We start from the raw sequence: 116,693 nt of genomic DNA on the forward strand, positions 1-116,693 counted from the left end.
ATACTGAATCTCCCACTCTTTTTCTACACCTTTCCACTCTCACTAGACTGGTATTTTCTCACTGGCTTTCACAAACACCACTGGCCTCCTCTCCACCAATCTACTCCTCTAAAATCCATCTTCCATACTGATAGCATAGTGATCCTTTGAAACAGACTGGCAGCAAGTCTCTTCCCTGATTAATTTCTTTCACTATTTCATAATCACTTGCAGTGTAAATTTCAGTTTCCTTATGTAACATCCAAGGTTAATGTTGTTCAGTCACTAAGTCTGTCTGACTCTGTGACCCCATGAACTGCACACGCCAGGTTTCACTATGAGTTTGCTCAAACTCACGTCCATTGAGTTAGTGATGGCCATTCAGCCATCTCATCCTCTGTTGCCCCCTTCTCCACTTGCCCTCGATTTTTCCCAGCATCACAGTCTTTCCAATGAGTCGACTCTTTCATCAGGTGGCCAAGGTATTGGAGCTTCAACTTCAGCATCAGTCCTTCCAGTGACTCCATGGTTGATTTCCTTTAGGATTGACTGTTTTGATTTCCTTGCTGTCCAAAGGACTCTCAAGAGTCTTCATCAGTACCACAGTTCAAAAGCATCGATTCATCGTGCTCAGCCTTCTTTAAAGTTAATGTAACAGGAGTTAATGTGTATAAGGTGCTTGAACAGTGCCTCCACACTATGTACTATAGAAGTGTTTGCTGTTTTTTTTTTTTTTTTAATGACCTGATCTCCACTGTCCTTTTCAATCTAAAACACTGTCACTCTATGACAATTATTGCTCACAATTTTCCAAGCACACTGCACTGTTAACTCTAGGTGTATGCGCGCGCGCGCGCGCACACACACACACACACACACGACTCCACTTTTTAGATGACCTGGTTGCCCCCACCTATGCGTGGAACTCGTAATCTTCTTTAAATCTCACCTCTCATAGTGTTTCATAGCCCCCTTCCATATACCACATTGTTAATTTCTTCCAATTTGATGTAATTTCTGCGTGTTGTACTGTTTCTTCATCACCTTGGGTTATAATTTGCTTTTATGTTCCTCTGCTCTAACAGGGAGTGAGCTCCTAGAACGCAGGGATTCTATCTTGCTTATTCAAATCCTCATCAAAATACTGGAACGCACGCGGTAAGCACCTCGTAGGCATTTAGAAAAATATTGAGCAAATGAAAACTGTAGACTATAATTAGACAAAATGTAATTAAGGACATTTTATGATACAGAAAGAAAATTCAACTTGGGAAGAAAAAGGAAGTTTAATCAAAATCTGTAGAACTGTAGTTTAATTTCGAGCTAGCCAATGATGGCCGCGGTGTCCCCAAAGCCCATATGGTTAAGAGATCCTGGCTTTTGGATTCGTTGTTGCGGCCTCGCGTGTTGTAGGAGTGTAATCAATATGTTAATATCACCTGCTCTTCTTTGCGGTCAGGAGGAGGGAATTTTATTCCACTTTCTGCAAAATTTCTGTGTCTCAGTAGGGGTTGGAGGACCTGGTCTGCCAGTCCCCTGAAAGGCTTTCCTTTTTCGTTTACCCTCGGAGGCCACCAGTGGCACGGGCGCCCCAGCACCCCGCCGCGTGCGCTCCCTCGGAGCAGCCCAGCCCCGGGTTGACCGCGGAGACGCGGTCCCTGGCGCCGGGTTCGTCCCGCCTCCAGCATCACGTGCGCCAAGGATGCTAACTTCCCCCTCCTCCTCCCGCGGCGTCCCCTCCGCCTCTGCGGCCTCCTTCTGCTGAGCGTGTGCGAGTCAGACTGCGCGAGGGGGCGCGAGCGGGCGGGCGCAGCCGGAGCCCGCAGCCCTGGCGCCCGTCGCCGCCCGCAGCTCCGCAATATGCCGCCGCGGCCCTCTGGCTCTCGGCCATGGCGAGGCTCAGCCGGCGCGTCCCTTGCACCCTGCTCCTTGGCCTGGCCGCGGTGCTGCTGAAGGCGAGGCTGGTCCCCGCGGCCGCCAGAGCCGAGCTCAGCCGCTCAGACCTCAGCCTCATCCAGCAGCAGCAGCAGCAGCAAAGGCAGCGGGAGGAAGCTGAGGAAGAGAGGCCGGAGGTGCCCGGGGCATCCTCTACAGCCGCTGCTCCAGGTAGGTCCCGGGAGCCCGGCCCTGCCTTTCCATCTCCGCCGGCGACTCTTCTGATTTCACTGGCGGCCTCGCACAATCCCTAGCCAGATGGTTTTCCATCGCCTGACTCTACCCACCCCCCACCTCCCCAGCCTTCCTGCCCAGGACTGGGGCTTAGCTTTGGTTTCTGGAATCTGCCCTTTGGGTGATGAGCTTTCTGGTAAGCGGAGAGTACTGCAGTGGGGCGGGGAGGGGTCGGGAGGGATGGGATTGAGAGACTGCCTAGATTGATCCTTTTCTTCTCCTCCCTTCCTGAATTTTCCCTCTGCCCTGGGGATGATTGTGTACACACACACACACACACACACACACACGGTTCTCAAATCCTTCTAGCCTGGGGATGATTTACACACACACACACACACACACACACACACACACGGTTCTCACATCCCTTTAGCCTTCTGTTCTGTAACGTTTTTTCTCCTGGAGACTGAAAAATTTTGCGATAGACACCCACACACCCCTTTTCATCATCTGGCTCAGCCTGTATATTTAAATTTGGCTCTAGAGAAAAATCTTGATTTATTTTATTATTTATTTCTATCTCTTCTTAAGCTGGGAATGGTTTTAAGGCAGTTTGCAAGAACGTCTTCTGTTTAATAAAAATGAAACAAACCAAAAATGAAATAGGAGTTTGTGATTGAAAGAAAGGGAAAAGGAGAGAGGGGGTGGTTGAGATCAAGTCTGTAGTGGATGTTGGTATAGCAAAGCCTGCCCCCAGAGAGGGGAATCTCCTTACTTGTTAGTAGGAGTAATGAGGCAGATTCTCCGCACTATTCAGTGAGGGTGAGGAAGTCCCTTTCAGTACTGTAACAGTCCCTCCATTCCTGCCTGGTTCCCCTCCATTAAGGCTCCACCGGTAAGCAAAAAGCGGGATTGTCCATTTTAATAGCCTCTCTCCACCCCCCACCCCAGTTCCCTTCCCTACTGTAGAAGCTGCCTGCTATTTGGAAAGAAAAAAAGCCATCAGTTTTTTTTTTTTTTTGGCGAATGGACTTAGGTTTCTGCAAAACCAAAGTGAATTGTAGCATTTAATTTTGCTTTAACATCCTGCCTAGTAACATCATACCAGATGCCGAAAATGAGATTTTTGAAGAGTAGGATTCAGTATCTTATTTTTTACTGCTTGTTCATCCTCAAAGAGCAGTATTCTGACAACACCAGCTGTGATTCCTGACAGAGCCAGGATGATTTAATTTATCAGAGTGCTCTGAGCAAAGGATGAAATCACCAAAGTGTGGAGGAAAGGATGTGTTTCTGGCACCCTTTTAAACCAATTAATAAGACTTGAGCATGGCTGAAAGTCCTGAAAGGTGTGTGGAGGGTGGTGGTTTTCCTTCCTGGCTTTTTATAACTGACATTGCTAACCACAGAGCTTCGATGAGGCAGCTGTTAGACACAATGTTTGCTGAATTTAAGGAAATCAGAGATAGAGTGATTGAGAGCCTGTCTTCATGATTTCATAAATTACGGAACAGAAGTCTGAGAGTAGAGATGAATTATGGTTTGCAGTATATTTTTATTTGGATTTATCTTTCAGAAATATTCGTAACATGGGTTTTGACTACTGCCGTTGTGAAATAATATGAGAAACTTCTGTATCCTGCATGCATGTGAAAATATTTGCTTTCTGATATTTGGGATAGAATATTTTTGAAAAGGATTATTTGGGGGGAAGTACAGTTTTGGAGCATATTTACCTATTAGATTAATGGAGATAAAGGAACCACTAGTGAACAGAGCAGACTCGAGCCTCAAATGTAATATGACTCTTGCATTTCCCTCAAAAACTCTACCTCTCCAAGGCAGTGCCAACCAGGAGAGCAATTCAGATGATTGCTGTTTTAGTTAGAGATATTGGGTTGCATCTCTGGAGAAGGGAACGGCAATCCACTCTAGTATTCTTGCCTGGAGAATCTCAGGGACAGAGAAGCCTGGTGGGCTACAGTCCGTGGGGTCGCAGGGAGTCGGACACGACTGAGCGACTAACACACACATTCGGCTGCCCATTGAAACACAACCCGTACACAAAGAAGTTAAATATTCCTCTGAGCACATTGTGGTCTACATTGAACTGGTCTTCCTGCTTCAACCTTTGTTCCTCTACTCTCTGTTCTCCTCACACAGTTAGTAATCTTTTAAAAAATATTAAAAAGGACCATTTCAGCTCACAGTCCCACAGTGACTTCCCGTGGCTCTCACACTAGATGCCCAGACCCTGAAAATGGACTTCAAAGGCCTGGATCCTCTATGCCTACCTCCTTCCTGTGTCCCTTGGCTCTCACTCTGAGTGCTGGGGCCACACTCTCCCTCTGCTTCTTCAGTTGGCAAGTGGGCTCTGGTGTCGGACCTTTGTGCTTTTCATTTTCTCTGCCTGGAATTCTGGACCTTCACATTCATCAGATTTGCTCAGATATCACTAGAACAGAGAAGCTTTTCTGACCGCTATATTAAATAGCAATCTGCATGCTCTTTTCCTACCAATTCTCCTCCGTGGCATTTAATATCCTCAGCCCTTCTTGTAAACCTGTCTCCTCTTACTAGAATGTAAGCTCTCTGAGGGCATGAACTTTGCTTTGTTCATTATTACATAGAATTATTACATATCTTTCTAGCACCTAGAAGAGCATATGTGACTCATAGGCACACATTAAGTTTTTTGAATGAATAAACTAAAATGCTGGCATTGGGCATCTCTTTTACTTTGAGTTTATGTTATTTAACATCTTGTGAAATTCTTCATTGAAATTTAGCAGGGGCATATAAAAATAAATAGTAGGTAGAAATATTTATAGGAGGAGGTTATAAAGTGCATTTATCTTGGACTTTTAATTTTAGCTAATTTCACTGTTTATCTTAAGTTGATTGCAGACAACTTCTAGAACAATACTTAAGTCCACTTTTTAGGTTCTGTCAAGAAGATTCTTTACCCAGGCGCACTTATAATTCTCTTATGACCTAGGAGGGTATTATATACCTTTAAATAGCTCTGACTGAGCCTGACAGTTCTTTCTTTGCCTCTGTATGGTGCTTCTGATTTTTCAGACATTTGCCCTTCTCAGGCAAAATGTAGAAAACTAATAAGATGTGTTTAGTGACTCGTATATGATTGAGCTTCATAAGTCCATATAGAAAAACTGACGACTTTTATTTCAGATTTTATTACTTTCAAAATTTTTGTCTCTTTATATAGCTGAGAAATAAGAAAGTGATGTTAAAAGAAGTTGAATATGCGATTTATAAAATCAAGGTATAAAAACAAATCTTTGTTACCTCATTAATTTCCAAAACATCATCCTCAGAGTAGCGAGAAAAAAGATGAAAGTTGAGATCTATTTTCTCTAGTGTCTACAGCAGCTCTGATTTCTCCATCTGCACCAGTAACTGTTAGAAATAAATATTTGAGGGATGAGGGAAGAATTAATTTGAGGGTTGGTAATAACTGAAACAATAATATCATATCCAGTCTGATGGCCTATTAGATGGGAGACATACTGGGGGTTGGGGTGAGCAGAGCTGGAGAAAATGACGAGCTCCATTTCAGATTCTCCACGTGAAGTACAGACACAGGGAACCTCCACGGATTTTTATAAAAGTCTTCTGCATACAATGAAAGCTTGTTGAGGGGTATGTTTTCACAGTATAAGTGTGTGTTTATACTGATATACTGTTTATATCAGTGATTGTGTGTTTCACTGATTCAGTTCAGTTGCTCAGTCATGTCCGACTCTTTGTGACCCCATGGACTGCAGCACACTAGGCTTCCCTGTCCATCACCATCTCCCCTTGCTTTCTCAAACTTATGTCCATTGAGTCAGTGATGCCATCCAACCATCTCGTTCTCTGTCATCTCCTTCTCCTCTCGCCTTCAGTCTTTCCCAGCATCAGAGTCTTTTCTAATGAGTCGACTCTTTGCATCAGGTCGCCAAAGTATTGGAGCTGCGCATCAGTCCTTCCAATGAATATTCAGGACTGATTTCCTTTAGGATTGACTGGTTTGATTTCCTTGCAGTCCAAGGGACTCTCAAGAGTCTTCTCCAATGTCATGGTTCAAAAGTATCAATTTGTCGGTGCTCAGCTTTCTTTATGGTCCTACTCTCATATCTGTACATGATTACTAGAAAAACCATAGCTTTGACTATATGGTCCTTTGTTGGCAAAGGACCAACAACCTTTAGAGACAAGATATAGACAACCATATGTTGTCTCTGCTTTTTAATATGCTGTCTAGGTTTGTCATAGCTTTTCTTCCAAGGAGCAATTTTAATTTCATGGTTGCAGTTACCATCTGCAGTGGTTTTGGAGCCCAAGAAAATAAAGTCTGACACTGTTTCCATTGTTTCTCCATCTATTTGCCATGAAGTGATGAGATTGGATGCCATGATATTCGTTTTTTCAATGTTGAGTTTTAAGCCAAGTTTTTCACTTTTCTCTTTCACTTTCATCTGCCATAAGGGTGGTGTCATCTGCATATCTGAGGTTATTAATATTTCTCCTGGCAATCTTGGTTACAGCTTGTGCTTCATCCAGCCCAGCGTTTCTCATGATGTACTCTGTATGTAAGTTAAATAAGCAGGTGACAATATATAGTCTTGATGTACTCCTTTCCTGATTTGGAACCGGTCTAGTTCCACGTCCAGTTCTAACTATTGCTTCTTGACCTGCATACAGATTTCTCAAGAGGCAGGTCAGGTGGTCTGGTATTAATCTACACAGTCAAAAAGGCTTTAGCATAATCAGTGAAGCAGAAGTAGATGTTTTTCTGGAACTCTTGCTTTTTCTATCATCCACCAGATGTTGGCAATTTGCTCTTTGGTTCTTCTGCCTTTTCTAAATCCAGCTTGAACATCTAAAGTTCTCAATTCACGCACTGTTGAAGCCTTGCTTGGAGAATTTTGAGCATTACTTTGCTAGTGTGTGAGATGAGTGCAGTTGTGCAGTAGTTTGAACATTCTTTGGCATTACCTTTCTTTGGGATTGGAATGAAAACTGACCTTTTCCAGTCCTATGGCCACTGCTGAGATTTCTAAATTTGCTGGCCTTTTGAGTATAGCACTTTAACAGCATCATCTTTTAGGACTTGAAATAGCTCAGCTGGAATTCCATCACCTTCATTAGCTTTGTTCATAGTGATGCTTCCTAAGGCCCGCTTCACTTCGCAGTCCAGGATATCTGGCTATAGGTCAGTGATCACACCATCATGGTTATCTGTGTCATTAAGATCTTTTTTGTATAGTTCGTCTGTGTATTCTTGCCACCTCTTCTTAGTATCTTCTGCTTCTGTTAAGTGCATACCATTTCACTGATAAGTAGTTTTAAACCTTTTAGCTTGGAAAATGTCAAATATATAGAAAGTAAAGGATAGTATTCATAAAGCCATACCCATCACCCAGCTTTAACAGTGATCAAATTCTGCTATCCCTGTTTTCCTTCACAGTTCCATTCATTTCTACTATGTGGGATTTGGGGGAAGTATGTACTTATATTAAAATGGACATACCTAAACTGTACACTTTTTAAACAATAAGCTAGTTTATTAGGTGGGGAAAGTGGTGCTTGATTTAGAGTTGCCACATTTTATGTATATATATATATATATATATTTAAACTGACATTAAAACTTTTATTATCACTCTATTTTTGTCTTGCAAAAAATTCAAAAGTCATTTTCAAGTTAGCTTATGATTATATACACTTTGTAAATATTAGTTTAAAAATATCAAAAGTCATAAAATGAAAAAAAAAAAGAACTATAGGAGCTATTTAATGGACATCCATACTTCAGATTCTGGTAGTAACATAAACTGTAGTCTCTTGACAAACAGATACACCCCTGTAAGCATTACCCCTATTAAGACAGAAGACATTTATATCACCTTAGAAAGTTCCCTCATGTCCCCTTCTCAGGCAGTCTTTGACCCTGACCCATTGACCACTGATTTGATTATTTTTGTCATTAATTTTGTGTTTTCTAGACTTCATAAAATAGAAGCATATATCATGTACTTCTTTGTCTAGCTTCTTTAGCTAAGTCTAATTTCCAACGGTTTTGTTGTTGCTTGTTGAGTAGTTTATTCCTTTATACTGCTGAGTAGTATTCCATTGTATGAATTATTGCAGTTTGATTTATCACTTCTATTGAAGGATATTTGGGTTATTTCAGTTTTAGCCATTGTAAATGAAGCTGCTACATTCTTGTACTTTTAAAGTTAAAACCTTTTTTATATTCTGTATAGCTGGGACCTATTTAACTTAATGAAATTTAAAAATAGTGAAATTCAGTGTAGAATATTACTCAATATATTACTCTATAATTTTTATTATGTTCAAAAAACTTGATTAAACTTCTTGATTTAAGCAGACCTGTTTGAAATCTCCCATCCATGAAGGCATTTGTTTAGATTTTTTTTTCTGTTCAAGGAATTTGAAAATCAGTAGAAATAGGACTAGACATTGACTGTTTTATTTAAAGTACTCATGCTTTGAAGGCCATCATCCCAGATGGAGTAATTATGATTTCTTTCCAGGATTTTAATCACTAAAGGGAGCCATTTCTTGGTGTTGATTACAGGTTGAAAAACTCATGCCATTGTGTTGAATTTCAGTTTGTTTCAGTGGTGGTTTTTCATTGTTCTTAATGTGCCTGAACAGAAACCATGAAATATTTTTCGGAAACAAAACTCTTCCACCTAAGTATATAAACATTGAACTTGAGTCTCTTTCAACAGTCTGTTTGACTAGGTTAGTGGCAGTATTGTCATTCATTGACCTGGTTTAGTGTAATGTGTCCTAATTTCTTTTTCATAGCCAAGTTGCCTTCCCTAGGAAATCGATACAAGATTTTCCATCTGCTGTTGGTAAAAAGAAGTATGCTTTGGAGTAGTTACCTGGAAAATTCTACAACTATGAAAGCTGTGTGCATTGTAGTGAAATATATAATAATCTTAAGAAAATAGCTTCTGTTTGCTTTGAAGATTCTGTTTGGAGATGTCTCTGTAATTGCCCTTTTGTGTAAGCACAATATGTCCAAGACATACCAGATTCTCTGCCTCTTACTTTTTTGTGACTGGGTTATAAGGACTAGGCAGCATTCTTGACTACTTGTTGATGATGTCTGTGAGTGTAAAGGCCAGTTCATTTGGACCTGAAATGAGAAGTGATTTTTGGGTGCCGTTTCATGTAGGGTAGAGGGTGTCAGTGAAGTGAAGTGAAAGTGGGTCAGTCGTGTCCCGATTCTTTGTGATCACATAGATGGTAGCCTGCCAGGCTCCTCTGTCCATGGAATTCTCTAGTCAAGAATACTGGAGTGGGTAGCCGTTCCCTTCTCCAGGGAATCTTCCCAAGCCAGGGATTGAACCCAGGTCTCCCTCACTGCAGCTGATTCTTTACCAGCTGAGCCACCAAGGAAGCTCAGCGGGTGTCAAGGAAAATAGCAATGCTTGTTTCAGATCTGCCTCAGTGACCTAGTGAACCACGATTGCAGAGTGTCTCAGCAGTGTCTTGGGCTTCTCTGAAGCCTTGAGTTGATAATACCCGTAAATCTCTCCATGTTAAGCTTCTCTGTCTTGCATGGAAACTAAGATTTTAAATTAATTTTATTTATATGTGACCGAGATTTCAGTTGCTATTTACTGTGCTTTTTTTTTTTTTTCTCAACTAGGTTTCTATATCATAACGCTTGAGGGGCTAATTTAAAATTAAACATTTACTGGTTATCATCAGTTATTGTACCTAGTTTACTTTGGTTTCTGTTCAGTAGAGAAATAGCATTTATAAACTATATACTCTTAACTCACTCGTTAGCTGTGCTGAAATTTAGAACACTCATATAGCTAAGCCAATGACAGTTCTTATCTGTGGACCTAAATATTAATTGGGCTTTCATTGACCACTTGACTAGTTGGAAGCTGGTTGAAATATCCAGCCTCAACTCAAGGCTTGTACTGTGAGGCCTTTGGGTTACCTTGGTGGTAAGTGCTCCAGGGATGTTGTAGAATTTCATATCCATTGTCTTAATACCAGTGTCCCTGGTTTTATTCATACCTACCTATTCCAATTCTTTTTTGTAACAGAAATATGATACAATAGAAACAGAATGGGAGATGGATGCTTTGTTTTTTCTAATGGGTTAACTATAACCAGGAATTGAAGCTACAAGGTCCTGGATTTTGTGACCCATTCCACCCTTGCCTGTCTCCCCATCCTGCCCCCCACCAGCAGTATTTTTAGAAATGATAGAAATTAATCTGCCTGCAGTGTGGGAGACCCACATTTATCCATGGATCAGGAAGAGCCCCTGGAGAAGGGAATGACTACCCACTCCAGTATTCTTTCCTAGAGAATTCCATGGACAGAGGAGCCTGGCCGGCTACAATCCATGGGGTCGCAGAGAGTCAGACATGACTGAGTGACTAACCCTAGGTTAAAGCTGTCAAAATATGGCTGTATATAGTTAAAACTTAAGTCTTGGAATAGTTGGCTCTTGGAACTGGGATGAGGTAGAAATGGCCTCCTAAATGCTTTGCTTTGGCTCTGTTTGAAAAGTATATGACATAAGCTGAAACACTTTAAGAAAAAAATCTGGTAATTTGTAAATCTTTTTTTTTTTTTTTAAGACAGTTATTTTTTAATTGAAATATCATTGATTTACAATGTTATATGTTTCAGGTGTACAACTATAGTGATTCATAATTCTTAAAGGTTATATACTCCATTTATAGTTATTATATTCTCTGTGCTATACAATACATCCTTCTAGCTTATTTATCTAATATGCAGTAGTTTTTGCCTCTTAAATCCCTACCCCCGTCTTCCCTCTGCCCCCATAACCATTAGTTTGTTCTCTGTATCTGAAGTAGTTTGTTTTTATTTATTCTTATTTTTAAATTTTTATTGACGTATAGCTGCTTTATAATATTGTGTTAGTTTTTGGTGTACAGCAAAGTGATTCAGTTATATATATATATATATATATACATACACACATACATATATCTGTACACATACATGTGGCTCAGACAGTAAAAAATCTGCAATGTGGGGGACCTAGGTTCGATTCCTAGGTCAGGAAGATCCCCTGGAAAAGGGTGTGGCTACTCACGCCAGTATTCTTGCCTGGAGAATTCCATGGACGGAGAGGAGTCTGGCCGACTACAGTCCATGGGGTTGCAAATAGTCGGACACGACTGAGCACCTACCTCTTTCACATACGTACAAATATCCATATCCATATATATATATATTTATGTGTGTGTGTGCTAAGTCACTTCAGTCGTGTCTGACTCTTTGCGACCCTGTGGACTGTAGCCTGCCAGTTTCCTCTGTCCATGGGATTCTCCAGGCAAGAATACTAGAGTAGGTTGCCATTTCCTCCTCCAGGGGATCTTCCTGACCCAGGGATCAAACCGCATGTCCTGCGGCTTCTTCATTGCAGGTGGATTCTATACCATCTGAGCCACCAGGGAAGGCCGTATATATACACACGTATATTATATGTTCTTTTTCAGGTTTTTTTCCATTATACATCATTAACAAGATATTGAATATAGTTCCTGTGCTATGCAGTAGGTCCTTCTTGTTTATCTGTTTTATATATAATAGTGTGTATATGTTACTCCCAAATTCCTATTTTATCCCTTCTCACTGTCTTTCCCTTTTTTAACTATAAGGTTTTTTTTTAATGTCCGTTTCTGTTTTATAAATAGGTTCATTCGTATCATTCTTTTCAGATTCCACATATAAGTGATCCCATGATATTTCTCTTTCTCTGATTTACTTCACTTCATATGATAATCTCCAGGTCCCACATCCACATCTTAAAAGAAATTGTGGTACCACCTGGCAGATACAAAGCCTGATAACACTGTTACTTAAGGATAATTTGATTTTCTTCACAGCAAATATGACTAAGATAAGTGAGCTCTTTCCTTACCAACGAATTCAATTTTGTGAATCAGAAGAGTCAAAAAAATGTATTTTTAAATTGCTTCTATGCCATGGTATTTCAGATAGGAAAGAAGTCGTGCGAATCAGTAAAGCTTGGTGAATCTTCTTCTCCCCTGGTATGTGTAAGGGACTCACTGTCCCTTATACTTATATGGCAGAGGTTCTAGGGAACCAGTGCAGGGTGTAGTGAGCTCCCTGCAATTAATTACACAGTCAGCAGTTACCTAGTGTTGAGATCAGCTGTAAGATTTTCAAAGCAATCCTTGACCCCCAAAAGGTTAAGAAAACCTGCCATGGTTAATTAGGCCTTTGTAAGTGGACTCAATGAGGACAAGGGTAACATTCAGACTCAGATAACATTTTTCTGTTCTTTTTTAATATGTAAAGTTCCTGTTATTGTGTGTCTGTGATGGGTAAAACTAGCATTTCGGTGACATAACCAATCCTGCCAGAAGGCCTTAACCCTTAAAGGAACTGACTGCTTGAGATGCATGTACCTTGGCTGATTCTTTCAACCTTTGGCTTTTCCTTTCTGTTTATAGAGTGGCTACCAAAATGCAGCAGTTATCTTTTTTCAAAATTTTAATTAATGTATTTTTGGTTACACTGAGTCTTCACTGCTGTGCTCAGGCTTTGTCTCATTGCAGCGAGTGGGAGCTCCTCGCAGTTGTGACACACAGGCTTATCAAACAGCGGCTTCCTTTGAAGCGCAGCCCAGGTTGTAGGCAGCGGGGCTTCGGTAGTTGTGGTGCGTGGGCTCAGTTGCTCTGCAGCGTGTGCAGTCTTCCCGGACCAGGGATCAAACCCATGTCCCCTACACCAGCAGGCAGATGTACCGATACAGTGGCGGTATCCACTGTACTGCCAGGGAAGTCCCAGGTTTATCTTTTGATAAACTACGTGACTTTGAATTGTTTTGCATCCAGGTTTCATTATATAATAACCTGGTGGGATATCTTATACCTGAAAAAAGCCCTCTGTTCAGAATTTTTTGGCAGTCAACCCAGAAACTCTCTGGATTTTGGCTCTTGGCTCTTGCACTGAAGGATAGAGTCACAAAGATTAAGTTAATATCTTAACAAGGGCTCTGATGACTTTGTGATTCATCCAATCCCTCAGGCCTGATGATAAACTTCAATCAGTTTTAGCAGATGAGGGCCTGCCCTGGTTGTTATTAGTTTACAGAGAAGGCATTTATAAAAATGTAAGCTCTTTCCCACCTGCTGAAATAAGTATTAATCTTTGGTTTTAAAACAGTTTCTGGGTCAAAATAGTAACTTCAGCCTACTGTGACTCAAGTTGTGGTTTGAACTTGCTCTCTTTATCACCAGTGCTGTTCTAGGCTTTCAGAATTTTAGAATATCATCTCTAAACTTACTGAGACTCGTTTTCCTTGCGGTTTTTGATTTACACCTCTCCTAGTTTTACTAATAACTGACTGCGTTGGAAAAGCTAGATGCTACGAAGAGTAAATAACAGAGTGATTCCTTGTTTTGAGAAGTGGCTTAATATTGCACATTTTTTCTTTCATTTGAAAGTCCAAATGGAAAAATTTATGTTTCAACACATTCTGATGTTCCAAAGATAAATAATAGCATGTGTTGAGACTTGGAAAACTAAAGCTTCAGAAAACAGTGTAAGTGCACAGGCAGGGAGGTAAAAACAATGTAAGCTCCCTGACAAATCTGGGTTTTTCTGTGGCCATTGTGTATCCTGTATGTAAGGACTGGCTCACAGACTAGAGCTCTATGCAGGGTCTACGTGTGGGACCCTTTATGGATCCAGCAGCTTAGAGATCTGACAAAGAAAGAGGAAAATACAGTGACCCACATTTACTCCCCTTTCTTTGTATCAGTATTCTTTGTAGTGAAGTCTGAAGTTTGTAACTTTTGAATAATTTGCTATGCAGTAATTACATGATATTTTAGAGTTATACTTAAGTATCATTACAACCATAAAATATTCGATACTGTAACATGTAGATAATTAAAATGTCTTTATGTTCTAAAACGTAAAAGTAGAAAAAGATTTTTTTCATTCCACATTCTCTCTTCTCACTCTCCCTTCTCACAAGGTGATCTCATCTACTCCAGTTGCTTTAAATACTATCTATAGGCTAAGACTCCCCAGAGTGTACTTCTGAATATATCCACCAATTATTTTGACATCTTTATCTGGATAGATTTCAAGATTTTCTGTTAAACCATGCCTAAGTCTGGATTCTTCATTTCTTACCACACCTTCCAGGATAAAAAAATCCTCTCCTGGCTTTTTTTTTTTTTTAACTGCAGTCCCTATGCTATACACTACCTTCCAGAACTTACGTTAACTAGCAGTTTTTACCTTTCACCTACCTTCAGTCATCCTTGTTGTTAACTAAAAACTCCACTGTTACTAAAGTGCCCCTGTGACCAATAAGGAGAATTGAGGATGCTGTCCTTGCCACTTCCTTCTTCTCCTGGCCCGTCACCAAACCCATCAAGTCTGTTTCCTAAGTATTTCTCATCTGTTAACTTCTCATCTTCACTGCCCCTCCGTCAGCCCAGGTTACTCTTAATGCTCTAGTTGGGTTCGCATATTGACTGGCCTCCCTGTGTCCATTCTTGGTGCTGTGAAATCCATGCCCTAGAGCAACGATGGAGACCATCCACCCACACCCACAGTAGCGGTTATTTTATTTTTAAGTACAAACCTGATCAGGCTTCCCAAGACATTGAGAACCAATGACCTGTGTGTAAAAGTCTGTGTGCTCTCCTGCCCTGTCTCAGTGCCAGCTTCTCTCCTGCTTCATCACTACACTCCTGCTCTCTGTGCCTTGAGTGTGACAGGTTTTGCTCCTCAGCACCTTTGCAGGTTGTTTCTCTGCTTGCAGTACTTCCCTGCTCCAACATGCACACACCTTCTGCCCCCGCCCTTCCCTCCCCTAATTCATCCAAACTTCCAGTATTAGCTTAAGTGCTACTTCGTTGGATTTTCTTTGGCTTTCCAGTCTGAACTAGGTTCCTCTGCTATTCTGTGCTCTCATAAGCATTTTATAATTGCTCAGGGTCTGTAGTTGAGCTGTAACTAGGCACCTTAATTCCTAGCTAGGCATCTTGTTCCATAATTCCATATTTGTCTTCACCTCTATATTGGAAGCCAGGGGAGGCCAGATGCAATAATTGTTTTGGTTGGGGCCATATCTTGTATAAATAGTCATTGAGTGAAAAAAATAATAACTCCATGTGGATAAATATGTGCCGTTGAGTATCTTCTTTCTTTCCCTAGCTTGAGTGGGTTTCTCTAGTGAGTATATATATGAAAAGAACATTATATAGGGAAAAGGCTGTAGTCTTGCAGAATGAAGTGGCCAAAGTATGCAGGTTTTGGATCAAGAGCAATGTTGGCTTTAAAAAAAATTGATTGAAAGAGGAACTGATATTTATTTGGATTTAACTCAACATCAGATCAGATCAGTCGCTCAGTTGTGTCCGACTCTTTGCAACCCCATGAATCGAAGCACGCCAGGGCTCCCTGTTCAACACCAACTCCCGGAGTTCACTGAGACTCACGTCCATCGAGTTAGTGATGCCATCCAGCCATCTCATCCTCTGTCGTCCCCTTCTCCTCCTGCCCCCAATCCCTCACAGCATTAGAGTCTTTTCCAATGAGTCAACTTTTCGCATGAGGTGGCCAAAGTACTGGAGTTTCAGCTTTAGCATCAGTCCTTCCAAAGAAATCCCAGGGCTGATCTCCTTCAGGATGGACTGGTTGGATCTCCTTGCAGTCCAAGGGACTCTCAAGAGTCTTCTCCAACACCACAGTTCAAAAGCATCAATTCTTCGGTGCTCAGCTTTCTTCACAGTCCAACTCTCACATCCATACATGACCACAGGAAAAACCATAGCCTTGACTAGACGGACCTTATATGTTAGTTTATATATGGTGCTGCAGATAACATACAAGATTCCTATAGGAACTGATTTCATTCATTTTTTTTTTTCCTTTTTTAAACAAAACTCTCATTGCAGAGAACCCTTGGTGGGGACATAGAAAGACCACAAATGCTAAGAGTGTGATAAATGCTGTATTAGAGGAATATATAGAAGACTGTGGGAACCCAGGTTTGGGGGAAATGATTTAGCCTGTTTCCTGGAAGAAAGAACACTTAAAGTGAAACCAAAGTGATAAAAGCAGAAAGAAATATTTTTTTTAAGTCATTTTATTTATTTTTAGCTATCCTGGTTCTTTGTTGCTACATGGGCTTTTCTCTAGTTGCGGCGATAAGGCTTCTCATTGCTGTGGCTTCTCTTGCTGCAGAGCATGGGCTCTAGGGCACGCAGGCTTCAGTATCTGCAGCACGTGGGCTCAGGAGTTGCAGTTCCTCGGCTCTAGAGCACAGACTCAGTACTTGTGGTGCATGGGCCTTGTTCCACGTATATGGGATCCTCCCATGTCGGGGATCAATACTCATGCCTCCTGCATTGGTAGGCAGGTTCTTTACCACTGAGCCACTAGGGAAACCCAGAAATAATTTATTTTTGACTAAGGTCTATTTTTTCATTTCTTTGTGATTAACAGTACGATAATTCTTTTCCCTGTAATATCTTATATTCTCTAGAATTCTTTTTCTTTCCTTTAATTCCTCTTTATTTCGTATCCCTAATGGCTCACCATTCCATACTGTTATGAAGAAAAAGACCATAGTTCTTCCACTGTGCTCACATTTCCTGAAGACCAGACTGATGTGCATACTTCTTTCTAAACAAAGAAATGGAATTCAGGATTCAAACATAAGCCCCATTTCTATCAGTTTAGATCTGCTGTAACCTAGCAGAGACTTCATCTTGCCTCTGCACTGATATGTAGCCGAAATACTTTCCCCTGCAGTTAGCTATGAGCTGTCGCCACCTTGACCAACTTGTGCTGTTTTTTTAGCATCTCAGCTCTCCACATGAACACAACACTGAGAGCTGTGTCTTGACATTTCTTGTAACCTCCCTCTCCCATCTGGGCCAAACTGTTGGCCATTACCCCAGTCTGTCTCGGAAACAGCCTGGCTTCTCTTCTTTCCTCTTTAGTGACCCGCAATTTCATTTCCACACCCCACCGCAAGGCAGTGAGTGATTTAAAATTTGTTAATGATTGTGATTGTACCATCTGAATTGTACTTTAAAGAAATGTAATTGCACATAACAGTTGCCTGGTTTTCTGCTAAATGGGAAAGTTTAAGAAAACTAATAGAGAGGAATTTTATGTATTCATGAACTTTTTCTCCATTAAGATACTCTAGAGGTGTCTTCATAGCAAGAGGCCATTTAACTGACATTATCTAAGCATGAGAAAAGGTCTCACACTTGTGTGTAAGTCACTTCACTTGGGTCCAACTCTTTGCAACCCTATGGACTGCAGCCCGCTCATGGGGCTCCTCTGTCCATAGGATTCCCCAGACAAGATTACTGCAGTGGGTTGCCATGCCTTCCTCCAGGGGATCTTCCCCTCCCAGCGATTGAACCCACGTCTCTGTCTCCTGAATTAGCTGGCAGGTTCCTAGGAAGCCCTCTCACATTTACGTGAAGCTGTATGCTCGGATGTATTTTTGTGGATCAAGTTCAGGTTTGTTCTTACCACTTTAAAGCACCCTATCATGCAGTTTTTGTGTTTTTTAAAAAGCCCTTAAATTTTGTACATCTTCCCGGCTGGGGGAGCTGAGACACTGAGGCAGGTGGCTTGCCAGGGGGAGCATATGGGCTGACGCACGCTGTTCCGCCTCGGGCTCCAGCTCACTGTGTCTGCTGCATTTGCTCTGAGGATGATGGTGTGCTATGCTGTCTTTTGGGCTTTCAGAGACTGAGGAGGAGATGATAGCACATACACCACCATTCAGCATGTGAACTGTACGTACATGATTCACAGGGAAGAGGCAATATATTACCCTATTTAATGAAAGACATCGTCTTAGCCCAACAGATCTGCTCCCTGCTTTAGATCTGTTTCTCTCCCTTCTCTATGTGACCTGGGAAACCAGGATTCATCGATTCTGTCCTCTCCCCCACACTCACCTAGCACTCACTGGTTTCAGTTAAGTATTCATCAGAGTGTCTTCCGGGTTCATTCCTTCTGTTTCGTTCTCTCGGCCACTCGCTCATCTAGCCCATCCCCCTCTCCATCTGCTTGGACTCTGACAGTAATCTCCTAGGTCTCCCTGTGTTTTTCCTGCCCCTCACTCAAACCATACCCTTACTCCATGCATCTTCCTGAAACACCATTTTCATTTTTAAGCATTCATTATGTTTACATTTAAAATGTGAAGCCGTCTGTCAAGCTTCTATTCTTCAAATTTTTACAATGAATAAGGTACTGTATACCAAAAAATTGAATTATTGTAACAGGTATCCATATATCCTCCAAAATGCAACAGTTACTAAAATTTTGTTATTTTTACTTTATCTCTTTTATTATCTATCTACACACACACACATGGTATAGCAGAACCAGTTGAAACTTAGATTTATATATCCTGACTTCTCATGTCTAAAAGCTTTAGCATGCCTCTTTTAAGATCTGGGGAAACATTTAGTGGGCAGGTAATACATTTTTTTTGAAATGATAATTTTTTGAAATGGTAAAACAAGTACTAAAAACTTTTAATTGAACTGTATAAAAATGATCAAAGAAAAGATATAGAGCTTCAAGTACAGGATGAATGAATAAATGAATCTTACAGATTGTGCAGTATAGGTTTCACTTTGTTAATATTTGTACAATTAACATGTTACAAATCCACTTTCAGTTCAGTTCAGTCGCTCAGTTGTGTCCGACTCTTTGCGACCCCATGAACCACAGCACACCAGGCTTCCCTGTCCATCACCAACTCCTGGGAAAAAAATTGACTAGGTTGTGATAAGACTGAGTTTTGTATTGTTGTTCAGTTGCTAAGTCATGTCCAACTCTTTGCCTTCCCATGGACTGCATAAAGGTAGCATTTTAGCTTCATTATGCTCCAAAATGGGAGGTTCTGCCAGGCTTTCAATTTATCTTGTCTTTTGGTTGTTTCCTACCAGTCTAAGATCAATTCCCATTAGTCAGCTTTTTAAGTGTATCTTTGATGGTGGACATATATAGAACCATGTCTGGCTGGTACCTCTCTCCCCCTTTCTTCTGCTTATGCTGCCCTCATCCATCCACGTTTGATGGTCGAAATGGTAAGACGTAAAACCTGAGAGTTGTCATCAGTCATGTTCCCCACCATGTGGAGAAAGTGAGTCAGCCTGTGGATGGAAAGGATGAAGCCGATATAACAGAGGTGGAGCTCCTGGTTACAGTCATTCTCCAGATCAACTGGATAATTGCCATCCCTGTGGTTTGCTTGTAATTTTTCTTGTATCCATCAATTGATAAATTTCCCTTTTGCCTCGGGAAATTCTGGTTGATTTCTGTAACGATTTTAATCCAAAATGTTATAACTAGATTAATATGTTATTTCCAGTGGTAAGTCCTAACTCCAAGCAGATTTTAAATTCATTGACTCTTCCCTCCTCCCCCATTGTATGTGCTCAGTCATTCCTGACTCTTCGTGACCCTATAGACTGTAGCCCACCAAGCTCCTCTGTCCATGGGATTTCCCAGGCAAGAATACTGGAGTGGGTTGCCATTCCCTTCTCCAGGGGATCTTCCTGACCCAGGAATCGAACCTACGTCTCATATGTCTCCTGCATTGGCAGGTGGGTTCTTTACTGTTAGCACCACCTGGGAGCTACTGTTAGCACCCCATTGGCATTGCCCTAACTCTGTTTTATCCCTAACTCCATCAGAAACCAACTTAACTCTAGTCTTTTCATGAAGGTTTTTCAGTTCTCAATTATTTTTCTCTTGCTGCATCACTTGGTGATCTCTCTTTGGTGATTTAGTATTTGATAACACGGTATTTTGAATTAGTCCCTAATTGTTTCTGGTGTGTGTGTCTCTTCTGAATTCCTTTAGCGCATAGATATACTTTTTAATCCATTTTTACCTTCCAGAATGCCTGACACTCAGTAAGTGCGCAATAGAAGCATGGCATGTTGATTCCTAACATGCTGTGACACTGTATATTAAGACACATAGCTAAGGAACCAAGGGTCTTTTGTTAGGCACGTTATTCATTTGCTCTTCATGCCTGCTACAGTGCTAGAAAAATGGTAGGTGTGTGTAAATTCATGTTAATTAAAATATTCTTATATTTATGAATTTGGAGTAAATACTGATGATATTAAATGAATTTGAAGATGATGAAAATTGTATGATGCTCTAAGGTTGAGAGTGGTCAGTTGTGTGCAGTTCTTACACCTGGACTGCTTTGTCAGAGACAGTTTTTTCCCTTTTCTATATCTTTGTTCCCTTTTACTTCTACTTTTATTTTTTTGTCTCTCATTAGCACTCAGTTTTATCACTTTTTGGTCCGTGATGAAAGCCTCATGCCTCTCACTCCCTCTCCCTCTTTTTTCTCACTCACTTTCCCCCCACCTCACTTCACAGGACCAATTTAGATGTCCTAAGGATTCCAAACTGAAATCTTTTTTTCTCCTCCAAATACTGCTCTAGAGCCTCTGACTTACATAAACAAATCTCAAAATCTACATTGCAAACAAGTGCATTTAATTAATCAGTCCTCAGTAATTATCAAAGTTCTTTGTCACAAAATTCATAATAAATGAGGGCAGTCATGAGACTTCATGGCACTTTTAAAAAGCTGCCTGACTAGCTGACTTATGGTTCTTGATTGTGATGTTGACGTGGAGAGGCCTTGGAGAATTTGAGCCACAGAAGAAGGCCCATGTGGCGTGGCTGCCCTGAGGGGAGTGAGGTGAGAAGGTGATGGGATTGGGTGGTGAAGGCAAGCAGGACTTGGGTGTGGTTGTTTATGGCAGCTCACTGGGTTCTGTACGCTCACTTGCTCCTGTGTCTTTGTCAGAAGAGGAATTGTTCTCAGGCTCTGTAGTTTGGTGGCTATTCCATGGGCTTTGGAACTTGGACAGCTAGAATTCAAAATCTGTTCTGCCCCTTCTTAGGCGTGCTCTTGGGCAAACTAAACTTCCTCTGAGATAAAGATACTGAGACTTAACGTTGCAGCATTGTCAAGTACTAGAGTTGTTGTGAAACACCCAGAACTTAACAGGTACCTATCTATTACTGCTGTTATTAGAGATGGTTTTTAGTAAGTTAAGTATTTCAGAACTATGAGTGTTCTGTCTTGGTCTCTGGTGGTAAGGATTGAATAAGTAGACAGAAATGATAATGTGTCGATTTTTACCACTTTCTAGTAAATGAGGCTGGATTTCTTTTCATTGCTTTAATGTATTTCCTATAAGTTGATTCTAAAGAGAATGTTCCGTTAATAAGTTTTAAAGCATATTGTGGAATAAAGTTTCTGTTTTTCTTTTCAGACAACCTAGAAATGACATTGTCTTTGGAACCTTACCTCAAGCAAGCACGCAAAATATATTTGGAAGCCAAAAATTCATCTGTGAGCTTCCTGCTTTCACTGTTATAGTGATTACTTTTGTTTTGCTGAAAACACAACTTGGTTCTTAAGAAAGGCTGAATTCAAACAATAGTTTATATTATTCTTTTGTTATCTTTCCAGAAAATCTTAACACGATCTAGAATATTCTCAGCATACAAATAAGCCAATGAATACTGGCTGTGGTCCTTGGAAAACTATGTATTGAAAAGATAGTGTTTCTTTGTTGAACAAACAGGAATATTTTGCAGTTCACCTCCTGTCTTTTTGCTAGCCTTGGATTGTGCTGGGGAGAAGGATCTGTCCATGAAAATGATGTGTCTGGAAGCATTCTTGTTAGAAAAGAATTCTGCAAAGCAGATGAAATCTTATTTATTTTTGAATACAGCGTATCTCAGAGGAGTAGTAAATTATGTTTCTCTCTAGTATTGTGGTTCCTACCACAGCAGAGAAGGGCATTAACATCCTAATGGAGGCAGCTGATTGATTAACATATTGATTAGATCTAGAAGGTTGTGTTCTGTGAATTTGGTAGGGCAGTTGCATCTGACTAGTTTAAAATTTTCTGTTAACAACATTCACAAGTAAAACAAATTCTAAGGTGTTTTCATTAAAGGACGAGATGGAAGAATGAAATAGAATTATTATAAACTACACATTAAAAGTATTCAGAAATGATTTGCCATTCTTCTTTCTATAAGTAGGAAGCAAGAGGAAGTCATGCATTGTAAAGGCCAAATAAGATTCATCAGGAGTTTACTGAAAATTCCTAATCATGATGATATAGTTGTGTTCAAATTAAAGTAATAAACAAGATGAAGGTTTATAAAGCTAGTAGGACAAAAATAAATGAAAGCTCATAGTTTAGGAGTTATTTTTAGTCCACTTTGAATGTACACAGAAACAAAGGATTCAGTGTTAGTGATTTTTTTTTTTTTCGCTCTGTACTTACAGAGCCTGGCAATTGGCAGGAAGGCAATTATCAACCCTGGACTTGTGTTGGGTTCACAGTAATAACTTCCTGGGTGGTTGGTTCAGTGGATATATGTTTGCTTCTTGATTGGTTAGGTGGAATTGATTGACAGGTTGGGCACAGGCTAATAAGTCAGCTGTGTCTAAGTTGATGGCTGGCTAAATATAAGATTTGATCTTGTTCAATTCTTAGCATAAAGCAGCTTATGCTATCCTCTCAGGTTTTGCCATAAGAGAACGAACTAGAAACACTTAGTTTAAAGGTGGTAGCTTCCTATGGCTGATTCATGTTGATGTTTGGCAGAAACCAACACGATACTGTAAAGCCATTATCCTTCAATTAAAAATAAATAAATTAAAAAAATTTAGCTCTATTTTTAAAAAGGTGATAGTTGCTTAGTCTATTAAACCTGACAATTGAAAATTAAATGTGATATACTGAAATTCTAAGATGGAAAATGATCCAGTCAAATAGATGGACATAGAGAGTAACACTCAAATTCAGTATAGCAACTGCAGGTGAACATTTACAAAGTCTGACTTTTTGAAGGAACTTTGAAGAGCAAGTTTTTTGCTCTCAAGATACTTAACATTAAATTGATTAAGAGGGCATAAACATATGTAAATATAATTTAATGTAAGATGCCATAATATATCCCCTTAGAGTTTAAAAGTGCTATGGGAACCTGAGGGAAGGAGAAACAGACTTTCAATTTTTAAGGGACTGATTTCCCAATTGCTATGGCTTAATTACCTTCTTTATTGTTACCACAGTTTTAGAGCCTACGTTAAAGGGAGTGGCTGGAAAGGAGTAAGGAGAATTTTTTTTTAATTGTCTCTCATTAGAAGGTTAGCTGTTAAGAAGGAGAAAATGGAAACTAAGATTTTGGTTTGTGTTTTTATATTCACTCACCTATTCACTGTAAGAATTCATTTTCCCACTTCTGTTTTTATATTTCATATTATATGAAAGATTCCAAACATATAGAAATGTAGTCTGTATGTCTACATAGTTTCATCAGTGAAATTAGTCAAATATTAGCTTTTTGCTATTTGCTTCAAATTTCTTTTTTTCAAGAAGCAAAAATTAAACTTAGACTCAAGCTCCACTCTCCACTCTGAATTAATCACTGTCCTGAAATTGGTGTTAATCTTTCTGTTTAAAAAACTGTTTTATATATATAATATATATGTGTGTATGTGTGTGTGTGTGTGTGTGTGTGTATTAGGTATGGGTTGGTGGTGGTCGCCACAGGGATAGGGGCTCTGGGTACAGCAGACTTGGGTATGGCATAAGCCCTCCTGGAGGACTGACTGAGGTCTGACAGAATGTGGTCCACTGGAGAAGGGAATGGCAAACCACTTTAGTATTCTTGCCTTGAGAACCCCATGAACAGTATGAAAAGGCAAAAAGATAGGATACTGAAAGAGGAACTCCCCAGGTTGGTAGGTGCCCAGTATGCTACTGGAGATCAGTGGAGAAATAACTCCAGAAAGAATGAAGAGATGGAGCCAAAGCAAAAACAATACCCAGTTGTGGATGTGACTGGTGATAGAAGCAAGGTCTGATGCTGTAAAGAGCTATATTGCATAGGAACCTGGAATGTTAGGTCCATGAATCAAGGCAAATTGGAAGTGGTCAAACAGGAGATGGGAAGAGTGAACATCGACATTCTAGGAATCAGTGAACTAAAATGAACTAGAATGGGTGAATTTAACTCAGATGACCATTGTATCTACTACTGTGGGCAAGAATCCTCTAGAAGAAGTGGAGTAGCCATCATAGTCAACAAAAGAGTCCAAAATGCAGTACTTGGATACAATCTCAAAAACAAAAAAGAATGATCTCTCTTTGTTTCCAAGGCAAACCATTCAATATCACAGTAATCCAAGTCTATGCCCTGACCAGTAATGCTGAAGAAGCTGAAGTTGAAAGGTTCTATGAAGACCTACAAGACCTTCTAGAACTAACACCTATAAAAGATGTCCTTTTCATTATAGGGGACTGGAATGCAAAAGTAGGAAGTCAAGAAACACCTGGAGTAACAGGCAAATTTGGCCTTGGAGTACAGAATGAAGCAGGGCAAAGGCTAATTGAGTTTTGTCAAGAGAAAGCACTGGTCATAGCATTGTCTTCCAACAACACAAGAGAAGACTCTACACATGGACATCAACAAATGGTCAACACCGAAATCAGATTGATTATATTCTTTGCAGCCAAAGATGGAGAAGCTCTATAGAGTCAGCAAAAACAAGACAGGGAGATGACCATGGCTCAGATCATGAACTCCTTATTACCAAATTCAGACTTAAATTGAAGAAAAGTAGACCATTCAGGCATGACCTAAATGAAATCCCTAACCATTATACCAGACCACCTGACCTGCCTCTTGAGAAATTTGTATGCAGGTCAAGAAGCAACAGTTAGAACTGGACATGGAACAATAGACTGGTTCCAAATAGGAAAAGGAGTACATCAAGGCTGTATATTGTCACCCTGCTTATTTAACTTATATGCAGAGTACATCATGAGAAACGCTGGACTGGAAGAAGCACATGCTGGAATCAAGATTGCCGGGAGAAATATCAATAACCTCAGATATGCAGATGATACCACCCTTATGGCAGAAAGTGAAGTGGAACTCAAAAGCCTCTTGATGAAAGTGAAAGTGGAGAGTGAAAAAGTTGGCTTAAAGCTCAACATTCAGAAAACAAAGATCATGGCATCTGGTCCCATCACTTCATGGGAAATAGATGGGGAAACAGTGGAAACAGTGTCAGACTTTATTTTTCTGGGCTCCAAAATCACTGCAGATGGTGACTGCAGCCATGAAATTAAAAGACGCTTACTCGTTGGAAGGAAAGTTATGACCAACCTAGACAGCATATTCAAAAGCAGAGACGTACTTTGCCAACAAAGGTCCGTCTAGTCAAGGCTATGGTTTTTCCTGTGGTCATGTATGGATGTGAGAGTTGGACTGTGAAGAAGGCTGAGTGCCGAAGAATTGATGCTTTTGGACTGTGGTGTTGGAGAACACTCCTGAGAGTCCCTTGGACTGCAAGGAGATCCAACCAGTCCATTCTGAAGGAGATCAGCCCTGGGATTTCTTTGGAAGGACTGATGCTGAAGTTGAAACTCGAGTGCTTTGGCCACCTCATGCAAAGAGTTGACTCACTGGAAAAGACTCTGATGCTGGGAGGGATTGGGGGCAGGAGGAGAAGGGGACGACAGAGGATGAGATGGCTGGATGGCATCACTGACTCGATGGACTTGAGTCTGGGTGAACTCTGGGAGTTGGTGATGGACAGGGAGGCCTGGTGTGCTGCAATTCATGGGGTCACAAAGAGTCAGACACGACTGAGCGACTGAACTGAACGATTATATAGTGGAAGTGAGAAATAGATTTTAAGGGACTAGGTCTGATAGAGTACCTGATGAACTATGGATGGAAGTTTGTGACATTATACAGGAGACAGGTACAAGACATGTCAATGTATGGCAGAAACCACTACAATATTGTAAAGTAATTAGCCTCCAATTAAAATAAATTAAAAGAAATGCAAAAAAGCAAAATGGCTGTTTGAGGAGGCCTTACAAATAACTGTGAAAAGAAGAGAAGTGAAAAGCAAAGGAGGAAAGGAAAGATGTATCCATCAGAATGCAGAGTTCCAAAGATAGCAAGGAGAGATAAGAAAGCCTTCCTCAGTGATCAGTGCAAAGAAATAGAGGAAAGCAATAGAATGGGAAAGACTAGAGATCAAAATTAGAGATGCCAAGGGAACATTTCATGCAAACATGGGCTCAATAAAGGACAGAAATTGTATGGACCTAACAGAAGCAGCAGATATTAAGAAGAGGTGGCAAGAATACACAGAAGAACTGTACAAAAAAGATCTTCACAACCCAGATAATCACAATGGAGTGACCACTCACCTAGGGCCAGACATCCTGGAATGTGAAGTCAAGTGGGCCTTAGAAAGCATCACTATGAATAAAGCTAGTGCTGCTGCTGCTGCTAAGTCACTTCAGTTGTGTCTGACTCTGTGCAACCCCATAGACAGCAGCCCACCAGGCTTCCCCATCCCTGGGATTCTCCAGGCAAGAACACTGGAGTGGGTTGCAATTTCCTTCTCCAGTGCATGAAAGTTGAAAGTGAAAGTGAAGTCCCTCAGTCGTGTTTGACTTGTAGTGACCCCATGGACTGCAGCCCACCAGGCTCCTCCGTCCATGGGATTTTCCAGGCAAGAGTACTGGAGTCGGTTGCCATTGCCTTCTCCAAAAGCTAGTGGAAGTGATGGAATTCCAGTTGAGCTATTTCAAATCCTAAAAGATGATGCTGTGAAAGTGCTGCACTCAGTATGCCAGCAAATTTGGAAAACTCAGCAGTGGCCACAGGACTGGAAAAGGGCAGTTTTCATTCCAATCCCAAAGAAAGGCAGTGCCAAAGAATGCTCCAACTACCACACAGTTGCACTCCTATCACACACTAGTAAAGTAATGCTCAAAATTCTCCAAGCCAGTCTTCAACAATACGTGAACTGTGAACTTCCAGATGTTCCAGCTGGTTTTAGAAAAGGCAGAAGAACCAGAGATCAAATTGCCAACATCCACTGGATCATCAAAAAAGCAAAAGAGTTCCAGAGAAACATCTATTTCTGCTTTATTGACTATGCCAAAGCCTTTGACTGTGTGGATCACAGTAAACTTTGGAAAACCGTGAAAGAGTTGTGAATACCAGACCACCTGACCTGCCTCTTGAGAAATCTGTGTGCAGGTCAGGAAGCAACAGTCAGATCTGGACATGGAACAACAGACTGGTTCCAAATAGGAAAAGGAGTATGTACTTTTTATATGCAGAGTACAACATGAGAAATACTGGACTAGATGAAGCACAAGCTGGAATCAAGATTGCTGGGAGAAATATCAATAACCTCAGATATGCAGATGACACCACCCATATGGCAGAAAGTCAAGAAGAGCTAAAGAGCCTCTTGAGGAAAGTGAAAGAGGAGAGTGAAAAAGTTGGCTTAAAGCTCAACATTCAGAAAACAGAGATCATGGCATCTAGTCCCATCACTTCATGGCAAATAGATGGAGAAACAGTGGAAACAGTGTCAGACTTTATTTTTTTGGGCTCCAAAATCACTGCAGAATGTGACTGCAGCCATGAAATTAAAAGATGCTTGCTCCTTGAAAGAAAAGTTATGACCAACCTAGACAGTATATTAAAAAGCAGAGACATTACTTTGCCAATAAAGATCCGTCTATTCAAGGCTATGGTTTTTCCAGTAGTCATGTATGGATGTGAGAGTTGGACTATAAAGAAAACTGAGCACTGAAGAACTCTTGAGAGTCCCTTGGACTGCAAGGAGATCCAACCAATCCATCCTAAAGGAAATCAGTCCTGAATATTCATTGGAAGGACTGATGTTGAAGCTGAAACTCCAATACTTTGGCAATCTGATGTGAAGAGCTGACTCATTGGAAAGACCCCAATACTGGGAAGGATTGAAGGCAGGAGGAGAAGGGGATGACAGAGGATGAGATGGTTGGATGGCATCACCAACTCAACGGAAATGCTGCTGCTGCTATTAAGTCACTTCAGTCATGTCTGACTCTGTGCGACCCTATAGTTAGCAGACCACCAGGCTCCTCTGTCCCTGGGATTCTCAGGGAAGAATACTGGAGTGGGTTGCCATTTTCTTCTCCGTCAATGGACATAAGTTTGGGTAATCTCAGGGACTTGGTGATGAACAGGGAGGCCTGGTGTGCTGCAGTCCGTGGGGTCGCAAAGAGTTGGACACGACTGAGTGACTGAACTGAATATATATGTATATTCATATTATGCATATCCTTTAGCAGTTTATTTTTCACTCAGTATCCTGTTTGGGAACTTCCGTTGTTGATGGATTAACATGTCATTACTTCAGTTTAATTGCTACATAATAGCCCATCATATAAAAGAGCCTCACGGGGCAGTTAGATTTTATCTAGTGCTTTTTCAGTTCAGAAGCTTTGAGAAATACGAGAATTTTAAAAGAACCTATACAGTATGTTCTGGAGAAGGCAATGGCAACCCACTCCAGTACTCTTGCCTGGAAAATCCCATGGACAGAGGAGCCTGGTGGGCTGCAGTCCATGGGGTTGCGAAGAGTGGGAGACGACTGGGCAACTTCACTTACACTTTTCAGTTTCATGCATTGGAGGAGGAAATGGCAACCCACTCCAGTGTTCTTGCCTGGAGAATTCCAGGGACGGGGAAACCCAGTGGGCTGCCGTTTATGGGGTCACACAGAGTCGGACATGACTGAAGTGACTTAGCAGCAGCATACGTTATATTCAATATATGAAGTTATTTGTATTTATATCATATTTATATAATATAAAGAGAACTCTTTATGAAATAATAAAAATTCTCTTTATTTATGAAGTAATCCTGCTTTCAGAGCACTCAAAATGAAAGCAGTTGATGAAGAATGGGATACTAGGCTTGGAACAGTGTTAGCAAAAAAAATTTTTTTTTTTTTAATGTGGAAAGTATTGTTTTCAGTGTCTGTTTAGGCCTGAAATAGCATGCTTTATGTCAAAGGATGAAACTACCAGTTGATACCTGAAGCAAAAGCAAAATGCTGAATTTGTTGCATACTTGATGGAGAGAGCTATATGATCAGGCAGTTTTTCGAAGCAGAGCAGGAAACTGGCCTTACGTGAAGGTGTTTGGTAAGTGTTGAGTTCTTGGATTGGCGGACTTCCAGGAGTGCCAGTGGGATGACATTGGCAATGGAAACTGGCTTCTCAGGTGAAGCTTTTGCTGTCTGGATGGCAGGACAGAGGCACCATCCATGAGTATCTCTGTTCCAGATTGGCTGATGCTCAGGAGTGTTGGTCACTGATTGGTTGCCTTATAGAGGCGCCTTCACTGTGGCAACTTGTCAATCATTGGTTAAAGGAGTTTCAAACCAATTCTCTGGTTTAAAGGCTATTTCAAGCTGTCATATATTAATTAAGCATGTTTAAAGCCTGTTCTTGTGCCTACCTATTGCCATGGTTACAGAAGAGTCTTTTTTAGGAGTGTGGGAACTTTTATTCTTGCATGAATAATTTATTTTCAGAGTTGACTGCTTCAGAAATTAGATTATTATATAACTTCTTTGGAGAAACTTATATTCAGATTTGAAGGTAGAAAAGAGCAACTTATCTGGTTTTGTCGTAAATTTGCCTTTGCACCAGTTTTGGTATTGCTTGAGATTGGGAAAGGAATTGTATACAAGTCCAGCTGCTGCTGTGGAATCTTCCATATAATGGCTGATGTCACACTACTGGATGCTTCAGTTTTCTTCTTGGGAAAGAATAATGTATGTAATTGAGCAGTATACTATCTTCACTCTTCCTTGAGGATTTCAGTACTCAAGTAATGAGACCTTGAGCAGTTTCTTTTTTGAATCATGTTTCCTCACTTTTAAATTGTGAAGGGTAATGCTTAAAATGGGTTAGTGAGACTTGAGATGAGTTCATATATACAAGATACTAAGAACACTGTAACTCAGAAGGCAAAACTGTTGTTAAATCCATCCTGGTCTCAGTGTTTTTTGCTTAGTTAATGTTTGTTGAATACAGAAAATTTCTTATTTGAACTAGACTTCCTTTTCTATACAGTTTATTCCAGATCAGTTAAATGAAAGCTACAATATACAAGTAATATCTTTGCCTAACAGAAATAATAAAAACAGTATTTTCTAATTGTTAACTCACCTATATGGATCACTTGTCAAGATTTGCTGTAAGACTTTTTAGTAATTTAAGTATCCATATATATATGTAAAATTTTTGTTTCATAAAAGAATATTTTATTGAAGGTAATTATTTTCAAAGAAATAAACAGCCCCCCCTTTTTTTTTAGCAGACTGTTTTCTTTTCTTTCTTCTTCTTTTTTTTTTTAACCACACTGCTCAGCATTCAAGATCTTAGTTCCCTGACCAGGGATAAAACCTGTGCCCCCTGTGGTGGAACCACTGGGACACCAGGGAAGTCCCAACAGCCTTCTTATACAAATATTAAAGTGAAGACAAAAGTTCCAGAAAGGCCAAAGTATACAAACTGAAATGTATATAAATATGTGCTCATTTTTCTGAGAAAGATCTTGGTAAAGTGAGAGTGATTCTTCAAAAATACCAGAGGAGACTTATGTTCAGAAGCTAAGGAAATATTTACAAATATGGAATAACAGTACCAAATGCTAGTAATACTCAGGGCCAGGAGCTGTTCTAAGCATTGTTTAATATTTCATTTAATCCCACAGTAACTTTATGATATATAGCCATTGCCTGGGTCCTGTTATTCTCACTTCATAGATGAAATTCAGGCACAGGTTAGCTATGTAACTTGCCACAGTCACATAAATAGTAAGAGACAGAGTTGGAACTGGAACTGTGGCTGTTTGGGTCTTAAAATAGACTGTATTGGCCTCTTGGAAAATTACCTGTGTTTATAAAACGAAGACACATTTTTGAAATTAAGATAATGATAGTTAAAATAATCTTGTTTTTAAAAAATGTGAAGCAGGGAATATGCTGATATCCTCAGCAATTTAGAAACCCTAGTTTATGGGAATGTTTGAGCCCAGTGAAATTACATGCAAAATTGTTGTGCACTTTCTTTTTTGTGCGGTGGAGATGAAGAGAGACCATGGACTTGTCAGATTCTTGAACAGATTGAAGTATCACTGGCACGAAGAGGGCAGACCTTTTCCGTGGAGTTATATCATAGAATCACTAGGCTGGGCAACCTATGAAAGTTCATTCACATTGCTTTCCAGAAGGACAGTAGCTGAATCTACTATAATGGGTGCTTCTGTTCAGATGCTTCTTGCTCTTAGTCTTCTCCCTGACGTTCTGGGCTCTAGGCAGGCTTTCCTGTCTCCTGCCTTCTACTGCCTCAGCATTTTGCTTCACTCTTCTGTCTAGATCACTGTCTGGAGAGCTTCTTCTCGGTAATGTAGAAGAGCTTTCTAGTGTCAGCTTACCTGTCACCTTTATTAGGGGCTGTTCTGGCTCCTCCAGGTCTGGGTTGGTGGTCCTGCTCTAGGTTCCATGTCATTTGACGTCTTAAAGCACTCTTGGTTCTCAGTTGAAATGGCCTTTGATTTGTCTGTGTCTTCCCACTAGACTTTTCTGTCCACAGAGTAGGGAGTATCTTGTTCTGTTCGGCTGACCATCAGTTCAGGTCAGTTCAGTCACTCAGTCGTGTCCGACGCTTTGCAAGCCCGTGAATCGCAGCACACCAGGCCTCCTTGTCTATCACCAACTCCCAGAGTTTACTCAAACTCATGTCCATCGAGTCGGTGATGCCATCCAGCCATCTCATCCTCTCTTGTGAGTCAACTCTTTGCATGAGTTGGCCAAAGTATTGGAGTTTCAGCTTCAGCATCAGTCCTTCCAGTGAACACCCAGGACTGATCTCCTTTAGAATGGACTGGTTGGATCTCCTTGCAGTCCAAGGGACTCTCAAGAGTCTTCTCCAACACCACAGTTCAAAAGCATCAATTCTTCGGCGCTCAGCTTTCTTCACTGACCATCATTGCCTGCCATTTTCATCAGCAATGATTAGGTACTCAGTAAATAATATTAAATAACAAGAATATTATTTCTGTTCTCCTAGTTGTTGAAGTTCAAATATCTCACGTAATTTTAACTTTACCTCATTCTCAGTTATTGTCAGTGGCCAGATCCTAAATGTTTTTGTTTCCAATCCTCCTTTGCTCTGCATCTACTCTAACTTTGACTTTCTTCACTTGATCCTAAATTATTTCTTCACTTGATCCCAAGTTATTTCAATAGATATATCTATTTCTCACTATCCAAGTCGATTTTTTCCCTCCACTGCCAGAGAAGTCTTTTTATACACTGCTCAACCTTTCATCACATAGACAGTGGAATGAAATCCTGTCCTCTCCCATTGTACATGGACTTTTAAATTTTCTGGCTACCACTGACTGTCATGTCCTGAATACTTCATTTATTTTCTTTTTTCCCCTAACTTTGGTGCCCATTCTCATGCTAGTCCTTCTTCTTGCTGTGTCCTTACATCAAGCCTGTATTTTAAAATTTATCTTACTCTTTTAAGTTTGTTGTTCAGTTGCCCATTCGTGTCCGACTCTTTGCAATCCCGTGGACTGCAGCACTCCAGGCCTCCCTGTCTCTCACCATCTCCCAGAGTTCACCCAAGTTCATGTCCATTGCATTGGTGATGCCATCTAGCCATCTCATCCTCTAAAACTCTCTTCTCCTTCTGCCCTCAATCTTTCCCAGCATCGGGGACTTTCCCATTGAGTCAGCTGTTCACATCAAGTGACCAAAATACTGGAGCTTCAGCTTCAGCATCAGTCCTTCCAATGAGTTTTCAGGGTTGATTTCCCTTAAGATTGACTGGTTTGATCTCCTCGCTGTCCAGGGGACTCTCAGGAGTCTTCTCCAGCACCACAATTCCAAGGCATCAATTCTTTGGCATTCTGCTTTCTTTATGGTCAGCTCTCACAACCGGAAGACCACTTTTAAGTTTAGCCTCAGTTAATTGCTGCTTGAAAATGTCTCACATTCTCTCACTTAGAATTCATATTTCCCTTTTTGCATACCTGTAATACTTTGTTCATATCCTTTCTCTATGCCTTTCTTGCTAGATTTTGAACTATTTCAGACCTAAAACTAGGTACTATTAAATAGAATAACATAAAAATTTAGAAGAGCATAGTTTCTGATACAGAGATCATGGTGAATAAATCCAAGTTACGAAATGTGCTCCACTGGACCTGGCCCTTTACCTGGTGATGCCTGGTCAGTATTCGACAAATGTTTACTCAGGTGAGTTTCATCTGACTTTTTAAAAATACTGTGATTTTTAAAAAGTAATTTTTAAAATATTTTTAAAGTATTTTGTTTATTTTTATTTTATTTTATTTATTTAATTATTTATTTTATTTTATTTTTAAACTTTACATAATTGTATTAGTTTTGCCAAATATCAAAATGAATCGGCCACAGGTATACATGTGTTCCCCATCATTTTAAAGTATTTTAAAAGAAAGGTCCATTTCCTTCATACAAAATTCATACTGCTTTGTCTTTTAAGATCTTTTGATTTCATGTTATTTTTTTCACCGAAAAAATGAATTAATGAATCATTCATTTTGCTTAAAATTTGCATACCCATATATTACCTCTCTGCCATACTGTAAACTGCATTCCCTTCAGGCTGTAGTAGTCTTTCTGTGGTCATGGCTTAGGTACTTGTTCTTCTAACACCTGAATTTCTATTTTCTGGTCACTATTCCTTTCATATGTCTGTTTACAGGGAAGTTGCTTCATTTTACTAAGTTGTTAGAGGAGCACTGGAGAAAATGCTGGAACTCAGTCTGTTTAAATCTGAGCACTCTCCCCGCAGGGTGGGTCTCATCTGCTTAAATGAAATGCTGACAGTAGGTTTCAGACCCTTTTAAAAAGCTACTCTGCTTAAACTATAAGCAAGGTGAAAAGACAGCCTTCAGAATGGGAGAAAATAATAGCAAATGAAGCAACTGACAAAGGACTAATCTCAAAAATATACAAGCAACTCCTACAGCTCAATTCCAGAAAAATAAACGACCCAATCAAAAAATGGGCCAAAGAACTAAATAGACATTTCTCCAAAGAAGACATACAGATGGCTAACAAACACATGAAAAGATGCTCACCATCACTCATTATCAGAGAAATGCAAATCAAAACCACAATGAGGCACCATTTCAGGCCAGTCAGAATGGCTGTGATCCAAAAGTCTACAATCAATAAATGCTGGAGAGGGTGTGGAGAAAAGGGAACCCTCTTACACTGTTGGTGGGAATGCAAACTAGTACAGCCACTATGGAGAACAGTGTGGAGATTCCTTAAAAAACTGGAAATAGAACTGCCTTATGATCCAGCAATCCCACTGCTGGGCATACACACTGAGGAAACCAGAATTGAAAGAGACACGTGTACCCCAATGTTCATCGCAGCACTGTTTATAATAGCCAGGACATGGAAGCAACCTAGATGTCCATCAGCAGATGAGTGGATAAGAAAGCAGTGGTACATATATACAATGGAGTATTACTCAGCCATTAAAAAGAATGCATTTGAATCAGTTCTAATGAGGTGGATGAAACTGGAGCCTATTATACAGAGTGAAGTAAGCCAGAAAGAAAAACACCAATACAGTAAACTAACGCATATATATGGAATTTAGAAAAATGGTAACAATAACCCTGTATATGAGACAGCAAAAGAGACACTGATGTATAGAACAGTCTTTTGGACTCTGTGGGAGAGAGAGAGGGTGGGATGATTTGGGAGAATGGCACTGAAACATGTATAATATCATATGTGAAACGAGTTGCCAGTCCAGGTTCGACGCATGATACTGGATGCTTGGGGCGGGTGCACTGGGACGACCCAGAGCGATGGTATGGGGAGGGAGGAGGGGGAAGGGTTCAAGATGGGGAACACATGTATACCTGTGGCAGATTCATTATGATATATGGCAAAACCAATACAATATTGTAAAGTTAAAAAATAAAATAAAAAAAGCCACTCTGAAGCATGTATCTGGCAAGTTCTAAGTAAGTTCTATTTTCTTTTTATTTATTTAAACATACTTTGCATGTAGAAAGAACAAGGAGAGAACAAGAAGAGAGCCTTCGGAAAAAGGGAAGATAGATGTTTTAAGTCCTTTCCACCTCATTTGACTGCAAATTAAGTTTATAAGTTCATCAGTGCAATCCCCAAACAACAAAATAGGCAGTACATGTTGGCTCTTTGTCAGGCTATTTCTTACTTAATTTTGTTCATAAGAAGGCTCCTCTCAGCCTCTCAGGAGGGTATCAAAAGAAAAATAGCAAAAAACATAAAATGACTAAAAGGTAAAGTAGAAAAAAAAAGTAGAATAAATAATTTCAAAACTTTAGTATTTTTCATGGTAACTCCCTGGAGAGACAGAAGCAGGCATATTGATACGTTGACTACAACAAAATAAAGTATGAATACTCTTCTGAAGTTTCCAAATTCGTATCACATTCTGGAAAGCAATTTAATAATTATATATCAAGACTCTTTTTTTAAAAACAGGAACCTATAAAGACTTTATACCTTTGGGCCTATTATTTTTCCTCCCCCCAAAATAATGAAAGATTCAGATGAAGATATTTGTACATGGATTTTAATTAGAGCATTGTTTGCACATGTGAAAAGTTAGAAATGACTAAACATACACTAATGAGATAAACAACCATAGAATATTCTTCACTGATGAAATATGGTAATTTTGAAAAGTACTTAATAGCATGGATACATGTTCACAGTATAATCTTAACAAAAGACACAACATATAGCATTCTTTATTTTTTATTTTTATTCTTCCTACCTCTAATGCATGCTCACTGTAGTAAGTCACATCATGTTTTAGCAAGTCAAATGGTATCTTCCCATGGCCCAAATAATACAGTCAATATTTGGTCAATTTCTTTCACACCTTACCTCATGCTTACATAAATATATACACGATTATATACATGTATACAATATGCTTTTAATTTTGTAAGTCTTTTTTTAGTATGCTTTTAAAAGTACTGGGTGGAATCCAAGTTATTTCTGAGAAATTGGGTTAGAAAATTTTATTTTTCCATATTTTCCCACTTATCTATATAGATCATTTAAAAGACATTGTGTGGAGCCATATATAAGTTAACCAGGTGTTTTTAATGTGAGAAGGACACAGAAATAAATGATTAGAAAATAGTAAATATCAGATTAAAAAGAAAAAAAAGCAGCTAACAATAACTATTAGTAGATAGCCACCAAGGTTAGCTTTCTTTCATGTCAGTATCCTATGTCTCTGATTCTCTGGGGTACCTGTGCAAGCCTTGGAATAAATAAATCTCATTTCAAAGATAAGTTTATATTTTTTTATAGTAAAAGAAACCAAACAATTGAAGAGGATGACTTTAGGTCATGTCCCTACCCCCTAGGAATATCCAATATTTTTTTATGTCAGCGATTCTCAACCATGGCTGTACATTAGAATCATCTGGGACCTTTTGAAAACTTGATTCCCTGGACCCCATCTGCAGTGATGCTGACTTAATTGGAGTGAGGTGGGGCCTGGGAATATAAAGGTTTCCGGGCAATTTTGATGTCTACACAGGGTTGAGAACTACTGTCCTAGGCCAGGAGAACCGTACATACTAGAGAGGTAACAATAGTAAACACATCATTTGCAAGTTGATAATTTTGAGATTTTGTAAGAGTTTCATTTAATATATCATGTATTTTTTATTCAATCACACATTCAGAAAATAATTGAGTAAACACATGTGTTTATAATTCTAAATGTGTTTTGTTCCCCAAAGAGCAGTTGTTTCCTGAAATGTTCTTACTAACAAAAGTGAACTGACACTTTTAGAAAGATAGACACTATGAGTTCACATGTGACTCATTTCTTGTTTAATATCATTAACCAGCATAATTTAATCATACAATTCTCTTAACTCTTAAATATCTTTGTGTGCTTTTTTGGTACTATTACTCTTTTTATTGGACTCTGTCATGTACATATTTGAAGGCAGCCGACTCAGTGATGAAGAATCGCCTGTGATGCAGGAGCCTCAGGAGACATGACTTCGATCCCTGGGTCAGGAACATCCCCTGGAGAAGGAAATGGTCACCCACTCCAGTATTCTTGCCTGGAAAATCCCACAGACAGAGGAGTCTGGTGGGCTACAGTCCATGGAGTCCAATGAGTAGGACACGACTGAAGTGACATAGCACACAGTTTCTTTGTGTCTCTCACAGTGACTAGTACAAATTATGCATATAGTCGGTGCTTAATAAAAGTGTGTAGCATAAAATGACTGCTCAGACCCAGACTCTGAAACTTTCTTGGTTCACACTCGCTTTAGTAGCTCAGTAATTTTTCATGTGGCCACACAGCAACTTCTAACAAATTAGTAGTCATTTGAAAAAAATAATACATATTTGCTATTTACTTAGTGGGATGTATTTTTCTGTTAGACACTGCACAGCTTCTCAGACGTTGGAGTAAAACTAAATATAGCCATCCTTATTTCCTGTTCAGCATTGGTTTTCATGCGCTGTTTACTTTTTAGCAGAACAATCACTAAATATTCAGCTACACAAAAATCTCATGTCATTGCTTTGAGTATAGAATCTTGAATTATGAACTCTCTCGAGTTGGTTTGCTTTCATGAAAGTTTAAAATACCTTCTGTCACCCCTGTGAGTTTGTTGTATAACCTTTGGTGGCTTCAGACACAGTTTAGGAACTGTGGCCCCAAGTCTCTGGCTTTGATATTTTTCTGTTTTGGGCATGACAGAGGATTTGTCTGTTAAGGGTTTGTTGATTGTTTTGTTAGCTTTCGATATCTAGTTGCTAAGCCTATGCATACGTTCTAACAAAGAAGACTAATCATAGTCTTTGTTTGTATCATTGAGATGTGGGACCACTAAAAATGATTACTTTAAAAAAGAAAAGCACTTCACTGGATTCAAGGCGCTGCACTAATAAGTACTTTATAGTACCATATTCTTTGATGTTTTTGAAATTGGAACGCTTTTCACAAACAGTGGTAAAGAAAACCACCCTGGTTCTAAAGAAAGAGTAGGAGGTTGTTTTGTAGCCTGGGGCTTGGAGGTGGTGGTCTTCGGGCAGTGCTGGGCTGTTCACTAGACAAGTGGTGGATGCTGCTGGCCATTCCAGTTGGTATGGACTGTGACCCTAGCTCATTATGGAGAAATGTGCTAATGTGGGCTCCAGGGATGAGTTCTGTCTTGTACCAGGTCCCCTGGCTTAGAGTTGTGCAGCTCAAAATAGTGATCACACTTTACAGTTATTTGCTCTTGGAGTGTTACATCCTTATTGGAAGCTTGGTGGGGAATATTTTGGGGAGATCATTTGGGAAGACAGTTTAGTAAACTAAATCCTTTTCAGGATATTAATTGTATAAATAGCAGTCACTTAATTCTTCTTTTTGCCTGGATGACATAGTCCTTTCCAGATTTCATCCATCAATTATACTAAATTAGGAATGCTTAGTCAAAGCTATGGTTTTTCCAGTAGTCATGTATGGATGTGAGAGTTGGACTATAAAGAAGGCTGAGCCCTGCAGAATTGATGCTTTTGAACTGACTCTTGAGAGTCCCTTGAACTACAAGGAGACCCAACCAGTCCATCCTAAAGGAAATCAGTCCTGAATATCCATTGAAAGGACTGATGCTGAAACTGAAACTCCAGTGCTTTGGCCACCTGAAGTGAAAGGCTGACTCATTGGAAAAGACCCTGATGCTGGGAAAGATTGAAGGCAGGAGAAGGGGACGACAAAGAATGAGATGGTTGGATACATCACTGACTCCATGCACGTGAATTTGAGTAAGCTCCGGGTGTTGGTGATGGAAAGGGAAGTCTGGCGTGCTGCAGTCCGTGGGGTCGCAAAGGGTCGGACACAACCAGCGACTGAACTGAAGGACACTGACTCATTAAGTTTCAAAGGAGGCTAGAGTACCCTGTGTTCAAGTAGTTCATACTTAATTCTTCCCCAAGCAGGTGTTGCATCCCAACTAACACATCTAACCTGATTTCCATGTTACATTCATGGGAGGGAGCATTCAGTGATTGTTGGTTCTCTAAAGGTCCTCTCTCCTATGTATCATCGTTAATATATTTGAAATACCTAGGGGAAAAGCATTTACTACTCAACCAATTCCTAATGGATTGTTCCTATTAAATAGCAATTTATTAAGAAGCCTAAATCTGTGTGAAATAGATTTTGTAACAACTTTTTATTTTAAAATTCTTTAATTATTTTCCCAGATGGGTGTTCCCCCCCCCCTTACAGCAGTCTCTTGTTTTCACTCATATTACTTGTTTCCGTTTTTATTGCCAACTTCAATTTTGGTTCCTTGATGATATGCTAAAGAGATTTTTTACAATTAATTATTTAGAATTGGGTAATAATTGGTAGAACTTAATCTTCATTTAATTGCTTTTCTAAGGAAAAGCCACAATGGTTGCCCTAATCTTGTTTTTAAAAGTTCTTTCTTGACATCACAAGAATGAACATATCTGTTGAAGAAATTATTGAAGGAAGAACTGGTAAGGAATCAAAGAATCTGTACTTTGCTTAAAGTATATAACTTACGAATATTCTATGCACAGAAGTTGTTGATTACACATTATCTCCTTGTCCCAGATGCCACTGCAAGGCTTATCCACCTCATTTCACATGTTTGTATCCTCCCTTGCAATTATTGCTTCCCTGGTGGCTGAGACGGTAAAGAAGGCGCCTGCAATGCGGGAGACCTGAGTTCAGTCCCTGGGTTGGGAAGATCCCGTGGAGGAGGGCATGGTAACCAACTCCAGTATTCTTAGCTGGAGAATCCCCACAGAGGAGCCTGGCAGGCTATAGTTGATGGGGTTGTAGAGTTGTACACAACTGAGTGACTAAGCACAGCACACTTACAGAAGTGGTTCTGAGTTGTAGTCTCACTTTGTGATTTCAGAGTAAGGAATTCGTTCACTAATTCGATCATTAATTCAAAAATAAGGATTGATAGTTTAGGATACAACGATAAATAAAATGAAAAATCTCAATATCTCATAGGGGAAACAGAAAATGAACATTCTGAGTAAATTAAACAGTATGTAAAGATGGTAGTATGGAAAAAATAGGATATAAGAAAAGTGATAACACAGCAGGTGTAGTTGCTCAACCCTTGCATGTCTCCAGCAGACCCTGGAACCATGGCTGTTCCTTGGCCAGCTCCTGAGACTAGGCTCTTAAAATGTTCTTTCTGTTACTAACGAATGATGATATGCACAGAGCAATAGGGTGTACTATTCCAGCTTGTCAAGACTTCTCAGGATTATTTAGCAGGTACACCTGGTATCTTTGCTTGGGTTCTGTGTTTCAGCATCCATGGCTAGTTACGTAACAGGAATATGGCTACATGACCGGTGTCCCCATGGCAGGCTCTGACCCTAAGATTCCATGTGCCTGCAGTTCACAGCTAGAGAAGAATTGTGTCTTGTGTAAACTGAACAGGAGAAGGACTTGAAAGCCCATGCCTGACTTCTCTGGGCTTGCCTGATGCATTTAATTTTCCTGTTGTTTTTACTTTTTATCCTTGACTGTTACAAATCTTAGTTTTGAGTATGACCTCCTATTAAGTGGTGTGAGTCCTTCTGATAAGTCACTGAACTGGAAGTGGTCTTGGGACTCCTGAAACATAGAGTAAGAAGGACTGGGAGAGTATGGAGTCATGAGAAATGTAATTTTGACAAAGACTCTAAGGAGGTGAGAAAGTAAGCTGTTCATTTATGGGGGTAGGGTGGGAGGTAGGGAGAGAATTCTAGGCAGAAGGGACAGCCTGTGCAAAGACCCAGAGGTGGAAACTTGCCTGGTTCAAGAAAGTGCTGGAGCCCAAGTGGATCAGAGGAGTGAGGATGGAACAGGGAGGATTAAGCTCAGAGACTCAGGGGCACATCTTCAGGCAAGGACCTTCTTGAGGGAAGGGGGTGATGTTGCTCAGTGCATGTTTGTGGGGTTGGTCACTAAATTCCCATCTTTCCTCTGAGGAGGAATATCTGCTTCTCATGTTTTCTTAGCTCAGTTGTTTCTGGTTTTGGCAGAGACTTAACATATTCTTTTTAACCTCATTTTTTTCTTTCCTCGGTCCTTAACTTTTTTTTTTTTTTGCTGACTTTTCACAGGAAAATAAGTCTCACCTTTTTATTTTTCTTTTAGTCTTTTCATCTGTGTTGCCACTCACTGGGCTATTGGTTCTTCTGTCACCCCATACTTAGTGCCTCCCTATATAGTTTATGTGCCCAATTCATGCGTGTTGGGTGAATGTGTGAGTGAGTGAATAATTGTGATCCTGAGGCAGGATGAGAGATTGCAAAGAAAAAAAGAGTGAGAAATGCCTGTGGAGTTTGATTTGTTCATTTATCAGACTGAATTATTTCCACTGAGGGAAAGGGCCCTTTGGGTAGGCAAGAAGGGACTGAGTCCAGCTGCAAATGGCTCACTTTCTTGTTGGCTCCCTATTGAGGCCTCTGCCATGTGCTTGTTCATAAGTTATAAGGACTCTTTCACGTTACTCATCTCATTAGTTTTGGCAAATCACACTCAAGTTTCTGGTCCTAATGAAGACAACGTGCATTTTACTTGCTTCATACTGTTTTTCACCTTTGGAGATCATGTCTTCATTCCAGCTCCATAATTTCTTCTTCGATTTGACATTTTCTCTGTAATAAGTATTAGTGCAGTAAGTTTGTTTTTGCTTCAAACAGGTGCAGATTGTTTTTTTTTCCCTTAAACTCTAAAGCCTGTAAGAATTTTGGATCCAATATGGTGCTTAAGCAACGAAAAGAAGGCTTTTCTGATTTGTTGAACTCTTTCTTTAATTCAGCTCCCTTTTGTTCCTTTAAAAGAAGGAGGCTGTGTGTCCATGTTTGAAATGCTGTAAAGCTTAGACTGTTGAAGTCCTTTCCATTCTGCTTTATAGAATGTGGAATAATATGGTCCTTTCTCTCATAAACTCCTTGTTTGTCCTTGTTCTTTCCTAAACTTTCAGTCCTCCTTCCAATTAAGTAGGAAAATTGGGCTGGTACCCTGGGAGAAAGAATTGTAAACCTACTTTGTTGGTATTGTTTTGTAATAGTGAAAGTAAATTAGACTTAATCTGGTTGCATTATATTTATTTAGCAAATTTTGCTACTTATGGGTTTTTTTAATAAAAATTTCCAAGTTAAATTTTCTTATAAGAAGGAAACATTAATTTCCAAAAAGAATGCACTCTTAATATTTGTTTTTGTGATTATTGTAATAATGTGAAATATTTGTCACCAGCAACTATGGGGTCAAGCCCAAAACTTCACCAATCCTAGGACTGGAAAGCTGGCTATAATTTCAAGTGACTTCTGTGGATATCCAACAATTATCACTCTTTACCCTGGTGCTTGGTCACTTCTGATTGTCTCTATCTTCTTTTCTTTTCTTCTTAATTTCTTTTCTTTTTCCTACTTTTCTCATCTTTCTGCTCTTCCTTCCTCTCCCTGTTCCATTCACCTAGAAGCTACATGCTAACTACCCTTAGTAAACCCTGGCAAAACACAAGGCTGAGTTTGAAACAGCATTGACTGTCAAGAAGCTTGTTCTCACAGAGAAGATCAATACACAGAGAATAAAAACATACACCACAATATATCATGTGCCATTAGATGAGTCAGTACAGGAGAGGAGGGCCATCTAACTGGGATAAGTGCAAATTTATCCCAGCGCAGGTTTATGAAGAGGGTTGTTTGTCCTAAACTTTGAAGGATAGGTTAGGGTTTTTGATGAGGAGAGATTAAGATTTTCTTCAGACAGAAGAAAGGAAGGATGTAGCAGTTGTGTGGGTTGGTCTGGGATAGTGACTAGTGACCCATTTATGTCATGGTCATTGGAAAAGACCCTGATGCTGGGAAAGGTTGACGGCAGGAGGAGAAGGGGACGACAGAGGATGAGATGGTTGGATGGCATCTCTGACTTGATGGACATAAGTTTGAGCAAGCTCTGGGGGTTGGTGATGGACAGGGAAGCCTGGTGTGCTGCAGTCCATGGGGTCACAAAGAGTCGGACAGGACGGAGCGACTGAACTGAACTGATAGAGCAGAGTTCTTCAGACGTTTTCAGTAAAGTGCCAGAGAGTAAATAATTTCTTTGCAGACCATGTGGCCTCTGCTGTTGTAGCAGAAGCAACCATAGGCAATCCATAAATGAGTACACTGGCAGTGTTCCAATAAAACTTTATTTACAAAATGGGCTGCAGGTCTGAGTTTGCCCATGGGCTATCGTCTGCTAATCCCTGATAAAACAGTGGTTAGTGGGAAATAAATACGCTGTGCTTAGTAGTCAGTTGTGGGCAACTCTTTGCGACCCTTTGTACTGTAGCCCACCAGGCTCCTCGTCCATGGGGATTTTCCAGGAAAGAATACTGGAGTGGATTGTCATTTCCTTCTCTAGTGGGAAATATGGCTAGAATGGGAGGTGATGGCCAGATGTCAGCTTATAAATGCTAAGCTAAAGACGTGGAAATTAATTGTACTCTCTTTAGTAAAACCATGATTATGTCTCTACTAAAGACTTTAAATACCTTGATATTTAAATATGGAACCAGATGTTTTCTGTTTACATCCTTTAGATACCTGTATAGCTAGCTCAATACTAAGATTTCTCTGATTAATATTTAGTATAAAAATAGTGGATAGAGAACAAACTAGGCCTTTGAATGCCCCGCAGTAAAGTTTGAGTCATAGCATCTTTGGGCTTCTTCTTCTTTTTTTTTAATTTTATTTTTTATTTTTATTTTTAAATTTTATTTTTTAACTTTACAATGTTGTATTGGTTTCTCACAATAAAGTCTTCACTGGAATGGATCAAAAAAATCAGAGCTCAGAAAGTGGGAGAGAATGAATGGGTGGGCCCTTTGGAGATCTGGACTCAAAATGTCCACATTCTTCCCTGTTCAAAAACTAATAGTGTGAACTTGATTCCAAAGTAGATATAAAATCCACATTTTTTGATACTTACTCTTTAAAAGGCATTTTATTGGGCATGATTGACATGTAAAGGCTGTAGATATGTCACATATATAACTTAATGAGTTCAGGGATAAATGTACACATGTGAAACCATCGCCACCATCAAAGCCATAGACATATGCATCACCTCCCAAGGTTTCTTCCTGCTCCTATTATTATTATCTTGTGGTAGGAACACTGAAAGTAAGATCAGTCCTGTTAGGAAGTATGAAATATGCAGTGTTGTTGGCAGTAGGTACTGTTGTACACTAAATCTCTAGTACTTATTTATCTTGTGTAACTGAAACTTCACACCCTTTTACCCCCACGTCTCCTTCTTCTCTGCCCCTGGAAACTCCATTCTAATCTTTGACTGTTTTGTGTTATTGTTCAGTCACTAAGTCATGTCCAACTCTTTGCGACCTCATGGACTGCACCCTGCCAGGCTTCCCTGTGCTTCACTGTCTCCTGGAGTTTGCTCAAACTCATGTCAATTGAGTTAACTCTTTTAGATTCCATGTATAAATGAGAGCATACATTATTATCTTTGTGCATCTGGCTTATTTCACTTAACATAATCCTCTAGCTCTATCCATCTTGTTGCAAATGGCAAATTTCTTTTTTTTATTTTGTAAGACTGAATAATATTCCATTGTATGTATATACCAGTTTCCTTTATTCATCTGCTGATGGACATTTACGTTTTTTCCGTGTCTTGGCTGTTGGGAATAATGCTGCATTGAGCATGGGAGTACAAGCCTCTCTCTTCAAGATTGATACCTTCAGGAATAGTTACACGTGTGGATTCTAAAATTCTACGTAATTTCATAGAAGATTGTATTAGGTACTATAGACAGTTCTTCTCTTGTCTCTGGTTCATTTCCTTTTTAAAACTTCCTCTACGGTAATATCAGATAATTCTGCAGTACTGTTTCTCATGTCTTTCCTCAGAATCTTCCTCAAGGTAAGGATGTACCTTATTCATGTTTGCAGCCCTGTTATCTCCTGGTGCAAATCTGGCCGAAAGCAGACTATCAGTCTACATTTGCTAACTGAATGAATGTAGGTAAACATTTCTAATTGTTCCCAACAAGTTATTTCACTATATTTTGTGTTTTTCGTTTCTTAATAGTTCTCATTTAGAATGCATAAACCTCAAAGTTTAAAAGTCTTCATTGTTAAAATATTAAATTTCATCTGTGATCTGTTTACAAAACTTTATATACTTAGTGTATTTGTAGCATTATATTCCTAGAGAGAAAAAAATTGTATATTAAATGAAATTATTATAGATGCTTTATACATAGTTGAAAAGAAGTAGGCTAGTTTTTGTACCAGAGAAATCTGAAAATAGAGTTTCTCCATACGTACATTTGTAACCTACATAATAGTACCAACATAATAAGATGTCAGATTCTCTTGGAAAGAAGTGGGGTTGTAATTTCTCAGCCCACCCTACTCCAGATGTTGCCAGATAAATGGCTAGCAGTACCTTTTGTTTTAGCCCTTTCTGGATTTTGAGTTTTACCTATCTATACCCTATAGTCGGAGAAGGCAATGGCACCCCACTCCAGTACTCTTGCCTGGAAAATCCCATGGACAGAGGAGCCTGGTAGGCTGCAGTCCATGGGGTCGCTAAGGTCGGACACAGCTGAGCGACTTCACTTTCACTTTTCACTTTCATGCATTGGAGAAGAAAATGGCAACCCACTCCAGTGTTCTTGCCTGGAGAATCCCAGGGACAGGGGAGCCTGGTGGGCTGCCGTCTATGGGGTCGCACAGAGTCGGACATGACTGAAGCGACTTAGCAACATACCCTATAGCAAAACCATAATACAGTGTTGATTCTAATAGGCTTTTTCAAGAACATTTCTTTATACCTATTTAGCAGTCTTTTGAATTTTAGTGATTCTCATTACTTAATGCTTCTAATCATGTGCTAAGTGGTTAAATCTTTGCCAGCAACCTCAGGGTCTTGCTCATGCATGTATATTTTATTTTTACTTGTTTCTTTCAATGTTTAGATTATATGTTTTCTAAGGGTGTAGTTGAAATCATTTGATATTGAACCATTTTTAAACCAATGCTGACATTTTGAAAAGAAGATTGTGTGGGCAAGACATAATGATTATAATTAAGTGACAGAGAAAATAATATGGGCATGGAGAGCTGAAAAATACAATGGAGAACAGTAGGTAGATTATGGAGACAAAAGCACCTCTGGTGGAAAATCATATATTTAACCACACAATCTGTCCAATCGAAATGCCAAAGTATTTTTGTTGAAGAAGAAAGCTAGTGAGGGGGATTATTATGGCTATATATTATTTCTGGCTGTCAGTACCATTTGCCTGATCAAACTGTTGACATCACAGAAGCCAGAAGCATCCTGTTTTTTAAGTCATGGCAGACAATTCTTTATAACTTTTTATTTGGAGGAAAAAGAATTGTTTGTGCCTCTTTAATTTCTATAACTAGGCTTTCAGCCAAGGTTCTGTTTTTAGGGTTGTTTTTTTTTTTTTTTTAATGCTGTTTTTTGCTGCTGCTTATGCTGGGGCCAGAAAAACCAAGCTGAAGGAGGGAGTGGGTGGCTCAGAGGGTCAGCAAATGAGGGCTTCCTTCTCTGGTTGGGAGGAAATAAGCTAGTGAATATTTTTTTGTTGTTCAGTTGCCAAGTCATGTCCGACTCTTTGAAACCCCATGCGCTACAGCACTCCAGGCCTCCTGGTCTTTGCCCAAGTTTGCCCAGGTTCATGTCTATTGAATTGGTGATGCCATCCAACCATCTCATCCTCTGTCACCCTCTTCTCCTTCTGCCTTCAGTCTTTCTCAGAGAGCATCAATGTCTTTTCCCGTAAGTCGGCTCTTCCCATCAGGTGGCCAAAATACTGAAGCTTTAGTTTGTGCATCAGTGAGTGATATTCAGGGGTGATTTCCTTTAGGATTGACTGGTTTGATCTCTTTGATGTCCAAGGGACTCTGAAAGCAGAAACTAGTAAATATGGTGGAAACCAAATTCCTAAGGCTTTGCGGTGAGAGAGAAAGTACAAATACATGGAACTTGGAGTAAAATGAACCTGTTAATCCTGCCTGTGCTCTATTAGCTGCTCAATGTTTGCCTCAGTTTTCTTGCCTTAAAACGGGGGAAGTCTTGCGGGTTTGTACTGAGTTGAAATTGGACAACGTATATAAAGTTTCTAGTACTGGGCCTGGGGGAAGAGGTGTGTGTGTGTGTGTTACACAAATACTAATTTTTTTCCTATTTGAGCTTAGAAAGACAGTTTTGGTCAGGCCTACATTATATCCTGAGTCTGTCAGGCAACCTAAGGTATAGATAGAGGAGATCTCCTCAGAGAGAGACGGTGTGTTTTTGATAGTGAAGATTTGACCTTTGCAAGTTGTTTTTTTCTGAATTTGATACTCATTTCTCATCAGATTTATTAACAGTATTGGACTTCCCTGGTGGCTCAGAGGTTAAAGCATCTGTATTAGTACATGTGAAAAAGTAAAATCATCCATTCTGGATTGGAAGACATTTTGTGAATCAAACCCAGTTTCAGAATGCCAGGAGGTTTTTGGGTGTCTTATTTTGGCAACTGTACTTTTATAAAGATGGAACAGATGGAATATGCAGAGTTTTTAATTAATTTAGTTTAGACTCTTACTACACTTGGACTTTGTCTATAAATCCAAAGGCTCTGAGAATTTCTGAAACTAATCTTTGGAGCAAACAAATTAATAAAAATTCCCTATTGAGTCCCATTCCTGAAAATGCTGTTGAAGGAACCATTGTAGTACCTTTGGTTTGAATAAGGCCCATCACCGAATTTTAAAAGCTTTTAAAATTATTAGTTTCCTTATCTTCTAGTTCAGTTCAGTTCAGTCACTCAGTCGTGTCCGACTCTTTGCGACCCCATGAACAGCAGCATGCCAGGCCTCCCTGTCCATCACCCAACTCCCACAGTCCACCCAAACCCATGTCCATCGAGTCGGTGATGCCATCCAACCATCTCATCCTCTGCTGTCCCCTTCTCCTCCTGCCCTCAATCTTTCCCAGTATCGGGGTCTTTTACAATGAGTCAGCTCTTCACATGAGGTGGCCAAAGTATTGGTGTTTCAGCTTCAGCATCAGTCCTTCCAATGAACACCCAGGACTGATGTCCTTTAGGATGGACTGGTTGGATCTCCTTGCACTCCAAGGGACTCTCAAGAGTCTTCTCCAACACCACAGTTCAAAAGCATCAATTCTTTGGTGCTCAGACTTCTTCACAGTCCAACTCTGACATCCATACATGACCACTGGAAAAACCATAGTGTGCAGTATTCCTCTTATATGGTTTATCTGAGTTTGGTACATTATCCTTCCCTCCTCTTTCTCTTATGGAAGATAGGGTGTAAAGAGAAAAAAGTGAAAGGGTTAGTTGTCAGTCGTGTCTGACTCTTTGTGACCCTATGGACTGTAGTCTGCCATGCTCCTCTGTCAATGGAATTCTCCAGGTAAGAATATTTGAGTGGGTAGCCATTCTTTTTTCCTGGGGATCTTCCCAACCAAGGGATTGAACCCAGGTCTCTTGCATTACAGTCAGATTCTTTACCATCTGAGGAATAAACTATTCTGTACTTACAGTTGTGTCCTATGTCATTTAAGGTACTTGCTTTGGAAACAAGCAACAGAACCCAACTCATGCTATAAGATTCAGGGAGTTTGATACAACTCACAGATCATCAGGAGGGGCTGTATAACACTTCTTCTGGAAGGAGAGGGAAGCACAGAGAGGGGAAGCTTATAGACTCCCAGAGATGATTCAGCTTCAGCAACTGTTAGCCTCTGTGTATCTTTAATCAACATTTCAAGGGCCTAACAGACTGTCTGGCCTGCGGTTTTGTTGTTGTTCAGTCACTAAGTTGTGTCCGACTCTTTGTGAACCCATCGACTGTAGCCTACCAGGCTCCTCTGTCCTCCTCTGTCTCCTGGAGTTTGCATTAGTTGGATGCTTTATGCCAGTGGCTCAGTACATTTTGTCTCGGGGTTTAGGGGCAGGTGGCTGGGGTATTTACTTTAGATTGAGCAGCAGCTACTTGTCCTCTACGCATAGTTTATTGTACTAGGTGGACCTGTACAAGGACATCTGGTTTAGAAGCTCATCATACCATTTTTATTACAACCTTTTATTATTTTGCCAAGAGTTATATTTCCCATTTGAATTTGAAGCCATGGTCTGGCACGAGCGTGTGTTTGTGATTACTTTTTTATTTTTAATTAATGTTATATAAAAATTTAATGATTCTATTTTTGACGATTGTATTTTGATCTAAATGCCTTTGTTGTGGTCCAAAAGCAATTTAAAGTCTCGATTATTTTAACAAAGAATAGATAAGGTGTGATAAGTTTTGTAGCAATACTAAATTCAGTCAGTGCTGCAATTGCTTCACTGCAATTCAGTCAGTGCTGACTGGGATTTTTTACCTGACATGATGTTCTTGCTAAAAATTCTTAAATATAGGTTTATACAAACGCATAGCAGCATAGTTAATCCTTATGAGCTGTTTCTTAGTGATGTTCTCATGTTTGTGAAGTGGTCTCCAATTGTGAAGTAATAATTTTTGTTATAAATAACAATATTATAATTTGATTTGACAAACACTATACAGAGCACATTATTTGCATTATTTCACTTTATTAGCTCAAATTAGTGGCTGCTGTCCTGATTTTACAGATGAGCAAATGGACTGAGAGGTGAGTAACTTACCTAAAGTCACACATCTAGAGAACAGCAAAGATGGACCTTGACTGACCTCAGAGCCCATAAATAGTGGAAGAGAAGAAAGACATTTTTAGCAAAGGTGTTGTGATGCTGGCTTTGCAAAGGTATTTCCATGATGGTAAAAGTTCTTCCGTAGCCAGATATTATCAATGGTAAATCCACGAACACATTGTCAAAATCTGTAAGGCTGGAGGTGTTAAGTAGAAGCCAGCCTTAGTTCTTTTTTCTTGAATTTATCGTCTATATATTTAATTGATAATGTTTTTTATATTTTAGTAAAATTTTTTTTAACTTAAGGTGGAGCTAGGGGCAAACGTACCTGCCAGTGCAGGAGACTTCAGAGATGCGGATTAGATCCTTGGGTCAGGAATACCTCCTGGAGGAGGGAATGGCAACTCACTCCAGTATTCTTGCCGGGGGAATCCTGTGGACAGAGGCGCCTGATGGGCTACAGTCCGTAGGGTCGCAAAGAGCTGGACATGACTGACGCAACTTAGCACACACACATAGGTGATCTACAGTATTAGTGTCAGCAGTATAGCATAGTGATTCAGTATTTTTGTAGATTTTATTCCATTATAGGCTATTACAAGATAATGGCTGTAATTCCTTGTGCAATACAACACATTCTTGTTGCTTATCTATTTTATAAATAGTAGTTTGTTAATCCCATACCTCTAATTTGTCCCCTCAGCTTCCCTCTCACCTTTGGTTATCTTAAGTTTATTTTCTATGTGAGTTTGCTTGTTTTGGGTATACGTTCATTTGTATTATTTTTTAGATTTTATTTAAAAGTAATATCATAGTATTTATCTTTCTCTAACTTATTTCACTACGCATAATATTCTCTAGGTCCATCTGAGATTTTGTTTTGATATTTTGTAATTTGGAACTAAAACACATCCTCTGCTTTCCAGACAACAGAGCAAAATAAAAGAGCTATCCATGCACTAATGGGTTTGGTGAATAGCATTTTATTCTAAGACCTTTGACTGTATTTTATTAGTATTAAATCTATGTAACTTGATAATACCCACTCCAGTGTTCTTGCCTGGTGAATCCTGGGGACGGAGGAGCCTGGTGGGCTTCCATCTATGGGGTCGCACAGAGTCGGACACGACTGAAGCGACTTAGCAGCAGTAGCAGCAACTTGATAATATTAGAAATTTGTCATATAAAGTAAAAATTTTCCTAAAGCCAGAAGCTGTCTTTGCATTATTTACTATTCTCACTTTCCGTTATTCACTATTCTCCCTTCTTTTCCTTTTAACTGGCAGACAAAATAGTGATAATACTATACCTTATTAATAATATTCAACTTAATCAGTTTTAGGAAGAATGAATTTGGTGGAATGTTTAACACCTTTCTATCCATCCATATGTATGTATCTTCTAAGTTTTTCAACAGTTTGGTATTGTTCAGGTGTTTTAAATGACATTTTACAGTATAGTGACATATGCTTTATAGGATTTAATGTGCTGTGATTTTGTCTTTTCTAGTGTCTGTATTTATGCTGAAAGTCCAGGTGAATGACATCATCAGTCGTCAGTACCTGAGTCAAGCAGTTGTAGAAGTGTTTGTAAACTACACAAAGACAAATTCCACAGTAACTAGAAACAATGGAGCAGTGTTGATAAGCGTACCCTACAAGTTAGGACTCAGCTTAACCATTATTGCTTACAAAGATGGCTATGTGTTGACGCCTCTACCTTGGAAGACCAGAAGAATGCCAAGTAAGCACTTAAATAGTGTTTTGCCTTCACTAAATGTAAATGATTTTTTACTCTTTGAGAATTGCTTGTTCTGGTAAACTGAAAATATGACTGTCTATGTGAAGCCAGTATAAGGAAATTAGAAAGGTGTGCCAGTTTGAAGAAAATATGAAGGCCTTTTTCCTGCTACAGAGGCCTGAAGGAATCCTGAGAAATAGCTCTGCTCTGGTATAAAACTTGTCTGCAGGTGTATGGGGGTAGGGGGCATGGCATGCCTACAGGATTGCTAAGTTGTTTCAGTCGTGTCTGACTCTGTGCGACCCCAGAGACGGCAGCCCACCAGGCTCGCCTGCCCCTGGGATTCTCCAGGTAAGAACACTGGAGTGGGTTGCCATTTCCTTCTCCAATGCATGAAAGTGAAGAGTGAAAGTGAAGTCGCTCAGTCTTGTCTGACTCTTAGCGACCCTATAGACTGCACCCAACCAGGCTCCTCCGTCCATGGGATTTGCCAGGCAAGAGTCCTGGAGTGGGTTGCCATTGCCTTCTCCGGCCTACAGGATTAGGATGGGCCAAAGTATTGGTGAAGGGACCTTCTCTAAAGGTAGATGAACAGTTTAGATTTACATGATGACTAATAAAGCCATTCTTATAGATTCTTGAACACATGAATTTAAGTTGTTTAGAAACTGAGTTTACAGCATATAGGGAATAGGTCAACAGCAGGGCTAAAATAGATTCAGGGAGTCTAGCTATGAAACTGTGGCTGTGCTGGGGGACTGTAAGGCTAGCCTGATGTAAGAAAGGAGATGAAAGGAGACGTAAGCATACAAGAGGCATACTAGAGAAAGAATCAGTATTTATTATGGTAATCATTTTACAATATATACAAATATCATGCCATTGTATACCTTAAGGTTATATAATGTTATGTGTCAGTTATATCTCAACAAAGCTGGAAAAAATTGGTAGTACTTAGTATCACTAATTTGGAGAAGGAAATGGCAGCCCACTCCAGTATTCTTGCTTGGAGAATCCCATGGACAGAGGAGCCTGGTGGGCTACAGTCCATGGGTTGCAAAGAGTTGGACATGACTGAGTGACTACCACAGTATAACTAATTGGATATTGGGGGTAAAATGGCCAACCAGTTTCCAGAATACAAGTCTGATTGGAAGGATGATCCATTCGGCAGTCAGTCTTTTCAAAAATTTTATATTTTATTGTTCTTGTTAAATTTTAGATATTATAGTTCATATTGGAAACATTTGAATCATTGAACTATTTAAATTAGATTGAGAAAGAAAATGAAAAATTAGGTAATTTAATAAGATTCACATGAGTAAAATTCTAGAAAATAATGACTAGAAAATCTGTATAGGGATATGGTTGAGATAAATTCATGGTCTCAAATGATTTAATTTTTTTTAAAGATAGAAATTAAGCACAACTATTCATTCAGAAAAAGTGAGAAAAACAATGAAAGAAGAAACCAACTATTGGGAAAAGGAAATAATAAAGACAGAAGTATATTGGCATATGTTAGAAAAATATAAAGAAATAGTTGACAAAAATACATAAAAGTTTTAAAAGTCATAAAAGTTATTGATAACAAATTTGATGGCAAATATCTTAAAAATCCAATAAAACAAACAATTTTGTTATAATGTAAATGATTATTGCTTTTAGATGAGGTAAATTAATCATGCATAAAATGTTCTAGATAAAAATAACTTCTGAGGCTATAAGGAAAAGTACTGCAGGTCATTCTACCATATCAATCAGTACAGCCTTGATCCTGAGACCTAACAAAGGTCAAAATTAAATGCCCTCTTGTGAGCATACTCTTTCTCATTTACACATCCCTCTATAGATCAATCTTACCTGTAACTTGAAATGCAAAAATCCTAAGCAGAATAGTGAAAAAGAATTTCACCATTATTTAAATATAGCGTACTGTCCAGACCAAGTAGAATTTTTCTGTTTGCAGGACTATACAGATGTCAGACTTTATTAATTTTATATATCATACTATTAGAACAAGTTGGAATCAAGATTGCCAGGAGAACTGTCAATAACCTCAGATGTGCATATGACACCACTGTTATGGCAGAAAGTGAAGAGGAACTAAAGAGCCTCTTGATGAAGGTGAAAGAGGAGAGTAAAAGTCAAGTGTTAGTTGCTCAGCTGTGTCCAACTCTTTGCGACCCCATGGACTTAGCCCACCAGGCTCCTCTGTCCATGGAATTCTCCAGGCAAGAATACTAGAGTGGGTTGCCACTCCCTTCTCCAGGGGATCTTCCCAACCCAGGGATCAAATGTGTGTCTTCTGCATTACAGACAGATTCTTTACTGTATGAACCACCAGGGAACATTCAAAAAAATGAAGATCAAGGCATCTAGTCCCATCACTTCATGGCAAATAGATGGGGAAACAATGGAAACAGACAGATTTTATTTTCTTGGGCTCCAAAATCACTGCAAGTGGTGACTACAGCCATGAAATTAAAAGACGCTTGCTCCTTGGAAGAAAAGCTATGAAAAATCTAGACAGCATGTTAAAAAGCAGAGACAGCAAGGGTTTTTCCAGTAGTCATGTATGGATGTGAGAGTTCGACCATGGAGAAGGCTGAGTGCTGAAGAATTGATACTTTTGAACTGCGGTGTTGGAGAAGACTCTTGAGGGTCCCTTGGACAGCAAGGAGATCAAGCCAGTCCATCCTAAAGGAAATCAATCCTGAATTTTCATTGAAGGGACTGATGCTGAAACTGAAGCTCCAATACTTTGGCCACCTGATGCGAAGAGCCGACTCATTAGGAAAGATCCTGATGCTGGGAAAGATTGAGGGCAGGAGGAGAAGGGGACAACAGAGGGTGAGATGGTTGGATGGCATCACCGACTCAATGGACACGAGTTTGAGCAAGCTCTGGGAGATGATGAAGGACAGGGAAGCCTGGTGTGCTGAAGTCCATGGGGTCTCAAAGAGTCAGACATGACTGAGCGACTGAACAACAACAATTAAAACAAATTAAAACTAGTATGTGATAATATCAACAAGTGCCTGAAATGTATTTTGTAAGTTTACCATTCATGCGTAACCAAGAATAAACTCTTTAAAAACTAGGACCATAAAGATATACTTAGATATCTCAAACTCATACTAAGCATAAAATATTAGAGGTGATCCTACTAAAGTAAGAAACTAAATACAGATATCTGTATTATTTTACATTGTAGTAGAAGTTCTCATCAGAACAAAAAGATATTAACAGACAAAAAAGAGGAGAGCTATTAGGAAGAATCAAAGCCATTATTTGTGGTTATGATCATATCCCTGGAAAACTGAAAGTTAGCACTGGTAAAAATCAACAGATGTTCTTACATACATTTCCAATTAGGAAAAAGGAAAATAAATGCTTCTCAGAACACTATGAGAAGGGAAACCTACAAAAAAAGTGAAGTAACTGTGGGGAGGAAAATAAAACTACCAAATGTTACTGATAGAACTAGAAAAAAAAAATCAACTAAAACACCGAATAACTGGAAAAATATATATTTTTCTTACTCTGAATATTGTAAAGATTTTAATTCTTCCCATATTAATTTACAGATTTAACGTATTAGCAAAATACTTGGCAAAATAATTCTTGAAGAATAAATATGTAAAAATACCTGAAGTTTTAAGAGATTTACTAGAGGCAGTTTGAAATTCCAGATAACTAAAATATCTAGCTACAGATTTATTGTGATATTTTACAAATCAGATACTAGTAGGTATAAAAAATATAATCTATGGTAAGGAACTATTATAAATCATTGAGGAAAAAGCTGAATATTCAATAAGTAATACTGGAATATTTTGCTAACCATTTGCAGTAAATTAATTTGAATCCATATTCCAAAATATATTGCTCAAAGAGTTCGAATGTGGAAAATTATATTTAATATAATAAACTATCTTTTTTTAGGATGGTCTTTTTAAACTGAAAAGCAATGAATGATGTCGTAAAAGGTAAATTTCACCATAATTTTAAAAAGTAGGAAAAATATGTGAAGTAATAAGGAATGATACCTTTTATGTGCTAAGAATTCATTCATGTCAGTAAAAGACACCAGGACACTGCCTAAATAATATAAATGGACAGAACCATGACGTAGCAGATTTAAAACAGGAAATACAAGTTAAAGAATGTGATAAAATATTTACCTTTCTAATAATCTAAGTACACCCCCAAAACATGCATTTCTTAGATTTTTCACCTCAGGGAAGTTTTATAGAGTGAACATCCTCAGTATTGACAGGATGGGCCTCCTCTAACACTGCTGGTGGGAGGAGAAGTTGGCAGTATTATCTGGATGACAGTTTTGAAATATGTGTGTCAGAGTCTTTGAAATCTTCATCTTTGCTGGGAATCTTTTCTAAACATGAACATACAAATAAAGTGGACAGATACTTGTGCACAAGGATAATGAGGCGAATATTCTGTAATCGTGAAAATGGAAACAGTCTACAGTATTATACAGTTTAAGTGAATCTTGATACTTTAAGGAATGTGACCTTGAAAATGTTATGAAAAGTTTCTACTGAGGGACAGAAATGCTTACAACATTATCTTAAGTGAAAACGCAGGGTGAAAATACTCTGTGTATGATATCACACTCCCTCTTTTTTAAACCACAGGACAAATCCAGGAAGAGCTACAGTGAAATACTAATGGTGGTGGTCTCTGTGGTGGTCCTGTGATGACCATCATTTTCTTCCTTTTCTGTATTTCTCAGCTTTTCCAGAGAAGATACACATCCCTTTTAAAATCAGAAACATTTCTGTAAATCGAAGGAAATCTGAATGCAAATTTTAATGAGATTCAGAAAGATTCTCCTCAGGCTTAATAGGAAAAGCTGTCAGGGTAGCCCCTTTCCACAGTGTGGGATCCAGTCATCTCAAGGTCCAAGCTATTATCCCACCACCTCCTCTCCAATCTTGGAACTCCAGCAATCTGTCTAAATATTAATAATTTCTGAATTAAAATTACTTTCATTGATAGTCTTCCTTTTCTATTTAATAAAAAAAATTGTTTTACATCCACCCATAATTTTTGTATAGTTTTATATTTTATCTTCTTTTTCATATTTCCTTTAACAGTAAGCTCTAATTAAAAGTATTCCCAGGCAAGTGTATTTTATCTTTTACGTGATTTAGGGGTACTATATAGTTTCTGTTGATATTTAAATACATTGCATGGAGGAGATCAATGAGAACTTGTACTTTAGGTAATGCCTCAAAACATTTTTCTTTTGCAGGATTGGTAAGCTTATCCGACTTGTTCTTGCTTATAAAATGATGGTCTTTTATCCCTGCCTCTTGCTCCTCATCTGGAAAGAATTGTTATCTTTCAGGGATTTGCACTTACTCATCTCACCAGTCATTTCAGATGCCTACTCTTGTAGACAGGTTCAGCCTCATCCTGCCTACTACTAAAGGTTGCCTATGGATCATGTGTATGTTAAACTGTTTTATCCTTTGCCAACTCAGTCTGTTTGGTGAACCACGCTGTGAAGAAAAGCATTGAACCTTTGTGTGGGAAGTTAAAACAGAATGGATGTACTCCCCTTAAAGAACCTAAAATCATGGAGGCAGGAAAAAAGGTTTTAAGAATTATAAGAAGGAAATAAGTAATGATTGTATAGAGAAAAGAGCAGAGGGTTGTTTAAGCATTTAGCTTGACCATACACACATATACATATATATAGGGTTAGAGAACATCATTAGTCATCTTGGTACAAAGTATTGTATGAAATTTTTAAAACATTAGTAGTCATGCCCAATCTTCTCACTTTATTATGTTTCTTTTTTCCCCTCTATATTTTACATTCATTCTTCCTTGTTTTGAATTGCTTTTCCCATCACACAGTTTGCTTTTCCTACATTTTTAGGGCCTGCTGGAGCAGAACTGTATTTGTCCCAGTTTTACCTCCATGTCTAATAAAATATTCTAATTGTGCTATATTTCACAGTATATTCATCAGTTACACTTTCATTGTTCCCACAAAACCAAGCAAATATATGGCTATTTGAAGACACTATTTTAATTACTGGAAAATTAGCTGGTAAGTACTCTACTTCTTCTTAACTAGTAAGTAAACACTTGAAAGTGACTGTATTGTATAACTGTACTACTTCACCAATGGATCAATGTTGATTATAAGGTGGGAAAAATTTAAATTGAACTGGGATGACTGGTATTGACTATAAGTTGGCCTGAACCGATTCTTATTTCACTATCAAGCTATAGCATACATATTTTTTTTGTGTGTAGTGGGACTCATTCTCTTTTATCATTTTAGCCACCCTCAATAGAACATTTGACTTTCAGAAATACTGGAAAGAGTCTCTGAACTTCTTCCCAAATCACAGCTCTTTCTGGGCTTTGGTGGTTGGTGAAATTGGGAAAAGGACTCAGACCTTTGGGGCATTCTCGTTGGCAGGTCACCTTCATTCCTGCTTCTGACATTAATCTTGCTGCCTGCGAGGGAAAGATCTGAGGCTGGGGAATTCAGTATCTACTGAGCAGACATGATTTGCCCCACTCACATGTCCCGAGGGCAGGAATACAAGAAGCCTGATTTGGGCTGTGATTCAAACTGTGTTTTCCAACTCTGCTTAGCAACCTCGAAGATGCTAGCTTTCATCCTCACCTACCTCCTCCCCTCCCTTAACTAGTCCTTAGGGAACATCCCAGCATTTTGTAACTCTTACTGCATATTATGTAAAACGTCTGTAAATGACAATAATTCACTTATTTCTTTTGGGAAATCAATGTTTAGAACCAAAGCATATTAGGAATGACTGGTAAAAGTAGAAAATCTTAGAGTCCGAGACAAGAGTCATGGTAAAGAAACAGTTTTTGAAATTCTTCATTTTTAGAAGCTATCTTATTTAGTCCTAATGTATTAAAGAAAACCTAATACTATCATTTGGGAAAAACTGGGGCTTGATTAATCTTGGAGTCATTTACTGAGCGAGGTAGTAGAATCTCTCACTCTTGCACTGATTTTGCTGGTGCACAGCAGGATGGATGTAGAGCTGTGTGTGAAGGGTAAAAAGTAAATAGGACCTGCATGTGTGCAGAGAAAGGCCATTATCTTGACATAGTCCCACTCCTTACTGGCCTCTTCAAACTCTTTCCATTTTTCAACTTTCCGCCCCTTATTGTCTATTTTCAAATGAGTTCTCATTTCTGGTCACAAAATGGCTTTTGTGACTCCTGGACATACCTGCTCACATTAAATCTAGTGTAGGCAATAGCATGTCTTTGCCCCTAGAAGTCCAAGCAAAATTCACATTGTCTGTGCTCAGATGCTTAGTGTGTCCTACTCTTTGTGATCCCATAGACTGTAGCCCACCAGGCTCCTCTGTTCATGGGAATCTCCTGGCAAGAATACTGGAGTGGGTTGCCATTTCCTATTCCAGGGGATCTTCCCAACCCAAGGATCGAACCCATTCTCTTGCATCTTCTGCATTGGCAGGTGGATTCTTTATACTGTCTGCTGCCTGAGAAGCCCAAAATCCACGTTGGGTCTCATTAACTGTGGTTGGCACAGGTTCCATCACTCAGCAAGTCACTGTGGTCAAGAGGACAATGAGATGCTGTTGATTGCTTTCAGCCCATTCTAGCATGCTCCAGTGCCTCTACTCTTGTTGCAGAAATGAAACCCCAGATGTGCCACATGGGTCAACGTGTGGTTCCCCAGAGTGAAACTCAAAGGTGAAGAAATTCTGGGCAGATGAATCAAGCTCAAGCAGGCTCTAGCCTAAATGTGCCTTGTGTGATCTAAGTTCAGTTCAGTCGCTCAGTCGTGTCCAACTCTTTGCTCATGGACTGCAGCACGCCAGGCTTCCCTGTCCATCACCAACTCCCGGAGCTTACTTAAACTCATGTCTATCAAGTCGGTGATGCCATCCAACCATCTCATCCTTTGTCGTCCCCTTCTCCTCCCATCTTCAATCTTTCCCAACATCAGGGTCTTTTCAGAGTCAGTTCTTCACATCAGGTGGCCAAAGTATTGGAGTTTCAGCTTCAGCATCAGTCCTTCCAATGAATATTCAGGACTGATTTCCTTTAGGATTGACTGGTTTGATCTCCTTGCAGCCAAAGGGACTCTCAAGAGTCTTCTCCAACAACACAGTTTCAAAGCATCAATTCTTCGGCACTCAGCTTTCTTTACAGTCCGACTCTGACATCCATACATGACCACTGGAAAAACCATAGCTTTGACTAGAAGGACGTTTGTTGGCACGGTTATGTCTCTGCTTTTTAATATGCAGTCTAGGTTGGTCATAACTTTTCTTTCAAGGAGCAAGTGTCTTAATTTCATGGCTTCAGTAACCATCTGCAGTGATTTTGAAGCCCCAAAAAATAGTCTCCCACTGTTTCCACTGTTTCCCCATCTATTTATCATGAAGTGATGGGACCAGATGCCGTGATCTTAGTTTTCTGAATGTTGAGTGTTAAACAAACTTTTTCACTCTCCTCTTTCACTTTCATCAAGAGGCTCTTTAGTTCTTCTTCATTTTCTGCCATAAGGGTGATGTCATCTGCATATCTGAAGTTATTGATATATCTCCCAGCAATCTTCATTCCAGCTTGTGCTTCATCCAGCCCAGTGTTTTTCATGATGTACTCTGTATGTAAGTTAAATAAACAGGATGACAATATACAGCCTTGATGTTCTCCTTTCCCGATTTGCAACTGGACATTGTTCCATGTCCAGTTCTAACTATTGCTTCCTGACCTGCATACAGATTTCTCAGGGGGCAGGTCAGATGGTCTGGTATTCCCATCTCTTGAAGAATTTTCCACAGTTTGTGATCCACATAGTCAAAGGCTTTGGCATAGTCAGTAAAGCAGAAGTATATGTTTTTCTGGAACTCTCTTGCTTTTTTGATGATCCAGCGGATGTTGGCAATTTAATCTCTGGTTCCTTTGCCTTTTCTAAACCCAGCTTGAACATCTGGAAGTTCACGGTTCATGTACTGTTGAAACCTGGCCTGGAGAATTTTGGGCATTACTTTGCTATCGTGTGAGAGGAAAGCAATTGTGTGGTAGTTTGAACATTCTTTGGCATTGCCTTTCTTTGGGATTGGAATGAAAGCTGACCTTTTTCAGTCCTGTGGCCACTGCTGAGATTTCCAAATTTGCTGGCATGTTGAGTGCAGGACTTTGAGTTAAAGAAAGGGGCATTTCTTGTTTATTCAGATCTGAATATAAAATAATCATTATAATAAGATGTTAGTAATGTTTTAGAAATAACTGGTTCACTTAGAGTAACATGTCCTGACCAGTAGTGCTGTGCTTTCTGTGCATTTGTTTTGTTTATTGGCTAATGAGGTTTTCTTTTTCCAGATGCCAAATCTCAACCAAGTGTTCAGTTTTCAAAAGCCTTAATTAAACTACCCAACAACCATCATATTAGCAATGTTACAGGCTACCTTACAGTTCTACAACAGTTTTTGAAGGTGGATAATTTTCTGTATACAACTGGCATTACTCTCAATAAGTCAGGTATTTCCTAATTTTTATATAATCTCTTTATAAAAATAGTACATATTCAAATTCTATTTATTTAGATGTTTGATATTAATTTACACTTTGGAGGAGACATCAGTTTTGAAACATAAACACAGTTATTAAAGTGTTTATAGGCAGTCCTTTTATTCTAGTACATTATGAAAGAGATTACATCAGAACCTTATGCATAAATTACAAGTTAATGGGGAATTTAATTTACAGGGTATTTTTATTCAAAGTAGGTAAACAAACTATAGAAAATAGTAATGTTTACTGTAAAATTTTGCAAATTAAAAAATGCATTTAAAAGTGGAAATTTGACTAAGAAGTTTAGACATATGATTTGACCAGTCATTCTCAAATTGATCAGAAGTGTCAATAATTGTTGGAAACAAAAAAGTTTGTAGATTGGAGTGAGCAATTGGAAATTTTGAAATATTTGAAATACTTCGAGTAAAAGGGTAAATATTGAAAAAGTATATTTTTCAGTTTCAACAGTAGTAATATGTAAGGCTGTCATGACCTAAGTTAAGGAGGTGATGGGATTTTACATTTTATTTAACAATTTACTTATGAATGACCCCTGTAAAAGCTGTATCTTTCCTTTGTAAATCCATACTTGTTCCACCATTTCTGCCACTTGTTGCCAGTAAGAAACTCCACAGTTTTAAAAATCACCTCAGACAATCTGTAATTTTTATGGTTTCACGTGAGTCAAATTTTTGGTCCATATCATTTGGGAGCTAGTCAGAAATTAGAGTAATAAGCAAATACGTGTTATGGTTAGATAGGCATTTTTTCTACCTGCTGTAGCTGATGTTATTGATACCCCAGGCAGATGACCCTCTCTTCTGTTACAAGCCTAAATATTTCCTACTGCATGTATCTGTGACTCTGCATAAGGGCATTCCCTGGCCCAGGAAGTAGACTGAGCCCTCACAAGAGGCAGGCTCTCAAGCAGTGACAGAAAAGAGTACGTAAAGTGTACACACCTCTTCATTAACACATCGTGTGTTGGCTTCCTTCCTTCTTCTGTATTACTCCTCCATTCCCTCAGTGGTGGGTGCTTCCTTCCTTCCAAAGTGTTATTTCAGGGTCTGCTTCTTGAGGAAGCCAATCTAAGACACCTGCCAAAGTTTTCCAGGTATAAGTTATAGGATGCTCCAAATAAAAGCATTGCAAGCATGGTAGCCAATATACACTATCACAAATGAAGCTCATGTTGCCCTGGAGGGTTTTTATGAACAAGACTCATTAGATTCAGTGGGAGGAAGTTATAATATGTTCTGCTCTTCATCATTTCTCTACCACCTGCTTTTGAGATTGTTCATTAGACGTTTCAATGGTCCTGAAGCTGCTAACATTTGAAAAGTCCTAGAGCCATGGTGTCAAATGAAAATGTTCTGTCCTGCCCAATATGGTAGCAGTTAGCCACAGGTGGCAGTTGAGCTCTTGAAATATAACCAGTGCACTGAGGAACTAAATTGATAATTTCATTTAAATTGAAATTGCCATATGTTGCTCATGGCTAATATACTGATTGCACAGTTCTAGAGTTCTGTGAATATGAAGATGCTTTTTTAAAGTCTCCTCATTGTCTTTCAGACTCTTTTTTCCTTTTCTTTTAGTTGGCCTTATCCCAAATGATAGGGTGTTGACCTCATCAGTTTCAGACGCATTCAGTATGTGAAGCCACTGACTTCACAGACCCGAGGGGTGGAGTTAAGAAAGCCAGCTGGTTTTACAGTTTGATATGAGATATTATAATTACTCACATAGTACTTTTTATAGTACATTACTTACCAGTGCAACTAGTCTACAGAATATGTATGGCACTATTTTGCTTATCTTATGGATAGAATTTTAGGATGTTTACAAAGGTTAAATCTGTTACATTTAACAGAAAATCTCCAATAAGCCAGTGGTTGCCCTGTCTGATAACTGGAGATACATTCATAGGTTCGGTGGCAGCGATAATTAGAATTCCTTTCCGTGGCCTCATGCTGGTTCCATCTCCCTCTGCGCTCTCATCTGCCTTCTTACACATGCCAAGATCACTTCTGATTTGGGGGATTTGCCCTGGTTTCTTCTGCCTGGAAGGCTCTTCTCTGAGGTCTCTGCATGGATGGCACCTGTCATTTGGCCACTGCTCAAATGTCTCCTTCTCAGAGAGGCAGCCTTCCTGATGGTTTTGTAGGTTTTTAAAAACATCAAATTATTGAAATAGATAACCAACAAAGGCCCTACTGGATAGCACAGGGATCCCTGCTCAGTATTAGATAACAACCTAATGGGAAAAGAATTAGAAAATGAATAGATACATGTATATGTATAACTGAATCACTTTGCTCTACACCTGAAACTCTCACAGCATTTTTAACCAACTATACTCCAATGTAAAATAAAAGTTAAAAACAAAAAAATATTGACTTTTAGATTCCAGTGACATTAAATCAGAGGAGTCTGAGAGAATTAGATTAGGCTCGTAACATGATGTCTCAGTGTTACATAAGTATAGCATTTACTTACAATATATTTTATAGTTTAAAAATCTTCGAATAGAATCTAGTATCTATTTGGTATTACACTGGATAGCTCTGGTTGAAATAGAGGAACTAGATATTTTAGGCCAATATTAGTTTGTTGTTAATATTTGTTGTTAACAGTTTGTGCTTTACATATTTTAATGAACTGTCTTCTGTTTTTAGGTTTTGAAAGCATTGAATTAACTCCTCTTGCTGCAATATGTGTGAAAATATATTCTGGAGGAAAAGAATTAAAGGTGGATGGCTCTATTCAAATTTCTCTTCCTCTTCTACATACAAATGATGTAAGTGCAGGCGATCACGTACCTGCCTGGACATTTGATATGAACACAGGTATGTGAACTATGGGAAAAAGTTCTGAATATTTGGAATTTTTTGAATATTTGCATGTTTACCTTAAAAATAGGTTTCTATTGTTATTAAAAATTTTCAACTTTATTAAGGTACAATTGACAAATTTCTATTTTACATAGAATATTAAATTTTAATATTCCTTATTATTTAAACATTAATATTTATATATGAATGTTTTATCTTTAGTAGAGCACTAAATCAGTAATATTATAATTTTAAGCACTTTATCAGTGACCAAAAGTGGCCCCACTTTGATTAGTATAATAAAATTGTAGGGAAAATGATATCACTATTATTTTAAAATAGCATTATTTACTCACATTCCCATGTTTTATATTTTGAGGTTCTTATGGGTTTTTGCTATGATAGTGCTAATGCTTAGTTGCTCAGTTGTGTCCACTTCTTTGTGACCCCACGTTCTGTAACATGCCAGGCTCCTCTGTCCATGGGGATTCTCCTGGCAAGAATATTGGAGTGGGTTTCCATGCCCTCCACCAGGGGATGGTCCCCACACCAGGGATCATACCCAGGTCTCCCTTATTGCAGGTGGATTTTTAACCATCTGAGCCACCAGCGAAGCCCAAGATTCTCCAGGGTATCTTCCCGACCCATGAAGCAAACTGGGGTCTCCTGCATTGCAGGTGGATTCATAGGCAGTATAAACTTATATCTAAAAGCTTGGCTAAAGCAATTAATAAATGTATGCAAATTTCATGAAAATAAATAACATTGTATTCTCTCTGTGTGTGTGTGTGTGTGTGTATAAAGGTAGAAAGAATGATTATTTTCCAAAAAAACACTTTGGTACCAATTTTGTTTCCTGAGATTAGCCTCCTAAATAGCAACTGGATGCATTTTTCTCTTCTGCTTCTCTTGGTTTTGTTTTTCCATGTAAATAAAGTGGAGTCCTTATCAAAAAACAAAAAAAGATGATCAATCCCCCACAACTGAAAAGCCCCGGGGTAGAGCTGTGTTGGATTAAGTCACGATGCACAGACTAGACTGATTTGTAGGACTTGATTTCTCTCTCATCTGTTTCCTCTGTTAATAACCTTTCTGAAATAGGATTTTCCTTTGGAGTAGCAGGAAGGCCGTAGGCGCTCTCACTTTATACTACCCAGGTTAAAGTCCAGAAGGTAGAGAAATTCTTTTCCTATAGCTAGTACACAAGCCCTTGGAGTCCGTGCATTTCTAGAAGGAGGTTTGCATGCCTATTCTCAGAAAAAATGTCTGTGGCCTGCAAATAGATTTCATAGATTTATTTAGGCTTAAGTCATGTGTTGGAGCTGGGATTGGAGCCCTAAACTAATCATGTGGACTAAGAAGAGGGAGCAGTGTATTCTCAAAGAGATTTGGAATTGAGGTTTCATTGTAACTGAAAAGGTAGGTAGTGAGGCACAAACATGTTCACTACAGAAGATAAAAACAGATATGTTATTTTTAAAAGACTGGAAATTATGTAAGTAACAAAGGTAGTTGTAAGCGACAAACTCTTCTTTCAACTCTATTCTGCACTCAGAAGTTTCACTTCTGGTCACCAAATGTGAGGGTATTTTTCTTGTACCCTCCAACATGAGCTAAGTGTCCTAAAATTTCCTTCAGTGGTCCGTCTAGTCAAAGCTATGGTTTTTCCAGTAGTCATGTATGGATGTAAAGAAAGCTGAGTGCCAAAGAATTGATGCTTTTGAACTGTGGTGTTGAAGAAGTCTCTTGAACTGCAAGGAGATCCAACCAGTCCATCCTAAAGGAAATCAGTCCTGAATATTCATTGGAAGGACTGATGCTGAAGCTGAAACTCCAGTACTTTGGCCACCTGATGTGAAGAACTGACTCATTTGAAAAGACCCTGATGCTGGGCAAGATTGAAGGTGGGAAGAGAAGGGGACGACAGAGGATGAGATGGTTGGATGGCATAACCAACTCAATGGACATGAGTTTGAGTAAACTCCGGGAGTTGGTGATGGACAGGGAGGCCTGGCGTGCTGCAGTCCATGGGGTTGCAAAGAGTTGGACACAGCTGAGCGACTGAAGTGAACTGACTGAGATCCTATCTACCTGGAGTTAGTGTCAGATCCCGCAGGTTAAAGGCAAGCTCACAACCTGCAAATCAAGAGGCCAACTGCAAGTCCAGCTTATCAGCCATGCTCCTGCCACGATTGGCTATAAGTTGGAGGCTTCTGTGACCCTCTCCTCAAGTTTGGTAACTTGCTAGAATAGCTCACAGGAAGACAGGTTACTAACTAGGTCATCGGTCTTCTGTAGAAGGATACAGTTTGGTAATAGCAAGATGAAAGAGATGCACAGGGCAAGGGGTTTGGAGCCGCAGTGCTCTCTCCTCTGGGCGCATCACCTTCCTAGCGCCTCCACGTGTTCACCAGCTCTGCTCTCTGAACCCTGCAGTTCAGGGGCTTTTGTGGAGGCCACCGTATGTAGGCATGCTTGATTAAATCTTTGAACACTGACAATTGAATTCAAGGTCCAGCCCCTCTCCCTTCTCTAGAGGGTTGTGTGGGGGTGGGGATGAAAGGTACATGCAGTTGGTTCCCCTGGCAACCAGCCCCCATCCACTGGGACTTTCCAAAATTCACCTCATTAACATAAACTCAGACATGGTTGAAATTAGCTTGTTGTCAACAAGAAAAGACACTGTTTCCACCTTTATGGATCTTATCACATAGGGAATTACAAAGTTTTAGGCGCTCTGTGCCAGGACTGGGGATTCAAGACCGTATATATAAATTTCCTATTATAAGTCTCAGTGTCACAGTGGTATAGTACTGTAAAACACTGGATTAAAAGCTGTAAGACCTGGATTCTGTCCATTTACCAGCAACATGATGTTGAACAAGTCACTTGACTTATTCTGGCCTCAATCCCCTGACTTGTTGAATGAGAGAATTGTTTCAAGGCACTTTAAAGAAGAATATCTGCTTTGAGTTCTGCTTTCTGATTGTTTCTCCTGAAAAAAGCCTGTGTTTCTCATGTACCTTCCAGTGGCAGAATTTTTGAATTGATTCATCACATGTACTGCTTAAGTTTAACGTGACTATTCAAAAAGCAGGTTGACTCACTCCCATAATTTCATCTATATACATCATTACAATGAATCAGTAAACCAAATACATAGACCAAACTTATAAACAAGCTTTGTAATGCTGGACTTCATAAAAGATACTGGTTTTACTGAATTCTTTTTTCTGTGGTTGATATTTAAATGAATCAGAATAGCACTTTTTAAAAGACATTTAGTTCTAAAAGAACCATGCCAGCAGTACTAGAACAAAACACCATTTAATAAAAATATTAATAAGGTCATAAAACACATACTATAAGCATTTAATGAGAACCCCAGAGCAGGTAACAACCATCTGTTGATAAATTTGGATTTAATTACATTCTTACTAAGACATATCTCAATATACACAATTTAGACATTATTTGGAGAGTATGATTTCCCTAAGTTGCTGCTAAGTCACTTCAGTCGTGTTCGACTCTGTGCAACCCCACAGACGGCAGCCCACCAGGCTCCTCTGTCCCTGGGATTCTCCAGGCAAGAACACTGGAGTGGGTTGCCATTTCCTTCTCCAATGCATGAAAGTGAAATGTGAAAGTGAAGTCGCTCAGTCGTGCCCGACTCTTAGCGACCCCATGGACTGCAGCCCACCAGGCTCCTCTGCCCATGGGATTTTCCAGGCAAAAGTACTGGAGTGGGGTGCCATTGCCTTCTCCAACTCTTAAGTAGATACCCTTTTTATATTTATATAAAATTTATATTGATTTTATATATGATATAAAGTTTATTTATATTGATTGTATATTCTTTGGTCATAAATTATTCTATTTAATATAATATATTATGATATATATTATCCCATGAAAATATATTGTCACAGTTTTCATCTTTGAAAATATCCTACAAAGTATTCTGTACATGACTATCAGCAAACTCCTATTAGCATTCAAGATATATAAGGTAACTGATTAGTACTTTTTTTTGCCTTCCTTTTTAGGTGCATGGGTAAATCATGGCCAGGGAATGGTCAAGGAATATAACAGTCATTTAATTTGGACATATGATGCACCACATTTGGGCTACTGGATAGCAGCTCCACTTCCACGAACTACAGGTATGGTAAAAATGAAACAAAATATAAACTTAAAAAAATCCAAATAGTCATGCTGAAACTGATATTAGTTTCCCATTTTATTGTAAGCATTGCTACTTACTGTATTACACTGGAAAAAGCTTCTAGTCTCTTGATCTCAGCTTTATTTTACTATAGTAAAATTAGAAAATATCTATATTTTACTATATTTACTATAGTAAAATATAGAATATATCTATATTTTCCAGATATATAGGGAAAGATTAAGTTCCATGAACTCTAGGGTCCTTTACAGCTATAATACCTGATGAATCTGAAGTACAAAGTTTATTCAAATGAAGAATTTTCTTAGTTTGCTTTTTATGAATGAATTCTACCCAGATTAGTTGAGAGCTTTTGATTGCAAACAACAGGAGCAGAGTTTGGATAATTAGAAATATGTAGTAGGATATCAGGAGTTTGCAGGATCCTAGGGAAGGCTGAAAAAGCAGACTGTAAAAGGCAGGAATCCTAGAGGACCCAGTTAGCAGACCTGCTCCACTGTCTTTGGAAGATTGCTGCTTCAAGATAGCGGAACCTAACCCTTTGCAGTCTTTTCCTCACACTGTTCCTGATCTTTCTAGGGATGAAGAATTTGCAGACTTAGATCATGAGCATTTTCCTTGGTGGGGGTGTGGTGGGGACGAGGGACTGTTGAATAATAGTGTCCCCAGTGTTCATAGGATAAGACAGGTGATGGCCCAAATGAAGATTGGCCTGACATGTGAACAGAAGGTGGGCAAAAACCAAGAGCTGTGTGCTAGGAATGGTCTTATTCATATTCTAGGAGAAATAAGTGTTTCATTTTTCCTGGATTTAACTGGTATCAAATTAACATGGTATCAGTCTATGTATATACTTTGTACTTAGAAAGCCTACATCTTGAGTTGTGTAAAAGTCTCAAAATTCTCAAACATTGCATATCTCATCCATTAAGTCATCTTAAAAAAAGAAATACTCTAACCAGCTGTCATGTAGCCTGGCTGCACCGTGGGCCGGCAACCACTCATTAGGTCTCCTGGGTGTTCACTGGTATGAGTTGAGTTGCTTCTTGGTTTTCCCTGCTGCACACTCTGCTAAGTCAACCCTCCAGCTGTCAGCATCTTGTTGCTCCTGTCTTTGATCTCATTCTCCTTTAACCTGTGGACATGTATATTTATAAAAACAAGACAGAGCAAAACTTTCAGTGTCCTTTTTGTAAAGTTTAGGGAAAGTGTAAAAGCTGAATGCATATGTCCCTCCTTCATCTTTAATTGGGTCAGAAGTAATTCTTTTGGTTTAGCTAGTGTCTTGGCTTCCAGCTGAAAGGCAGCTGCAACCTGGCTATTTCATGCTGTTCAGGAATAGTCCTTGTACATGCCCTGATCCAGGTTACGGATAACATTTTACATCCATTTCTCAGTAGCAGTGTATCAGCTAACTTTGTTATGGCTGCCTATTTGAAAGCTTTGAGTTTTTTGAAACTTTTTATGTAGTTTATTTTTATTTTACATTTGACAACCTTCCATTTTTAAACCATGCAAGGTAACAAGACTTTATTTCAAAAATGAAGCTAAAATAGAGTATTTGAGTAGAAGAAATATGAGCTATTAACCATTATAATCATGAGGAATGTTCTGTTTTTATTTCAATGTAGTGCTTATGAGTTTATATTTATCCAGAAAACAGAGGGTGATTGCTTTTGTTGTTTATGGTGCAAAATATCATGCAGTCTTGCCAGCTGTCTGATCTTATTGTATTCTAAATTTGCAACTATAAAATATTGATGAAAAAGAACAATTAATATTTAACACTTCAACTCAACTAAATCCAAGTTATTGCATTTCTGATAAAAATAACCACAGGAGCACTTGAGTTTTACAGAGAAATGTGGTTTCCACTAAAAATATACCATTTATGCAAGATGACTGAATTATAAGAGCTGAAGTAATTTTCTAAAATAGAAGTTTTATTTTGGCTTTTATGTTGGGAACAATTTTGTGTGAATCGGAGTACTAACAGAAATGTAGGATTATTAAGATAATTTCTAGTTATGCTTTTGAAAGGTCCATATGAAAAATATGGGTAACATTAATTTGATTGTAGTTCTGGCTCTGACAGTAATTAACAGAGTGAACTTGAAATAGGTACTTACCCATCTGAGTATTAGTTTTCCTTTTTCTAAATTGCAGGAGTTGGATATGAGGATCACTCATGTCCCTAAACAGTTTAGGATGCAAATATTACTGTAAAATCAAACTGGTTTTGTGATGGGCTAGTTAGTGTCTGGTGTGCTGAAGCTATAATTTGGTTAATAATATTACTAAATATGTTTTTAAAATAAATCTTAAACCAATTTCTAGAAAAAATATTAAGTGCAAAAAATTAAAATCAATTAGTTTTTCACATTATTATAGGTAAGTAGGTAGCTGAGTATAGAATTAAACAAGTACCATTAATTTTCAAATATCAGAATGAAAATTTATGTAATTTTCTAACTTTCTGACCTCTCTTGGGCACGTGCATACACACTAACACACACACATGCAGTTGTATGCTTTTCTGCTGTTGTCATACACGTAAGATCTGGGACAGATGTAACAATGTCAGCCTCTTAATTCCAAAGGTGAGTTCTGTTGGAATTCTGTGGAGTGAAAATTGCTTACATTACTCAATTGTGAAAACGTATATTCAGATATTCTTTGGAGAAGAACTTGAATTTCACCCAGTTATAGTCTAACTATTTACTCTGTTGCAGCTCCGGATGGTAAATAGTAATCTACAGATAGAGTTGTTACTTTTATCTTTTTTCTTTGAAGAAATTTCATATTGTGCGATGCTGTGCTTGCTTACCTACTCAATATGATAAACATTTTATTTTCAGTTACCAGTTAAAAGAGTATTCAGTACTAGAGTGCCCGTTCTTCTATAACCTTGACATTTCATTTAACAACAGTGGTATAATATAGCCAACACTTGCTGAGTGCTTATCATGTGCTAAACACTGTTCTCAATATTTTATTTAATCATTGTAACAGGTATGACAGCTGTGCACTGAGACATAAGTGAATGAAGCTTGCCCAACACCACACAGAAAGGGTGAAGCCAGGATTCCAGTTCAGGCACTCTGGCTTCGAAGTCTGAATGCATAAACAAAACACTGCTTCTCCAAATCCTTTAATGTCACTACACTTTGGTCAACTTAGATGATGTAAAAGTTAAAGGATCTAAGTCTTTATGTGTCCTTAGTCTTTCCAGTGTCCTTGGTGAACTTGAAAGCCTCATGCTGGACTTTTTCTTATGGTTGAGATGAGTGGAAAATCAGGTGTCTCATCACCCCCAATACACATTAGAATCCAGTTGATACTAATCAGTAGACTTGTATACATTTCTGAGCAAAATTAAGTCCTAGTGATGTTGAAACATTACCTCAAGGTAAGTTACATCTACTTTCATGCAGGATATTCAGAACCTCCACTGATCATCCCCATGCTTAGTCTGCTTTTACTGCAGTTAAGCTAATTCCAGGGGCTTCCTTGGTGGCTCCATGGCAAACAATCTGCCTGGCAATGGAGGAGATGCAGGTTTGATCCCGGGGTTAGGAAGATCCTCTGGAGAAGGAAATGGCAACTCGCTCAAGTATTCTTGCCTGGAATATCCCATGGACAGAGGAGCCTGGTGGGCTACAGTCCATGGGGTTGCAAAAGAGTCAGACATGACTTAGCAACTGTACAAACACAACAAAGTAATTACCACAACATTGTGTATATGTGTTCTCATAAAGAAGAATAATGGGTCAGCGTCTTCTGCTGGGCTTAGCTTATGGGGATCATGGCGCCATGTTATTCTAGGGTCCTGTCAAGGAGTTACAACTTGATTCTTCAGGCCCCCTAATTTTTGCATTCTCATTGGTCTTTTCATCCCTGTTTACTTTAGCAAATTCTTTTTAAAGAATTTTAAAGGATTCTTTTTATCTTTAAATTTTCTTTTTCAATTGAATACAGCTAATATCAACGCTCACTATATTCTATCTCAAAACCTCTTTGCACAAAGCTCTCTTTAGAAATATTTTTGTTCCAGCACACATTTTGCTACCACATAATTTCGGTCACTATTTTTACTACCTCCTGCAACAGTTTCCTTACTGCTTGACTTGGAAGCCAGTGTCACATATTTTAAGTTCTGTAACAGCAGGACTTTAGCATCTTGGTATCATTTTCTATAACATTCAGCATCAGTAACAAATAAGCCTGCTCTCTATTTGTTGCTTTCATTTTGTGACTGTTGGGCTTGACTTGGTTCAGTTTTAAGATTTTTTCTCATTCCAGAACCTAGGTTAAAAGAATAACAAAACTTCAGGATATACTTTTCACTTAGTAGAAGACCTTAGCAGAGGACAGGCAGTTTATACAGTCTCATTTAAGGTGCTCATATCTCACTGGGCACAGCAAGTCAACTGATTAAGTCTAATGGGGGTAGGGAAAATATTTTCCATCCACAGAGAAGCCTGCCATGGGAGGGGGACAAATTAATAGACCTGTGTACACATCTTTAATCTGCCTCACCCAGGATAGGACACAGTTGAAAGTCTGACCTAAAGTAATATATTTTCTCTTTGTTATTTTGAACTATTTAGGGTCAGGTATGAATGGAGATTCAAAGGACATAACTGCCTACCACACAGTATTTCTTACAGCCATATTAGGAGGAACAATAGTCATTGTCATTGGATTTTTTGCTGTACTTCTTTGTTATTGCAGGTAAGAACAATAGTAATGTGTGTGAACACAAACTGATATTAGTGTCATGTAAATTCTGTGTGTTACAAAGTTTGTAGAAAGCAGTGGTTTGATATTTAAAATATAGATTAAAATAAAAAAAGATATATTCTAACAGTAGCATTATATATATAAAATAAACATGAGATTTTTTTTTTTAATGAAACCTTCTAGATAAGTTTGAAAAAAAATTTTTTTTTTTTTTCCTTCTCTTCTACTCTAGGGATAAGTGTGGTACTCCACAGAAAAGAGAAAGAAATACCACTAAACTTGAGGTCCTCAAGAGAGACCAGACAACTTCAACAACTCACATAAATCACATCAGTTCAGTCAAAGTTGCATTAAAAACCGAGGACAAATCACAGTTATTCAATGCCAAAAGCTCCTCGTACAGCCCTCAGAAAAAGGAATCATCCAAGGTGGAATCAGAAGAAAGAGTTTCCATGGTGAAAACTCGGGACAATTTAAAAATCTACAATGAAGATGTTTCGTTTCTGTCAGTCAATCAAAATAATTACTCCAGAAACCCAGCACAGTCTTTGGAGCCCAATGTGGGGTCCAAACAACTTAAACATGTTAACAACAATATGTCTTCGTCTCTAGGTGATACGCAAGAGGAAAAGAGGTATCTCACAGGTAATGAAGAGGCATACGGGCATTCCCACGTTCCAGAGCAGATCATGCACATCTACAGCCAGCCCATAGCCATCCTTCAGACAGCTGACCTCTTCCCCACTCCAGAGCAGTTGCATCCTGCTAAGTCGGCTACTCTGCCAAGAAAGGGACAGTTAGTCTATGGCCAACTGATGGAACCAGTAAATAGAGAGAACTTTACACAGACATTACCAAAAATGCCAATGCATTCTCATGCCCAGCCCCCAGATGCCAGGGAAGAGAACTTCCCACTGGAAGGTCAACAGAGTTTGCCATCCCAAACTTCAGATTGGAGTCGGTATTCAAACAGCCTCCTGGAATCTGTTTCTGTTCCTGGAACACTAAATGAAGCTGTTGTAATGACTCCCTTTTCATCAGAGCTTCAAGGAATTTCAGAACAGACCCTCCTAGAACTGTCCAAAGGAAAGCCCTCCCCCCACCCCAGAGCCTGGTTTGTGTCTCTTGATGGAAAGCCGGTCGCACAGGTGAGGCACTCCTTCATAGACCTGAAAAAGGGCAAGAGAGCCCAGAGCAATGACACGAGTCTGGACTCTGGGGTAGACATGAATGAGCACCACTCCAGTAGAAAACTGGAGAGGGAGAAAACGTTCATCAAAAGCATGCATCAGCCTAAGATCCTTTACTTAGAAGACTTAGACCTGAGCAGTAGTGAGAGTGGAACCACTGTCTGCTCTCCAGAGGACCCAGCTTTAAGGCACATCCTAGATGGAGGGAGTGGAGCCATCATGGAGCACCCTGGGGAAGAGTCCCCAGGAAGAAAAAGCACCACTGAAGATTTTGAAGCCAATATATCCCCCACTAAAAAAAGGGGCAGACCACCACCACTAGCCAAGAGAGATAGCAAAACTAACATCTGGAAGAAGCGAGAGGAACGCCCACTGATTCCCATAAATTAACACCAAGAGTGGTTGTGTCTCTGTTGTCTCGTGCTGTTTATTCTTGCTTTTTATTGTAAATTGCTGTGTGAACTTCTGAAGAAGCTGAGACTGAGCAATCTCATGGTCCCTGGACATGTCTCAAGCAGAGTAAATAGTAAACTGGTAATTCAGTAGTGAGAAGGCTACCAAGAAATGCTTTTTTCTGGCCTATGCTTTTTATTTATTTTTGGGTGATGAATTTGAAGTATCTGAGGGTTCAAAATGTAAAATAGTACCTGAAATTGTTGCTCAGTCATCAAGTTGAGCCCTGACTCTGAAGAATAACAGTGAAAAGTGTACTTCTAAAGTTGCTAAAGTTCAAAAATACTGCTTTTGCTTTAACTACCCCTGTGAAACATTTAGAAATGAAACTGTATTACTCTTGTGAAATGTTACTATTATATTCTCCACTGCATATACTTGAAAATAACTGGATAAATGTTCTGGATTGATGTTATTCTAGAGTTCAAAGGCCAAACCACATTTTCTTTCATTTTAAACAGCATGTATATTGTATCAACCCAAAAGTAAATTCCATACTCACCTAAGATGGGCAAGAAGCTACTTGGTTGTTAGAGAGGGAAATGCCAGCTCTTTGGTTGTTTTTGGATAAAACTTCACAGAATAAAAAGATGTTAGTTTATCTAGAAATCTGAGAAATGAATGTTCTGATACTGAATTTTTACTTAAAAATTTCTTGCCCCCTTCCCCATTACCAAAAGGGGAAGTGAGCTTAGCTGTCAAGAAAATTTTTTACCAGTCTTTAAAAAAATAAGTCATTCCTCCCACTCCCCAATCTTTAAGGCTCACTGATACATATAGACTGAAATTAGTTTTCAGATATTTCTTCTATTCAAAAAAAGTCACTTAAACTATTAAACTTGATTTTTAAAAATCAATGAATTGAAAGTTTCTTATAAACATCCAAACTTAAAATATGTGGAGCTAAAGGAAATAAACATTTCAGTTTTTTTCTGAAATGTCAAGCAGAAAAAACGTGCCATTTCTCTTGAGATTCAAGAATACCTTCAGGATCCCAGGTATACATCCAGATTTTTTTGTTGCTGACATTCTAAAAATGTTTGGGAACAACAGTTTCAATTTCACAGGAAAAGTAAAAGATTTTTATTAAATCACGTAAATGCTTTTAAGTTATATAACATTTTTTTTCCAGATTTGGAAGTAATATATTCTTTCCATCATAGCAGAGAATTAGTGTGAACACATTCAAGAACTGTTTTTAAATTTTAAGTGCTTTCAACTCTGAATTATCATTCATGTCCTAAAAATGAAATTTTGTTAATTAAAATCAACTCATCTCATTTTTCTTAAAATTTCCATAAAGGCAAATGTCTGAAGCAGCTTACCCTTTTCCTTGGGGTGGGGCGGGGGCGGGGAATGAAACTAAATTGCTTTATTTCTCATGCACTACTAATTAAGATGGGAGCAACATAGAGACCCAAGGCACATAAACAAGTTGTAAGAACTAAAATTAACCACATTAGCTTCAGTCAAACTGTAGATAGATAGACAACAAAAGACAACAGCTTTTCCCCCAAGGCAGTAGACTTCAGCCAGGTTTTCCCTGTAACCATTTCTGAAGCATAGAACCTGTCAGATAACATTCCTTTCTGTATTAACCCAAAGAATTTAAAGATCTAGGTAAAAGTTTGCTATATTCTACCCCAATCCATAGAAGAGAGAAATGTTTTGGTTAATTTACTACATTTACTTTTTTGAGGGAGGGGGTGATAAGGTCCAAAATTAGAGGCAGTTTCTTACTGGTTTTACACAGAAAGATGTATTTAAGGTGACATAAATGAAAATGATTTGGAAAAGGTAAAGGAGTTAGTGCTCTGCTGAAGTGCCTTTGATATAGACTTGCTTTATTAGAAGGATATGATAACATCTTTCTTAAATGTGCATTTTCTTCCTGTTAGCCAAATTAAACAGATGTGCAGTTTTTATTATAAATATAGACCTAGTGTTTCACGTTGGAACAATGAATTTTGCATGCCAGTAACATCTCTTTGTGTATTTAATTCTTTTTTCAGTCTAGTTTATATTGATAACATTATGTTGGAATGAAGTTAGAAACTATATAGTAATGTACTGACTTTGACATTTTAAGTGTATATTTTTCCCACCCTTAAAAAATGTTCAATCTCTCATCTTGGTAATGGAATACACACTTTGATATAAGCATATGCCATTAAGGTATGCCACTTACTCATTCTTGTGTAAAGGAAATGAGAAGATGTATCCCCAAGGGCTTTTCTAGAAATACTTTTGTTGGTTTCAGAATAAAATCTTATTTTTTTATACACTGCACATTCTGTTCTCAATTGGGAAGTATAGGTAATTCATCTTTTTCTAATGATCCAAAATGTGTAACTTCTCATTTGTGAGTAGTTCACAAATTTCCTGTTAAAGAGCTGAAGCCATCTACTTTTTCTTAACCCAAGTGATAATAAAGCGGCAATATTCACAACTTTCTTAAAATTTTTAAATTGAAAACCACCACAGTTTTTTGCAAATGAAAACCTTGAGAATTTTAGTCACAAATTGTTAACATTTGTGGATCCTTTGTATATACTTTGGATATAACTTAAAAGCAAAATTATCCCTCAAGGAACTGATGGATTCATTTACTAAAGCACAGCTGTATGTATTTTTGAATACATATGATATTGAATTTGTAAAATCCATTTGTATGACATTTATGCAATTGTATAGGGATTACGCCCTTTTATAATACACAGTATACCACGAAGGTCACAAATATTGAGGAATAAAAGCACTTCTTTACTTTGGCAATCATTTTCAGATCACTTTCTGTATGTTTGAATCCTCTGGTATCAATACATAGTATAAAGTTTTGGGGATCTTTGGGTCAAATGATGTCCCTCAAAACTTCCAGGAAGGTGAAGCTCAAAGTTACGTATTCATTTATAGGGAATGAGTTACTCATTTCTCCGTGTACTAGAGTTGTAAAGAATTTAACTATGTTAATTTCCGTCTCAGAACTAGAATTGACATTTTGCCCTCCGTTTCCAGGTGTTTCTATCTTTTGTATTCTCTCCTCAGAGGAATCTCACATTTCAGTGTATTTATGCCATCACTACTATATTTACTGCTGGAAATTGTTAAAAATCTGATGATTTGTAAAAATGTTAAATGGTTCATTAAAGATAATAAAATCTAAAAATGTATCTGATGCACTGTTTTATTTTGGGTAAACTATGAAACATTCCTTCCTAAATTGTTATTTAATCTGGTAGATGAATATTCAATTATTTTCTTGATTACACTCCCTATAGTAAAATAAATATTTGAATACCCTATGTTTATATAATGAACTTGATTTCTCTTTGTATTTCATGTTCTCCAAAGTTCACATTTTGACTATTAAAGCTGAATATAGACAAATCATTTTCCCATTCAATGAGAAGACTTTACAAGATAATGAAAATGAAAGTGTTAGTCTCTCAGTCATGTCCGACTCTGTAATCCCATGAACTGCAGCCTGCCAGACTCCTCTTTCCATGGGATTCTCCAGGCAAGAATACCGGAGTGGGTAGCCATTCCTTTCTCCAGGGGATCTTCCTGACCCACAGATTGAACCCCAGTCTCCTGTACTGCAGGCAGATTCTTTACCATTTGAGCCTCCAGGGAAGTCCAGAAAATATGACAGCTATTTTCGGAGTTGTAGTTTTTATATTCTAAGTAAAACCAATAGAGTACACCCTCCCATATCCCCTGTAAAAAAAAAAAGAAAAAATTCTTTTAGCTTTAAACCTAAGACTAATGATAACACTAAGGCTGTTTGCTCAGTTAATTGAACAGTGCTTATGTTCATGTATTGGGTTGGCCAGAAAGTTCATTTGGGTTTTTCCAGATCATAGAGAAAAACAAGAGAATTCCAGACAAACATCTACTTCAGCTTCACTGACTAGGCTAAAACCTTTGTGTGGATCACAACAAACTACAGAAAATTCTTAAAGAGATGGGAGTATCAGGCCACCTTACCTGCCTCCTGAGAAATCTATATGCAGGTCAAAAAGCACCAGTTAGAACCGGACATGGAACAATGGACTGGTTCAGCACTGGGGAAAGTGTACATCAAGGCTATATATTGTCACCCTCTTATTTAACTTAAATGTGGAGTACATCATGTGAAATGCTGGGCCGGATGAAGCTCAAGCTGGAATCAAGATTACGAGGAGAAAAATCAACAACCTTACACGTGGCGGAAAGTAAAGAGGAACTAAAGAGCCTCTTGGTGAGGGTGAAAGAGAGTGAAAAATCTGGCTTAAAACTCAACATTCAAAAAACTAAAATCATGGCATCCAGTTCCATCACTTCGTGGCAAATAGATGGGGAGAAAAGTGGAAACAGTCACAGATTTTGTTTCCTTGGGCTCCAAAATCACTGCAGATGGTGACTGCAGCCATGAAATTAAAAGACACTTGCACCTTGGAAGAAAAGCTATGACTAACCTAGACAGCATATTAAAAAGCAGAGACATTACTTTGTCAAAAAAGTCCCTCTAGTCAAAGCCATGGTTTTTCCAATAGTCATGTATGGATGTGAGAGTTGGACCATAAGAAGGCTGAGTGCTGAAGAATTGACACTTTTGAGTTGTGGTGTTGGAGAAGACTCTTGAGAGTCCCTTGGACAGCAAAGAGATCAATCCTAAAGGAAGTCAGTTAAGGAGTCAATCCTAAAGGAAATCAATGCTGAATATTCATTGGAAGGACTGATGCTTCAATACATTGGCCACCCAATGTGAAGGGCTGACTCATTAGAAGAGACCCTGATGCTGGGAAAGATTGAGGGCAGGAGGAGAAGGGGACGACAGAGGATGAGATGGCTGGATGGCATCACTGACTCAATGAGTCTGAGCAAACTCCGGGAGATGGTGAAGGACAGGGAAACCTGGTGTGCTGCAGTCCATGGGGTTGCAAAAAGTTGGACACGACTGAGCGACCGAATAACAACAAAACCTGACTTCCATGTTTTTAGGCATTTTGTACAACTTATATAAATAAATATGGTACCAGAAATAACTTTGGTCAATTCTAATGGGAATTGTAGTCTGAATCCACTCACAAATACAATGGAGATTATAACCCTCAACACTGGAGTTGAAATAGACACTTCAGTTTGGATCCCTCCCAAGGGCAAGCCAGGCCATAGCTACCTTTGTCAGGGCCTGGTCTCCATCTAGGAGAGTATGGAGTCTTAACAGAAATGATGCAGCCCCTGGAGGAGTCATGCAAGACTCAAACTCACATGGAATTGGTTGTAATAGAAAATAAGATTTCATAAATCATAATGAGAAATTTAGCTGCCAAAGAGATTGAAGTTCACATTCTCAAGGGAAATTAACGTGTAGGAACTATAGGAAAGGAAAGGGGTGGCGTTAGGAGGTATTTAACAGCTCATCAGGGATCCTTCAACTACATGCTGGAAAAATGTTAAACTATATGGCAGTGCTGCTTTATCTACACTTCATAAAATCACCTTTTAGCTTTCTTTTTATAGATGGATTTCTTTATCCTAATATGCAGTGAGACAGCTTAATTTCAACAGTAAGCTCTCTCAACCAATTGTGGGGTTAATTTCTTTTGTCTTTGGTTTTGATATGTTTTCTCTATCAAAATAAATATTTTTCCTTTGACTTGTTTTCTTTTTCCCTTTATTTTGAGCCTCTGTTTAATGTGGAACTGTGGAGGACCTGGAATTGGACTCTGTCCAGTGAGTTTACTTTTTTTGATAAAAGCATTTTCAGTTTGACTAGAGAAAAACTGATTTCTAGACAATCACAATTTATAATGTTAAGTACCAAAAATTAATAAAACCAATTATAAATGATGGAGAAACATTATCATTAGATACATATGGAAAGTTACTTAGGGGAAAAGTAACTATTTTCTTTCTAAGCTAAGCTTAAAGATCACATTTTAAAATTATCTGTGGTGTTTATCAAAACATTACAATACAATTTTTCTCCACATTGCTATAGTAGATGACTATCTGTCTATTTCCATTGGGAAAGTTTACATGTTGAGAAGTAAATGGTATTTTTTAAACCTTTGGTGGCAAAAATCTGTCTTGATTGTACCCTATATTTCCTGTTTTTCAAACCTACATTTGCTATGGTTGTAAATATTCTACAGTCCTTTAGGGATATTCAAATTTCCCACATGATTTAGTCTTCTATTTTTCCTTCTTATGTTCTTCTGGTTGACTAGAAGTTTCATAATTCATATATTTACTAGTTCTAATCCCTGTGGACCTTATTAAAACACTAGACTAACTCCAGACAGTCTGATTCAAAACAAACCAGATAATTACATTCCCAGGAGTCTCTGGGCTTATTATACTTGAACATCTTAGTTAAGAACATTTCCTAAATAATGAAAGGTAGGATTGTAACTATTAAACAATGTGCATTACATATCAAAATAATTTTTATATATCCCCATATTTCAGTCTGGAAAATAAAGATATGTTTTATGTAGAAAATATTTTAAAGTGAATTTATTCAGTTTAAATTTATCTCTAATATCCATCATTTTGAAATAAATACTACCTTGAAATCCTGATTTCTAACTTCAGTCAGTCAGTTGCTCAGTTGTGTCTGACTCTTTGCGACCCCATGGATTGCAGCACACAAGGCCTCCCTGTCCATCACCAACTCCCGGACTTTACTCAAACTCATGTCCATTGAGTCCGTGATGCCATCTGGTCATCTCATTTTCTGTCGTCCCCTTCTCCTGCCCTCAATCTTTCCAAATATCAGGTTCTTTTCCAATGAAACAGCCCTTCACATCAGGTGGCCAAAGTATTAGAGTTTCACCTTCAGCATCAGTCCTTCCAATGAACACCCAGGACCAATCACCTTTAGGATGGACTGGTTGGATTTCCTTGCAGTTCAAGGGACTCTCAAGAGTCTTCTCCAACACCACAGTTCACAAGCATCAATTCTTCAGTGCTCAGCTTTCTTTACAGTCCAACTCTCACATCCATACATGACTACTGGAAAAACCATAGCCTTGACTACATGGACCTTTGTTGACAAAGTAATGTCTCTGCTTTTTAATATGCTGTCTAGGTTGGTCATAACTTTCTTTCAAAGGAGTAAGCGTCTTTTAATTTCATGGCTGCAATCACCATCTGCAGTGATTTGGGAGCCCCCCAAAATAAAGTCAGCCACTGTTTCCACTGTTTCCCCATCTATTTGCCATGAAGTGATAGGACCAGATGCTGTGATATTAGTTTTCTGAATGTTGAGTGTTAAGCCAACTTTTTCACTCTCCTCTTTCACTTTCATCTAGAGGCTCTTTAGTTCTTCTTCACTTTCTACCATAAGGGTGGGAGAAGGAAATGGCAACCTACTCCGGTATTCTTGCCTGGAGAACCCCATGGACAGAGGAGCCTGGTGGGCTGCCTGCTGTCCATGGGGTCGCACAGAGTTGGACACAACTGAAGCAACTTAGCAGCAGCATCTGCATATTTGAGGTTATTGATATTTCTCCCGGCTATCTTCATTTCAGCTTGTGCTTCATCCAGCCCAGCATTTCTCATGATATACTCTGCATCTAAGTTAAATAAGCAGGGTGACAATGTACAGCCTTGACGTACTCCTTTTCCTATTTGGAACCAGTCTGTCGTTCCATGTCCGGTTCTAACTTGCTTCCTGACCTGCATACAGATTTATCAGGGGGCAGGCCAGATGGTCTGGTATTCCCATCTCTTGGAGAATTTTCCACAATTTGTGTGATCCACACAGTCAAAGGCTTTGGCATAGTCAATAAAGCAGAAGTAGATGTTTTTCTGGAACTCTTGCTTTTTTGATGATCCAGCGGATGTTGGCAATTTAATTTCTGGTTCCTCTCCCTTTTCTAAAACCAGCTTGAACATCTGGAAGTTCTTGGTTCACATATTGTTGAAGCCTGGCATGGAGAATTTCGAGCACTATTTTACTAGCGTGTGACAGGAGTGCAATCGTGTGGTAGTTTGAGCATTCTTTGGCACTGCCTTTCTTAGGGATTGGAATGAAAACTGATCTTTTCCAGTCCTGTGGCCACTACTGAGTTTTCCAAATTTGCTGACATATTGAGTGCAGCCCTTTCACAGCATCATCTTTTAGGATTTGAAATACCTCAACTGGAATTCCATCACCTCCACTAGCTTTGTTCATAGTGATGCTTCCTAGGGCCCACTTCACTTCGGATTCCAGGATGTCAGGCTCTAGGTGAGTGATCACACCATCGTGATTATCTGGGTCATGAAGATCTTTTTTGTACAGTTCTTCTGTATATTCTTGCCACCTCTTCTTAATATCTTCTGCTTCTGCCAGGTCCATACTATTTCTTTCCCCTATTGAGCCCATCTTTGCATGAAATGTTCCCTTGGTATCTCTAATTTTCTTGAAGAGATCTCTAGTCTTTCCCATTCTCTTGTTTTCCTCTGTTTCTTTGCACTGATCACTTAGGAAGGCTTTCTTATCTCTCCTTGCTATTCTTTGGAACTCTGCATTCAAATGGGTATATCTTTCCTTTTTTCCTTTGCTTTTCGCTTCTCTTTTCACAGCTATTTGTAAGGCCTCTTCACACAGCCATTTTGCTTTTTTGCATTTATTTTTCTAACTTCAATAACTTCTAAAAGACTTGTGACCACTAAATACAGAAATGTTTATTAACATGTTTTACATATATTCTTATTATCTTTTCATTTGATGTTTATTATTGATTATTGGGGTAACTAGGTGGCCGGAGGAAGGCTTGAGAGGAGACCTGCCACTTTCTTTTGGATATTCCAAGTTAAAAGGATCTGTGGGGTATCTAGAAGAGTTTCTGTGTACCTCTGAATCCATCTTGGGTTATTAGGGTCACATCAGATGTTAAATCCAATGCAGGCAGTAGAGATTTTGGGAGTTTCAAATGGTTGTTTGAAGCTACAGGCAAAGGTGAGATGGTCAAGAAAGAGTAGGGAGGGTGAGAAAATACTTCCATTGGTGTCATTTTTTGTGTAATAAATAAAATATAAGTAAAATATCAATTCTATTTAAGAATATTAGGTTTTAACAAATAGACTTGTATATGTAGTAGAGTTGAAAGAAAATAAGACAATGACTTTGGTATCTCCTTTTAAATTTCATAAATATGACTTTCAGTTTATATCTCAAATATAATTTTATTTTTTGTAAGTAGAATCTTACTTAAAAATAAGTGGCAAATTATTGTTTTATGTTAATTTCATTATTTTTTTCCTTTTTTATATTTCATTTTTACAATGTAGATTTTCAATAAATAGAAAGAAGTAAAAATTAGGAGATCTGGGTTCAGGCCATGACTCTTCACATTTCAAGTAAACTTCAGTTTCCTCGTGTTATGTGGGTCTGACAATGTTCATCACAGCAATATGGTAAGACTGAAGGTGGTACAAAGGAAAAGCACAGACCAGGCAAATTATGAGTTATTGACCTATGACTGTACATTTAACCAATTTATAAATTAGCAGGGTTGCTTTTGTGATTCAACTCTGTTTAACCAATTGGATTATCTCCGATTAAAAGCTGATTTATCACTGCACACTAACACCATGTTAGCTAATTATCAAAGTATAGGCCTCCAGATGCTAGAGTTCTCCTTACAGCAACTACTGTACTTTTTTTCCTTTTAATCAGTATCATTAGGAATTGGGGAAAGAGGAGAACCACTCAAATTACTTAGGGGATTTGACAAACTGGGTAAACTCACTGCTCTCCTGTATCATTTGCCTCCCATACTTCATATTAAATCCCATATAATGCAATAACTACTTAGCTACCTAGAATAATTTAACAGCAAGGCATGAAGAAGAGGATTTTATGAACCCATTATTCAGTGATTCATGAATCAAAGGAATCTACACATCCTCATTCTAGTAGTTTCCTACCTTTTTATTACTCTAAAATGTTTTACAAATTAAAAGTATTCGCTCACACCATTTCCTTCAGACAAAAATTGTTTCTAAGAATTAACATTTTCTTGATCTCTTCACTGATATTTTGAATGTATTCTAAAACTTGTAAAAGAATGGACCAAAACGTTGAGTAGGAGATTTCCTGGTAACCTGAAGACTCAAGTCTGTAGAATAAAACACATGTGTTTTAAGTCCAGAGAACCCTCAGTTATCAGATATCAACCATCTCTTTGAAGGGTTGGTTGAGAGCAACCTTTTTGCAGAACTGGTGTTAAATTCACCCTGCTCCCCATTTCATTAATCTAAGAAGACAACAAGGAAGCAGAGAAGTGCTCCTTCTGGGGAGGGGGTGTTACTGAAGGGAGCTATCAGCTCACCTCACCCCTGTGGTGGTCAAAGGAGCAGTTTACTCGTACTCTTCTCAGATGTTTCAGTCGGGGGTCAAGATCACTGGGGAAGTTTGGTGAAGTTTGGGGGTACCTACAATAAGGGGATGCAGACACCTCTTTCTATGATTAGATTGCTTTCCTCTCCTAGAGTAAGTGGGAAAAAAGTACTGTGGGAGTTGGCATCGTGATGCCATCAGATGAAGTGGGAATAAGAATTATTTCTTTGGGGGATCAGATCACGATGGTGGCAGAGGTGGACATGGAGCTCACCTCCTCCCACAAATAGATCAAAAATACCTCTACATGTGGGACGATTCTCATAGAACAGCTACTTCAAGCTGGAGGAAGACCTCAGACTTCCAAAAGGGCAAGAAAATCTCCAAGTAACTGGGTAAAACAAAGCAAAAAAAAAAGAAAAGACAAAAAGGAATCAGATGGGACTTGCACCTTAGGGAGAGAGCTGTGAAAGAGGAAATGTTTCCCCACCCTGAGAGGAGGGGAGATCAGTCAGGACAGAGGGGGAACCTCAGAGAACACAACAATCAGTTTGTGGAAGGCAAAGCAGAGAGAGACCTGCACAGATGGGGACACCACCTCCTGGCACGCCCTCGCTTGCAATGCGCCTTGCTGGGGCAGGTGGGGGATGGGTGCTGAGGCTCAGGTGTTAGAGTTAGAGCCTGAGAGAGGACTGTGGATACAGTTTGAGGGAGCCAGGGTGTGATACATCACAACCAAGGGAGTATAGGAAGAAATGTGAGTGTGCCAGAGAGGCAAGAAGATGAGGTATGTGAGGAGAGGGCTGGAACTTCCATTAGCACTTCTCTCTCCACATGCGTGCTCCCAGGCAGCAGGACACTGCCTACGTGAGCTCAGGGGATGGGATGTGTGAGCTACCTTTGATACCCTGGACTCCAGAAGCAGGTGCTGATCACTGCTATTGCCAAGAATCCCAAGACTGGGTGCCAACTGCTATCCCCACCTACCTGGGAGCAGGCATGGGCCAAGTGTCTGCACATCGCCTAGCAAAAGGATAATAGCTAGCACATACTGAGGAAAGAGAGGCAAGCATCTAAACCAAATACAGTCCACATTCCAAAAAGATATTAAACTCACACAAGATACACAGGGATTCACCTGCATATAAATAGAGCCCCTAGACTACAATGGATAATTGTTTCTCCTAAGCTCAGAGAGAAAGAAATATAAGCAAAATGAAGAAGCAGAGGAATGACTTCCAGTTGAAAGACGAAGAGAATTTCCCTGAAGGAACAGGCAATGAAAGAGACCTCTTCAGGCTAATAGACACTAAGTTAAAAAAGGAAGAAATGAAAATATGGAATTAAGAAAGGCCATTAACAGAAATGCAAGTTATTGTAAAAGGGAAAAAAAGGAGGAGCTAAGAGAAATTTGCAAAATTCTTTGCTGAGACAAAAAATGAGCTAAAGGCAATGAACAGCAGAATGAATAATGCAGATGAAAGAATAAGTGATCTGGAAGATAGAATAAAGGAAATTATCCAACCAAAACAGCAGACAGAAAGCCAAATAAAAGCAATATAAGAGGCCTATGCTTCAGCAATATGTGAACCGTGAACTTTCAGATGTTCAAGCTGGTTTTAGAAAAGGCAGAGGAACCAGAGATCAAATTGCCAACATCTGCTGGATCATGGAAAAAGCAAGAGAGTTCCAGAAAAACATCTATTTCTGCTTTATTGACTATGCCAAAGCCTTTGACTGTGTGGATCACAATAAACTGTGGGAAATTCTTCAAGAGATGGGAATACCAGACCACCTGACCTTCCTCTTGAGAAACCTGTATGCAGGTCAGGAAGCAACAGTTAAAACTGGACATGGAACAACAGCCTGGTTCCAAATAGGAAAAGGAGTAAGTCAAGGCTGTATATTGTCACCCTGCTTATTTAACTTTATACGCAGAGTACATCATGAGAAACAGTGGTCTGGAAGAAGCACAAGCTGGAATCAAGATTGCCAGGAGAAATATCAGTACCCTCAGATATGCAGATGACACCACCCTTATGGCAGAAAGTGAAGAAGAACTAAAGAGCCTCTTGATGAAAGTGAAAAGGAGAGTGAAAAAGTTGGCTTAAAGCTCAACATTCAGAAAACTAAGATTATGGCATCTGTTCCCATCACTTCATGGGAAATAGATGGGGAAACAGTGGAAACAGTGTCAGACTTAATTTTTGGGGGCTCCAAAATCACTGCAGATGGTGATTGCAGCCATGAAATTAAAAGACGCTTACTCCTTGGAAGGAAAGTTATGGTCAACCTAGACAGCATATTAAAAAGCAGAGACATTACTTTGGCAACAAAGGTCCATCTAGTCAAGGCTATGGTTTTTCCAGTGGTCATGTATGGATGTGAGAGTTGGACTACAAAGAAAGTAGAGCACAGAAGAATTGATGCTTTTGAACTGTGGTGTAGGAGAAGACTCTTGAGAATCCCTTGGACTACAAGGAGATCCAACCAGTCCATCCTAAGGAGATCAGTCCTGGGTGTTCATTGGAGGGACTGACATTGAAGCTGAGAACTCCAATACTTTGGCCACTTGATGCAGAGAGCTAACTCATTGAAAGGACCCTGATGCTGGGGAAGATTGAGGGCAGGAGGAGAGGGGACGACAGAGGATGAGATGGTTGGATGGCATCACCGACACAATGGACATGGGTTTGGGTGGACTCTGGGAGTTGGTGATGGACAGGGAGGCCTGGCGTACTGTGGTTCATGGGGTTGCAAAGAGTTGGACATGACTGAGCAATTGAACTGAACTGATGGGATAATATAAAGTGTGCCAATCTGTGCACAGCAGGGATTCCAGAAGGAGAAGGAAGAGAAAGGGATTAAAAATGTATTTGAAGAAATATAACTGAAAATTTCCCAAACCTAAAAGAGAAAACCGATATCCAGATAAAGGAAACATAGAGGATCTCAAGCAAAATGAACCCAACAGACCTACATCAAGACATAATAAAAATGTCAAAAGTTAAACAGAATTCTAAAATCAGCCAGAAAAATGTTAATTACAAGGGAATCTTAAAAGGCTATCAGCTGATTTCTCTACAGAAACATTGCAGGCCAAAAGGGAATTGTAAAATATATTCAAAATATATTTAAATATTCAAATATATTTTAATATACTCAAAAATATATTCAAAGAGCTTGAAAGGAAAAATCTTCAACCTAGAATAATCTACCCAGCAAGATTATCATTTAGAATAGGAGGAGAAGTAATCTCTCAGACAAGCAAAAACTAGAAGAATACAGCAATACAAACTTATTTTTTAAAAATATCAAAAGGTCTGCTCTAAATAGAAATAAAGCAAGAAGATATAAGAAGGAGGAAATCACAATTGGAAAGTAATTCACTTAAATAAGCCAGTATACAGATCAAAAAGGAAAAAACTACTTGTGAGAGTGATAATAAATGCAGGGAACAGCCAAGGCTAAACATGAAGATGTAAAAAAAAAAAAAAAAAAAGGGATATCAAAATCATAAAATGTGGGGAAAGAGAGTAAAAATATAGGTTTTTTTTTTTTTTTTTTTAAGAATGGCTTCCCTGGTAACTCAGCTGGTAAAGAATCCATCTGCAATGCAAGAGACCTGGTTTGATTCCTGGGTCAGGAAGATCCACTGGAGAAGGGATAGGCTACCCACTCTAGTACTCTTGGGCTTCCCTGATGACTCAGCTGGTAAAGAATCCATCTGTAATGTGGGAGACCTGGGTTCAATCCCTGGGTTAGGGAGAATGCCTGGAGAAGGGAATGGCTACCCACTCCAGTATTCTGGCCTGGAAAACTCCATGCACTGTATGGTCCTTGGGGTCACATGACTGAGCGACTTTCACTTGAGCCTATATGACTAAAAGCCTAAAGCAAGAAGATACCGGAAGGGGTTAACATACTTTAAAAACAGGTCACCACAAATCAAAAACATACAATAGATTTTACAAAAACCAAAAAAGAAGAGAATACAAGCATAAAATGAATAATCAAACCACATACACACAAAAAAAAGGCAAAAAGAAGCAAAGAAGAAACAGAATCATCTGGAAAACAAGGTTTGAAATGGCAATAAATACACGTGTCAATAATTACGTTAAATGTCAATGGACTGAATGCTTCAATCAAAGGAGTGGCAGACTGGATTAAAAAAACAAGAGCCTACAATATTCTGCCTATGAGAGACCCACTTAGGGCAAAGGACATGCATAGACTGAAGTGAAGGGATGAAAAAAATATTTCATGCAAATGGACATGATAAGAAATGGGAGTTGAAATACTCATATCAGACAAAATAGACTTAAAAACAAAGGCCATAAAGATAGATAAAGAAGGACACTATATAACAATAAAAGGGTCAATACAAGAGGATTTTACACTCATCAACATATATGCACCTAATATAGGAGCACCCAAATATATAAAACAAATAGACATAAGGGGATTTTGATGGGAATACAATAACAGTAGGAAACCTTAAAACTACTCACATCAATGGATAGATCTTCTAGATAGAAAAATCAATGAGGCAAGAAGATCCTAAATGATTCAACAGAAGTCAGGCTTAATTGATATTTTCATAATATTACATTAAAAAACAAAAACAGAACACACATTCAAGTGCACCTGTAATATTCTCTAGGATTAACTACATACTATGGCACAAAACTAATCTCAACAGATTAAAGAGTATAGAAATTATTTCAAACGTTTTTTCTGATCACAATAAGAATGAGGATGTCCTCTTTGATTTCTTTCACCAGTGTTTTATAGTTTTCTATATATAGGTCTTTAGTTTCTTTAGGTAGATATATTCCTAAGTATTTTATTCTTTTCATTGCAATGGTGAATGGAATTGTTTCCTTAATTTCTCTTTCTGTTTTCTCATTATTAGTGTATAGGAATGCAAGGGATTTCTGTGTGTTGATTTTATATCCTGCAACTTTACTATAATCATTGATTAGTTCTAGTAATCAAAGAGGACACTAATAGAAGGAGAAATATACCATGTTCATGGATTGGAAGAATCAATATAGTGAAAATGAGTATACTACCCAAAGCAATTTATAGATTCAATGCGATCCCTATCAAGCTACCAACAGTATTCTTCACAGAGCTAGAACAAATAATTTCACAATTTGTATGGAAATACAAAAAACCTCGAATAGCCAAAGCGATCTTGAGAAAGAAAAATGGAACTGGAGGAATCAACCTACCTGACTTCAGGCTCTACTACAAAGCCACAGTTATCAAGACAGTATGGTATTGGCACAAAGACAGAAATATAGATCAATGGAACAAAATAGAAAGCCCAGAGATAAATCCACGCACATATGGACACCTTATCTTTGACAAAGGAGGCAAGAATATACAATGGATTAAAGACAATCTCTTTAACAAGCGGTGCTGGGAAATCTGGTCAACCACTTGTAAAAGAATGAAACTAGAACACTTTCTAACACCATATACAAAAATAAACTCAAAATGGATTAAAGATCTCAACGTAAGACCAGAAACTATAAAACTCCTAGAGGAGAACATAGGCAAAACACTCTCTGACATACATCACAGCAGGATCCTCTATGACCCACCTCCCAGAATATTGGAAATAAAAGCAAAAATAAACAAATGGGACCTAATTAAACTTAAAAGCTTCTGCACATCAAAGGAAACTATTAGCAAGGTGAAAAGACAGCCTTCAGAATGGGAGAAAATAATAGCAAATGAAGCAACCGACAAACAACTAATCTCAAAAATATACAAGCAACTCCTACAGCTCAACTCTAGAAAAATAAATGACCCAATCAAAAAATGGGCCAAAGATCTAAATAGACATTTCTCCAAAGAAGACATACAGATGGCTAACAAACACATGAAAAGATGCTCAACATCACTCATTATCAGAGAAATGCAAATCAAAACCACTATGAGATACCATTTCACACCAGTCAGAATGGCTGCGATCCAAAAGCCTACAAATAATAAATGCTGGAGAGGGTGTGGAGAAAAGGGAACCCTCTTACACTGTTGGTGGGAATGCAAACTAGTACAGCCACTATGGAGAACAGTGTGGAGATTCCTTAAAAAACTGGAAATAGAACTGCCTTATGATCCAGCAATCCCACTGCTGGGCATACACACTGAGGAAACCAGAAGGGAAAGAGACACGTGTACCCCAGTGTTCATCGCAGCACTGTTTATAATAGCCAGGACATGGAAACAACCTAGATGTCCATCAGCAGATGAATGGATAAGAAAGCTGTGGTACATATACACAATAGAGTATTACTCAGCCATTAAAAGGAATACATTTGAATCAGTTCTAATGAGGTGGATGAAACTGGAGCCTATTATACAGAGTGAAGTAAGCCAGAAGGACAAATACCAATACAGTATACTAACGCATATATATGGAATTTAGAAAGATGGTAACGATAACCCTGTATACGAGACAGCAAAAGAGACACTGATGTATAGAACAGGCTTATGGACTCTGTGGGAGAGGGAGAGGGTGGGAAGATTTGGGAGAATGGCATTGAAACATGTGAAATGCCATGTATGAAACGAGATGCCAGTCCAGGTTCAATGCACGATGCTGGATGCTTGGGGTTGGTGCACTGGGACGACCCAGAGGGATGGTATGGGGAGGGAGGAGGGAGGAGGGTTCAGGATGGGGAACACATGTATAATTTTTTTAAATTAAAATTGAAAAAAAAAATAAATAAATAAATTCTAAAAAAAAATAAATAAATAAGAATGAGGATGTAGAGTCTCTCAGGGAGGAATGAGACAGGCTGGGACCTGGGACCTTTTATTGTGGTGCTACAATGCTTACACCTGGACAAACCTCTCCTCCAGCAACAAAATACAAAGAAACTGTATGTGACTAAAAATAGCTGCATGCATGTACAATTAGGGCAAATTCTGGACAAAATATACAAAAGACCAGAAAACCCCTATTGCTACTTCTCAAGAGCCAGGAGTAAAATCAGGGTCTTCGGAGCAACAGCAGAGTACTGAGCATGCCCCTACGTTCAACACCACCAGAGCGCTGGGCAAACCACCTAAGCCACCACTCCAGCCTGACCCCTGGACACACCCCTACCCTCACCCTACATAAGGAACAAGCTCACCTCTCCCTTCTCTCTCTCCCACTCCTCCACCCCATGAGTGAGTAGGAAGGGAAACTGTTTGTTCTCACTTCCTCCTGGGCCCCAGTAAAGCCTTGCCTGGAAAAAAAAAATGGGTAGAAGACCGGACTAGATATTTTTCCAAAGTATATGAAGATTGCCAACAGCTATATGAAACGATGCTCAATATCATTTATCATCAGGGAAGTGCAAATCAAAATCACAATGAGATATCATCTTATACCAGTCAGAATGACTATCATCAAAAAGAATACAAATCAAAAATATTGGAGAGGATGTGGAGAAAAGGGAACCCTCCTATACTGTTGCTAGTAATGTAAATTGGTGCAACCCCTGTGGAAAACTGTCCAGATGTTAGTCAAAAAAACTAAAAATAGAACTACCATATGACCCAGCAATTCCACTCCCGGGTACATATCCAAAAAAACCAAGGCACTAACTTAAAAACATGGGCCTCCCTGGTGGCTCAGCTGGTGAAGAATTCACCTGCAATGCAGGAGATCTGGGTTCAATCCCCAGGTTGGGAAGATGCCCCTGGAGAAGGGAAAGGCTACCCACACCAGTATTCTGGCCTGGAGAATTCCATTAACTGTACAGTCCGTGGGGTCACAAAGAGTCAGACATGACTGAGTGACTTTCACTGTCAACTTGAAAAGACACGTGCACCCCAAAGTTTACAGCAACATTATTAACAATTACCAGGATACGGAAGCAACCTAAACATTCATCAACAGATGAGTGAACAAAGAATTTGTAGCATATATATGTATATGTTATACACACACACACACACCCAATGGAATAATACTCAGACATAAAAAAGAATGAAATTTTACCATTTTAAGCAATGTGAATGGACTTGGAGATTTTATGGTAAGTCAGACAGAGAAAGACAAATACACAATGATATTACTTATATGTGGAATCTAAAAATACATAACAAATGTGAATATAACAAAAAGAAGTGGACTCACAGATGTAGAGAATAAACTAGTGATTATCAGTGGGGAGGAGTCAGTGGGGCAATATCAATGTGGAGTGGGAGGTACAAGTTAGCCTCAAGAATGTATTATATAACATAGGGAATATACCAACATTTTGTAATAACTGTAAATGGAGTTTAAACTTTAAAAATTGTATGAACATTTTAAGATAGTAAAAACATCTTTATTCACAATGAATAAATGGGATACAGAAAACAAAAGAGATGTGAAATATGATGTCAAAAGTATTACTCATGGTGTTGGGGACTAAAAATACAGGGTTGTTAGGATGTGTTCAAACTTATGAGATCAATTTAAACTAATTATATATAAACCTCATGGTAACCACAAACTAAAAACCTGTAACAGATACACACTCAGAAAATAGAAAGTTACACAATTATAGCTCTAAAGACAGTAATCAAGTCACAAAGGAATGGAGCAAAAACAGAAGAGAGAAACAGAATTACAAACAAAAAAACCCCCTGTAAACAGTGAACAAAATGGCAATAAATAATACTTTTAAGTGATTACCTTAAATGTAAACGTGGTAAATGTTCCAATCAAAAGACACTGAGTGACTGAATGGATAAAAAATAAGACACATACACATGCTACCAGAAGAGACTCACACCAGCTCTAAACACACAGACTGAAAGTGAGGGGACAGGAACGTATACTGCATACAGATGAAACCAAAAGAAAGCTGGGGTCGGAATTCATATACCAGACAAAATAAACTTCAAAACAAAAAATGGAACAGGAACAAAGAAGAATGTCACATGGTGAAAAGGGTCGCAATACAAAAAGAGGGCAGAACATTCATAAATATATGTGCACTCAACACAAAAGAACCTGAAGACATAAAGCAAATATCAGCTCACATAAGTAGAAAATATTAGCAACAAAATAATAGTGTGGGACCTACTTACACCAATGGACAGATCATCTAGACATAGAATCGATAGAAAAACATGGGTCTTAACATATCAGAGCAGATGAACTTAATAAGATATATAGAAAACCTTCTATGCAAGCAGCAGAGTACATTCTTTTCAAATGCACATGGAACATTCTCCAGATTGGTCACAGGAGGTTAAAATCATATCGAGCATTTTTAATGAGAAAATGAAATCAATTACAGTAAAAAACTGCGAAGTCCACAAATACATGGAGGCTAGACAATGTGCTACTAACCAATGAGTCATTGAAGAAAACAAAGAGGAAATAAAAATAACTGGAGACAAATGAAAATGGAAACCCAGTGATTCAACACCTGTGGGACACAGCAAAAACAGTTTTAATAGAGAACTTCATAGCAGTACAAGCCTACCTCAGGAAACAGAAAAATCTCAAATAAGAAAATCTAACTTACACCTAAAAGAACTTGAAAAAGAAGGAAAAAACATAACCAAAGATAAGTTAAAAAAAAAACAATAAAAATCAGAGCAAAAATAAATGAAACAGACTGGAGATAAAATGGCAAGCAAAGCACTTGAGTTTACCTCCTCTCATGAGGACACCAAAATCACAACAAACTTCTGAACAAATATTAACAAAAAAGAAAAAAGACTTGAACCTACCATAAAAGAAGAAGCCTCAACGAGATGGTAGGAGAGATGCTTTTGCTATATAATCCAACGCCGTAACTCCAAGTTGGGCAATGCACAACTGGAAAATAATTTTATCGCAGAGTTTCTCCCATAGGACTGAATTCCTGAGCCCCACCTTAGACTCCCAAGCTTAGGATCTGGCTTAGAGGAAGGCTCCTAAGAGCACTTGGTTTTGAAAGCCAGCAAGGCTTTGGTGCAGGAGCTCCTTAGGACTGCGAGAAACAGTGACTCCAGTCATGGAGGTTTCACATGTACAAGGACCAAGGCAAAACAGTGACTCCTTAGTAGCCTGGGCCACATTACTTGCAGGTCTTGGAGGGTCTCCTGGGGAACCTGGGGTCAATTGTGGCTCACTGTGGGGGCAACGACACTGTGATGGACATCCCATGGTATACTAATCAGTGTAAACTCTCCTAGAGGTCACCATTTCAGCACTGAGACAGGCCCCACCCAATGGCCTGTAGGCTCCAGTACAGTTCAGTTCAGTCATTCAGTCATGTCCAACTCTGAGACCCCATGGGCTGCAGCACGCCAGGCTTCCCTGTCCATCACCAACTCCTGGAGCTTACTCAAACTCATGCCCATTGAGTTGGTGATGCCATCCAACCATCTCATCCTCTGTCGTTCCCTTCCCCTCCTGCCTTCAATCTTTCCGAGCTTCAGGGCTTTATCCAAGGAGTCAGTTCTTCACATAAGGTAGCCAAAGTATTAGTTTCAGCTTCTGCATTAATCCTTCCAATGAACATTCAGCCCTGACTTCCTTTAGAATGGACTGGTTGGATCTCCTTGCAGTCCAAGGGACTCTCAAGAGTTCAAAAGCATCAATTCTTCGGTGCTCAGCTGTCTTTATAGTCTGACTCTCATGTCCATGCATGACTACTGGAAAAACCATAGCTTTGACTAGATGGACCTTTCTCAGCAGAGTAATGTCTCTGCTTTTTAATATTCTGTCTAGGTTGGTCATAGCTTTTCTTCCAAAGAGCAAGAGTCTTTTAATTTCATGGCTACAATAACCATCTGCAGTGATTTTGGAGCCCCCAAAAATAAAGTCAGTCACTGTTTCCACTGTTTCCCCATCTATGAGCCATGAAATGATGGGACCAGATGCCATGATCTTAGTTTTCTGAATGTTGAGTTTTAAACCAACTTTTTCACTCTCCTCTTTCTCTTTCATCAAGAGGCTCTTTAGTTCTTCGCTTTCTGCCAGTAGGGTGGTATCAGCTGCATATCTGAGGTAATTGATATTTCTCCTGGCAATCTTCATTCCAGCTTGTGCTTCACCCAGCCCAGCATTTCTCATGATGTACTGTGCATATAAGTTAAATAATCAGGGTGACAATATACAGCCTTGATGTACTCCTTTCCCGATTTGGAACCAGTCTGTTGTTCCATGTCCAGTTCTAACTGTTGCTTCTTGACTGGCATACAGATTTCTCAGGAGGGAGGTCAGGTGGTATGGTATTCCCATCACTTGAAGAATTTTCCACAGTTTGTTGTGATCCGCATAGTCAAAGGCTTTGGCATGGTGAATAAAGCAGAAGTAAATGTTTTTCTGGAATGCTCTTGCTTTTTTCAATAATCCAATGGATGTTGGCAATTTGATCTCTGGTTCCTTTGCCTTTTCTGAAACCAACTTGAACATCTGGAAGTTCTCAATTCAGGTACTGTTGAAGCCTGGCTTGGAAAATTTTGAGCATTACTTTGCTAGTGTGTGAGATGAGTGCAATTGTGTAGTAGTTTGAGCATTCTTTAGCATTGCCTTTCCTTGGGATTGGAATGAAAACAGACCTTTTCCAGTCCTGTGGCCACTGTTGAGTTTTCCAAATTTGCTGGCATATTGAGTGCAGCCCTTTCACAGCATCATCTTTCAGGATTTGAAATAGCTCAACTGGAATTTCATCACCTCCACTAGCTTTGTTCATAGTGATGCTTCCTAAGGCCCACTTGACTTCGGATTCCAGGATGTCAGGCTCTAGGTGAGTGATCACACCATCGTGATTATCTGGGTCATGAAGATCTTTTTTGTATAGTTCTTCTGTGTATTCTTGCTACCTCTTCTTAATATCTTCTGCTTCTGTTAGGTCCATACCATTTCTGTCTTTTATTCTGCCTATTTTTGCATGAAATATTCCCTTGGTGTTTTGAATTTTCTTGAAGAGATCTCTAGTCTTTCCCATTCTATTGTTTTCATCTATTTCTTTGCATTGATCACTTAGGAAGGCTTTCTTATCTCTCCTTGCTATTTTTTGGAACTCTGCATTCAAATGGCTCCAGTACAACTCCAGTACACCTCAGGCCAAACTACCTGAGGCTGTCTAAAGTCATTGAGCCAACATCTGCCTAAAAACACACCCCATGGCTGCCCACTAGAGGGACAAGACCCACCACTACCCACCAGTGGGTAGGCACCAGTCTCTCCCAGCAGGGAGCCTGCACAAGCCCCTGGACCAATTTCACTAACCAAGAATTATAATTCTGCAGCCTGAGAACAGAGACCACAACCACAGAAAGTTAGACAAATGCGACAGCACAGAAATATGCTCCAGATAAAGGAACAAGATAAAACCCCAGAAGAACAAATAAGTACAGTGGAGATAGGCAATCTACTTGAAAAATAATTCAGAGAAATGATAGCAAAGGTGATCCAAGATCTTGGGAAAAGAATAGAGGCAGAGATGGAGGGAATATAAGAATTGTTTAATAAAGAGCTAGAAACTTTAAAGAAGAAACAAAGATGAACAATACAATAACTGAAATAAAAATAAACCAGAAGGAATCAATACAGAATAAATGAGATGGAAGAACAAGTAAGGGAGCTGGAAGACACATTGGTGGAAATCAGTGCCACAGAACAGAAAAAAGAAGAGAAATGAGGACTAAGAGACCTCTGGAACATTAAACACACAAACATTCACTTTATAGCAGTTTCAGAAAGAGAAGAGAGAGAGAAAGGGCCTGACAAAATATCTGAAGAGACAACAGCTGAAAATTTCCTTAATATGGAAAAGTAACACTCACTCAAGTCCAGGAAGCAGAGAGTCCCACACTAGGTAAATCCAAGGAGCAAGAGCCACATGTTAATCATATTTACAAAATCAAAGATAAAATATTAAAAGCAACAAGGGAAAAGCAACCAAAAACATACAAGGGAATTCCCATAAGGTTACCAGCTGATTTTCCAGCAGGAACTCTTTGGGACAGAAGTAAATGCCTTGATACATTTAAAGTGATGAAAGGAAGAAAAAAAAAAAAAAAACAACTATAACCAAGAATACTCTACACAGCAAGGCTTACATTCACAGTCAGTGGAGAAATCAAAAGCTTTATAAACAAGCAAAAGCTAAGAGAATTCAGCACCACTGAGCCAGCTTTATAGCACATGCTAAATGAACTTCTTTTATACAGGAAAAAAAGGTCACAACTGGAAATAAGAAAATTACAATTGGGAAAGCTCACTGGTGGAGACAGACATACAATAAAGGTAGAAAATCATCCACACAAATATGATATCAAAACCAGCAAACATGAGAAGAGAAAAGTACAAATGCAGGATACTGGAAATGCATTTGAAATTAAGGGACCAGCAACTTGAAAGACTATTATGTGTGTATGTATATATATAGACTGCTACATCAAAACCTCATGCGAACTACAAACCAAAAAGCTACAATAGATACACTAACAAGATAAACCAATTCAAATACAATAATAAAGATAGGCATTGAATCACAAGAGAAGAAAACAAAAAAGGAAGGTAAGAAATAAGACCTACATAACCAAATCTGAAATAATTAACAAAATGTCAATAAGAACATATATATCAATAATTACATTAATAGAAATGAATTAAATCCTTCAACCAAAAGACACAGACTTGCTGAATGGATACATAACCAAGACATGTATATATGTTGTCTATAAGAGACCCAGATTTATGGACACATACAGACTGAAAGAGAGGGGATGGAAAAATATTTTCCATATAAATGGAAACCAAAAGAAAGCTGGAATAGCAATTCTTATATCAGAGAAAATAGATTTTAAAATACTATTACAAGAAACAAAAGATACTACATAACGACCAAGGAATCAATCAAGAAGAAGGTATACAATTGTAAATATATATGCACCGAACATAGAAACACTTCAATATATACGGCAAATCCTAATAGCCATTAAAGGAGAAATTGATAGTTACATAATAACAGTACATAATAGCAGTTACACAATTACAATAACACCCCATTTACATCAATGGACAGAATATTCAGACAGAAAATCAATAAAGAAATATAGGCCTTAAATGACACATTAGATGATATGAACTTAATATTTATAGAACATTCCATCCAAAAGCAAAATACACATTCTTCTCAAGTGCACATGGAACACTCTTCAAAACTGATCACATACTGGGTCACAAAACAATCCATGGTAAATTTAAGAAGATTGAAATCATATCAAGTATCTTACCAACTACAATGCTATCAGATTAGAAATCAGTCACAGAAAGAAAAAAAAAATGGTAAAAAAAGCACAAGCATGTGGAGGCTAAACAATATGTTACTAAACGACCATGGATCATTGGAGAAATCAAAGAAGAAAAAATACGTAGAGACAAATGACAATGAAAACACAATGATCCAAAACCTATGAGATGCAGGAAAAGCAATTTTAGGAGGGGAATTTATAGCAATACATGCTTATCTCAGGAAACCAGAAAAATCTCAAATAAACAATGTAATCTTAATCTAAAATAGCTAGAGAAAAAAGAACAAACAAAACCCCAAAGGTGGTAGAAGGAAAGAAATCATAAAGATCAGAGCAGAAACAAATGAAATAGAAACAGAGATAACAATAGAAAAGATGAATGAAGATATAAGCTGGTTCTTTGAAAAGAAACAAAATTGATAAACCTTCAGCTAGACTCATCAAGAAAAAAGGGAGGGGGCCCAAGTCCATAAAATTAGAAATGACAAAGAAGAAGTTACAACTGACACCATAAAAATACAAAGAATCCTTAGAACTACCATAAGACATGGATTCTATCCGTGAGTCAGGAGGATTTTCTGGGATAGGAAATGGCAACCTACTCCAGTATTCTTGCCTGGAAAATACCATGGACAGAGGAGCTTCATGGGCTACCATCCATTGGGCCACAAAGAGTCTGACATAACTGAGCACACAAGACAGGGCTTTAAGCCACTATATGCCAATAAAATGAACAACCTAAAAGAAATGGAACTATTTTTAGAAAGTTACAACCTTCCAAGACTGAACCATGAAGAAACATAAAATATGAACAGACTAATCACAAGAACTGAAATTGGAACTGTGACTTAAAAACTCTCAACAAATGTCCAGGACCAGATGCCTTCACAGATGAATTCTCTCAAAGTATACTCAGAGAAGAGTCAACATCTATCCTTCTGAAACTCTTACCAAAAATTGCAAAGGAAAGAACACTCCCAAACTCATTCTATGAGGCCACCATCACTCTGACCAGACAAAGCTACTACAGAAAGAAAATCAGAGGTCAATATCACTGATGAAAATAGACGCAAAATTCCTCAAAAAGATAGTAACAAATCAAATCTAAAAATACATTAAAAGGATTACACACTATGGTCAAATGGGATTTATCCCAGGGATTCAAGGCTTCTTCAATATGCACAAATCAGTGTGACACCCCACATTAACCAACAGAAGAATAAAAACCCTATGATAATCTCAATAGATTCAGAAAAGTCTTTTGGTAAAGTTTAACATTCTTTTTTGTTTGTTTGTTTTGACAAAAACCCCCTAGAAAGAGAGCATAGAGGGGACCTACCTCAACATAATAAATGCCATAAATGCCAAGTCCACACTAAGATTATTCTCAAAGGTGGAAAGCTGAAAGTATTTCCTCTAAGAAGGGGAACAAGATGAGGATGTCCACTTTCACCACTTTTATTCAAGATTGTTTTGGAAGTCCTAGCCATGGCAATTAGAGAAGAAAAAGACATAGACTATAAATTGGAAAGGAAGACGTTTTAACACTGTTACTGTTTGCAGATGACATGATACCGTACATAGAAAATCCCAAATATGCTACCAGAAAACTACTAGAGCTCAATGAATTCAGTAAAGTTGCAGGACACAAAATTAATACTCAGAAATCTCTTGCATTCCTATATACTAACAATGAAACATCAGAAAGAAAAATTAAGGAAGCAATTCCATTTTGCATCATATCAAAAAGAATAAAATACCTAGGGATAAACCTACCTATGGAGGCAAAAAGCCTGTATACCGAACATAAGACACTGATGAAAGAAATCAAAGATGACAACAAACAGATGGAAAGATATGTTTTTGGACAGGAAAAATTAGTATTATCAAAATGACTATACTGAAGAAGGAATTCATAGGGCCTGGACTCCATCTTAGGCCTGTTCATGCTGATCATGCTCGGCCACCTTTCCAATGGACTCTGAACTCTGTGTTTAGTGCCTATGAAAACAGCAACAGGATGAGACCCCCTCCAGACAGGGGAACCTAGATTGTATCTAGGTTATTCATCGCCTAAGAGAAAACATACACTAATCGCCCCTTCCTCCAGACAGGCCATAAATTTTTCTGTATCTATCGAAGTATAACCTCAGGTTTATTGATTATTGGCTAATTGTTTGACTGTTTGAGCACATGAGCACATAGTACGTGAATAATGGGGTTATTGGGATTGTATTTTCCTTGGTTTATGTAAGTCTCAAGGAATTTGGAGTGACGAGTTAAGACATGTACACATGGGGTATAAAAAATATTCACAAACGCTGGTCAGGGTCCTTGGCTAAGAGGAGACTCTGCCTTGGGCCCACCGGTGTAATAAACTGAACTCCACTATCTGCATTGTCCTTCTGAGTGAGTTTGTTTCCCGGAATGTGTGGCTACAACAATACTACCCAAGGCTACCTACAAATTCAATGCAATCTCTATCAAATTACCAAGATTATTTTTCACAGGATTAGAACAAAAAGTTTACAATTTGTATGGAAACTAAAAGACCAAAAATAGCCAAAGCAGTCTTGAGAAAGAAAAATGGAGCTGGAGGAACCAGGCTCCCTGACTTCAGACTATACTATAAAGCTACGGTTGTCAAAACAGTATGAAACACCATGTTACTTGCACAAAAACAGACATTTGGATTAATGGAACAGGATAGGAAGTCCAGAGATAAACCCACACATTTATGGTCACCTCAGTCAGTCAGTTCAGTTGCTCAGTCGTGTCTGCCTCTTTGAGACCCCATGGACTGCAACACGCCAGGCCTCCCTGCCCATCACCAATTCCTGGAGCTTGCTCAAACTCATGTCCATTGAGTCAGTGATGCCATCAAACTATCTCATCCTGTCGTCACCTTCTCCTCCTGCCTTCAATCTTTCCCAGCATCAGGGTATTTTCAAATGAGTCAGTTCTTCCCATTAGGTGGCCAAAGTATTGGAGTTGCAGCTTCATCATCAGTCCTTCCAATGATTATTCAGGACTGATTTCCTTTAAGATGGACTGGTTGGATCTCCTTGCAGTCCAAGGGACTCTCAAGAGTCTTCTCCAACACCACAGTTCAAAAGCATCAATTCTTCAGTGCTCAGCTTTCTTTATAGCCCAACTCTCACATCCATACATGGTCACCTAATCTATGATAAAAGAGGCAAGAATGGACAATGGAGAAAAGGCAGCATCTTCAACAAGTGGTGCTGGGAAAACTTGACAGCCACATGTAAACAGATGAAATTAGAACAAACCTTAACACCATACACAAAAATAAACTCAAAATGGATTAAAGACCTAAATATAAGTTTGATAGAATAAAAATTATTAGAGGAAAACATAGATAGAACACTCTAAGATAAACTGCAGCAAGATTTTTTTCAATCCACCTCCTAATGAAAATAAAAACAAAAATAAACAAATGGGACCTAATTAAATTTAAGAGCTTTTGCATACTAAGGGAAACCATAAGCAAAAGAAAAGACAACTCACAGAATGGGAGAAAATATTCACAAATGAAGGGACTGACAAAGGAGTAATCTCCAAAATTTATAAACAGCTTATGCAGCTCTATATAAAAAACAACCCAATCAAGAAATGGGCAGAACAACTAAACAGACATTTCTCCAAAGACATACAAATGGCCAAAGACACATGAAAAGATGCTCAGTGCTCAACATCACTAATTATTAGAGAAATACAAACCAAAACTAAAATGAGTATCACCTCACTGTTCTGAATGGCCATCATCAAAATGTCTGCAAACCGTAAGTGCTGGATGGGGTATGGAGAAAAGGAAACCTCCTGCACTGTTAGATTGGAAGATAAAGTAAAAGGAGTATATATATTTACATTTGTATAACTTTACATTTGAAACACATTGTAAATCAACTGTATTTCAATAAAAATTAAGAGCTTGCATGGCACAGGAAATCACTGACAAAAGGAAGAGATAAACTTTTGAATGGGAGAAAAGATTTGAAAATTATATGATGATATAGGGTTAATATCCATGATATATTAACAGCTTATCCAACTCGATACCAAAAAAATAAAAGAAATAGGCAGAAGACCCAACTAGACATTCTTCCAAAGAAGACATGTAGATGGCTAACGAGCACATGAAAAGATGCTCAACACTGCTGATCAGAGAAATGCAAATCAAACCCCAATGAGATATCACTTCACAATTGTTAGAATGACTGTCATTAAGAAGAATGCAAATAATGAATGTTGGCAAGGATGTGGAGCAAAGGGAAATCTAGTACTTTGTTAGTGGGAATGCAAATTGGTGTAGTCTCTATGGAAAACATTATGGAGATTCCTCAAAAAACATAAAAATAGAACCACAATATAACCCATACATTTTTCTCCTGGTGTATAAAAATATAAAAATGAAAACACTAGTTTGAAAAGATACATCCCAATGTTCATAGCAGCATTATTTATAATAGCCAAGCTAAAATATGGACACTAAACCAGGGTCCATCAATAGACACATGGATACAGATAAAAACACATGTACACACGTGCACACACATACTTGAACATACTCATGCATACAGTGGAATACAACTCAGCCATAAAAAAGGATAAAATTTTGCCATTGGCAACATGATTGGACCTGGAGGTTATCATGCTTAGTGAAATAAGTCAAGCAGAGAAAGACCAAAAAAATACTACTGTATGTTACCACTTACATGTGGAATCTAAAAGACAGAACAAATGAATGAAAATAATGAAACAGGAACAAACTCACAGACAGAGTAAGCTAGTAGCTACCAGTAGGGAGGGGAAGGGGTGGACAGGCATGATAAAGGCAGGGGATTAAGAAATACTATATATAAAATAAACAAGATACAAGGATATCACAGGGAATATAGTCTATATTTTATAGTAACTTTAAAAGGTTTATAATCTGTAAAAATATTGAATCACTCTGTTGTACACTTGAAACTAATATATTGGTAATATTGTATTGATTTAAAATATATTACTTTTTTGAGTATAGTTGATTAAATCAATCAACTATACTCCAAAAAAGTAATATATTTTAAAACTTCTTGCTGCCAAAATAATCAATTGAAGTTTAAAAATAATACATTTGAGAATTATCAAGATCATAGTCCTTTTTTAAATGCACCATTCCTTAGTGCATATACAGTATATAGAAAAATTAGGAACTGAGATTCTTTAAATTGTACTTTTGGAAAGTTTTATCATAAAAAGTATACAAATTAGTGCTATTGCTATATTTTATTTTCAAAATCCATGTTACATGTATAATGGTTTTATTATTTTATTTAAAGTAACTATATAGTTAGTATTACAAAGAGAAATACTCAGAATCTAATTATTCAAAATCCTTCAAGCTAGGCTTCAGCAGTACGTGAACCGAGAACTTCCAGATGTACCAGCTGGATTTAGAAACAACAGAGGAACCAGAAATCAAATTCCCAAATTCTGTTGGATCATAGAAAAAGCAAGGGAATTAAAAAAAAAAAAAATCTACTCTGCTTCATTGACTATGCTACAGCCTGTAACTGTGTGGATCATAACAAACTATGGAAAATTCTTAAAGAGATGGGAATACCAGACCATGTTACCTGTCTCTTGAGAAACTTGTATGCAGGTCAAGAAGCAATAGTTAGAACCAGACATGATTCTAACTGATTGATTCTAACTAGACTGATTCAAAATTGGGAAAAGAGTACATCAAGGATGCACTGTTACCCTGCTTAATTAACTTACATGCAGAATACATCATGGGAAATGCCAGGCTGGATGACTCACAAGCTGGAATTTAGATTGCTGGGAGAATTAAACAATCTCAGATATGCAGATGATACCACTTGAGAAAGTGAAGAAGAACTAAAGAGCCTCTTGTTGAGGGTAAAAGACAAGAATGAAAAAGCTAGCTTAAAATTCAACATTCAAAAAAACTAAGATCATGGCATCCAGTCCCATCACTTCATGCAATTAGATGAGGAAAAAGTAGAAACAGTGACATATTTTATTTGGGGGGGCTCCAAAGCCACTGTGGATCGTGACTATGGCCACCAAATTAAAAGATGCTTGCTCCTTGGGAAAAAAGCTATGACAAACCTAGACAGTGTATTAAGAAGCAGAGACTTTGCCAACAAAGGTCCCTATGGTCAAAGCTATGGCTTTTCCAGTAATCATGTATGGATGTGAAAATTGAACCCTAAAGAATGCTGAGCACCGAAGAACTGATGCTTTTGAATTGTGGTGCTGAAGAAGACTCTTGAGAGTCCCATGGACAGTAAGGAGATCAAATCAGTCAATCTTAAAGGAAATCGATCCTGAATATTCATTGAAAGGACTGATGCTGAAGCTCCAATCCTTTGGCCACCCTATTTGAAGAGCTGACTCATTGGGAAAAACCCTGATGCTGGAAAGATTGAGGGCCAGAGGAGAAGTGGGCAACAGAGGATGAGATGGTTGGACAGCATCACCAACTCAGTGGACATGAGTTTGAGTAAACTCCAGGAGATAGTGAAGGACAGGGAAGCATGGTGTGCTGCAGTTGATGGGGTCACAAAGAGTCAGATATGACTTAGTGATGGAACAGTGAAAAATCATTTTAATAATTTTCATCTGTTCAAAAGTGATTTTTATGAAATTTTGCTTTTGAAAGCTTATTAGATTTTTACTCTATTTTTCTTCTGCGAGGTAGAGTTAGAATTTTAGCACTTAACAGTTACTATTAATTTTTCATTAGAAAAATTAGTAAACAATTGCTTTTATTTTAATTAATCAATGACAGGCATGTGGATTTTGGGAAAATTAACATTGTATTCTAGTGGTTTTTAAAATATAAAAGGATACTATTTCTAGCTTGAACATGTTTCTTTTAAATTTATAACTCACCTGGTGTTTGTTTTTTTTTTTTGGTAAGAGGAATTTTTGTTAGTATACCTTAATTGTTTTATTCAGATATTATTGACGTATTATTGAAACATACCTCTAGTTCGTGGTTGGCATTTTTTCAAATGAGAGCAACTACTTACAAATATTTTTATTTTCTTTCTTATCTTGCTTCTTTATACTATAATAATAATATACTAGTATATTACTTTATTAAAGATGCATTTGAAGCACAGTTTGATCTTTAGTATTATGTCTTCTATTTCTCATTCTCAGGGCTTTAATGTTTGAACATACTTCTTGAAAATGTATTTTAATTGTGAAACAGATGGCTGCAAAACAGTACAATTTATTTAAAAACTGAAATCCAACTTTTAAACACTAGAGCCTTTCCAGTGATTTAAACCTCTGTGGTATGCCAGATTGTTTTTTTGTATGAATCAATGGTTTCTATTCTAGCTTGAAAGATGCCTCCTCTACTTCAGAGACATCAGTCACTCACCCAGTAATGATGATATTTTAACTTGAAAGAAACTGGTCATTCTCTTCAAAGAGCACATTAAAAGTAGAATTTGCTTCACTTTGAAAAAAGCAGTTCTATCAGTTTTGAATCCTCTAATTGCTTTTGGAAATGTTCCTGCAATCATGTGTCACTAAATATTTCATTATAATGGCTAATCTGAATAAAATATTTATTACCATATGTACAAGCAACATGGTTTATGTATGCAGTTATTAATCATGATAATACTCACAAAGGTATTTATTCAGTATAATACTGACTCTATAAAAGTTAAATACATCCCACTGTTAAAATTTTGCCTTTACACGCTTCAAAAAACATTTTCTAGCCATGATAAGAAAGATTAGTTTAACGGGATAATACAACATTCCCTCAATTAAATGCTGAGAGGGACTGAAAGAGGGAGAAGGAAGGAGAGGTGGAAAGAGAGAAAATCAAACTAGGAGCAAAAAAATGTGGATTTTTTTTGAATGTAGCTTTGACTCCTTATCTTGGGTGAAACATGAAAGTCCATTAAATGTCATTTTCCTCATAAAGAAAGCAGGATCTCCAAAAATTCTTTCAGCTCCTAAGCTCTGCATCCGGGATGAAAGGCTGAGAGAGATCAGGAGACCACAGAAAAGGGTTTGAGCCAGTCGCTGGTCTCCAGTCTGCTTTCACCCAAGTCTACCCCTGTGATCCCCTCTCAGTCCTGGTTCATTTTGTTACCCTGGAACAGCCCTGCTGACCACCAGCCTCCTGTTGACTTTAGCTCCTTCTGCCTCACTATATGCTTTTCTGCCACAACACTTGGCAACATGACTGGGCCTCAGATTTGCTGCCAACAGACTGACCTGGTTATTGCCATTGCTGCTGAGTTTCCTTGTGTTTTCACCCTTGCAGCCCTCTCTCCACCATCTCCACCTGGGCCACCCCTGGGACCTCACTCAAGCCTGCCCCACCTCTGAAATCTCTTCTTCAGGCATGATCTCGGGTTCAAACGTCCTAGCTTTGCAGTTTGCCTGCCTAAGCAGTCTTCTTTGACCACTCTTTGTCTTCTGATTCATTTACTGATTTATTTTACCTACAGGTCAGACTTCTCCTCTGTTCTCTTCTAATCCAGGTTAGATTTTGAGTCTCTCTCTTCAATAATTTCTTTGTTAAGGCCCAAAACTTTCTTGTCCATTTTCCTTTAATTCTAACTGCCTACCAAAACTGCAACCATGAGTGAATCCAGCTCTTCGGCTTCAGCTTGCACATAGACTGCTTTGTGCAGCTAAAAATCGTCCAAACAAGTCAGATCGGTAACAGTCTATAAATTCGTAGCCAACAAACTTAAAAGGACCTTAAAATTGCCTGAATTTCTGTCATGTGTCAGAAGTCAGCTCCATTTCTATTTCTCTGAGGAAAATAAAATGTTCTTTAATCTTCAATGACTGCAAACCTTTTGATTCTTTATTCACTCTGTTGATCTAGACTACAATTTCACTATCTCCTGCCAGCAAGTATTCACACCTGCCTACGTCTCTAATACCCCCCACCCGCTTTCGTCCCTCTGTTACAGGGGCCATGTGTCTGCATCCTGCCATAGGCTGTTCCATCATCTGTGCTCGAGATCTTTGTTACTCAATTATCACTAGCTGTATCTCAATGAGACTTAAACATGTCTGAGTCTTAGCTTTAAAAAATCCCTGAAACAAACACCTTCTTCCAGCTACTTTTATGTTTTTCATAAACTTCTCATAATGAGAGTTATGTATACATCCTGTTTCTATGTCTTCACTCATCATTCTTTCTACACCCCAACACCATCTGGACTAGGCTCCCACAACTCCACTAAAAGACTCCTAGCCATTGTCAGGATTGCCCTCCTCACAGCTAATGCAAAATTGCCTCCCTCAGTCCTGTTCTTACTTGACCAGTCCCTGCTAGTTGACTACACTTTCTTTGGTTTCCTAATAACATATTTTTTTTTCTTTCCCCTCCACTCCCAATCTGGCCATTTTCCTTTATAGTTCAATAGTTCAACAAATATTACAGAATATCCATGTATGTCAAGCAGTGTATGTTGAGCATGTTAACAGTGAACAAAACAACAAGATCCTTGCTCCTAAGTACTTTACATTTTAAGCGTGGGGGGATTAACTAATTTCACATAATTCTCAAGTGCTATGAAAATGGTAGAATAGTTATATTAGAACCCAAATTAGAGTGCTTCTCACTGTCCCTCAACATCTTTTGCTAGAGTCTTCTGAATTTTAAATGGTCGAGCTTTCCAGAGCTCCATCCAAAGCTCTCTTATTTACTCTGTATTCACTCCTTACTCAAACGATTTTTGTCTATGTGCCTATAACCCCTACATTTAAAATCTCACTCCATACCTCTTCTGAGCTCCATACTTTAAGTGCTTACCTCAAGGCCACAGGCTGCTGGAGGACCCATGGTGTTGCTGTGCCAGCTGGAGTATGTGGCCTCCCAAATACTGTAGCTGGGGAAAAGAGGCTGGATGGTGAGGGAGCTTTTCACTGTCTCTGTCTGGCAGTGATAGACTTCAATTTTTCCCACATTCTGTCCATCCTGAGCTAGCCACAGAGCTTTACTACAAGGGGGCAGGGCTTCCCTGGTGGCTCAGATGGCAAAGCGTCTGCCTGCAATGCAGAAGACCTGGTTTCGATCTCTGGGTCGGGAAGATCCCCTGGAGAAGGAAATGGCAACCCACTCCAGTACTCTTGCCTGGAAAATTCCATGGATGCCTGGTGGGCTACAGTCCATGGGATCGCGAAGAGTCAGACATGACTGAGCAACTTCACTGGTTCACTGGGGAATGTAGTTTCCCAGATGCCCAGCAAGGAACCAGCTACTGATTAGCTCCAGCAATATCTATCACAAAAAGAATTATTTTAGACTTCTTTTTCTCCTTCCCCTTATCAATAAGCACTTTGCTTATAGCAAACAGGGGATGCATTGCCTATGAATGGGCCTTTACAGAAAGACATGTTGCTGGGGCTGCTGGGATCGCACTTAGAAGACAGCCTGAAGCTGTCAGCTTCTCCAGAGCCAGCCTTAGTTGGCGAGTGCTACCTGGGACAAGATCACACCCTTCCTGAGATGGCAACACCCCCAAATTGACTGTAACTGGCCCACTCCAGTACTCTTGCCTAGAAAATCCCATGGACGGAGGAGCCTAGTAGGCCGCAGTCCATGGGGTCGCTAGAGTCGGACACGACTGAGCGACTTCAATTTCACTTTTCACTTTCATGCATTGGAGAAGGAAATGGCAACCCACTCCAGTGTTCTTGCCTGGAGAATCCCAGGGACGGGAAGCCTGGTGGGCTGCCGTCTATGGGGTCACACAGAGTCGGACACGACTAAAGTGACGTAGCAGCAGCAGCAGCAGTAGGACCAAGGCTTTACAGTTTGATTTTTCTCTCTGACAAACTTGGCTTTCTTTCTCCAGGAAAGGGACTAGAGTGAGGAAAGATGATGAACAAAACATAAGTATTTTAAATGAAAACAGAATTGGGCACTTTCTTTTCATAGGTGTTTATACATCAAATTCTATTTGTGTGCTCAGGTGCTCAGTTGCATCTGACTCTTTGAAACCCCATGGACTATAGCATGCCAGGCTCCTCTGTCCATGGAATTTTCCATGTATGAATACTGGAGTGGGTTGCCATTCCCTACTTCAGGGGATTTTCCCGACCCAGGGATGGATCACGCGTCTATTGCATTGGCAGGCAGATTCTTTACCACTAGCACCATCTGGGAAGCCCCCAAATTCTATGTAAGCCTTGTTTTTGGAAGAAATAAATTATGCTTGGTAATGAGAGGCATCTGAAAACTGAGATAAGATGTTAATTGGGAGTAGGATCCCTTTCAGTCCGACTGGAAAGGGGAACATAGATGTGCCTGGACATAAAGTGGGTGTCCAGTTATTAAACCTTGCTCCACTGGTGAATGGTGAAGGGTACCACTGCAGGAAGGGAGTATGCTTTAGCTAGTGGAAAGTATCAGACCTCTGAGAAGAACTGGGAAACAAACTTTAAAAATAATGGGAATGAATGGCTATTGTTAAGCCCATTACTGCCCCAGAAAAAGATCATGGAAAGGTGTGGGCAGTTGATCACCAAGGATGAAAGTCTATAAACCTTCTGAAAGCTTACAAAAACAGTCTCTGGCAACAGGAAGGCAGAAGAAACTGATGACTAGTAGTTAATGGAGTGTAGAGTTCCAGATAAGATTAAATGCCCAATCAAGGGAGGTTAGTTAAGACAAGATCAGGGCCTGGTTGGGATAAAATGGGATCTTAATATTTGCAAAGAGAATATCTGGGTGAATGATCCTGGACATTTTGAACCTCTAGACTCTTCTGACATTTCTGTGATACTCTGGTGTTAATAATGCCTAACATTCTAAAGAGAAAATGAGACTTAGCCATTGTGTATTGACAGGTGCTGGAGGAGAACCTGTGGGTCTGAATTCTAAGAGTGCTTAATTAAGGGGACTAGAAAATAAGATTGGGCAGGAGAGCTTATTTATTTGGTTAGCTAAAAAGTTAATTCAGGGTATTAATGGATTCAGTGGACATGAGTTTGAGCAAGCTCAGGGAGATAGTGATGGAGAGAGAAGCCTGACACACTGCAGTTCATGGGGTCTGAAAGAGTTGGACATGACTTAGCGACTAAACAAGGAGAAGAAATGAACCAATTTCTAGGAAAAGATAGCCTTCCAAGACTGAGTCTAGAAGAAATAGACAAGTTGAACAGACCAATCACTAGAAGTGGAATTGAATTTGTAATAAAAACTCCCAGAAAACAGAAGTCCAGGTCTGGACAGCTTCACAGTGGATATTACCAGACATATAAAGAACAACTTTTATCTATCTTCTCAAACTATTCCAAAAAATCTGTAGAGGGAGAACACTCCCAGATTCATTCTGAGGCCACCATTACCCTGATACCATACAAAGACACTACAAAAAAGAAAACTACAGGCCAATAGCTCAGATGAATAAGGATGAACAAATCTTCAACAAAATATCAGTAAACCTAATTCAACAATAGGGTCATACACCATGATCAAGTTGGATTTATTCCAGTGTCACAAGGGATGATTCAACAAACTCAAATCCTATATATATATATATATATGAAGCTCAAGCTTCTGTATATATATATATATATGAAGCCCAAGCTGGAATGAAGATTGCCAGGAGAAATATAATAACCTCAGATATGCAGATGTCACCACCCTTATGGCAGAAAGCAAAAAAGAACTAAAGAGCCTCTTGATGAAAATGAAAGAGGAGAGTGAAAAAGTTGGCTTAACACTCAACATTCAAAAAACTAAGATAATGGCATCTGGTCCCATCACTTCATGGCAAATAGATGGGGAAACAATGAAAACAATGAGAAACTTTATTTTCTTGGGCTCCCAAATCACTGCAAATGGAGACTACAGCCATGAAATTAAAAGGCACTTGCTCCTTGGAAGAAAAGTTATGCCCAACCTAGATAGCATATTAAAAAGCAGAGACATTACTTTGCCAAAAAAGGTCCATCTAGTCAAAGCTATGGTTTTTCCAGTAGTCATGTATGGATGTGAGAGTTGGACTATAAAGAAAGCTGAGCACTGAAGAATTGATGCTTTTGAACTGTGGTATTTGAAAAGACTCTTGAGAGTCCCTTGGACTGCAAGGAGATTCACCCTGTCCATCCTAAAGGAAATTAGTCCTGAATCATTGGAGTGACTGACGCTGAAGCTGAAACTCCAATACTTTGGCCACCTGATGTGAAGAACTGACTCTTTGGAAAAGACCTTCATGCTGAGAAAGATTGAAGGCAGGAGGAGAAGGGGACAACAGAGGATAAGATGGTTGGATGGTATCACAGACTCAGTGGACATGAGTTTGAATAAGCTTCAGGAGATGGTGATGGACAGGGAGGCCTGGTGTGCTGGAGTCCATGGGATCACAAAGAGTTGGACATGACTGAGCGACTGAATTGAACTGTTACTACAATAAAAGAGGGAATTTGGTAGTACTTATATATTTCTTGATGAAAAAAAAAAAAACCCCAGTAAAATCACTGTAAATATGGCATAGTTTATAGCATTATCAGAATATAATTATATAATAATTATTTTATTTCATTTTCTGTACAAGAAAACTCCTTTAAGGACATTAAGTAGAAAAGAAAACCACCATCTGCAAAATAATAGCAATGAAACAACTGACAAAGGATTAATTTCCAAAAGATACAAGCAGCTCATTCAACTTAATACCAGAAAAATAAACAACTCAATCAAAAAGTGGGCAAAAGACCTAAACAAACATTTCTCCAAAGAAGACACACAGATGGCTAATAAATACATGAAAAGATGCTCAGCATCGTTCATTATTAGAGAAATGCAAATCAAAACTAGAGTGGGATCTCACACCAGTTAGAATGGCAATCATCAAAAACCTTTTAAATAATAGATGCAGGAGAGGATGTGGAGTAAAGGAACCCTCTGCACTGTTGGTGGGAATGTAAATTGATACAGCCACTGTTGCAGACAGCATGGAGATTCCTTTTAAAAAAGTAATAAAACTATCAGGCGATCCAACAATTACGGTTTTCTCATACACCAACAGAAAAAACATACCTGAAAAAGTCACATATAACCCCAGTATTCATTGCAGCACTACTTAAAATAGCTAAGACATGGAAACAACCTAGATATCCATCTTTAGACAAATGGATAAAGAAGCTGTGATACATATATACAGTGGAATATCAGTTCAGTTCAATCGCTCAGTCGTGTCTGAATCTTTGTGACCCCATGAACCGCAGCACGCCAGGCCTCCCGGTCCATCACCAACTCCCGGAGTCCACCCAATCCCATGTCCATTGAGTTGGTGATGCCATCCAACCATCTCGTTCTCTGTCATCCCCTTCTCCTCCTGCCCTCAATCTTTCCCAGCATCAGGGTCTTTTCAAATGAGTCAGCTCTTAGCATCAGCTGACCAAAGTATTGATGTTCAGCTTCAACATCAGTCCTTCCAAGGAACATCCAGGACTGATCTCCTTTAGGATGGACTGGTTGGATCGCCTTGCAGTCCAAAGGACTCTCAAGAGTCTTCCCCAACACCACAGTTCAAATTCTTTGGTGCTAAGCTTTCTTTACAGTCCTACTCTCACATCTATACATGACTACTGGAAAAACCATAGCCTTGATTAGATGGACCATTGTTGACAAAGTAATGTCTCTGATTTTAATATGCTGTCTAGGTTGGTCATAGCTTTTCTTCTAAGGAGTAAACATCTTTTAATTTCATGGCTACAGTCACCATCTACAGTGATTTTGGAGGCCAAAAAAATAAAGTCAGCCACTGTTTCCACTGTTTTCCCATCTATTTGCCATGAAGTGACGGGACCATATGCCATGAGCTTAGTTTACTGAATGTTGAGCTTTAAGCCAACATTTTCACTCTCCTTTTCACTTTCATCAAGAGGCTCTTTAGTTCTTCTTCACTTTCTGCCAAAAGGATGGTGTCATCTGCATATCTGAGGTTATTGATATGTCTCCAGGCAATCTTGATTCCAGGTTGTGCTTCTTCCAGTCCAGCATTTCTCATGATGTACTCTGCATATAAGTTAAATAAGGAGGGTGACAATATACAGCCTTGACATACTCCTTTTCCTATTTGGAACCAGTCTGTTGTTCCATGCTCAGTTCTAACTGTTGCTTCCTGACCTGCATACAGGTTTCTCAAGAGGCAGGTCAGGTGGTCTGGTATTCCCATCTCTTAAAGAATTTTCCACAGTTTTAACGTGATCCACACAGTCAAAGGCTTTGGCATAGTCAATAAAGCAGAAATAGATGTTTTTGGGGAACTCTCTTGCCTTTTCTATGATCCAGCGGACGTTGGCAATTTGATCTCTGGTTCCTCTGCCCTTTCTAAACCCAGCTTGAACATCTGGAAGTTCACGGTTCATGTATTGCTGAAGCCTGGCTTGGAGAATTTTGATCATTACTTTACTAGTGTGTGAGATGAGTGCAATTGTGCAGTAGTTTGAGCATTCTTTGGCATTGCCTTTCTTTGGGATTGGAATGAAAACTGACCTTTTCCGGTCCTGTGGCCACTGCTGAGTTTTCCAAATTTGCTGGCATACTGAGTGCAGCACTTTCACAGCATCATCTTTCAGGATTTGACATAGCTCAACTGGAATTCCATCACCTCCACTAGCTTTGTTCATAGTGATGCTTCCTAAGGCCCACTTTACTTCACATTCCAGGATGTCTGGTTCTAGGTAACTGATCACACCATCGTGGTTATCTGGGTTGTGAATATCTTTTTTGTACAGTTCTTCTGTGTATTCTTGTGTCCTCTTCTTAATATCTTCTGTTTCTGTTAGGTCAATACCATTTCTGTTCTTTATTGATCCCATCTTTGCATAAAATGTTCCCTTGGTATCTCTAATTTTCTCGAAGAGATCTCTAGTCTTTTCCATTCTATTGCTTTCCTTTATTTCTTTGCATTGATTGCTGAGGAAGGCTTTCTTATCTCTCCTTGCTATTCTTTGGAACTCTGCATTCAAATGGGTGTATCTTTCCTTTTCTCCTTTGCTTTTTTTTTTTTTGCTTTTTGCTTCTCTTCTTTTCACAACTGTTTGTAAGGCCTACTCAGACAGCCATTGCCGGGAGCCGGTGAGGCATTCCGCTCGTGACAAAGGTCATGAGGAAGGAGGCTCGGCATACGCAAAGGCGGGATCGAGCCTCAGGAGTCCGCCCGGATATTCTCGAGCATTTTCCCCCCAAAAAAACCAGAGTCTGCCTACTTTATTGCTTTGTGCTCTCACCTCTGACTTTACTGGGGGCTGTCCCCTACCACCATCTCGCTCTCTCTCTGTCAAAGAGTTAACTTACAGCTCCAATTAATAAAGTTCCTGGGCAATTAGGAGTGTTTAAATCCAAACCCCTCATATGGCTCTCTAACTCGCCTGACAAGTTTACCCGGACTCCTGCAGCTATGCATACGATTGTTTACAGTCTCCTAGCCTCCAGAGGCATGGGAAGCTTAAGATATTCAAATAGCTTAGAGCCTCTCAGAGAGTTAGAAACTGTCAGAATAAACTAGTAAAGGATTTCATTGATGAGCCAATGCTTGTTGCCAAGTTTTCACATCCCCTGAATTGTATCCTTGAATGTGTATTAATTAATAGTTGGTATATAGAAAAAATAAGTAGTGGCCTTGGTGTTAGTAACTTTAGACCCTTAAGGTAATAAATTCTTTTCTTTGTTGTAAGCCCATTACACATCCGCCCTATAGGAATGCAATTTTATCTTTGGAAGATGGCGCCAAACCTTAAAATAATTACTCTTAGAGAAAATAAGTCTTTGTTGATAAGTCCTTGTCAAGAGTCATAAAATGTTAGTAGGCCTTCTGGCCAGAAGATGATGTAAATCACCTAAACCATTTGTATACGATAAATTTGCAGGAAAGAAACCCTGGTTTTTGATAAGAATCAAAGACTGCTGACTTTGCATCCCCTATTATCCTCTACGTGTAACTTAGGGTATATAAGCCCCTGTTGAAAATAAAGCTACGGGCCTTGCTCACCAACGCTTGGTCTCCCCATGTCATTCTTCCCTTTAACTTCCAGCTGAGTCTCCATCTGGAGCGCGGAACCCACCACACTTACTAATTATGCCTGGGCTTCTAAGACCCACTCGAGAAGGTGTCTAGGGTGAGGCACCTTCCGCTATTCGAGAGGGCGCCTGCGGCCTACGTAAGTGGTGCAAACTTCTTGTCTTGAAGTTTTATTGGTCTCCCGCGTAAACCAAGCTACTCAGCCTCTTTTCTCCACTGAATTTTCCTACTGAGCTATCCTCATTCTATTATTCTTTATATCTCTAATTAGCATATAAATAGTCGCCTAGGCCGTCTCTCCTTCGAATACCCTGGATCAGCTGGGGCTGGTCCCCAGCAAGCCATTTTGCTTTTTTGTATTTCTTTTTTTTGGGGGGGGATGGTCTTCATCCCTGTCTCCTT

The 116,693-nt window shown here is 38.8% G+C and overlaps 1 protein-coding gene across 1 annotated transcript; it reads left to right on the forward strand.

Annotated features, from left to right (window-relative positions):
* Nucleotides 1-1,711: 1,711 nt before the first annotated feature.
* FAM171B (family with sequence similarity 171 member B) lies at nt 1,712-77,821 on the forward strand. The gene is made up of 8 exons (XM_086371356.1): nt 1,712-2,085; nt 51,436-51,669; nt 57,662-57,754; nt 61,051-61,209; nt 63,924-64,094; nt 68,126-68,242; nt 72,876-72,999; nt 73,241-77,821. Exons 1-8 carry the CDS (start codon nt 1,869-1,871, stop codon nt 74,586-74,588), a joined length of 2,463 nt encoding a protein of 820 aa, XP_086227482.1. The 5' UTR covers nt 1,712-1,868; the 3' UTR covers nt 74,589-77,821.
* Nucleotides 77,822-116,693: the final 38,872 nt, after the last annotated feature.

This window comes from Bos grunniens, chromosome 2 (genome assembly GCF_055505025.1).
Source record: "Bos grunniens cultivar Pamir isolate PY7600 chromosome 2, Bosgru_T2T1.0, whole genome shotgun sequence".
NCBI lineage: Eukaryota > Metazoa > Chordata > Mammalia > Artiodactyla > Bovidae > Bos > Bos grunniens.

Coding starts and splice junctions, on each gene's coding strand:
- FAM171B (XM_086371356.1), top strand. CDS start 1,869: ATGGCGAGGCTCAGCCGGCGCGTCCCTTGCACCCTGCTCCTTGGCCTG. Junction 2,086..51,435: donor CTCTACAGCCGCTGCTCCAG/GTAGGTCCCGGG, acceptor TGTCTTTTCTAG/TGTCTGTATTTATGCTGAAA. Junction 73,000..73,240: donor GTACTTCTTTGTTATTGCAG/GTAAGAACAATA, acceptor CTTCTACTCTAG/GGATAAGTGTGGTACTCCAC.